The sequence below is a fragment of the Coregonus clupeaformis genome, chromosome 11 (genome assembly GCF_020615455.1).
Source record: "Coregonus clupeaformis isolate EN_2021a chromosome 11, ASM2061545v1, whole genome shotgun sequence".
NCBI classification, from domain to species: domain Eukaryota; kingdom Metazoa; phylum Chordata; class Actinopteri; order Salmoniformes; family Salmonidae; genus Coregonus; species Coregonus clupeaformis.
The window spans coordinates 46,661,448-46,797,704 of record NC_059202.1 but is presented as its reverse complement, the minus strand read 5'-3'; the positions used below and the strand labels follow the sequence as shown (position 1 = coordinate 46,797,704).

Sequence of the window (136,257 nt, the reverse complement as noted above, 5' to 3'; positions counted from 1 at the left end):
TTGCCCCTCCTGAGAATTTTTTCAGGAGCCGCCACTGGCTATAGTATAGACCAGGGATCAGCAACTAGATTTGTAGACTGCAAATTGACCGCAAGAATCCCAAACAGATATAATATGACTAAAACATAATCATTTCAATCCTTGCTTACATTTCTATATGACCACGTCTCTATTATGCGTGGGAATATTTGGAAACAGATTTCCCAAATTAAAATCAATTGGAGCTAATTTCCTGGTGTTTTTTACAGTATAATGTCCAACAATGTTTTTATTTTTTTGCTCAGAAAACTTGGGGGGCTAAATAAAACCATGCCGCCAGTTGGGGAACCCTGGAATAGACAGACTGAAAGTGTCATTTCTACAATGGCCTATGGGGAGTGGAACTGCGACACAAAACCAACCAGTGGCCAGAAATGTATTACACCTGTAGTGATAAGACTTACCATAGAGAATGAATAGGAAAAGTTAAGGAAGGTTAAGCTATACTATATGCACTCCTGCGGAACCGAACACGAATGGGGAGAAGGGGTGGAAAGATCTTCTTTATAGTAAAAATATTGCATGAAGCTATCATCGTATTTGCAGGTTGGAGACAAAATAGCCTTTTATAAAAATGTCATGCAATTCTACATAATAATAATATGCCATTTAGCAGACGCTTTTATCCAAAGCGACTTACAGTCATGTGTGCATACATTTTTACGTATGGGTGGTCCCGGGGATCGAACCCACTACCCTGGCGTTACAAGCGCCATGCTCTACCAATTGAGCTACAGAGAACCACATCATTTTACATATTAGCAGAATATTTTTTCATACCACACAAATTACTGAAATTACAGGCTAAGAACGGACAGAGAGATAGGCCTATGTGCATAGGCACGGGAAGTCGTTTGGGGGTGGGGGGGCTGCGTTTTTATCTGCAATCAACTTTTCTATCGATGAAATAGCGCAGTGCAGCTGCGGTCGCTTTACAAGCAAGCAGGTGTGTAGTGCTGGGGGAGCCCAAGGGACCTCACTTTTTTTCAATTTGAGAATACAAGGAACATTTATTCTGATCCATTCACAAAAATGTCATGAAAAAATGATTGAATTACAAGGTAAATGGTGGTTTCTTGCCTGTCTTCTCTCTGGCTACATGTGTGCACTGCAGAGGCCCATTGGAGGCTTGACAACTTCAGAACGTTGAAAAAAATAAATCACAGTGTCTGCCTTGATGTTCATAGAACTCCACCGACCTGTTGTTGTGCAGTGGAACCCAGAACGATATGTGACCACTTGGTTACAGCGACACTGTTCTACTGAGGAAACCCAAACCAAAGTGGTCACCGCAAAGCCCAAGAGCCTGGTTATATTGGCGATTGGTTGAGATGCAGGGCCCGTTCTAGCTTGGTAGGCTATGTCAGGGTGGGAAATTGAAAAAGTGAATTGGGCCAAGTTGAAGGTAATAATGCATTTAGGTTACAGTTTATTGAGATGCATGGATACCACACCAAAAACTTGATTTTATGGCTGTTTTAAAATGAATTTCCTGCAATTCTACGAAGTAATGATTTATGTTCACTACTTGGTGAATTGATTTGATGATTAAATCTATGCAAATAAATTATATGAATTGATAGTTCACCCCTCTGTTTTATTTTATTATGTAATAGGGTATATTGTAACCATGTGCTCAAGCTAATCAAATCAAAGCTGTCCTTTTAGAGCCTCAAAGGCCGCTCCAATTGTTTAAAATAACACTCATCAAGATCCGACGCCTGTACACCTAATAGTCCTACTCATCACTTAATATTATTACAAATAGAAGATTATCACTTCTCACAATGGTGCTCATTGGTCAAGACCTGCAGGAAACGTATGATCTCTGTAATTGCAAACAAGTGTTTCTGTACCAAATATTAAGTTCTGCTTTTCTGATGTATCAAATACTTATGTCATGCAATAAAATGCAAATTAATTACTTAAAAATCATACAATGTGATTTTCTGGATTTTTGTTTTAGATTCCGTCTCTCACAGTTGAAGTGTACCTATGATAAAAATTACAGACCTCTACATGCTTTGTAAGTAGGAAAACCTGCAAAATCGGCAGTGTATCAAATACTTGTTTCTTATCAAATACGTGGTCTTCTGTAGCTCAATTGGTAGAGCATGGCGCTTGAAACGCCAGGGTAGTGGGTTCGATCCCCGGGACCACCCATACGTAAAAATGTGTGCACAGATGACTGTAAGTCGCTTTGGATAAAAGCGTCTGCTAAATGGCATGTTATGTTACAGTGGGGAAAAAAAGTATTTAGTCAGCCACCAATTGTGCAAGTTCTCCCACTTAAAAAGATGAGAGAGGCCTGTAATTTTCATCATAGGTACACGTCAACTATGACAGACAAAATGAGGGGAAAAAATCCAGAAAATCACATTGTAGGATTTTTTATGAATTTATTTGCAAATTATGGTGGAAAATAAGTATTTGGTCAATAACAAACGTTTCTCAATACTTTGTTATATACCCTTTGTTGGCAATGACACAGGTCAAACGTTTTCTGTAAGTCTTCACAAGGTTTTCACACACTGTTGCTGGTTTTTTGGCCCATTCCTCCATGCAGATCTCCTCTAGAGCAGTGATGTTTTGGTGCTGTCGCTGGACAACACAGACTTTCAACTCCCTCCAAAGATTTTCTATGGGGTTGAGATCTGGAGACTGGCTAGGGCACTCCAGGACCTTGAAATGCTCCTTACGAAGCCACTCCTTTGTTGCCCGGGCGGTGTGTTTGGGATCATTGTCATGCTGAAAGACCCAGCCACGTTTCATCTTCAATGCCCTTGCTGATGGAAGGAGGTTTTCACTCAAAATCTCACGATACATGGCCCCATTCATTCTTTCCTTTACACGGATCAGTCGTCCTGGTCCCTTTGCAGAAAAACAGCCCCAAAGCATGATGTTTCCACCCCCATGCTTCACAGTAGGTACGGTGTTCTTTGGATGCAACTCAGCATTCTTTGTCCTCCAAACACGACGAGTTGAGTTTTTACCAAAAAGTTATATTTTGGTTTCATCTGACCATATGACATTCTCCCAATCCTCTTCTGGATCATCCAAATGCACTCTAGCAAACTTCAGACGGGCCTGGACATGTACTGGCTTAAGCAGGGGGACACGTCTGACACTGCAGGATTTGAGTCCCTGGCGGCGTAGTGTGTTACTGATGGTAGGCTTTGTTACTTTGGTCCCAGCTCTCTGCAGGTCATTCACTAGGTCCCCCCGTGTGGTTCTGGGATATTTGCTCACCGTTCTTGTGATCATTTTGACCCCACGGGGTGAGATCTTGCGTGGAGCCCCAGATCGAGGGAGATTATCAGTGGTCTTGTATGTCTTCCATTTCCTAATAATTGCTCCCACAGTTGATTTCTTCAAACCAAGCTGCTTACCTATTGCAGATTCAGTCTTCCCAGCCTGGTGCAGGTCTACAATTTTGTTTCTGGTGTCCTTTGACAGCTCTTTGGTCTTGGCCATAGTGGAGTTTGGAGTGTGACTGTTTGAGGTTGTGGACAGGAGTCTTTTATACTGATAACAAGTTCAAACAGGTGCCATTAATACAGGTAACTAGTGGAGGACAGAGGAGCCTCTTAAACAAGAAGTTACAGGTCTGTGAGAGCCAGAAATCTTGCTTGTTTGTAGGTGACCAAATACTTATTTTCCACCATAATTTGCAAATAAATTCATAAAAAATCCTACAATGTGATTTTCAGGAATTTTTTTTCTCAATTTGTCTGTCATAGTTGACGTGTACCTATGATGAAAATTACAGGCCTCTCTCATCTTTTTAAGTGGGAGAAATTGCACAATTGGTGGCTGACTAAATACTTTTTTTCCCCACTGTATGTTATTTGTTCTCCCCACTGTACATAGACATGGAATCACTGGTCACTTTAATAATGGAATACTAGTCACTTTAATAATATTTCCATACTGCTTTACTCATTTCATATGTATGTACTGTATTCTATTTTACTGTATTTTAGTCAATGCCACTCCGACATTGCTCGTCCTAATAATTATACATTTCTTAATTCCATTGTCTTACTTTTAGATTTGTGTGTATTGTTGTGAATTGTTAGATACTACTGCACTGTTGGAGCTAGGAACACAAGCATTTCGCTACACCTACAGGGAGGAGGTCAGAGACCTGGCAGTGTGGTGCCAGGACAAGAACCTCTCCCTTAACATCAGCAAGACAAAGGAGCTGATCATGGACTACAGGAAACGGAGGGCCGAGCACGCCCCCATCCACATCGACAGGGCTGTTCATAATTCCATTGGCGTATTTCATTTTGTAAATATACTTTCTAACTATTCATGTTGGCAGCAATAACACTTAACAGAATAAAAATCATGAGAGTTGTGCATATCTTTTGAGTTTGGGGAAATGTTTACAGCAGTAAAGTGAACTGAAAGATGTAAATTAGACCAAAATAAGTTCAACAAGTGGAACATTACAGAAAATAATGTAAGGGATAAACGCTGACATTCTGTACATTACGTAAGGTATAAACACTGTGTTCTGTACATTACGTAAGAGATAATCAACAAGAGGCTAGCGGAGTGGAACTAACCTTCCACAGAGTTGCATTATTTTCCAGAGAACGCATAGAGCCACGAGTTGATTATCCCTTTTATACCATGGCTATAATTTAACACATATGCTGCTAGACATTTGTTCATTTGCCTCGCAAAATGTGTTCAACATCCACTGAAGTAGCTAGCAAGTTTACTATATTTAGATAGAGATAGTAGTTGCCTTGATAAGGAAACAAACAGACTTGCTAGTTTAGCTAAACAAACCATCAGTCATAGCTTGCTATTATGAAAATCGAATTCAACAATGCCAATGTTTTGAATTTGACTTTTGCTTTCAAAAGCAGCTTAAATATAGAACATGTACGAATGAACTATAGCCATTGAATTCTACCGTGCTGATATACTGTGCGTTATTGAGTACCACAGTATGAGTCATAATACTTTTGTTAGACTTCAGTGCAGCTCTTGATGTCATTGATCATAACCTATTGCTGAAAAAAACGTAGGTGTTATGGATTTGCATCCTCTGCCTTATTATGGATTGAAAGTTACCTATCTAATAGAACACAGAGAGTTTTTGTTAATGGAAGCCTCTCTCATGCAAATTCAGGTGTACTGCAGGGCAGCCGGCTAGGGCCATTATTGTTTTCTGTTTTTACAATGACCTTCCACTGACCCAAGCTGTCATGGTCAAAACATATAGACTCAATGGTTGCTAAAATGGGAAGAGGTGATAGGGCATTGCTCTGCCTTCTTGACATCTCAGTAGACCAGACAGGTCCTACAGGCCCTAGTCGCACCTGGACTACTGCCCAGCTGTGTGGAAGGACATAGGTAAATTGCAGTTGGTCCAGAACAAAGCAGAACGTATCGCACTTAGATGTACAGATGCCTCATGCAGCGTGACACATCTCCTTCGCATAGAGTTGGTCAGGCTGTTGATTGTCGCCTGTGGAATGTTGTCCCACTCCACTTCAATGGCTCTGCGAAATTGCTGGATATTGGCTGAAAACTGGAACACGCTGTCGTACACGCTGATCCAGAGCATCCCAAATATGCTCAATGGGTGACATGTCTTGTTAGTATGCAGGCCATGGAAGAAGTGGGACATTTTCAGCTTCCAGGAATTGTGCACAGATCCTTGCAACATGGGGCTGTGCGTTATCATGCTGAAACGTGAGGTTATGGCGACAGATGAATTGCATGACAATGTGTCACGATCGTCGTAAGCAACGGACCAAGGAGCAGCGTGATATGCGTACATATTTTAATGAGTACTTTAAACAACAATTTACAAAACAACAAAACGATACGTGAAGTCTTAAGGTTAACAAACACAAACCTAAACGGAACAAGATCCCACAAATGACAAGTGCAAAACAGGCTGCCTAAGTATGGTTCCCAATCAGAGACAACAAGCCACAGCTGCCTCTGATTGGGAACCACCCCGGCCAACATAGAAACACATAAACTAGAACAAAACACATAGAAAACAAAACATAGACACTACACATATAAACTAACACCCTGGCTCAACATATAAGAGTCCCCAGAGCCAGGGCGTGACACAATGGGCCTCAGGATCTCGTTACGGTATCTCTGTGCATTCAAATTGCCATCGATAAAATGCAATTGTGTTCGTTTTCCGTAGCTTATGCCTGCCGATACCATAACCCCACCGCCACCATGGGGCACTCTGTTCACAAACATTGACATCAGCAAACTGCTCGCCCACATGACGCCATACATGCTGTCTGCCATCAGTTGAAACCGGGATTCATCAATGAAGAGCACACTTCTCCAGTGTGACAGTGGTCATCGAAAGTGAGCATTTGCCCACTGAAGTCTGTTACGATGCCGAACTGCAGTCAGGTCAAGACCCTGTTGAGGACGACGAGCACGCAGATGAGCTTCCCTGAGATGGTTTCTGACAGTTTGTGCAGAAATTATTCGGTTGTGCAAACCCATGGCTTCATCAGCTGTCCGGGTGGCTGGTCTCAGACGAACCCACAAGTGAAGAAGCCGGATGTGGAGTTCCTGGGCTGGCGTGGTTACATGTGGTCTGCAGTTGTGAGGCCGTTTCGACGTACTGCCAAATCAGTGGCGGTTGGTGGTGTTTAAGATGAGGACGATTATCTTTTTTCTGAGCATGGCCTTATTTCTATTACAGCATATTGGATGACTGTCATTCGTATTCCATTCACCCAGGTTTAGGTTTAGGCTACTTACTACATGATACTAAAATCTTCCCTATACCCATCATGAGGTTGCTACAACCTAGCCTATGAATTAAAGTTTACAATGTAGGCGCACAGGTCGAGCGAAATTAGAGTAATCTAGGTGACAGACATTGACACGTTCAATACCGCCTTGCACAATCTTGCCTGCATCTAGCTGATCTAGGGAGTAATAATTAGTCCAACAGTTGCAAACAGGTATGTTTATCCCCGTTTCGTTCCGTTTGCTTACATTTAAGAAATGTTTTTCAATAGAATCGGCAGAATGAATACACCACTGATCACACGCAAAAGCAGTTCACTTTCACAGCAGTCAGATTGTTGTATAATTTCTTCTTGCGCTCTCCTCCTCTCACCTTTTCCCTTCGATTGTGGACTTCAGTGCACAACACATCAGCATAACTACTGTGTAATGGATTATCTTGGCAAAGGAGAAATGCTCACTAACAGGAATGTAAACAAATTTGTGCCCAAAATTATGGAACATTTCTGGGATCTTTTATTTCAGCTTATGAAACATGGAACCAACAATTTACATGTTGCATTTATATTTTTGTTCAGTATACATTACTTTAGTTGGCTGCTTTGAGCAATATTTAATGTAATATAACATATTTTAGGAGCCTATTGTTTGTGTATGATCTTTATTCATTGTTCACTTGTTTTTCAACAAGGCAGGGATGACTGGGGCCTTCAGCAAGTAAAACACAGGGGGTAAGAAATAACTTGATCACAGATATAAATTCCCACTGTGCCCATGATAAAGTTAACTTCGTTACTTTAGTTGGTTGCCTTGAACAAAACGTGTATGTAAAATAACCTATTCTGGGAGCCTATTGTGTGTGTATGCACTATGTGGAATATCTTTGGACCATTGGCTTCCCTGAAAACAGGTACTGACAGGAGAAGCAATGAGTCTGTCAGAGGTCGTCATGCTGGATGGGGATGGGGATGGAGGCTTTGGTGGTTCACACAATGAAGAAGCAGGTGTCCCTTCCAGTGATGTGGAGCTGACCTTGGACCTGGTGCCAGTAAGGATGGTCTTCACGGAGGCGGTAAGACCCTCCCTCCTTGATATAGAAATCCTTCGACTTCACTGCCTGTTCAATGGTAAGGTCCCTTGCACCATTGGGACACTTGACCTCCACCACTGCTGTGGTGCCCACCAGACCATCCGGTGAAGCACCCAGGATCCCAGACCCCGTGACCCAAAGCCCTGACTCCTGCACATCCATCCCTGTAGCCATTTTGAATGCCTTGATGCCCTCCCCTTCGTTATCTGTGCAGGGAAATAATGCACACTCTAGAACAGTGTTTCCCAACCCTGGTCCTCGAGTATCAAACAGTACACATTTTTATTGTGACCCTGGACAAGCACACCTGATTCAACTTGTCAACTAATCATCAAGCACTCAATGAGCTGAATGAGGTGTGTCTGTCCAGGACTACAACAAAAATGTGTACTGTAGGGGGTACTCAAGGACCAGGGTTGGGAAACACTGCTCTAGAATGCCCTTCAAGCCAATCAAAAATGAGTATTCAACAATGCCTTGGTATAAAACTGTTTATTATCAATTCTCATGACAATTAAGTTGGCATACGTTATGCAGTGTATGTGAACTGACGCTCTCTACTCTCAAGAGCAACTTTTGACGATGTTGACAGCGTCTCTCTGTATGATTTCATCTTAAGCACACATTTACAGGTAGAAATAACATTTTATTTGTTTATATTTTCTTTTATATAAGTAAATTCACACTTTCTCATCTTTTGGTTGCTTGAGTCGTTCGTTCGATTAGTTCGATATTTAAGTGATAATGCCCGAGAAAGCGGTGTTTGGAGGATATATTGGCACGGGTGTTGTTAGGCCCGAGATGAAGTCGATAGCCGGCAAACTGTGCCAATATATCCTCCATACACCGGCTTCGAGGGCATTATCACTTTTATACAACGGGTTACCAACATATTCAAATAATGATTGACATATTTTCATTAAAAACGTTATTTTGATGAATTTATTTATTATATTTCATGATATAGTCCCGACAAAAATCTAGGCTTGCTACCAAAGCCAGCTGGTCGTTCATTCTATCGGTTCGGTTGCTAGAGACGTGACCCAGTCGTTCTTTCTAAATGTTCCATTGCCATACTGGCTGGCAACGTTCTTATCCTTTGCTTGCTAGCCAACTACGGCTAATTTACAGTCACGTCAAAAAATGCAGCCAGAATAACAGCAAAGTAGCTGCAATTGCATTTGTTTAAGCTGTTTTCTAGTGGCATTTATTTGGACACATCCATAACAATGAGCTAATGAGGCGCGATTTCGCCTGGCATAGAAAGTGTGCTAACTCATCAGGCCAGGTCGCAGTTGTAAATGAGAACTTGTTCTCAACTGGGTTACCTGGTTAAATAAAGGTAAAAAAAAAAAAGGACACTGTTGTTCAGAGGAGCTAGCCAACAACACAGCTAACACAATCACTTCAAACTGAAGCTGGAAAGAGTGCAAACTAGCTGCAATTGACATTTCTTTGCATACAGTTGAAGTCGGAAGTTTACATACACCTTAGCCAAATACATTTAAACTCGGTTTTTCACAATTCCTGACATTTAATCATAGTAAAAATTCCCTGTTTTAGGTCAATTAGGATCACCACTTTATTTTAAGAATGTGAAATGTCAGAATAATAGTAGAGAGAATGATTTATTTCAGCTTTTATTTCTTTCATCACATTCCCAGTGGGTCAGAAGTTTACATGCACTCAATTAGTATTTGTTAGCATTGCCTTTAAATTGTTTAACTTGAGTCAAACGTTTTGGGTAGCCTTCCACAAGCTTCCCACAATAAGTTGGTTGAATTTTGGCCCATTTCTCCTGACAGAGCTGGTGTAACTGAGTCAGGTATGTAGGCCTCCTTGCTCGCACTAGCTTTTTCAGTTCTGCCCACAAATGTTCTATAGGCTTGAGGTCAGGGCTTTGTGATGGCCACTCCAATACCTTGACTTTGTTGTCCTTAAGCCATTTTGCCACAACTTTGGAAGTATGCTTGGGGTCATTGTCCATTTGGAAGACCCATTTGCAACCAAGCTTTAACTTCCTGACTGATGTCTTGAGATGTTGCTTCAATATTTCCATATCATTTTCCTTCCTCAGGATGCCATCTATTTTGTGAAGTGCACCAGTCCCTCCTGCAGCAAAGCACCCCCACAGCATGATGCTGCCACCCCCGTGCTTCACGGTTGGGATGGTGTTCTTCGGCTTGCAAGGCACCCCCTTTTTCCTCCAAACATAACAATGGTCATTATGGCCAAACAGTTCTATTTTTGTTTCATCAGACCAGAGGACATTTCTCCAAAAAGTACGATCTTTGTCCCCATGTGCAGTTGCAAACCGTAGTCTGGCTTTTTTATGGCGGTTTTGGAGTAGTGACTTCTTCCTTGCTGAGCAGCCTTTCAGGTTTTGTCGATATAGGACTCGTTTTACAGTGGATATAGATACTTTTGTACCTGTTTCCTCCAGCATCTTCACAAGGTCCTTTGCTGTTGTTCTGGGATTGATTTGCACTTTTCGCACCAAAGAACGTTCGTCTTTAGGAGACAGAACGCGTCTCCTTCCTGAGCGGTATGACGGCTGCGTGGTCCTATGGTGTTTATACTTGCGTACTATTGTTTGTACAGATGAACGTGGTACCTTCAGGCGTTTGGAAATTGCTCCCAAGGATGAACCAGACTTGTGGAGGTCTACATGTTTTTTCTGAAATCTTGGCTGATTTCTTTTGATTTTCCCATGGTGTCAAGCAAAGAGGCACTGAGTTTGAAGGTAGGCCTTGAAATACATCCACAGGTACACCTCCAATTGACTCAAACAATCATTGCAAAAATTACTTGCGTCATGCACAAAGTAGATGTCCTAACCGACTTGCCAAAACTATAGTTTGTTAACAAGAAATTTGTGGAGTGGTTGAAACTCCAACCTAAGTGTACGTAAACTCACGACTTCATCTGTATATCCATATAAATGATGCCAGCTGATTCATGATTTGGACCGGCTGAGAAACGCTGTCTGCCTGCCAGTCTCGTCCCAACTCATTACAGCTGGGGATTGAATGTGAATATTGAAGCAATGTTGCAAATGTCGGAGACACCGACAGCAAGGTTTATACAAATCTCCGCTGTTGAAAACTAAATGTTAGTCTAAAAGCTTTTTATAGTGGAGATCAAGTTCATAAATTGCTTGGCTGGGCTGATGAGACAGTGGATTGCGCAGTCAGATGGAACAGAGTAAATAGACATTTTAACGTCATATATTTAGCCGGTGGTAATTTGTGGAATAGACACCGGCTGGAATGCAGTTTTAACCAATCAGCATTCAGGATTAGACCCACCTATTGTATAATTAAGGACGCGACCTAGTCATTCATTCATTAGTTCCGTTGCCAGGATTTTTGGAGTTGACTCCCAAAAAACTCTGAAACGGATTCGCACACACATACACACCATCTCATTACTGCAGAGTCCTACTAGGAAGACTACATTTGCGTTCTAGAGGACTGACGAGCATGATCCTGCTATTTGCCTATTTTGTTTGAATACAGGTGATGTGTAGGAACTAGATTATTTCAGTGATATTTCTGCTGTGTGCAGCCTTGACGGATCCCATGTGATGATGCTGCCCACTACGCTGATAAGTCTATTCTTTTCCATGTTATAGCCCTATTCAGACGGGTATTCCTAGAAGATAATAGGCTACACTGATACAGTGCCTTGTAATGGACATACACAAAATAGTCCACATTGGTGAAGTGAAATTAAAAAACTTGTTAAAAAAAATTCAAAAAAATAAATAACGGAAAAGTGGTGCGTGCATATGTATTCACCCACTTTGCTACGTAGCCCCAAAATAAGATCTGGTGCAACCAATTACCTTCAGAAGTCACATAATTAGTTAAATAAAGTCCACCTGTGTGCAATCTAAGTGTCACATCATCTGTCACATGATTTCAGTATATATATACACCTGTTCTGAAAGGCCCCAGTGTCTGCAACACCACTAAGCAAAGGGCACCACCAAGCAAGTGGCACCATGAAGACCAAGGAGCTCTCCAAACAGGTCAGGGACAAAGTTGTGGAGAAGTACAGATCAGGGTTGGGTTATAAAAAAATATCTGAAACTTTGAACATCCCACGGGCAACCATTAAATCCATTATTAAAAAATGGAAAGAATATGGCACCACAACAATCCTGCCAAGAGAGGGCCGCCCACCAAAACTCACAGACCAGGCAAGGAGGGCATTAATCAGCGAGGCAACAAAGAGACCAATGATAACCCTGAAGGAGCTGCAAAGCTCCACAGCGGAGATTGGAGTATCTGTCCATAGGACCACTTTAAGCCGTACACTCCATAGAGCTGGGCTTTACGGAAGTGTGGCCAGAAAAAAGCCATTGCTTAAGACAAAAATAAGCAAACATGTTTGGTGTTCGCCAAAAGCCATGTGGGAGACTCCCCAAACATATGGAAGAAGGTACTCTGGTCAGATTAGACTAAAATTGAGCCTTTTGGCCATCAAGGAAAACGCCATGTCTGGCGCAAACCCAACACCTCTCATCACCCCGAGAACACCATCCCAGCATCATGCTGTGTGGATGTTTTTCATCGGCAGGGACTGGGAAACTGGTCAGAATTGAAGGATTGATGGATGGCGCTAAAGACAGGGAAAATCTTGAGGGAAACCTGTTTCAGTCTTCCAAAGATTTGAGACTGGGACGGAGGTTCACCTTCCAGCAGGACAATGACCCTAAGCATACTGCTAAAGCAACACTTGAGTGGTTTAAGGGGAAACATTTAAATGTCTTGGAATGGCCTAGTCAAAGCCCAGACCTCAATCCAATTGAGAATCTGTGGTATGACTTAAAGATTGCTGTACACCAGCGGAACCCATCCAACTTGAAGGAGCTGGAGCAGTTTTGCCTTGAAGAATGGGCAAAAATGTGCCAAGCTTATAGAGACATACCCCAAGAGACTTGCAGTTTGTTTGTCTAATTTCTTGTTTGTTTCACAAAAAATGTTGCATTTTCAAAGTGGTAGACATGTTGTGTAAATCAAATGATACAACCCCCCCCCCCCAAATAATCCATTTTAATTCCAGGTTGTAAGGCAACAAAATAGGAAAAATGCCAAGGGGGGTGAATACTTTCGCAACCCACTGTAACTCGTGTTTGGCTGCCAAATGTAGAGGTCTCCCCATTATATTTAAATGTATGAAGTGTGATCATTATCATTATTTTAGCGATCCATCCATGGTAGACTTCCTTCCTATTAACAATGCCTCACATCCTGCTGATTTGAGCTACTGAAACATATTTGCACTTGACTGTGTTTATGGATGAGAAAGTGAACTTACCATTTCTAAAAAGTTTAGCAGGGATGCTGCTTTGCGATCTATTGCCTAAGAAAGGGCTCTCCAACCCTGTTCGTGGAGAGCTACCATCCTGTAGGTTGACTCCAACCCTAATCTAGCGCATCTGATTCAATAATTAGCTGGTTGATAAGCTGCATCAGGTTAGTTACAACTGGGGTTGGAGTGAAAACCTACAGGAAGGTAGCTCTCCAGGAACAGGGTTAGAGAGCCCTGACCTAGGACATCTGCTTTGTATGGTGTTTATTCTATACAAAAGCAAGTTAATGTTGATTAGAAAGTCTTTACTTCAGCATCACTCTGTACCATGCATACAGCTCCATTCAGTATATAGTAAGTAATGCCTTACTTGGCTCACTAGTACTATATAGTATCACACTAAGATACACATAACAGCACCGCCATCTATTGGCTTGGCGACATCTCGTAACATCTTCCTTTACCCAACAAATGAAGATGACTCATAAACAGGAGAACTGGCCTGGTAACATATAACTATGTTCTTATTCAAGCACCTTCAATAAGCATAAACTTTAAAGTCAATAAGCAGACTACCCTCTTCCTTCTTACAAAAAATAATAATAATATCCACTACTGTTCAAAAGTTTGGGGTCACTTAGAAATGTCCTTGTTTTTGAAAGAAAAGCAATTTTTTGGTCCATTAAAATAACATCAAATTGATCAGAAATACAGTGTAGACATTGTTAATGTTGTAAATGGCTATTGTAGCTGGAAACGGCTGATTTTTAATGGAATATCTACACAGGCGTACAGAGGCCTATTATCAGCAACCATCAGTCCTGTGTTCCAATGGCACGTTGTGTTTTTGCTAATCCAGGTTTATCATTTTAAAAGGCTAATTGATCATTAGATAACCCTTTGCAATTATGTTAGCACAGCTGAAAACTGTTGTGCTGATTAAAGAAGCAATAAAACTGGCCTTCTTGAGACTAGTCGAGTATCTGGAGCATCAGCAATTGTGGGTTCGATTACAGGCTCAAAATGGCCAGAAACAAATAACATTCTTCTGAAACTCGTCAGTCTATTCTTGTTCTGAGAAATGAAGGCTATTCCATGTGAGCAATTGCCAAGAAACTGAAGATCTCGTATAACGCTGTATCCTACTCCCTTCACAGAACAGCGCAAACTGGCTCTAACCAGAATAGAAAGAGGAGTGGGAGGCCCCGGTGCACAACTGAGCAAGAGGACAAATACATTAGTGTCTAGTTTGAGAAACAAACGCCTCACAGGTCCTCAAATAGCAGCTTCATTAAATAGTACCCGCAAAGCACCAGTCTCAACGTCAACAGTGAAGAGGCGACTCCGGAATGCTGACCTTCTAGGCAGAGTTGCAAAGAAAAAGTCATATCTCAGACTGGCCATTAAAAAGAAAAGATTAAGATGGGCAGTCTGAGATATGGCTTTTTCTTTGCAACTCTGCCTCTGCCTCATTAAAGTGTTTTAGCAAGCGTCTATGACAAATCAGGACAGGTCGTTTCACTGAGCAGCCATTACGAACACAGGCTGTAAAACAGCGATCAAAAAGGTCATTACAGAAAACACCAGACTGATACCTATCACGATTATTTGTGAGGATAACATCAAGGAGAGTAGCCTTTTCTGGGTGTTTGGATTTTTTATGACATTTGAATGTGCATCAAATGGTAACAAGATCATATTGTACAGCAATTTAATCAGGTAACATGAATACAAAGCCTGCGAGAGGTGATTAGAATAGGATGGGAGGCCAAGAGTCTGTGTAACTAATAGAGAGTCAGAATCCCGAGTGTGGGAACAAACATAGTCGGGTAAACAAGCAAGTCATGAGGCAAATAGCATAAAGCACAGGTAAATAATATAACGACTTGGGGCTAGCCATTGTAAGTTCAGAGTCACTCGTCCCAACAGCGTGTGTGTGCTGGAGGCGAGCGAAAGCTCAGGAGAGAGGGGGGAGTGTGGCGGGGGTACCTGTACCAGACAGGGGGAGACAGGCCAGGGCAGACGGTGAACAGATCGGCAGGTAGAATCCAAGCAGCAGTGCAGCAGGCAACGGGAGTAGGTGTCACACCCACTTGGGAGAAGCTTTTTCTGGAGGCAGATTCCTTGTAGAAAATCCCAGCTAGTTAGCTAACGTAGCTAGCAAGTCTCTGTCCACCGTTTTTTCCACGTGGAAAAGGAGGTTGTTAGCTAGCTATATCTCATCAGTTTCAGCGAATGGGCCTACCTATGCCCCTGCCGTCTCTCTCTCGCTAGCTTGCTCTTTCTTTGCAGTGAAAGATGCAAGAGTAGACTACGGAAAATAGTTTCCTCTGTTGCAAAAATACTGAATCTTAGGAGTCCTTGACATCCAAAAATGGGAGTCGACTCCCCACTACTATTGCCATGCTCGCTGGCAACGTTCTAATCTAGTTTGGCTAACAAAGCAATGACCTCTGCAGCCAGAATAACAGCAAAGTAGCTGTTTTCTATTTACATTAATTTAAATACATCCATAACAATGAGCTGATAATGCCTGATTTTGCCTGGTATTGCTAGAAAATATTACCTTCTCGTCAGGACCCTCGTCAACACTGACTTAATTACAAGGAGATCGATTGCATATCAAACTCTAGGCTAGAAGCTAGCTAAATAGTTTGTTGCTAGCAAACCTGCCAATACGACAACCGAATTCAAAAATATCAGTTGCTGAAAACAGCTGATCAAACTAGAAACATGTGGGAGGATTTGACTGAGGGGACCGGATAAATTAATGTTCATCACTCACCACGTTAGGTCATCAGCTCCAAATAAATATGTCTCTGCAAAAACAAATCAATGCTAGATAGCTATGTTTTTTCCTCGTTGGACCTGTGTTTCCAATTTCAGTTTGTGTAGTTGTTGGTTTAGCTTTCTGTAACTTTGTAGCAAGTACGGTTTGTGAATGCCCTTCTAGCCAACGAGTATTCAACAATGCTGTCATATCAATTGTAAATATAAATGAGCCACAAATGTAACAAATGTCTTCCAAAATGAAAGAACGTGCCCAATAACAGGCCTGCATTCAGAGAGCATTTGTGTAAATATCATGTAAATATTGTGATCAAATATCTATTTTAAAAGGTATTCCAAAATGTCTTTGCCCCTAAATGAAATGCACAATTCGGTCATTGTAGTCACAATACCCCATAATGACAGAGCGAAAACAGGTTTTTAGAAATTGTTGCAAATGTATAAAAACTTTAAATGGGACAACCTTCCAGAAGGACAACCATCTCTGCAGCACTCCACCAATCAGGCCTTTATTGTAGAGTGGCCAGACGGACACCACTCCTCAGTAAAAGGCACAGCCCGTTTGGAGTTTGCCAAAAGCCACCTAAAGGACTCTCAGACCATGAGAAACAAGATTCTCTGGTCTGATGAAACCAAGATTGAACTCTTTGGCCTGAATGCCAAGCATCACATCTGGAGGAAACCTGGCACCATCCCTACAGTGAAGCATGGTGGTGGCAGAATCATGCTGTGGGGATGTTTTTCAGCAGCAGGGACTGGGAGACTAGTCAGGATCAAGGGGAAGGTGAACGGAGCAAAGTACAGAGATCCTTGATGAAAACCTGCTCCAGAGTGCTCAGGACCTCAGACTGGGGTGAAGGTTCCCCTTCCAACAGGACAACGACCCTAAGCCCACAACCAAAACAACGCAGGAGTGGCTTCGGGACAAGTCTCTGAATGTCCTTGAGTGGCCCAGCCAGAGCACGGACTTGAACCCGATTGAACATCTCTGGAGAGACCTGAAAATAGCTGTGCAGCAGCGCTCCCCATCCAACCTGACAGAGCTTGAGAGGATCTGTAGAGAAGAATGGGAGAAACTCCCCAAATACAGGTGTGCCAAGCTTGTAGCGCCATACCCTAGAAGACTCGAGGCTGTAATCGCTGCTAAATGTGCTTCAACAAAGTACTGAGTAAAGGGTCTGAATACTTATGTAAATGTCATATTTCAGTTTTTTTTTTTTTTACATTTGCAAAAATGACTAAAAACCTGTTTTTGCTTTGTCATTATGGGGTATTGTGTCTAGATTGATGAGGGGAAAAAACTATTTAATCTATTTTAGAATAAGGCTGTAACGTAACAAAATGTAGAAAAAGTCAAGAGGTCTGAATGCTTTCCGAATGCACTGTACGTCGGCTCAATCGGAAACTACCTTTACATTTCTATCGCACAATGAATAGAGCCCTAAATCTGCTTTATTGATAGAAATCACTTGATAGAAAACGTATCAAACGCAATCTAGCCAAATTATTCAAATGTACTAAACTATTTGACAAGTATGTAAAATCCCTGCTACATGGTCTGAACAAAACAGGACATTCACAAAGCTGCCTCAGAAGGAGAAAAACAATTACATTCAATTTCATCTTTCAGAAGACTTTTGGTATTGGTCCCCATTCACATTAAAACCAACTAAATACAACTATATATATATAAGACTAATGCTTTAAAAGGCACATCTATCCATCCTGTGTTAGCTGATGGACATATCAGGGATGTTCACTCACTTTCTTCAGTTGCTCCTCCAGAACAATGTTCTTCTTCACCTCCAGATTGTAATTAAACTGAAGGTCCTCGATCTCTTCAAAGAATGTCGGCTCAAAGTTCTCCAGCTCCTTCTTCATCTTTTTCACTTTGGCCTGGAATCAGGAAGGTATAAAAAAATATGTTCACAGAGGAATAAATTAGAATAAGCCATTCTTATTTTTCTACAATCAAAACAACTCAAATAGATGAGATATAGATCACAGAAGTCACAATACCTGCAACTGCCTTTTTTCCTGATCAGTGGCCTTCATCATAGTTTGCAGCTCCTCATACCCTGACGACAAAAACATGAGACACTTGTTGATGTGGATGTATTGTGCTAGTTAGTTACTGCACCTTTTCTGGTTCTGCATCATTCCTGGGTTTATTGAACACTACAAGTTTTGTTTGACATAACAGAACATACATGAACGCATATATAATAAAGATGTTCCTGCTTTACTTTGAATGAAGTGGAATACTGTTAAACACGACCACATTGCCTTTATATGTCTCAACTGGCCCAGCAAAGGATGTCCCATAATTCTCAGTGTACTCACTGAGTTTCTGTACCAGCTCTGTCTTCTCACTCTCCAGATGATTATTGGTCAATCTAAGACAAAGGGGACATTCTTGTGACTCAGTGATGGACAACCAAATGGATTTTCATGAACCATCCATGCAATAATGAATATTACAAACATAAATGCTGTTTTTAAGTTCCTTTAATGTGTTGTTTATATTTGATAATGCATTCCCATATTAGCTATATGTTAACCATACGCTTGTAATGCTATGTTATGCAAAGGCAATCACGTTACATGCATCACAAGTTTGTCCACATTGAAGAGCTGGCATATGGGATGTATTCACCTCATTGACTGAAACTCTTTGGCGAGGCCCGACTCCGTCTTTGCTGAGGTGGGAAAGTTTTTCAACAGCTCCACCTTGAGAATAAAAACAAATGTTTGCTCCCACATTTAACATAATGTAGCATAGTACTGGAATTCTTCTTCATTTTCGTTTTACAAACCATCTGGTTTGATTGGCCCACAATGACAAAGTGCGTCCATATGGCACCCTATTCCCTATGTAGTGCACTATATAGGGAACAGGGTGCCTTTTCAGACTCTAACCTGGTCCTGTAGTTGGCTGGTGACTCGCTGTGCTCTCTCCTCTTTCTCACTGGCTTCTCGCATCCGCAGCCTGAGCTCTGAGAGACTGGAGTTCTTCTGGATGATGTCCCGCTCCAGCTCTTTCATCTTACTCTCAAACATCCTAAAGGGAGGGAGTGAAACCAACCGCTCTTCAGTCAGCCATCTGTACATAATTGGCATTCTATAGCTAGAAAATGTTAATGCTTTTTTTACATTAACATTTGAGTCATTTAGCAACACTCTTATCCATAGCATGTTTTATTTAGCATTAAGGAGTTACAGGAGTAAAAAGACTGGGTTCATTGGGTTTGCTTGTTTTTTGGGGGGTTACATGAGGGCTGAATGGGATTATTCCCATGGAGAATCAATGGTTAACTTGGTTCATTTCAACGGATCTCTCACCTTGTTACCACAGCGGCCTTCCAGGTCTTACTGTCAACCCACTCAGGGATGACCCTAGACTACCACTAGCCGTTGTCTGGCCTTCTCGTTGGTCACCTCCAGACTGGTTTTGGCCAGAAACATTTGCCCTGAGACTTGTCTAAATGTTCTAACTATGCGTACCATGCCAAATTAAATGAAAAGGGGACGGGACGGGACACATACCCTTTTAATCTCTTTGCATAAACGTTTGTTTTCCATCACAATTTTCTCCACTCCTTTGGATTTGGTCTCCAGTCTGGAGCTCAGCAGTGCTTCAGTGTTTCCTTTGAGCTTCTTGTAGTCATTCTAGAGAAGAGAGAACAAGAGGACAAAATATATTTGAACTTGAACATCATAGCCTTCGAGCAGTGTTGAAGGGCTATAAGAGATCCACTGGTTGTTCAAAATCATTCATCAATCAAGAGTTCACCTTTAGTTTTTTATGCTCGCGCTCCAGAGTTGTGAGCTGTTCCTGACTCAGTGCTGCTGGAGTTTTCTTCAGCGTCTCGTTCTCCCGCTCCACCACCCTCTTCATCAGCTCGATGGTCTTTTCCAACTCTGGCACAGTTTTACCGCTGCGACCCGCCTAGAGTGGACAGGAAAGAGTTTCATTCAGCCTTTTGATATATTTCTTACATCATACACTTTTACTAGATGGTTAAATTGACTGTAAGGTGAGAATGTCTCTACGAGTCATGACTGTAAAACAAGCGTGAACACAGACAGGTGTTATAGATAGTGGAGACCTATAGCCTGACGACATAGGAATACAACGTCTGTATACACAAGACTAAGATAGACCTACCCCACGAACATGGCCCAGTTTTTTCTCCACCTCAGCCTTTTCCTTCTTCAGAACATTGTACATCTCTTTGAGGTCTGAAACTTGGTCCTATCAGTAAAGGAGAGAGGATAATTGAATGAGCTGGAATATAAACATCTCTGGCAGGTCTTGACCGACCAAAGTTCTTAAAAGCCCCCCATCCACTGAGGTCTTAACCTGGTGCTTGAACTTAGTTCCAGGGCTTAAGTTCTTGGGCTTCAAGGCCCCAGTCAAAATGAAAGGTGGCTAATGATCTTGAGTCTTGTTGTAAGTCAAAGCCATTTATTTAAATTTTTTATAACATACCTTTAGTCTGGGCAGGTCCTTGTTGGCCTGTTCCAGTTGAAAGCGGAGCTCCAGGTTCTCTGAGGAAAGCTTCAGGTTCTCTCTCTGCAGCTTGTGCTCTTTCTGCGAGGGGGTGCCTGAACCTCTCCCTGAGGTCTGGAAAAGAGAAACAACAGTCATCATGCTTACGCAATCAGAATGCGACAAATCAAAAAAAGGAACAACATGTTTTAGGAGGAGAGGAGGGAGAGATTATGGGAGGAAAGAAAGGAAGTGTAGGTAGGTGAAAACATACAAACGTAGCACCTAGGACTAGAATGAGGTAGAGTACACAGACTGGGATCCTAATATGCTATTAAGCCAAACACTGCGGGCACTTTCTGCTAACTCAAACACTGCACTAGCATCTTGGCAGGTCAGAAGCCAAGGGCAGCCTTTGGTACCTTATGAGTTTTGGGAGACATATATTTCAGCTTTTCACTTCTTTTCTCACTGTCATCAGTAATAACCTCTGAATGCAGCTCGGCGCCACGGATACTCTCTGAAGTAAACTCAAGCTCGCTTCGCTGACATCATCAGTGTCGAGTTCCTTGATGATACAACTGTCAGATTCGCCATCACTGAGGTCAGCACTGGGGTCAGCGTCCGGCTCCATTATAACTTCCTCTTCTTTCCCGACCGTTTCTGCCACTGTCCCACTTCCACCTCCGTCTGTTTCTCCTTCTCCGTCACCCCCTGTACCCTCTGCATCATCTGTACCCATCACACTACCTGCTGTCACCTCTTCTTGCTCAGATGCAGGTGTAGCTGACTTAGGCCTCTCTGAGGTTGATGGCTCACCAGCCACTGCCTCACTTCCCTCTGGACTCTGGGATTTAGGGGGGTTTGGATACACTCAAATCCAGCACAGTGTTACTTGTGGAATCCTGTCTGGCAATGAGATTCTCCTCTATGCTTTTGTCCACTAGTTCATCAACAGCCACCTCATTGACATTCTCTGACTTTTCCAGGTTCTCCTGCTTGGACTCTGTCAGCCTCTTCTGTTTCCCCTTTTTCTGCATCTCCCTCTGCTGCTTCTTTTTCGGTCTGTTCATCTTCTCCTCCCTCTCCAGTCACATCTGTTCTTTCCTGTTCTCCACTCTCAGCCCTGCTTGGTTTCTCTGTCGGCTCTGCCGCAGGTACACCATAATTTGTTTCATCCAAGTCTGTCTGGGTTTCTTTCTGCTCTTGGTTTGGGTGTAGCTCCCCCTCCTGGCCTAAGCGGTCAGCAGCCTCCTTGTGGGCTGACATGCCATCTGTCTGAGAGGCTACGCTATCATTGGCTAAGGAGGTCATGACAGTGTCTTTCTCATGGCTGTCACCAACATCAAATGTAAGAGAACAAAGACTTTTTATGGACATGGACTATGAATGGGATTGAGGAGTGGATGAAAGAGAAAAAAGGAAAGAATAAGAGTAAGTGAAGATGGACAAAGAAGAAAGAGTAGAAAATTAACGTTATTTTTATAACGAAAACACAAATGTAAATACCAAGTGTAAAAGGAGACTTACAGAGGGCCTGGAGGGGGGCTCCTTGGACATCTGGCTCTCCAGGGAGTGAAGCCTGTACTCTAGGTAGAGGTTCCTCATGTTCATGTCCTCCATGGCAGCATCTCTGGGTAGGGCTTGCTGTTGCCTGGAATAGAGGGAAGGTAAGGGAAGTGTTTGTCTGGGTTGGTTAGCCTATACTGCAAGCACAAGTTCTCCAAGCACCAAGATTGATACCACCACTGTTGATATGGCACCATCACCTTAGATGTCCACAAGGAATTCACAATCTATGTCAGTTTGGCACCGATGTGGATGTGATGAGGAGTCAGGCGCAGGACACAGAGGTTTAGTCCAACAAACTTTACTATAGTAAAGTGAACAATAATCACTACACGACCTCGAAATACAGAGGCGAAAACAGTACGCAACATGCGTAAAACAAAACATGTAGAGCGCAAAACACGCAGCTCAAACGACACGCGGACAACAACACACAATATAACTAACACAAAACAGGGAACTTATAGGACACGTAATTAGGACACAAACAGACACAGGTGTACCAGACAGACCAAAGCAATCAACACACGAAACATACAACGGTGGCAGCTAGTATTCCGGGGACGGCGAACGCCGAAGCCTGCCCGAACCAGGAGGAGGAGCAGCCTCGGCCGAAACCGTGACAGTACCCCCTTGACGTGCGGCTCCAGCCGTGCGCCGACCCCGGTCTCGGGGACGGCCAGGAGGACGCGGACCCGGGCGCGTGGGATGCCCACGGTGGAACTCTGTCAGGAGGGATGGGTCGAGGATGTCCCTCCTAGGCACCCAGCACCGTTCCTCCGGACCGTACCCCTCCCACTCCACGAGATACTGGAGACCACTCCTCCGGCGCTCGAGTCCAATATAGTCCGGACCCTGTACGCCGGTGCCCCCTCGATGTCCAAAGGGGGTGGAGGGGTCTCTCCTATCTCCTCCTCTTGGAGTGGACCAGCTACCACCGGCCTGAGAAGAGACACATGGAACGAGGGGGTTAATATTTTTGTACTCAATAGGCAGTTGTAATCTGTAACACACCTCGTTCAATCTTCTCAGGACTTTGAAGGGCCCCACAAACCGCCGACCCAGCTTCCGGCAGGGCAGGCGGAGGGGCAGGTTTCGAGTCGAGAGCCAGACTCGATCTCCCGGTGCGTACACCGCCCTCACTGCGGTGGCGATCGGCGCTCGCCTTGTGTTGACGGATGGCACGCTGCAGATGGACATGGGCAGCGTCCCACGTCTCCTCCGAGCGCCGAATCCACTCGTCCACCGCAGGGGGCCTCGGTCTGGCTCTCGTGCCACGGTGCCAGGACCGGCTGATACCCTAAAAATACACTGGAAAGGTGTTAATCCGGTGGAGGAGTGGCGGAGAGAGTTCTGGGCCATCTCTGCCCAGGGGATATACCTCGACCACTCCTCCGGCCGGTCCCGGCAATAGGACCTCAAAACCTACCCACATCCTGGTTCACACGTTCAACCTGCCCATTGCTCTCTGGGTGGTACCCCGAGGTAAGGCTAACCGAGACCCCCAGGCGTTCCATGAACGCCCCCCAGACTCTGGAGGTGAACTGGGGACCTCGGTCGGACACAATATCCTCGGGGACCCCATAGTGCCGGAACACGTGGGTAAAGAGGGCCTCGGCGGTCTGTAGGGCAGTAGGGAGACCCGGCAGTGGGAGGAGACGACAGGCCTTAGAAAACCGATCCACAACGACCAAAATGGTGGTATTACCTTGGGAAGGGGGTAGATCGGTCACAAAATCCACCGAGAGGTGGGACCATGGTCGTTGTGGAACGGGCAGAGGATGTAACTTACCCCTGGGCAAATGTCTAGGTGCCTTACACTGGGCACACACCGAGCAGGAGGAGACATAAACCCTCACATCCCTGGCTAACATTGGCCACCAGTATTTCACGCTAAGGCAGTGCACCGTCCGACCAATACCAGGATGTCCAGAGGAGGGTGATGTATGAGCCCAAGAAATAAGCCGATCACGAACCTCGAGCGGAACGTACGTCCGCCCCACAGGACACTCGGGGGGAGTAGGGTCGGTACGCAGCGCCCGCTCGATTTCCGTATCGACCTCCCATACTACCGGAGCCACCAGACAAGACTCCGGCAGTATGGAAGTAGGCTCAATGGACCTCTCCTCTGTGTCATACTGCCGGGACAGGGCGTCTGCCTTACCGTTCTGGGACCCAGGGATGTATGTGATCTTAAAAACAAACCGGGTCAGGAACATGTTCCACCTAGCCTGACGAGGGTTCAATCTCCTAGCTGCCCGGATGTACTCCAGGTTACGGTGATCAGTCAGAATGAGGAAAGGGTGTTGAGCCCCTCAAGCCAATGCCTCCACACCTTTAGGGCCTGGACTACAGCTAACAGCTCCCTGTCCCCAACGTCATAATTGCGCTCCGCCGAGCTGAGCTTCTTAGAGTAGAACGCACAGGGGCGGAGCTTAGGTGGCGTGCCGGACCGTTGTGACAGGACTGCCCCAATACCGGTCTCGGACGCGTCCACCTCTACTTGGAAAGGCAAAGAGGGATCCGGATGCGCCAGCACCGGGGCCGAGACGAACAGGTTCTTCAGCTTGACAAATGCCCTGTCCGCCTCAGCTGACCACCGCAAGCGCACCGGAACCCCCTTTAGCAGGGACGTAATGGGAGCTGCAACCTGTCCAAAGCCCCGGATAAACCTCCGGTAGTAATTAGCAAAACCCAAGAACCGCTGCACCTCTTTACGGTGGTTGGAGTTTGCCAATTACGCACAGCCGCTACCCGATCTACCTCTATCTCCACGCCAGACGCGGACAACCGATAACCCAAAAAGGAGACGGACTCCTGGAAGAACAGGCATTTCTCTGCCTTGACATACAAGTCATGCTCCAACAGTCGTCTCAATACTCGGCGCACCTGGGCTACATGCTCGACTCGTGTAGAAGAATACACTAGAATGTCGTCAATGTACACCACTACACCCTGCCCATGCATGTCCCGGAAAATCTCGTCAACAAAGGATTGGAAGACTGAAGGAGCATTCATTAACCCGTATGGCATGACGAGATACTCGTAATGACCCGAGGTGGTGCTAAATGCTGTTTTCCATTCATCCCCCTCCCTAATGCGCACCAAATTGTACGCGCTCCTGAGATCCAACTTTGTGAAGAACCGCGCTCCGCGTAATGACTCCGTCATCGCCGCAATCAGTGGAAGTGGGTAACTGTATTTTACTGTGATCTGATTGAGACTACGGTAATCAATACACGGGCGCAATCCCCCGTCCTTCTTCTTCACAAAGAAGAAACTCGAGGAGACCGGAGAAGTAGAGGACCGTATGTATCCCTGTGCCAAGGACTCGGCTATGTAAGTCTCCATAGCCGCAGTTTCCTCTTGAGACAGGGGATACACATGACTCCTGGGAAGAGCTGCTCCGGTCTGGAGATTTATCGCACAGTCCCCCTGTCTATGAGGAGGTAGCCGTGCTGCCCTCGATTTGCTAAACGCTAGTGCTAAATCCTCATACTGGGGGAATGCGCAGTGCGGGCACTTGGTTCGGACTCTCTACCGAGGTCGCCCCTATGGAAACACCTAGACATCTCCCTACACACTGGGCAGACCACTCCATAAGAGCCCTCTGTTGCCACGCTATGGTAGGATCGTGGGTGCTTAACCAGGGAAGCCCCAACACCACTGGGTACGCAGGAGAGTCAATCAGATAGAACTGAATGATTTCCTCATGACCCCCCTGCGTCGTCATCGTCAGCGGTGCTGTGACATCCCTGATCAGACCCGACCCCAACGGCCGGCTGTCTAATGCGTGGACAGGGAATGGAACTTCTACCGGCCGAAGGGGAATTCCTAACCTAGCACAAAATTCCCGATCAATAAAGTTCCCAGCTGCGCCTGAATCTACTAGCGCCTTATGCTGGGAATGAGGTGCCACCTGTGGAAAACGCACAGGAATACTCATGTGACCAACAGAGAGCTCTGGGTAAGTGGGGCGCCTACTCACCTGAAATGACTCCCCAGTGCGTGACCTGTTGTCCCCTCTCTCAGAAGACCCTCCCCAGCACCTGGCCGCGGTGTGTCCTCCACGGCCACAGTTGGTGCAGGGAGTGGCCCCCCTCGGGTTCTCCCTCCTCCTCTCTCTAGCGCCAGCACCCCGAGCTCCATAGGAATTGGCTCGGAGGTGCTGGAGGATGGAATGGACGACCCCCACTCGGGGACGTCCGCGGGTGGCCAGCAGGGTGTCAAGCCGGATGGAGATGTCCACCAGCTGGTCGAAGCATAGGTTGGTGTCCCTGCAGGCCAGCTCACGACGAACGTCCTCTCGCAGGCTACACCGGTACTGGTCGATGAGGGCCCTCTCATTCCATCCTGCATCCGCAGCTAACGTCCGGAACTCCAGTGCGAACTCCTGTGCGCTCCTCTTCTCCTGTCGGAGGTAGAACAGACGCTCCCCCGCCGCCTTCCCTTCAGGTGGGTGATCGAAGACTGCCCGGAAGCGGCGGGAGAACTCAGCGTAGGTGATGGTAGCTGCGTCTATTCTCCTCCATTCGGCGTTGGCCCACTCCAACGCCTTTCCGGATAGACAGGAGATGAGGGCGGAGACGCCTCGTATCCCGAGGGCGCTGGGTGTATAGTAGCCAGGTATAGTTCTACCTGCAGGAGGAACCCCTGACACCCGGCTGCAGAACCGTCATATGCCCTCGGGAGCGAGAGCCGAATACCACTGGGTTCCGGCGCTGAGAGAGGAGGACTGACCGGTGGTGATGGGATGGTGTATGAGGACGTGGGCACCTCTCCATTAGCCAACCGGTGCAGAGTGTTGGACACCTCGCCCAGAACGGCCTCCAGTTGCCGGATCATGGAGTCCTGCTGACTGAGCCGTTCTTCTAGCGACCAGGTTGTCGTCGCTGATCCTGCTGACTCCATAGATGGTGTGTTGTTCTGTCAGTTTGGCACCGATGTGGATGTGATGAGGAGTCAGGCGCAGGACACAGAGGTTTAGTCCAACAAACTTTACTATAGTAAAGTGAACAATAATCACTACACGACCTCGAAATACAGAGGCGAGAACAGTACGCAACATGCGTAAAACAAAACATGTAGAGCGCAAAACACGCAGCTCAAATGACACGCGGACAACAACACACAATATAACTAACACAAAACAGGGAACTTATAGGACACGTAATTAGGACACAAACAGACACAGGTGTACCAGACAGACCAAAGCAATCAACACACGAAACATACAACGGTGGCAGCTAGTATTCCGGGGACGGCGTAACGCCGAAGCCTGCCCGAACCAGGAGGAGGAGCAGCCTCGGCCGAAACCGTGACAATCTAGGCCTATGTTCTCACATCATCTGTGTGACCTTTTAGCTTAAAGGGAAATTTCACCGCTACATTTCCTGGTTGTAAGTAAACCACAATATACAGAATTCATAGTGATTTTAGGAAGTAACACCAACCCTGTCGAGGTTGATCCGTTTGACAATGGGTGACAGCAGGTAGCTAACTTTACTCACTGGACCATCCACTCGTTCATAGAACATCAGCTTGCGAATAACTATTTATTTTTTCTTTGTGTGTCTACAACAACTGTAAAGTATATTCATGGTGTGGTGCTCAGTACCTGGATGTGCAAACTACAAGCAAGCAAAGGGAAACATTGCATCGGTTACCTTACTAAGAAGTTGAGTAGAGGTAATGTAGCTAACTTAGCTAACTAGCTAGCGAAATACATTTGTTTATCTAAACCCAAATCTTGTTATAGCTAGCTTTCATAGTACGGTGGCTAGACATTCCAAAGCAAATCAATGTAATTATCCAGCTGCTATGCTATCTGGCGATGTGATTTGTAACTTTTCAAGCTAACTTTAGCTACATTAGGTTACGTTAGCTACAGCCTACTGCAGTGGATTCCCAAACTTTGGGCGCACCCCTAGGGGGGCGCGAGGGGTTGTTTTATAAGGAACTCAGTCCGGCTTTCAACTTACTCTTGAAAGTTGTAATAGTAAAATGCACAATGTGCAATTTCAAAATTGGGAAGTGCATCATCAGTTTTCCTCTTGTCATGTCAGTTGTTGCATACCTTAGAGAACTATTGATCTGTAAGAAATGTCCAGATCAACTAGCCCATGTCAGCTAATGTTTTTTAGCTACGTTTTTGTTGTAACGTTTGAGTCACTCAAATATCACATGAATACACATTAGATATGGCAAAATGTATAGAATTGCAAGAAAATGAGCTTGAAAATTTCAACATTTCTCTGCACCCCATGACAAAATGTGTAGAATTGCAGGAAATAAGTTTTAAACCTGCAAAATGTTCTCTCCGCCAACAAGAGGGATGTGAACAGTTTGTGTCATGAACAGTGCTTGTGCCCATAGAAATAGACGTGGCGGGCACAGGATGCTACCCAATGCTAGAAGGGGGGCCTGAGAGAAAAAGTTTGGGAACACGGCCTATTGGACCATATCTAACCGTTAGCTAGGTAACTAACTACTGCAGAGGCTAACGTGACTGGCCTATGTGTTCTATCTTCAAAGTCTGATCCCATCAACATTGCAGCGGCATCAACATAAATCTTTCCATGACTCCATGATGAGTAAATAAATATACTGGAGCTAGGCATGAACATGGTCCGTGTCTTGTTGTCATAGTTGGTGTGTTTAAGTAGGCTAGTTGATTGTTTATGCAAAGCAGTTTTCAGTAAGGAGGGGATGGTGTGGTGTACTGCATTAGCATCGAACAGCCCCCTCGATATGCAATCTGGTTTCCGAGCTGGTCATGGGTGCACCTCAGCCACGCTCAAGGTCCTAAACGATATAATAACCGTGATCGATAAAAGACAGTACTGTGCAGCCGTCTTCATCGACCTGGCCAAGGCTTTTGACTCTGTCAATCACCGCATTATTATTGGCAGACTAAATAGCCTTGGTTTCTCAAATGACTGCCTCGCCTGGTTCACCAACTCCTTCTCAGATAGAGTTCAGTGTGTCAAATCGGAGGGCCTGTTGTCTGGACCTCTGGCAGTCTCTATGGGGGGTGCCACAGGTTTCAATTCTCGGGCCGACTCTATTCTCTGTGTATATCAATGTCGCTCTTGCTGCTGGTGACTCTCAGATCCACCTCTACGCAGACAACACCATTTTGTATACATCTGGCCCTTCATTGGACACTGTGTTAACAAACCTCCAAACGAGCTTCAATGCCATACAACACTCCTTCTGTGGCCTCCAACTTGCTCTTAAACGCTAGTAAAACTAAATGCATGCTCTTCAATCGAACGCTGCTTGTACCCGCCCCGCCCGACTAGAATCACTACTCTCGGCGGGTCTGACTTGGAATATGTGGTTTATATGTGTTTGGTTAGACCATAAACTCTTCTTCCAGACTCACATTAAGCATCTCCAATCCAAAGTTAAATCTAGAATCGGCTTCCTATTTCGCAACACAGCCTCCTTCAGTCATGCTGCTAAACATGCCCTCGTAAAACTGACTATCCTACCGATCCTTGACTTCGGCGATGTCATTTACAAAATAGCTTCCAACACTCTACTCAGCAAATTGGATGTAGTCTATCACAGTGCCATCCGTTTTGTCACCAAAGCCCCATATACTACCCACCATTGTGACCTGTACGCCTCGTTAGCTGGCCCTCCCTACATATTCGTCACCAAACCCACTGGCTCCAGGTAATCTATAAATCACTTCTAGGCAAATCCCCGCCTTATCTTAAATCATTGGTCACCATAGCAACACTCACCCGTAGTATGCGTTCCAGCAGGTATATCTCACTGGTCATCCCCAAAGCCAACACCTCATTTGGCCGCCATTCCTTCCAGTTCTATAATAAATAAATAATAATATGCCATTTAGCAGACGCTTTATCCAAAGCGACTTACATTTACATTTACGTCATTTAGCAGACGCTCTTATCCAGAGCGACTTACAGTTAGTGAATACTTATTTTTTATACTGGCCCCCCGTGGGAATCGAACCCACAACCCTGGCGTTGCAAACGCCATGCTCTACCAACTGAGCTACATCCCTGCCGGTCATTCCTCCCCTACCCTGGACGACGCTGGGCCAATTGTGCGCCGCCCCATGGGTCTCCCGGTCGCGGCCGACTACGACAGAGCCTGGATTCGAAACAGGATCTCTAGTAGACCACTGCGCCACTCGGGAGACTACCACACACAGACAGACAAACAAGCGTATGCACATAACAGAGAGACGGCAAAAGAACATCTCGCACCCTCACTCTCTACATACATTTACATTTTAGTAATTTAGCAGACACTCTTATCCAGAGCGACTTACAGGAGCAATTAGGAAGAAGTGCCTTGCTCAAGGGCACAGACACATTTTTTACCTAGTCGGCTCTGGGATTCAAACAAGCGACCTTTCAGTTACTGGCCCAACGCTCTTAACCGCTAGGATACCTGCCGCCCCATCAAAACATTAGTTGGTACACAAGAAAGATGTGTACATAATGTCTGGCTTGTTGCTTCTAGCTCTCTTCTAGTTCTCTATCCATTGCATTTACCTGTCTAGCACGGGCCAATAGGTTCTGGTACTTCTTAAGGACCTCCTCCTTCTGGTTCAGGCGGCCCTGCAGGTTGTTGATGGTCTGGTGGGCCACTTTGAGGGTTGGTTGGCTCTCTGCCTGGTCCTCCTTGTGCTTGGCCAGGTCTGCCAGGAGTCTCTCCCTGTCTGCAGCTGCAGGGAGACGCATATGCAGATCGTTAATTACCCTGTCCCTAGAGAGGACATTCTGCTCTGCCTTCCACAGTGTTGAGTCCTTCTCTTTCAGCTTCTGCACAGAGATAACAAAAAGAAAGACAGGCTCAGAGATGATGGCTATGTTCCAATATCCATACTAGCATACCCCTTAGAATGCAAGGCTTATACAATGCCCTTGTCACAGAGGTACTTCTCAACCTGATTCCAAGCTGTTGCTTTGAAGCAGTGGTATTGGAAGTCTGTTGTAATGTGTATACTAAGGAGCTGAAAGTAATACTGTACCTCATCCAGAGTTTTGCAGGTGGCCAGGGTCTCCAGCATGGTGCTCTTTGATTTTTCCCAAGGCAAAGTCCAGCTGGTGGGCCAGGGGCAGGCTGGGGTCTGGCAGGGCACCAGTAGCCTCTTCAAACTACAACAACCACAAACACCAGGGTTAAGTGAGACTAGGACTCAAAATCTTTGAATTGGTTGACTTGGCAGCAAATGGTTTGAGACAGTGTTACTTATGATTAATATATCATGCATGGCTAAATTATTTGTTGAACATAAATATGATACTGAGCATTCATGTACAGTCATTCCTCCATAACTCCTGAGTGGCGCAGTGGTCTAAGGCACTGCATCGCAGTGCTAACTGTGCCACTAGATCCTGGTTCGAATCCAGGCTCTGTCGCAGCCGGCGCGACCGGGAGATTCATGGGCGGCGCACATTGGCCCAGCGTCGTCCAGGGTAGGGGAGGGAATGGCCGGCAGGGATGTAGCTCAGTTGATAGAGCATGGCGTTTGCAACGCCAGGGTTGTGGGTTTGATTCCCACGGGGGGCCAGTATAAAAAAAATATGTATTCACTAACTGTAAGTCGCTCTATCTGCAATATTAAGCTGATCCACCCCCCCCAAAAAAAAACTAAAAAAGAAAATTTAAATTAAAAATAAAAATAAAAATAAAAATTACGAATAAATAAATAATAAAAAAGAAAAAAAGTCGCTCTGGATAAGAGCGTCTGCTAAATGACTAAAATGTAAATTCCTATTGGCAGACAGTTGGAAGGAAGGAAGAGGTGGTGTTTGCTTGGTTGGGCCTAGGACATTAAACTCGTCATTACATGAGAATGGTTTGTGAACGGAGGTATGGTCGAGTGAAACGGGTGGAGCATGTGTTGTTGAAGACAGGGACAGATTGAAGTGTAGGGTCAATGGAGTTGGAGGGGGTTTGGAAGGGATTTGGGGGATGAGGAGGGTCTGTTAGAAGTTAATAGGGCTCTTTTTTACTTTCTTAGCAGTTACAGTAGGTAAGGGGATTTAGGATTATGGGTTTGTTTTATTTTATAGTATTGTAGAGTGACCGTGAATGACCACACTCCAGCACAGTAGGTGGCGGCATGCACCTTAAACGCTTGTTTGAGGACCGCCATTATACCATAAAAGAAGAAGATTAGGGTGCCATTTGGGGCACAACCGGTGTGTGTGTGTCTGGTGTTATACAGGACCTTCTGGGCAGAGCCGATGATTTGGTTCTGCTGTTTCTCATAGAGGTACAGCTGGCGCTCCACCTCTCTCTGATCCCAAGACAATTGACGCTCCTCCTGAACCTGGGGTTTTTTAATATGCATACTACCATGCTCCACACTCTCATGCTCCGAGTTCGTTCTCCGAGGACGTTCTCTTGAGTATGTTCTTGTGAGGACGAGTGTGGAGACGGAATAAAAATGTACACTTGAGAAGCACTGCACACTCCCATGCTACTGCATTACCATGACCAATACAGACGAAACAAGATAACTAGGCCTACGTAAAGCAAACGCAAGCGTGTAACTTCATAATTATCAGCAAGATACAGTGCATTTTGAAAGTATTCAGACCCCCCTTGTCTTTTTACATGTTCTGTTACAGCCTTATTCTAAAATTGATTAAATTGTTATTTGCCTCATCAATCTACACACAATACCCCATAATGACAAAGGAAAACCCTTTCTTAAAAAATGCATTTTCGCAAATAAAAATAAAATAAAAAAGAAATACCTTATTTACATAAGTATTCAGACCATTTACCATGAGACACGAAATTGAGATCAGGCGCATCCTGTTTCCATTGATCATCCTTGTGATGTTTCTACAACTTCATTGGAGTCCACGTGTGGTCAATTTAATTGATTGGACATGATTTGGAAAGGAACACACCTGTCTACATAAGGACCCACGGTTGACAGTGCATGTCAGAGCAAAAACAAAGCCATGAGGTCGAAGGAATTGTCCGTAGAGCTCAGAGACAGGATTGTGTTGAGGCACAGATCTGGGGAAGGGTAACAAAAAAATTCTGCAGCATTAAAGGTCCCCAAGAACACAGTGGCCTCCATCATTCTTAAATGGAAGAAGTTTGGAACCACCAAGACTCTTCCTAAGAGCTGGCCGCCCGGCCAAACTGAGCAATCGGGGGAGAAGGGCCTTGGTCAAGGAGTTGAACAAGAGCCCGATGGTCACTCTGACAGAGCTCTAGAGTTCCTCTGTGGAGATGGGAGAACCTTCCAGAAGGACAACCATCTCTGCAGGACTCCACCAATCAGGCCTTTATGGTAGAGTGGCCAGACGGAAGCCATTCCTCGGTAAAAGGCACATGACAGCACGCTTGGAGTTTGCCAAAAGGCACCTAAAGGACTCAGACCATGAGAAACAAGATTCCCTGGTCTGATGAAACCAAGATTGAACTATTTGGCCTGAATGTCAAGCGTCACATCTGGAGGAAACCTGGCACCATCCCTACAGTGAAGCATGGTGGTGGCAGCATCATGCTGTGGGATGTTATTCAGCGGCAGGGACTGGGATACTAGTCAGGATCTTGGCAAAGATGAATGGAGCAAAGTACAGAGAGATCCTTGATGAAAACCTGCTCCAGATAGCTCACAACCTCAGACTGGGGTGAAGGTTCACCTTCCAACAGGACAACGACCCTAAGCACACAGCCAAGACAACGTAGGAGTGGCTTTGGGACAATGTCCTTGAGTGGCCCAGCCAGAGCCCGGACTTCAACCTGATCGAACATCTCTGGAGAGACCTGAAAATAGCTGTGCAGTGACACTCCCCATCCAACTTGACAGAGCTTAAGAGGATCTGCAGAGAAGAATGGGAGAAACTCCCCAAATACAGCTGTGCCAAGCTTGTAGCATCATACCCAAGAAGACTCGATGTTGTAATCGCTGCCAAAGGTAATCGCTCAACAAAGTACTGAGTAAACATTTCTAAAAACCAGTTTTTGCTTTGTCATTATGGTATATTGATTGTAGATTTATTTATTTTTAATAAGAAAAAACAATCCATTTTAGAATAAGGCTGTAACGTAACGTAACAAAATGTGGAAAAAGTCAAGGGGTCTGAATACTTTCTGAATGCACTGTATATGTGAATCATATTAATCTATCTAGCCAGCTAGTTTTACATGTAAAAGAAAATGACCTAAAACTAATGTTGTTATGAAAAGTAGATGGCAAACGTTAACTACAAATTATTCATGGCTGGCTAGCTAGCAAAACAAAAGGCACTACAGTGGATATTCCAGGCAGTTAAACATGCCAAAATTAATACAATATGTATTTATTAACGTATCAAGATCAAATATTGTAGTCAGGCAACATATGAGATGTGAGGGACAATTTTCATTCCGAAGTCAGAGTTAATGTTGTCTCGCATCAGCTCAAAACCAGCCAACAATGTTTTCAATTAACTTTTTGTCCTTTTTACGTGGTTGCTTCATATATTACGTCAACAATCCTGGGTACATTTCAGTTGAAGCTTCAGGGCTTCGAACAAGTAGGACTGATTTTTTACTTGTCCGAATGCTGAAGTCACTTGTCCAAAAATAAAAATTGGTGTGGAACACCATGGACCAAAAAGGTGACTGAAAATTGTGTTGTATGATGCAAGGAACCACTTCACAAAATAACATTCATTATTATCGCAAGTATGGACAATGGAAAGTGGTCTCTGCTCCCATGTATTATATCTCCTGCCGTTGTGGCCTTGAGCAAAGCACTTAACCCCCCACAAAGTAAAATACTGCACTGATAGGCTACTGTATAAAACACCCTCCATCTGGAGAGCTACTGGGTGTGCAGGATTTTTATCCAACCCTGCTCAAACACACCAGAGTCTGCTTATGAAGGTCCTGTTGAGCAGCTGATTTTTGTTTTACAATGTGGTCTGTTCGAGCAGGGCTGGGGCAAAAGCCTGCACACCCAGTAGATCTCCTGGACTCTCCAGGAGGAGGGTTGGCCACCCTGCAACATTACAATTACAACCAAATACTATTTATGTCTTTATAAAATAATTATCTCATTCAATGAACCAGGGCTCCAATGGCTAAGGTGGGCGATGTAGCTAACTAAGATGTTTTTCTATTTGTAAGGTTAAAATATTCAGTGTTCAGGGGAGATCTTGACAGCATCGGAGTTACCTGTCAATTAGGCTATTCTAAGAATATTTTTTAACTTTGTCAGAATTACATGGCCAGTATTGAATAGAGGAGAATCACTGCCAATGTTGAGTGCTTGAGAGATGGTTTTACAACCAAAGTATGCAGCATTGGTTTCATCAACTGCACACCAGTATCAACTGTGTGTTGGCTGGCCATTTGCGTTACACACTAGTGCCGGTGGAAAGTTATTTTAGGACATCGGACATGACAATGACATCAATGCATGCTAATAGCTAAATAGTTAACTAGCGAGAAAGCCAATTCAAAACATATTGTGTAGTTTGGCTGGTTAGCTAGTTAGTCTGTCATTATTTGACCTGCTGTGCAAATGTCTCTCTCTCGCTCCTCTGGCATGGGCCACTGGCACACACGCAGGTGATGCACACACCATGACTTTACCAGGATTTTCATTGCTATAACTAGGCAAATAACTCACTACCCATGATTATCAACAAATGTGCAAACGCGGCTAGGCTCGCTTTCAACTCAAAAACACATATTTCGACTGCATGATTAAAAGACTACTCGTGCCTGTCAGTGCAGGCCTACAATAATTATACTCCAATGTGCTCTGCAGAAATTAGGAGGACAGTGAGCAAAACATTGCATGCGGAGGACACTTTGATCCAATTATGATCCAATGATGATTACAGTAACCCAATTGTTTGATATTGTGATTTCTGCGCACATGCCTCTGTGCCTCCCAACATGCCTCTGTGTGTGTTAAACACAAATGCCTTTTCTCCAATTCTCCTGTAAGAAGTGCATTAATTTGGTCTAAACAGAGCTTGATCAGACTGACTAACCCATGTCATCATAACTTTGTCTGTGTCACAAATGGCACCCTATTCCCATATAGGGCCCTGGTCAAAAGCAGTGCACTTTATAGAGAATAGGGTGCCATTTTGGACACAACCATTGTCCTAGCATGGCAGGATTTGGAGAACATGCATTGTCTGAAGCAACCAGTACTAGTATTTAGTGCATCTGGAGCACTGTGTTTTTAGGGCTGGATAAAACTAAACCATCTGAGTATCAAATACATGAATAGAGAGAACAAGTATTTTATGTTCTCCTCTTGTTCCTATTATGACTGACTCTCAAAGTCATGGGGCGATGACATTATCACTATAAAGCCCACAGTCATGGTACACTGAAGCAATAAACCTACACTACCGTTCAAATGTTTGGGGTCACTTAGAAATGTCCTTGTTTTCGAAAGAAAAGCAATTTCTTTGTCCATTAAAATAACATCAAATTGATCAGAAATACAGTGTAGACATTGTTAATGTTGTAAATGGCTATTGTTGCTGGAAATGGCTGATTTTTAATGGATATCTACATAGGCGTACAGAGGCCCATTTTCAGCAACCATCAGTCCTGTGTTCCAATGGCACGTTGTGTTTGCTAATCCAAGTTTATCATTGTAAAAGGCTAATTGATCATTAGAAAACCATATTGCAATTATGTTAGCACATCTGAAAACTGTTGTGCTGATTAAAGAAGCAATAAAACTGGCCTTCTTGAGACTAGTTGAGTATCTGGAGCATCAGCAATTATGGGTTCGGTTACAGGCTCAAAATGGCCAGAAACAAATAACTTTCTTCTGAAACTCGTCAGTCTATTCTTGTTCTGATAAATGAAGGCTATTCCATACGAGAAATTGCCAAGAAACTGAAGATCTCGTACAACACTGTGTACTACTCCCTTCACAGAACAGCGCAAACTGGCTCTAACCATAATAGAAAGAGGAGTGGGAGGCCCCCGGTGCACAACTGAGCAAGAGGACAAATACATTAGAGTGTCTATTTTGAGAAACAGACGCCTCACAGGTCCTCAAATGGCAGCTTCATTTCTAAGTGACCCCAAACTTTTGAACGGTAGTGTATTTCACATTCCAAAGCGATCCCAAACCAGAACTGGAGAGAAATGAAATGTACATATTTATTGCCGTGAGGTAGGTCATGTTTTAAGCCTGCAAGAGTAAACAGATTCATAAACTCACTGAAGACAAATGTAAACAGATGAAATTGCTCCACTCACATTTCTAATGGCCAAAAGGGGTGAATATGTGTGTGTATGTTTATTCAATTTCTGTGTGTGTGTGTGTCTCTCTCTCTGTCTGTGAAAAGTGCCTGCCTATCTGTCTGAAGTGTGCTTTCTCTTCTCACAGTGTGTTGCTGTACACTGTCCTCCTCCAGGGTACGGATGGTTTTCTCTTGCTCGGCCACCAGGCTCCTCAGGTATCTGATTTCCTCTCTCTGGACCTCCAGCTCCCGGCCTCGCCTCGCCTCGGCCCAACTTTTTGTGCCATTCGTTCACCTGAGAACATTCATAAAGAAAACATGAGGAAAAACATATTTTTCCATGGAAGACAATGTACTGGAGTTTGGTGAAGAGGAATAGTTATAGTACTGGCCCACAGTGAGAAGAAAAGCTATACAATGGCAGAGTTGGGCTTTTGCAATTAAGACACTGAGGGATAGCAATACTAGCCTGTAATGAATAACAGTACTGAGCTAATGAAAACCAAGAGGGCTATAGTGTTTGGAACAGTCCGTCCTTGCCCACCCACCTTCTGAGCTCCCTTCACATCCTTCAGCATCGCTATGAGCTCCTCTAACCCTCTCAGCCTCAGCTCCAGCTCCTGTGCCTTCCCCTCTGCCCTCCTCCTCTCCTCCTCCACTCTCCTCTTCTCCTCCTGCACGGTCCCTCTATCCTCCTGCAGGCGCATCATGGTCTGAGAGAACTTCTCCTGCTGGGCTAAGGGTAGGTCTCCGGCAAACTGCCTGCGGAGAGACTGGATGGTCTGTTGGAGATGCCTGGCTCGGTTCCGGCCCTCCTGGCGAGCATGATTCAGCGATTTCTCGCGGGCGTCCAGTTTTTGTTCTGCGCGAAGCTTGTAGGCCTCCAGCTGCTGTATCCGGGTGGTGGTGGCCTCTAGTTTCCCTACAGTGGCTGATTCACTGAGCTGCAGAGCTACAATGTGCTGGTGGAGCTTGGCGATCAGGGCCCTCTCGTCTGACTGGGACTGGGTAAGCAAAGCAAGACAGAGCAGGAGGAAAATGTTAGCATTAGCAACAATGCTAGTAGTGAGATATATTTGAGCAACATGGTAGCTAGCTATTCAAACTATGCACAATAAATACCCAGGCATAGCACTCCAACCTAGCCTCACTCACAACTGTTTATTTTGAAAAGCTCTGGAATCATAGTTCAACTTTGTCAACTATTGAAAATAAGAAGATTTCTCATCTCGAGGTTGTGTTACTTGAATAGAATGAGGATGAGTTTGATGACTGGGGTTAAATAGAGTTGAATAGTGTAAGGGGTTGGGTTGTCTTACCTGGTAGTCGAGGACCTGTCTCCTCAGAGCCTCTACCTCCTTCTCTCTGGAATGCTGTCTTGCCTCCAGGGCTGACACCTGCATATTAGCCACGTCAGATACCTCCCTCAACCTGGATACACAGCATGGGGTTTGCACCTTATCCCATTCATTTTACATTTTAGTCATTTAGCAGACGCTCTTATCCAGAGCAACTTACAGTTAGTGAGTGCATACATTACTATTATTATTATTATTATTTGTTTTTTCTTCACGACTGACATAAAACGCAAGCTTACCGGGCAGTAGTAGTAAAGCTTACTAAATCAGGGATGCGATCAGGGCAACATATATTTTGGCTAGGGCATTAGGTCAATTTCATTAATCAGAATCACATTCTTGTAAATAGAACTAGGTAACAGGAGGATATATCACAGATTACAAATGAGTGGATGTAGTACGTACTAAAAAAATAAAAATGTACTTTGGAGGCCTCCACTCTGAGTTTGGCCTCAGCCTTCTCCAGCTGGGTGATCCTGGAGCGGTCGGCATCACTGGCGTCTTTAGACACGCTGTCGGCCAGCTCATCTCTCAGCTCCCGCTCCGTTCTCTGGGTCTCCAGGTACTGCTTTGTCAGCTGGGGAGAAACAACACTTAATGTTAGTGGCTCTGTGTCACTATTAGACATAATCCAGGTCATTGCATGGCCTTGTCCAGCCATGTTCTCTACTAAAGACAGGTGTTGAAAATTAGCATGATCTATACACTGAATGTACAAAACATTAGGAACACCTTCCTAATATTCAGTTGCACCCCCCTTTTCCCCTCTGAACAGCCTCAATTCGTTGGGGCATATACTCAACAAGGTGTTTAAAGCGTTCCCACAGGGATGCTGGGTCATGTTGACTCCAATGCTTCCCACAGTTGTGTCAAGTTGGCTGGATGTCCTTTGGGTGGTGTACCATTCTTGATACACACAAGAAACTGTTGAGTGCGAAAGACTTTGTGTTACGGTATGTAACCCCGGTTTTCTGAAGGAGATCAGGGAGACATCTCACTATGGGACAAGCCCTCTTTTGCGGGTAATTGGTTGAAACCTTATTCAATCATACCTAACAGCAAATCAGATATTTGTGGGTGTATGCCTCGCGTGTCTATATAACACCCTGCACTGCTTTGGTTTCCTCATTCTAATAACTACCTCTTCCACGAGTCGTGCAAGAGGGGAAATCTGGTATGATGGCTCCCTCCTCTCCTTCAGAGACCCGGGGTTACATCCCGTAACCCAAGGTTCTCTTTCAGTCGACATCTCACTATGGGACACTTGCAAAATGCTCCATTGCCCAGAGGCCGTTTCCTGAGAAGCCTGATGTGCTACATGGTAACGTACCTGATCCATCCTACTCAGCTCCAGCGCCAAGGACTATGTGTGCCAGGGAGGGCAAAGTAACGTCCAGGCGATAGAACCTCACAAAGGTGTGAGGGGAAGCCCAACTAGCCGCCTGTCCCTTGCCCCACGGACAAGAGTCCTGACGTACATCGACAACTTGATTGATCTGCGCGGACACTTGGGCTCAGGCAGCGGCGCACACATCCCAGCTGTTGTCGCACCTGCTCGCTCTAGGCTTCAGGATAAATCGTGCCAAAAGCTCGCTCTTACCGACCCAGCAGAAAATAATTTGGGATTGACGAGACAGATCTTGCTATGGAACTGTTCCATAGCAAGATCTGTCTCGTCAATCCCAAATTATTTTCTGCTGGGTCGGTAAGAGCGAGCTTTTGGCACGATTTATCCTGAAGCCTAGAGCGAGCAGGTGCGACAACAGCTGGGATGTGTGCGCGCTGCCTGAGCCCAAGTGTCCGCGCAGATCAATCGTTGTCGATGTACGTCAGGACTCTTAAGCCTCTCTCCCGTAGGGGGGCTAGAGCGGCTTCGGCACACTTCGTGAATGTCCGTGGGGCAAGGGACAGACCGTATGATATTCGTAAGCTATGCCCTCGAAGGCGAACCTCAGATATCTGCTGTGTGCAGGATAAACTCTGATGTGGAAATAAGCATCGTTCACCACTCGCTTTGGCGAATCAAATCTAACAGCATGCAATACATTAGCATTCAAAATCTGTATACTCTCAGATGCTTGTGGAGGTGCCGTAAATCCAGGATGGGTTTGGGGACCAAGTCATAATGGCTGACGAAGCCCTGCTGAGGCTTCTTAGTGTTCCTCCTGTTCTGGGAGGGAGGCCTCATGGTGACGACCTGGGCGAACAAGGGCTTCTGGGGCTTCGGGGCTTGTTTCCATGGTAACAGGGAGCCCAGAGCCTCAGTCTCCTTTTTCTTAGAATCGAACCTCGGCTGTATCTCCGATATGGCTGGTCCAAATAGTCTGGTGGGATCGATCTGTCCATTCAGGATCTTTCCCATCTCCTTCTCAGACACCCTTTTGGTATGGTTGGCAAGGTGACTTAGCTCCATTAACTGCTCCTGGTCGACGGTGCCACCGTTCGCCAGGGAGTCGCACAGCTCTTTAGCCTGTACCGCCATGTAGAATGAGAGGAGGGACGCTGCGTTCACGGAGTGCCCCTCCTGAGCTGCAGATCAGTAGATCCTATCATATATGGACGCTGTGAAGCGGTCATTGGGATGAATGAGCTTGGGGGGCAGAGTAACAGGAGCTCAAAGCCTTCGTGTCGAGGTGCTCAGCCAGGGTAGGCTCCACGGGAAGAAGGCTGAGTTATCCCGATGACTCCATGCCGTGAATATCCAAGTGGGGGTAGCCAGTCACAGGAGAAGGTGACTTGAGTGGCTCCACCCAGGAAGACTCCAACAACTCCAGACAGTCTGGGGAAGTAGAATTGTAGAATTACTCTGACAGGAGATTCCATCCATCCTAGTCTTCTTGGAAGGTGGGGGGAGGCGTGGGATACTCAACATCAAGTTTGGTGGCAGCACGTCTGATTGCCTCGAAAAAGGGGAGGTAAGTTATTGACTCCTGCCCTACCTCTTCAGTCTGGCTGGGTAGCACAAACTGAGCAGAAGGGAGAAATTCTTCTTCAGCGGTGTAATCCATCTCCTGGTCAGAGAGGGCGCTGCCTGATGCGGCAAGAGACATGCTGTCATCCTCACTTCCGGATTTGTCGGAATTAAGGAAGGTCCGCCCCTCCAGGAAAGATGGGGGTTCTCCGAATCAGCCTGAAGCGCAGGTGGAGGGGATGCCTGAGTAGCTTCTCCCTCCTCTGGGACTTCGTTATCAGCGGAGTTGTCCTCGAGCAAGGACGAGGCCTGGGCAATACTTCCCATGTACTTCCCTCTACATTAAGGACACCGGAGCCCAGCTGAGTGCAATGCACACAAGAGCCTCCATTGCGTGTTCAACGCTGAGGCAAGTAGTACAGAGCGGATGGGAATCCGTCCGGGACTTGCCAGGGCAAGCTTTGCTAGGCTTGCACTGCTTTTTCTCCCCTTCCCTGATGACTTGGCCAGTAAGCCTGTAGACATCTTGTTTCGACCAGGACGGACGAAAGCAAATGGAATTGTAGGGGGTTAGCTAGCTAGCTAGCTACTCCACACGCTGCTACTAGGACGTGAAGTCGGGAGAGACACGGGGTAACGTGAGCTTGAGCCAGGTAAGCAGAAACAGAAAGATTTACCAGGTATGCTAGCTAATTAGCTGGCTATCTTTACCTGAGTTATGATAGCCAGCTGGCCAAACCGTCGCATGAAATACCAATTGCCGACTCGGTTATCTTTCACAGGGGAATGTAAAAGGGACGGTGCTTCAACGGTGGGGTGACACACTGAATGAAACAGCACCGCTCATGCTAACCAAACAAACCGAATGGAACTTTAGCCCAGAGGTTGCTAGCTAAAATGCCAGCGGTGCCGTTAGCCCACTAGCTAGCTAAGACACTCGAAAGTTCAGCTAGCTAACTCCGAAAGGTGGGAACTGACGGACAGCTAGAGACCATGGGTAGAAGTAGCTAAAACTTGTGGGAACCTTCTATTGACGGGATGCAAAAGCATTGGAGCTAGCTAGCTAATGATGCTAATTGTGTGTAGGCCAGGCAACAGGTGTACTATAGCTAGACAATGACAAAAGGTGCTGCTAACAAGCTAACTGAGGTAACTTCACGCGGAAAGTGAAGCTGAAATTAGCAGAATTCCTGAAAATAGAAAATAAGCCACTCAACGCTCCGTGGTGGGGTGGTAACCCACACCGAAAGGAACAGTTAAGTTGAGAACGAGTTTTCTGAAGAAAGCTGCTTAGCGGGCTAGTAACCAGATAGTAACCAAATAGACTCGTGAAGGGGCAAAGAATGAGGAAACCAGAGCAGTGCAGTGTGTTATATAGACATGCAGGGCGTACACCCACAAAGCTCTGATTGGCCTGTTAGGCATGATTTAATAAGGTTTCAACCAATGAACCGCAAAAGAGGGCGTGTCCCATAGTGAGATGTTGAACCGAGTCGACTGAAAGAGAACCCAGCAGCGTTGCAGTTCTTGACGCAAACCGGTGCGCCTGGCATCTACTACCATACCCCTTTCAAAGGCACTTAAATATTTTGTCTTGCCCATTCACTCTCTGAATGGCACACATATACACAATCCATGTCTCAATTGTCTCAAGGCTTAAAAATCCTTCTTTAACCTGTCTCCTCCCCTTCATATACAATGATTGAAGTGGATTTAACAAGTGACATCAATAAGGGATCATAGCTTTATCCTGGATTCAACTGGTCAGTCCAAGTCATGGCAAGAGCAGGTGTTCATAATGTTTTGTACACTCAGTGTACACACCATCTATAAAATGCAAAATCTGATTATTTATTCAATGTGTCCATGTGTTTGTATCTGTCACTATCCAATAAACTATCAAATGAAATTCTAGAAGAAGTTTCCTTTAATGTCCATTGCCACAGGAAACAGAGATTTGTCTTTTTACTTTATTCCCTCCCTAACTCCTTCACTATGAAGATAGCTCTCTCATCTCTCCTACCTCGGTGAACTTGGTCTCCAGCTCCACGTTGCGCTCCTCCACCTGTCTGAGGGAGTTCCTGAGGTGTTCATCTGAGGGAGTTCCTGAGGCGGCCCTCTGCCGCGCATTCTGATCCTTCATCTCCAGCATGGTGATCCTTCCGGGGGCAGAAACAATCTCACTGTTGGACACCGCCTTCGCTGCTTTGTCCATGCTGCTCTCACCACCCGAGAGCAAAGGAATGATCCCAGGTGAAAAATCACAGCAGGGCTTCTGAGAGACACTATGAGCTCACTGATTTCACAGTTACTTTTTTTGTTTGTCTCTGGGTGAATTTTTCCATGCTATGTTGTCATCCAACGATTGGCACGCCATCTCCATGTTCTAAACGTGAAAATAGAAAAGACATGAAAAGCGTATCAAATTATACACACTCAGTTGTGAACCTTTGCATACTTAATGTGTTGGTGTGCTCCCATGCCTGCTCCAGAGTGTGGAGTTCCTCCTTGGTAATCTCCAGCTCTTTATTGAGGGCAGAAATGTGCTCACCAAGGGACACATTCTCACCCTAAGATATAAGGAAAAATGTACAGTTAGCAACAATAATTTGAGGCCCCTTACACTTCAGTGTTGGGATGCAAAAATTCTAGCAAAATGTACAGCGCATAGAATTAAAAAGGTATTGTCAGACATTATTCATTCTAATCAGACAGGTTTTTTTTACATGGACGATACATTGGAGATAATATAAGGCAAGTACTGGAAACAATAGAACACTATGAACAATCTGGGAAACCAGGCCTGCTATTCATAGCTGATGATTCATGTTTTCTTGAATCCCTCCACAGCCTCATAGAGGATCTAGATACATTTCCTAACCTCTCTGGATTACAACCAAATTATGATAAATTTACTATATTACGTACTGATCACTAAAAAATACAACTTTTACATTACTGTGTAGTTTACCAATAAAATGGTCTGATGGTGATGTGGATATACTCGGTATACATATTCCAAAATAAATAAATGATCTCATTCCAATACATTTTAACAGAAAGTTAGCAAAAATAGATAAGATCTTGCTACCATGGAAAAGTAAATACCTGTCTATTTGTGGAAAAAAATCACCCTGATCCCAGTTTACCTATTTGCTTATGGTCTTGCCTACACCTAGCGAAACGTTTTTTTTTTTATTATACGAGAAAAAAATATTCAATTTTATTTGGAACGGCAAGCCAGACAAAATTAAATGGGCCTATTTATATAATGAATATGAATTCGGAGGACAGAAATTATTAAATATTAAAGCATTAGACCTATCACTAAAAGCTTCAGTCATATTAAAGTTATACGTAAATCCGAACTGGTTCTCTAGCAAATTAGTAAGATTGTCTCACCCCATGTTCAAGAATGGCCTTTTCCCTTTATTCAGATTACAACCTCTCACTTTCAGTTATTTGAAAAGGAACTCATCTCCCAAATATCACTATTTCTAAAACAAGCCATAGAAAGTTGGTTGCAATTTCAATGTAATCCTCCAGAAACGACAGAACAAATAATGCAACAAAGTGTTTAAACTCAAATATACGAATTGATAAAAAAACTTTTTTTGAGAAAATGTTTAAAAAAGGTGTAATCTTCGTAAATTATATCATATTTTTGACGTACCGATTCCATGGCAAATGGTTTATGAACTGATACGCAATACGACACCGGATTCAAAACTTAAAATGTTTCAATTTAAATTATTATACACAATTCTTGCTACCAATAGAATGTTATTTATATGGGGGATACAATCTTCCCAGCTCTGCAGATTTTGCTGCGAAGAGACAGAATCATTAGATCATTTGTTTTGGTACTGTCCATTTGTAGCTTGGTTTTGGTCACAGGTCCAGGAATGGCTGAAGGATTGCAATATTTACCTGGAGCTAACCCTGCAGATAGCACTACTGGGTGATCTGAAAAGTCAAAGTCAATTGATCAATAATATAATAATACTTTAGCAAAATTGTTTATTTACAATTTACAATCTGTAGAAACAATGAGAATAGAAGGGTTCAGAACATTTGTGAAACATCACAGTACATTTGAAAAATATATGGCAAATAGAAATCCAATATGGATGGCGTTAAGAGATAGATGGGAGAGGTTGAATGGAGCTGAAGGTTGGGACTAATAACAACTAATAACAACAAGATAACTAATGTAAAACATACTGTGTCCATAATAAGTATATAGGTTAAGAACTTTTGTGAAAGACCACAGTTTGAAAGATATGGCATATAGAAGCAAACCGGATGGACATCATGAAAATGATCGGAGAGGTTGAGGGTAGCGGAAGTTCAGGAGTAAAAACTAACAAAATATAACTATTATAAAATAGACTTTGTGTCCATAAAATGTATATAGTATGTATAAGCTGGAAGTATAGGCCTAAGCGTTGTTGTTCACTAGTTTACTCCAATTAAGGGAGGGTGGTGGGGTTGGAAAGTAATAAAGGAAAATATATATTTTTAAAGGATATGTATATAATCTTCGTAAAGATTGGGGGAAAAAAGTGGGGGAAAAAAAGTATTTAGTCAGCCACCAATTGTGCAAGTTCTCCCACTTAAAAAGATGAGAGAGGCCTGTAATTTTCATCATAGGTACACGTCAACTATGACAGACAAAATGAGATTTTTTTATCCAGAAAATCACATTGTAGGATTGTTAATGAATTTATTTGCAAATTATGGTGGAAAATAAGTATTTGGTCAATAACAAAAGTTTCTCAATACTTTGTTATATACCCTTTGTTGGCAATGACACAGGTCAAACGTTTTCTGTAAGTCTTCACAAGGTTTTCACACACTGTTGCTGGTATTTTGGCCCATTCCTCCATGCAGATCTCCTCTAGAGCAGTGATGTTTTGGGGCTGTTGCTGTTGCTGGGCAACACGGACTTTCAACTCCCTCCAAAGATTTTCTATGGGCTTGAGATCTGGAGACTGGCTAGGCCACTCCAGGACCTTGAAATGCTTCTTACGAAGCCACTCCTTCGTTGCCCGGGCGGTGTGTTTGGGATCATTGTCATGCTGAAAGACCCAGCCACGTTTCATCTTCAATGCCCTTGCTGATGGAAGGAGGTTTTCACTCAAAATCTCACGATACATGGCCCCATTCATTCTTTCCTTTACACGGATCAGTCGTCCTGGTCCCTTTGCAGAAAAACAGCCCCAAAGCATGATGTTTCCACCCCCATGCTTCACAGTAGGTATGGTGTTCTTTGGATGCAACTCAGCATTCTTTGTCCTCCAAACACGACGAGTTGAGTTTTTACCAAAAAGTTATATTTTGGTTTCATCTGACCATATGACATTCTCCCAATCCTCTTCTGGATCATCCAAATGCACTCTAGCAAACTTCAGACGGGCCTGGACATGTACTGGCTTAAGCAGGGGGACACGTCTGGCACTGCAGGATTTGAGTCCCTGGCGGCGTAGTGTGTTTCTGATGGTAGGCTTTGTTACTTTGGTCCCAGCTCTCTGCAGGTCATTCACTAGGTCCCCCCGTGTGGTTCTGGGATTTTGCTCACCGTTCTTGTGATCATTTTGACCCCACGGGGTGAGATCTTGCGTGGAGCCCCAGATCGAGGGAGATTATCAGTGGTCTTGTATGTCTTCCATTTCCTAATAATTGCTCCCACAGTTGATTTCTTCAAACCAAGCTGCTTACCTATTGCAGATTCAGTCTTCCCAGCCTGGTGCAGGTCTACAATTTTGTTTCTGGTGTCCTTTGACAGCTCTTTGGTCTTGGCCATAGTGGAGTTTGGAGTGTGACTGTTTGAGGTTGTGGACAGGTGTCTTTTATACTGATAACAAGTTCAAACAGGTGCCATTAATACAGGTAACGAGTGGAGGACAGAGGAGCCTCTTAAAGAAGAAGTTACAGGTCTGTGAGAGACAGAAATCTTGCTTGTTTGTAGGTGACCAAATACTTATTTTCCACCATAATTTGCAAACAAATTCATTAAAAATCCTACAATGTGATTTTCTGGAATTTTTTTTCTCAATTTGTCTGTCATAGTTGACATGTACCTATGATGAAAATTACAGGCCTCTCTCATCTTTTTAAGTGGGAGAACTTGCACAATTGGTGGCTGACTAAATACTTTTTTCCCCCACTGTATATATATAAACAGTGCTAATAGTACCTCAAAAGTAATATTAATCAAAAAATAACTATTGACCATGCCAAAAGAGTTGAAAATGAAAGTTTTGAGTGAGGAAAATAAGGTTTCAATTCTGGCTTTACTGGCAGAGGGATACAGTGAGCTTCAGGTTGCTTCCATCCTTAACATTTCAAAGACGGCGGTTCATAAGAACAAGGTCAAGCAGCAGACATTGGAGACAACAAAGCTACAGACTGGCAGAGGGCGAAAACGACTCTCTACTGACCAGGATGACTGCCAACTCATTCGAATGTCACTCAACAACCGTAGGATGACATCAAGTGACCTACACAAATAATGGCAAACGGCAGCTGGGGTGAAGTGCACGGCGAGGACGGTTCAAAACAGGCTCCTAGTGGCAGGGCTGAAGTCGTGCAAAGCTAGAAAAAGTTTCTGGCTCCCTTCATCAATGAGAAGCAAAGAAGAGCCAGGCTGAGGTTTGCAAAATACCATAAGGATTGGACCGTAGAGGACTGGAGTAAGGTCATCTTCTCTGATAAGTCAAATTTTCAGCTTTGCCCAACACCTGGTCGTCTAATGGTTAGACGGAGACCTGGAGAGGCCTACAAGCCACATTGTCTCGCACCCACTGTGAAATTTGGTGGAGGATCTGTGATGATCTGGGGGGTGCTTCAGCAAGGCTGGAATCGGGCAGATTTGTCTTTGTCAAGGACGAATAAATCAAGCCACGTACAAGGTTGTCCTGGAAGAAAACTTGACCTTGTCATGGCCAGCCCAATCTCCAGACCTGAACCCCATTGAAAACTTCTGGAATGTGATCAAGAGGAAGACGGATGGTCACAAGCCATCAAACAAAGCTGAGCTGCTTGAATTCTTGCGCCACGAGTGGCATAAAGTCACCCAACATCAATGTGAAAGACTGGTGGAGAGCATGCCAAGACGCATGAAAGCTGTGATTGAAAATCAGGGTTATTCCACCAAATATTGATTTTTGAACTCTTCCTAAGTTAAAACATTACTATTGTGTTGTTTAAAAATGAACATGAACTTATTTTCTTTGCATTATTTGAGGTCTGACAAAATAATATAATATAATATAATATGCCATTTATCCAAAGCGATTTACAGTCATGTGTGCATGGTCCCGGGGATCGAACCCACTACCCTGGCGTTACAAGCGCCATGCTCTACCAATTGAGCTACAGAGTTCTTTGCAACTCTGCCTAGAAGGTCAGCATCCCGGAGTTTCTTGGTAATTTCTCGCATGGAATAGCCTTCATTTCTCAGAACAAGAATAGACTGACGAGTTTCAGAAGAAAGTTATTTGTTTCTGGCCATTTTGAGCCTATAATCAAATAAATTGCTGATGCTGCAGATACTCAACTAGTCTCAAGAAGGACAGTTTTATTGCTTCTTTAAATCAGCACAACAGTTTTCAGCTGTGCTAACATAATTGCAAAATGGTTTTCTAATGATCAATTAGCCTTTTAAAATGATAAACTTGGATTAGCAAACACAACGTGCCATTGGAACACAGGACTGATGGTTGCTGATAATGGGCCTCTGTATGCCTATGTAGATATTCCATTAAAATCAGCCGTTTCCAGCAACAATAGCCATTTACAACATTAACAATGTCTACACTGTATTTCTGATCAATTTGATGTTATTTTAATGGACAATTTTTTTTATTTTCTTTCGAATTTCTAAGTGACCCCAAACTTTTGAACGGTAATGTATATATTGTTGTTTTCCTACCTCTAGGTGTTGAAGGTTGGTGGTCCTTTTTACCAGGTGGTTGTCTATCTGCAGCATATCCCTGTACTTCACCATCAGCTCTGTGTACTGTTTATTGGCTCTTTCTGCAGCCCTGACATCTTATAAGCAGCTATTTCCTACAAAAGTGGAAAGTAAGAAAATGCTATATCAAGTCTTGTAAAGAAAACTATTGATTCTTCCTTAAAGGTATACAATGCAGAACTCCCTCCACCATTTCATGGTTGCTAAAATTCTAATAGTTTGCCTAATTTCAGTTTGTGACAAAACAAGCAAGCATAGTGTAGAGAATCATTGTACCATCTAAATTGATGTGAAATATATTTTCCATAACCAAAAATATTGTATTTTCAGCTGTTTGAAGCTGGGGTACAAAACCAAAAGTAAAAGACACAAAAACTAAACTTAAGAATGGGAAGCATAGAAATAACACATATAGAACAGATCTACCGCTTCTTAGACTTGCTTTCAATGAAAATAACAGATCTATAACTCACATTTCTAATTGAATTTTGTCAGGTTGCCCAAAAAGTTACATCTTGCAGCTTTAAAACGGGTTAAATTGATTATCTATACCAGTCATTAAAAAATATACACTACACAGTTATTTATTGGCAGTATGAAACCATCTACACTTGACCCTACTTTTATTGTTCCTCAATAGGTGTATGCAATATGGCGACATTTCAGCCAATCAGAGGGCATGTGTACCTTGTATCTGATCAGGTATCCTATCCTCTGTGTGACGGAGGCCTGCATGGTGCTGAAGTCATTGTTCAGGTTGCTGTTCTTGCGGAGGTGCTGCTCCTGCTCCAGCAGGGTGGTGTAACGATGTGTCAGGGTCTTCTCGTTCACACGCAGCACCGTCATCCTGCCACCTGCCTCCACAGCTCCTCTGGATCCTTCTGCAGTGCCTCCAGCCAGTGCTATTGGACACAGAGGGGATTAGAAATACATAATGCCTAAGTTTAGAGATACAGTGTTTGAGCCACTTGTGTGAATGCGTAATGTTTGGCTCTGTCACTCACATTGAACTCTTTGATCTTCACTGTCCACCTCCTTCTGCTCCTCTAGCTTGTTCTTCATCTCTGTGAAAGTATGTCTCTCCTTCTGCCAGGCCTCCTTCTCACTACAATCATCATAATACACAGAGATAAGTTAGAGTTTTGTGTTCTTTTCAGCTTTGTGGGTATCAGTTTTGGTGTACGTAGGTGTGTCACGAGGACCACGTTCAAATGACACATTGCCTTTTCTGGTGCCATAAAAAAATAGGGGGCTGGCCCGACATTACTATTCTTAACGATAATGGGGGATGTCCATGTTGATATTTTTAAGCTTATGGGTGTGTTTTGATTTGTTAGGTGCCAAGCACCACTGTAATACATTTACAGTAAGTTTGGTCCTCAATCTGCAGATCATCCCAACCAACTGGTCTACTGTACCTTTGGTGCTCCTTGTAGAGATGATCCTCACAGCAAACTTCCCCTTGTACTCCTCCAAGGCTGCCACCAGCTGCTGGCTTGACTCCTCCTCGTTTTTGAACTCCTATAAAATAACATTGTGTGTGTGAAAATGTCTCTCAGATCATTTGAGAGAAATGTTACAGAGAGAAAGACAATAGATGGTGCGTTTTTTGAGATCGACTCAATTGCAGTCGCCCACTGCAAGGTTGTCAATCTCAAACACAACCAATTAGGAAAACAGCTGTAGGCGGAGTTGGGTGAGACTGACCTGTAACAGTCGAATGGCAAACTCATTCAGAGAGCTGATGATCTCAGTGCTGGATGGGGCCATGTCGTCGGGGAGATTCAGGGTCCTAAAGATCACCCCCGTCCCGTCCAGACTCATAATGGACCTACATTTATAGTCTTTTCACTCTGTCCAGCTTGCGAACAGTCATCGAATAGAAAGCTAGACAGACAGTCAGGGAGCATCGAAAATTCCAAAAGGGATGGATAGATAACAATTTTTTGCACATTTTGACGGCTATGAAATATTATAAATATTGGTTTTTACTCCTTTTTCTCCCCAATTTAGTGATATCCAATTGGTAGTTACAGTCTTGTCCCATCGCTGCAACTCCCGTACGGACTCGGGAGAGGTGAAGGTCGAGAGCCGACCCTGCCAAACCGCATTGCTTCTTGACACACTGCTCTCTTAACCCGGAAGCCAGCCGCACCAATGTGTCGGAGGAAACACCATACAGCTGGCAACCGAAGTCAGCGTGCATGCGCCCGGCTCACCACAAGGAGTCGCTAGAGCGTGATGGGACAAGGACATCCCAGCCGGCCAAACCCTCCCCTAACCCGGACAATGCTAGGCCAATTGTGCGCTGCCTCATGTGTCTCCCGGTTGCGGCCGGCTGCGACACAGCCCTGGATTGAACCCGGATCTGTAGTGACGCCTCTAGCACTGCGATGCAGTGCCTTAGACCGCTGCGCCACTCGGGAAGACGAATGCGGCCCACGGGGAAAATGAGTTTGACACCCCTGCCTTAAGCTATTGAGGTGGAGTGAAATTACAGTGTCAGTATGTAAAAGGTTTATATGGATTGGATGACATTACTACTTCCCACTGAGTTATTCGTAGTCTGCAGGTACCTGACTGCTTCTGCCTTTAACAACACTACCTTGTTGCCTTGCCAAACGGTCTGCCTGTGGCAAGATAATAAATAACAAGTTGACTAAAAAAAACAAATTAACAAGTTGGCTCATGCACAAATTCATCTTGTTACTCCTATGACCAGAGAAAGTTAAATATTCCTCTATATTAAAAAAACACACAGCCGCTAATAACAATGCAAGCCTGTCGACACACTTTGCTAACTCATTCATTGAAGCTCCAGTGCTGGTTGCACCGCGAGTGGAGAAGCGCATTTCATGGATTATAAAAAGTGTGGAATAAAAAAGTGTTGACAGAGTTGAATAAAACTTCAACATGAACACTCATAAAAGCAGCAGCTCTTTCCTGTATTTGTTGACAGTCTCTCTCTTGTCATGGTTTTAGACATTTTGAAATCACAGTATCAACGAGGAAGCTGCAGACATGACACGGTGATCTGAGCAATCCGATTGGCTAGCGGTAGGTCTAGTAGGAGGAATTTGTACCTTCAGACACATGAAATGGTTCAAAATGGGAACACTTCACCTGTCCAGCGCACAGGGCAGCTGAAATAAGTACACTTATCTGCAACAGCGCAAGACAAAGAAAAAGTAGGAATGCAAGGATTTATCGTTGTTTTTTTATATAAATGTTTCGCGATCGACTAGGAATGCCTTGGAGATCGACCAGTCGATTGCGATCGACCATTTGGTGACCACTGATCTACACTCATGAATCAGTGAAAGATCATTCTGTGGCTTTCTCATAACAAGCCCTACATCCTGTACAGTAAGTCAGTAAGTGTCACCAGCCAGCTGGATACAATTTTTTTGCCTTTGACCAGTTGACTCATGGCGCTGGCAGATTCCTCCCGAGCTGACCTCATTTCCGGTCTGATCTCGTCGTTCATTCCTGTCAGCTGGTCTACCTGGGCCTTCAGGTGAAGGCTGGCGTCAAACTTCCCATCAGAGTTCTTCATCATGGCCTGGAACATGGAACATGGGAGCAGGGTTGGGGTCAAAAATGTGTATAATAAAGTGAGAACATATCAAATGTGGACAGCTGTGATGGTGCAACTGGCTGCACTTACATGGACCAGCCTCTCCAGACCGAAGACAGCAGCTTGTGAAGAGGGGTTTTTCTGTTGAGTGTCCTGGATTGCCTGAAGTATCTCCTTCATAACTTGTTCCAGCTGCTTGTTCTACATAAACAATGCTTCAACTAAGGGACACATAGAAGAAGACAGCAGAGCTTATCTAACTGTGTACAGGGATTCCTTTGGACATCCACAGTATCTGTTCAATGCATTGACAGCACCAAGTCCTTTACTAGGAAATAGTATTGAGGAAGATATAGTGTACAATTCTGACAGCATATAGCTAGTGAAATGCAGAGTAGCCATCCCCGTACTTCAACCTTTCCTACTGTACGATATAACCCCAGTTTGTACCTACAATTGGATTTAAACTGAGATGTCTGGGTCCTCTGAAGCGCCAACTCTCTCTCCTTATGGTTCAGCTCTCTCCTCAGATGCTCATACTGTAAAACATGTGGGAAATGATGTACATAAGAAAGCATATACAGTGCATTCAGAAAATATTCTGACCCCTTGACTTTCTCTAGAATTGATTAAATTGTTTTTTTCCCTCATCAATCTACACACAATACCCCATAATAACAAAGTGAAAACACATTTTTGGAAATTTTTGTACAGCTATAGATATGATTGTGCAAACGTCAAATTATAGGAAGAGGATTGCCATAATAAATAAATATGTAGCTCCAAAAATTGTTTGGTGATCATGAATATTAACGGTTTACTTTGCAAGCTCATCAGCAATGGGGCAACACTTACTAGCATAGGCCAACTGGTATTTTGGTATGTAACAACCGCTTGAAATGTATAATTTACTCATGAAGCTTGCGTTTGGATTTTGTTTAAAATGAATTATTACTGTGGCGAAGACGCCCCATATGCACGGCTCTACACTTGCGCTCTCCAAACTCCTGCCAGTGGAGAGCGCTTTTTGTTGAAATGTTTGCTCTTGCTTTCAAACGTTTAAATGCATAGGCCCTATGTGGTAAATCTTTATTCCATCTAATCCTACAATAATTGCTAGCGTTTCATCATTCCATCCCCATACCGTTTATTGCAACATGTAGACATTTCTGTTTCATGTTTGATAGGCCTATGATACATTTTCATTTAGCCAACCATTTCTTACCCTCTGAGTGGGCGCAATGTTTATTGTGCACATGAATGTTCACAAGACTCATGAGGTAGAAGTTCTGTTTATTTAATTCAATGTATGGTTTCCTTTGTTCATATTTCCTGGGTTATGTTGGAGTTCCGTGTGTCTGTGTCCTATGTCTCTGTCATTCTGGTTGTGCATAATTCTGGTTGTGTGTAAAGGGAGCGTGTGCGCCTCAGTGCAAATAGAAATAGGCTACGTGGCCTATGCTCCACGCATTGGAGTCAGAACATTGAAAATAGAATATGATTGTTCCATGTATGCATGGTGTTGAAATATCATTAATAATCATTAAGTCTGATTAAGATGAATGTACCAATGTAACAATGGATGTGGGAATTGCCTTTTACATTGTAGAACCAGTTTATTTGTTGTAATTGCCAATTGGGTAATTGTATGGTTCTGGGGGCCATGTGCTTATATTATATAGGCCTACCTGTTTGAGCTCCTGTTAGACATTTTACATTTGAGTCATTTAGCAGACGCTCTTATCCAGAGCGACTTACAGTTAGTGAGTGCATACATTTTCATACTGAGACATATTCGATTTGGTTTCTCAAGGGGACTCTTGCCCTCTGCTCTACCTGTGTCCGTTCAGATAGGACAGGTTAAGCCTGATACAAAGGCTATTTATTTTGGGCTATTGCACATGTATATTTGGTAAATCTACTTGTATATGTTGGATGATATGGCACTTTCACCATTGGATCAACAAGACCTGTAAATAAATCTACACTCTGAACACGTCAACCTGCCTTGCCTTCTGCTGATTTCATGCCCTTGCGACTGCTACAAGGCCCCTATTTTACGATTACATAAGCTAATCAAAATGTGTTGTAGACTAAATAATGAAAAGGGCTGCCTGGTAGCCTCAATAAATAGACAAAGATTTGTAGTTGAACAAGTCATTGCATGTATAGATCTTATTTTTAACTCGACTTGAGACTTGACTTGAAAACTTGTGACTCGACTCTAGTTAGAATGCACAACTTGGACTTGACTCGAGTCTTGACCCATTCTACTTGAGACTCAGACCTTGTGACTTGAGACTTGCTTGTGACTCGAATAATAGTGACTTGGTCCCACCTCTGGTATTTACCTTTGTCCATGACCATTCGCCTGATTTGTTTCTTCAGTTCAAGTCTCTCCTCTTCCAGTCGTTCGATCTGTGTGGTCAAATGGGGTCATAAGGGAAACAGGGCCACTGGCAGAGCTAAAGGTTTTGTTCCAAATGGCACCCTATTCCCTATATAGTGCACTACTTTTGACCTGTGCCCATAGTATAGTGCACTACTTTTGACCAGTGTCCATAGGGCTCTGGTCAAAGGTAGTGCACTATGTAGGGAATAGGGTGCCAATTGGGACACAGTCAAATTGAAGTCAAGAGGTTCCCTCCCATCCCAATTTACCTCTTTGGTGAGAACCTGGTTCTCTGCTTTGAACTGCCGCTGTTTCAGGGATTCGGTTCTTCTGAATTCCGTCAGATCCACTTCCTCTTTGGGCTCCAGACCTTATGAAAGAGGATGATGGATGAAAAACAGAAACTGAATGAAAGGATATCCACTCCAACAACGGAAATGTCTAGCTACTAAGGTCATTCACTAACTTTATGAAATATAACACATTACAACACATTTATTTTGCATCTGCCGTCTCTCTGTTTTTGATTTCTTTGCTGTTGTTTCTTGTTCTTATTTTACATTTTAAAAATCTGTCTGTAAAGTGTGTTGAGACATTGTGAAATGAATTTTAAATAAAATTTGACTTGACGTTAGTTAATTTGCTTTGTGACTTACAGAGTCTTTCCTTTAGATCTGCGTTCTCGTCCAAGAGGTCGTTGATTCTCATTTCCATCTGGTTGATATCTGTAGTCATGGCCTCCGCCTCGCGGTTTCGCACTCTCATCTGATTCTTACACTCTTTGATCTCAGCGATGGCCACCTGCAGACCATCAGTGCCCTGCAGGACAGTAAAGAGAGCCTAGAGAGATCAGCCATGGCTTTCGAACTTTGTTTAATCTAGGATACAAGCTTTGACAGACCAGACATCTCAAAAACAAAGCCTGTTGCATGAGTCATGAGAATAACCACAGGGGTCATGAGAATTGGTTTTTGATTAGTGTAGAAGAACTTGGGCTTGTTGGAGGACCCTTAAGCGACTGGGTGTGTGAAACTGAGCAGGCTGGGCAGACTTACAGACTCGTAGAGTCTCATGTGGTTTAGGGTGTCACTGAGCTCTTTGTCCCTGGCGTCTGTCTCGGCTAGCTCGGCCACACGTTCTCCCTCCCGTGCTCTTGTCTCAGTGGCCTGCAGCTTAGCATTTAGCTCGTCCAGGTTCCTCTGCTGGATGGCTGATGGCAAACCTGGGGAAAAACCATGGACCTATGAGCTATTGCTAACAATGCTACTTCAGAGAGTCTATGGCTACACTAAACTAAAGAGCTCATGCTAACGCGCCAAACGGCTTCCCTTTAACAGGATCCAGATCCATGTGCTTTTACAACAAGAGAATTTGACACGCACCTCTGTCTTTCTTCAGGGGCTTCTTGAGTTCCTCTATGAGCAGGGAATTTCTCTCCATCTCCCACGTATACTGCTCCACTTGCTCTGTCAACATCTTGATTTGATTGTCCCGCTCTTGCACAGCCTTCAAGACATTCACAAACATTTTATTTGTTTGGATCGAATAGGATGAACAGGCAGAGCGGAGCCAACGTTAATACAAGGACAACCACAGAAGATCACAGCAGGTTCTGATTTGTGGATAATATTGTGTAATAAAATACATGAGATATTGTGAAAGGAGATTAAAGGAAAGCAGAGAGGTATGCAAAATAGACAAGAAATATGGAGGACCGAGTAACTTACACCAATTAGCTCATATATGACCTGGCCACGAGTCAGTGATGGAAGAGAAGAGCAAGTAAGGACAGGAGAAAAGAACAGATTGAACAGAAACAAAAGAAGAAGAGAAGCTGCAGTGGAAATCATAGATGGACATGGAACACAAACATACCTTTTTTGAAGATAAAGATACTGCATTTCAAAAGGTGAAAATACAGTAATTCAGCACATATTTCAAAGACAAAGGATGATAAACAAAAACCACATTGTTTGAACTGAGAGATTTAGAGATGTCCTAATATAGTATACAATGCCACTGTTTTTGTAAATAATTTGCATCTGCACAAGAAGTCCCCTAACAGGAACAATGAATTATCTCAATTGAATTGAAATATAAACTCAGCAAAAAAAGAAACGTCCCTTTTTCAGGACCCTGTCTTTCAAAGATAATTCGTAAAAATCCAAATAACTTCACAGCTCTTCATTGTAAAGGGTTTAAACACTGTTTCCCATGCTTGTTCAATGAACCATAAACAATTAATGAACATCCACCTGTGGAACAGTTGTTAAGACACTAACAGCTTACAGACGGTAGGCAATTAAGGTCACAGTTATGCAAACTTAGGACACTAAAGAGGCCTTTCTACTGACTCTGAAAAACACCAAATGAAAGATGCCCAGGGTCCCTGCTCATCTGCGTGAACGTGCCTTAGGCATGCTGAAGGAGGCATGAGGACTGCAGATGTGGCCAGGGCAATAAATTGCAATGTCCGTACTGTGAGACGCCTAAGACAGCGCTACAGGGGAGACAGGACGGACAGCTGATCGTCCTCGCAGTGGCAGACCACGTGTAACCTCACCTGCACAGGATCGGTACATCTGAACTTCACACCTGCGGGACAGGTACAGGATGGCAACAACAACTGCCCAAGTTACACCAGGAACGCACAATCCCTCAATCAGTGCTCAGACTGTCCGCAATAGGCTGACAGAGGCTGGACTGAGGGCTTGTAGGCCTGTTGTAAGGCAGGTCCTCACCAGACATCACCGGCAACAACGTCGCCTATGAGCACAAACCCACCGTCGCTGGACCAGACAGGACTGGCAAAAAGTGCTCTTCACTGACGAGTCGTGGTTTTGTCTCACCAGGGGTGATGGTCGGATTTGCGTTTATCGTCAACGGAATGAGCGTTACACCGAGGCCTGTACTCTGGAGCGGGATCGATTTGGAGGTGGAGGGTCCGTCATGGTCTGGGGCGGTGTGTCACAGCATCATCGGACTGAGCTTGTTGTCATTGCAGGCAATCTCAACGCTGTGCGTTACAGGGAAGACATCCTCCTCCCTCATGTGGTACCCTTCCTGCAGGCTCATCCTGACATGACCCTCCAGCATGACAATGCCACCAGCCATACTGCTCATTCTGTGCGTGATTTCCTGCAAGACAGGAATGTCAGTGTTCTGCCATGGCCAGCGAAGAGCCCGGATCTCAATCCCATTGAGCACGTCTGGGACCTGTTGGATCGGAGGGTGAGAGCTAGGGCCATTCCCCCCAGAAATGTCCGGGAACTTGAGGTGCCTTGGTGGAAGAGCGGGGTAACATCTCACAGCAAGAACTGGCAAATCTGGTGCAGTCCATGAGGAGATGCACTGCAGTACTTAATGCAGCTGGTGGCCATACCAGATACTGACTGTTACTTTTGATTTTGACCCCCCCTTTGTTCAGGGACACATTATTCAATTCCTGATAGTCACATGTCTGTGGAACTTGTTCAGTTTATGTCTCCGTTGTTGAATGTTATGTTCATACAAATATTTACACATGTTAAGTTTGCTGAAAATAAATTGACAGTTGACAGTGAGGACGTTTCTTTTTTTGCTGAGTTTATTTATATAAAGATGATAAGGATTGTTAGCTTTGAGACTGAACTGCTGCAAGGCGATGATGTTGCTCTTGTCCGTGTCCATCTGGGCTGAGCGTAGCTTGTCTCTCAGCTCACGGGTCATCTGCTGGTACTCCATGATCTGCTCATCCTTCCCAGCCAGCACTCTCTGAAGATCCCAAATCACAGACACAATGAGGGCCACTGATAGAAACACACACAATCAGGGCCACTCACAGAAGAACAGAGATGATCAGGGCCACTGACTGAAAACAACTAACCAGGCAGTATGCCTTGACAAAGACAGGCTTCAAGCCAAAACATTGAGTTTTTATCTATGCTGAAATAAAGTGTGAAAAATACATGTAAATATTCACTATAAACATAATTATATGTGTGCTGTGTGCTTTCAAGTTCTTCAGTGATACAGACAGCAGCACACAGTACTTGATTGTTAGTGTATCGCCTGCTGACTTTCCTCCAAGCCAGGTACATTATGTCAGAACACCCACCTTCCACTCGTCAACCTTGGCATTGACGGCTGCCATGACCGGGTCATCCTCCTCTGCCCAGCTCTGAATCTGCTCCGTCAGCTCTCTGACCTGAAGAACACAGCAAACGGTGCACTGTTTATTCAGCACCAATGGATGTACATTATTCACACCATGTCAATTCACAATAATGATTCGATATTAGAAGTGCTTCATAAAGTCTATGGAAAGCAGTGTTAAAACTTTCCCAGGTTCAACCAGAAAACCAGTTTGCAACCTGTAAAATTACATCCTGACATCATATGCGTAATTCTGTCCCTCTGGGCTACCTGTAGCTTGGCGTGGTCCGTCTCCTTCCTCAGCTGGTCCATGATGGAGTCTTTGTGCTGCACGACGATCTTCATCTTGTTGTACTCATCCGTCATCTTCTCCATCTCCTTCACTTCTTCTGCATCTGATCGTTCTGTGTTTTCATGTGGGCTACCTCTTCCTCCGCACGCTAGAGGTAGAGGAGTGAGGACACAGGTCTCGGGTTAGTACCATACACGACATACAGTGCATTCGGAAAGTATTCAGACCCCTTGACTTATTCTAAAATGGATAAAAAATATCTTCCCTCATCAATCTACACACAATACCCCATAATGACACAGCAAAAGCAGGTTTTTATAATTTTTGCAAATGTATTACAAAGAAAAAACGGAAATATCACATTTACCTAAGTATTTAGACCCTTTACTCAGTACTTTGTTGAAGCACCTTTCGAGCGGTTACAGCCTCGAGTCCTCTTGGGTATGATTCTACAAGCTTGGCACACCTGTATTTGGGGAGTTTCTCCCATTATTTGCTGCAGATCCTCTTAAGCTCTGTCAGGTTGGATGGGGAGCGTCGCTGCACAGCTATTTTCAGGACTCTCCAGAGATGTTCGATTGGGTTCAAGTTTGGGCTCTCAAGGACATTCAGAGACTTGTCCCGAAGCCACTCCTGCGTTGTCTTGGATGTGTGCTTAAAGTCATTGTCCTGTTGGAAGGTCCCAGTCTGAGGTCCTGAGCGCTCTGAAGCAGGTTTTCATCAAGGATCTCTCTGTACTTTTCTCCGTTCATCTTTCCCTCAATCCTGACCACTCTCCCAGTCCCTGCCACTGAAAAACATCCCCACAGCATGATGCTGCCATCACATTGCTTCACCGTAGGGATGGTGCCAGGTTTCCTCCAGACGTGACGCTTGGCATTCAGGCCAAAGAGTTCAATCTTGGTTTCATCATGGTCCTCTGTAGCTCAGCTGGTAGAGCACAGCGCTTGTAACGCCAAGGTAGTGGGTTCGATCCCCGGGACCACCCATAAAAAAAAAAAAAAAAAAATGTATGCACGCATGACTGTAAGTCGCTTTGGATAAAACCGTCGCTAAATGGCATATTATATTATTATATTATCATATCAGAGAATCTTGTTTCTCATGGTCTGAAAGTCCAAGCAGGCTGTCATGTGCCTTTTACTGAGGAGTGGCTTCCGTCTGGCCACTCTAACATAAAGGCCTAATTGTTGGAGTGCTGCACAGATGGTTGTCCTTCTGGAAGGTTCTTCCATCTCCACAGAGGAACTCTGGAGCTCTGTCAGAGTGACCATCGGGTTCCTGGTCACCTCCCTGACCAAGGCCCTTCTCCCCGATTGCTCAGTTTGGCTGGGTGGCCAGCTCTAGGAAGAGTCTTGGTAGTTCCAAACTTCTTCCATTTAAGAATGATGGAGGCCAGTGGGAGCTCTCACGGACAATTCCTTCGACCTCATGGCTTGTTGTTTTGCTCTGACATGCACTGTCAACTGTGGGAACGATATAGACAGGTGTGCCTTTCCAAATTATGTCCAATCAATTGAATTTACCACAGGTGGACTCCAATCAAGTTGTAGAAACATCTCAAGGATGATCAATGGAAACAGAACGTACCTGAGCTCAATTTCGAGACTCATAGCAAAGGGTCTGAATACTTTTGTAAATAAGGTATTCCAGTTTAGTTTTTTTAATACATTTGCAAAAATGTCTAAATAACCTTTTTTCGCTTTGTCATTATGGGGTATTGTGTGTAGATTGATGAGATTTTTTTTTAAATCAATTTTAGAATAAGGCTGTAACATAACAAAATGTGAAAAAAGTGAAGGGGTCTGAATACTTTCCAAATGCACTGTCAACCTAAATATTTTAGCCAAAAAGTTATACCTTTGAATCATCTGTCCATAGAACTTTCTTCCAAGAGTCTTGATGATCATCCAGGTGCTTTTTGGCAAAATTGAGTCAACCTTTTGGACGAGATGGGTCCCATTATGCCTGGCGAAAACCAAACACTGCATTCCACAGTAAGAACATCATACCAAAGGTCAAGCATGGTGGTGGTGGTGTGATGGTTTGGGGATGCTTTGCTGCCTCAGGACCTGGACGACTTGCCTTAATAGAAGGAACCATGAATTCTGCTCTGTATCAGAGAATTCTACAGGAGAATGTCAGACCATCCGTCTGTGAGCTGAAGCTGAAGCGCAGCTGGGTCATGCAGCAAGACAATGATCCAAAACATACAATCAATTCTACATGAAAATTGCTAAAAAAGCAACAAATTTGAAGTTTTGGAATGGCCTAGTCAAAGTCCAGACCTAATCCCAATTGAGATGTTGTGGCAGGACTTGAAACGAGCAGTTCATGCTTGAAAACCCACACGTCACTGAGTTAAAGCAGTTTTGCATGGAAGAGTGGGCCAAAATTCCTCCACAGCGATGTGAGAGACTGATCGACAACTACAGGAAGCATTTGGTTGGAGTCATTGCAGCTAAAGGTTATTGAGTGTAAGGGGGCAATTACTTTTTCACACAGGGGAATTGGGTGTTGCATAACGTTGTTTATGAAATAAATATGTAATTGTTGTGTTATTTGTTCACTTATGTTCCCTTTATCTAATATTAGGTTTTGGTTGAAGATCTGATAACATTCAGTATCACAAATATGCAAAAGTAGAGATAATTAGAAAGGGGGCAAATACTTTTTCATAGCACTGTATTTCTAATATTTATATATTCCTTAATTCCATTATTTTACTTTTAGGTTGTGTGTATTGTTGTGAATTGTTAAATATACTGCACTGTTGGAGCTAGAAACACAAGCATTTTACTACAGCTGCAATAACATCTGCTAAACGTGTATGTGACAAATAAAATTGTATTTGTCAAATTGTGAATGAGAGACTGATGAAATGTGTACAGCCTGCTTAAAAAACAAAGCAGAGCTCATGTCTTTCATTCAACTTTTTTTTTAATCATCATTAGAGTCGCATCATGCAGCCTTAGAATATAAAAAAATCAAAACATATAGCCCAAAATTTGTATCACAACTAAAGTTACATAAATAAGCACTCACTAACTGTAAGTCGCTCTGGATAAGAGTGTCTGCTAAATGACTAAAATGTAAATTATGCATATAGGAGTACCTGTTTCTTTGTTAACGCTCAACACTGAATAGCCACATGTGCACACTCTGTCAAATGATTTGGAGAAAATATCCTTTCTATTTTATTCAGCTATGTTCAATTGTATTCTTCATACTATAAAATAATGCCATGGAATTCTAAGCAAATCTTGTATGCTAAATGAACTAGTGTAGCCCACAGCCATATGGCATAGCCAGATCAGGGCCTAACATAAGGACAACTCAGAGTATGCTATTCTGTTCTTCTGAAATAGACTACATTTTCTTCATAACATGTTTAATTAGACCTGTCTAAAATAAATGGACTTATTGTGATAGTGTCAGCTATATTACATGGATTTATTAGACTTTTTTAAATGTAGATGTTCCAAAGGTCTGCATCAGCGGCTTGTAGGCTATGCATGGCAGCCAGGAGATGCTAAATGTGTTTATGTTAATTAACGGTCAATTACCGTGAGACCGGCAGTTATTTGCTTGACAATCACCGGCTGACAAAACTTCATGACGCCACAACCCTAGCTGTCACTAACCTCTCTTTTAAGCTTCCTACTCTCATCCCATGCTTGAATCATCAATTGTGGGAACACATGGGAGAAATTAGGTGCATGGGAACTGTGAACACAATGGGAGGTGACTGTATAGGCTACACACAGTAAAATCAAGTGAACATTTTGCACTTGCATGACATATTTTTCAAAGTAGGACTTAATATTGTACTGAGTACACAATGACACACATTAATACTAGCTTGCTATAGAATGAATGACGCCCATAACATAAGGTCATACTTCTTCGTTGATTTTCTTCTCCTTGCTCGTCTCTTTCTTCAACTGTTGGATGTACTTCTCTCTGCGGTCCAGTTGAGCCTCCAGTTTGCGCATCTCGTCCCGCATGAAGAGATAAAACCACAACAAACAATCTCCTTAAGTACTATGAGTGACTTTACTATTGGCTGAGAGGTGTACTAAGCCCGTTGAAGGAAACTGAGCAGCATGAGGTGAAATAACCTGTGGTCCAATTCAAACAAAACTGCTATCCAGAACCGGCAGTTTCGATTGAATATGGACTCTAATGATTCACCATTTCATTTAATGACAACATTCACACCAAGCCTTATCTTTAACTCTTGTTCCTACTTTAACTCCTTGGCCTTCCACTCATTTTCTGTAAGACACAAAAAGAGATACTGTTAAAGTATCTACTGTGGGCCATTAATTTCTAACAATACACTTAACAACGCTTAATTTCTAACAATGCTTCTGTACCAGCATTATCAATGAGTTCAAATGCCATGGTTACCTCCTCTTTCTTCCACTGCAGAAAAATATAAAGATTTTGGGTCAGTATCAGTACCACCAGTAATAAATAACATGAAACAGACTATAACACACGCATATTGTAAATCCACACACAAGCAAGTCATAGTTAGTAGTTACACTGCATGTGATGCAAATATAATCAAACTGTTCTACATTACTTAAACCACACTGTGTAGAGCTTATTCCTTCAAAGCAACTATGTAATGTATTCTACTGATATTAACATTGGATATAATAATATTAGGAATGCATTTCAGCACAGCGATGTGAATGGATCACAGAGTTGTAGTGAGTTTGAATAATGCAGCTCTGGATCTGAATGGGTAATAATAGCATGGGAAACCTTTAGAAGGCCCTGAGCGACACGCAAGAGCTGAACTATTTTCTCTGGGCTTCCAGCTCCCTCTCCCATTGTTTGACCTGCAGAGAAATAGGGCACCACCGCTGTTCAGTGAAACACACAGTGAATTTGACATCAGGCAGAAACACATCAACAGTAATGCTTGGTGTAAAATGGGAGTAAAACCCTGTGACCAGCAGTGTCTAGAGATCCAGTAACTAGTACTGCTTGGTCTTTTATATATGTTCCTGTCTCACTGGTAGTATCAGAGAACAAAATTGCTTACACTTTTGTTTAGTCTACAAGCCAGGTGCTTGATTCTGGCTAGGGGAAATGGTAGGGGGATCAAAATGAGGTGTGCAGAATAGGATTAGTCTGTTTAGGCTTTGAGGCATTTTGCTGACACAGACAGTCTGTGCTTTGGCGGAAGGCAGGGGAGTCCTTTGTGCTGTTGACAGACAAATCAGTAGCAGGACCACTCATTTCAATGGTCAGACATCCATATCAACAAGAAAAACTAGATTGGACTATTTGATTGATACAGTATCAGATTAGAAGAGGATTTGGGGTGCAGGTATGTGCATTTGGGAACTGTACTGTAACGTTACCTGTAGAAACATTTGGTTGATTATCTCTGCATCGCCACTCTCCTGCAGTTGTTCTGGGTCAGCATCAATTACCCTACTCCAGTCAAGATGAGGAGGCATCTTGACAATTGTGTAGTTACAGCTAGCTAACACGAACTGGAGAACAAATAGATGGACAGACACACATTGTACGTTAGAGCTGTGGCTATTGTCCTTGCAAAATGCATTTTAGTTGTAACTAGCTAGTTAACTAAGTTAGCTGACTAGCTAACAACATGGTTAGCTAGCTACCTGCTGCTAACTACTTGCTAAACTTTGCATTGGCGTCGGGTGATGCAAAATCCATTCTACATGTATATAAATTACGTATGCATGCAACTGGGTTATTTTCATTTGAAGAAATATTCGTTTGTATCTTACCTTTTTTCATATACCTGCCCCAACATATTTGGCTACCTTACTTGGTATTCTAGCTAACCATACCACAGATAGAACAAAGCGAACATACATTTGACCGTACTGCTGCTCCAGTTGCTAAGTTACCGCTGACAACAGTCGTAAATTGATTTGCGCAATATGCTACTTAATCGCTGATAAAGTTGTGTCACTGTCGCAAAAGGCTAGCCAGTCAATTAGCCAGCTAGATAGCTAGTTAGAGAGCTTTTCAACACAAGCATTTTCATGATTTATAGCAAGCAATGTGTGTTCTCCTCTTCTTGATAGTGTCAGTACATATGGGACAACAAGTTACAGCCACCGCTGTTTCTGAAATCAGTGGCCCTTTTTAGCTTAAACTTTGCCCCGGAAGTTTGGGGATTTATTGCTAGCGTTCAAATTGGAATGTCAATCGCCGAATACTTTAACGTATGTTTCTACATTTTCTAATTTCCTCTAACAATGTTATTATATGTTAGGGAATGTTACTGTAAACTATTTTCATCTGCATTGTGTAAACTAGACCATTAATCGTGAACAATCAAGTGAAAATGGAAGAGGCTAGTGGCGACTAGGTTATCTTCAACACAACATTTAGCTAGCTAGCTAACGTTGGTGTGTTTATAAAAGGGATACTTCGGTATTTTTTGGCCTTTATCTACTTCCCCAGAGTCGGTGAACTCGTGGATACCATTTTTATGTCTCTGTGTCGAGTAAGAAGGACGTTATAGGTAGTGTCGCTAGTCAATGCTAACTAGCGTTAACACAATGGCTAGAAGTAAGAGTATGGGTATTTGTTAGATAGCAGATACCCATAGACTTCCAGTCATTGCGCTAACGCTAGTTGGCAACTTCCTTCAAACTGCATACACATGGTATCCACAAGTTCATCTGACTCTGGGGAAGTAGATAAAGTAAAAGAGCCTAATTGCCAAAATCCCGAAGTATCCCTTAAGCGTGTGATTCGTTGCAATACTGCCTAGCAGGGATGTAGCTCAGTTGGTAGAGTATGGTGTTTGCAACGCCAGGGTTGTGGGTTCGATTCCCACGGGGGCCAGTATGAAAAATATAAAAAATAATGTATGCACTCACTAACTGTAAATCGCTCTGGATAAGAGCGTCTGCTAAATGACTTAAATGTAAAAAAAAATGCCAATGTTTTTAAAGTTACAGTGAAGAAAAATATAACATGTATGACCAGCTAGCGTGACTGAAACGTCAGGATCTTGTTCTCGATTGATATAGTTACCTAGCTAGCTAACTACATTGTTGCCTTTCAAGTTTTAATATGACATCCTCAATGCAATAGTCATCGTCATAGGTGTTTTGCTAATATAATCTTTCTGCATTGTCTTGTCACCTGACCTGGCAGCACCAAGCTGTGTCAGTGGCATCCTAGCAAATATGGGCTGGGCACATTGTATTGTGTGAACCATGATATGATAATGAACAAAGACAACCTCTCTAGTCTAATTTCTCCTGTCCTGCTGTAACTTCATCCGTCACAGTGATCAATGAAGCCTTTGGTCATCGATGGCTGTCGTGTCGTGGAAGGAGGTCTTGCTTTTGATCGGACTGGTGGTGGGATGCTACTGGAACAGCCTGTCCTGTGGCTTTGTGTTCGACGATGTCTCGGCCATTCTGGACAACAAGGACTTGCGGCCCGCCACCCCACTCAGCAACCTGTTCTTCAATGACTTCTGGGGCACGCCCATGTCTGAGGTGATGAATCTATCATGAAATATCCTCGAGCTTGGGGAGGGATACTTCGGTGCACGAGATTACTCGTGACATGTCATGCACAATGTCTTACTTTGTTTATGCTCCCCTTGCAAAACATGCAGATGATCAAGTAAATAAGGATTATTTGAATTTCAGCTGAGAATAGTTCAAATGTAATTTACACTGAACAAAAATATAAACGCAACATGTAAAGTGTTGGTCCCATGTTTCATGAGCTGAAATAAAAGATCCCTGACATTTTCCATACGCACAAAAAGCTTGTTTCTCTTACATATTGTTCACAAATGTGTTTACATCCCTGTTAGTGATAATTTCTCCTTTGCCAAGATAATCCATCCACCTGACAGGTGTGGCATATCAAGAGGCTGAATAAACAGCATGATCATTACACAGGTGCACCTTGTACTGGGGGACAAAGGACACTAATGTGCCGCTTTGTCACATAACACAATGCCACAGATGTCTCAAGTTTTGAGGGAGAGTGCATTGGCATGCTGACTGCAGAAATGCCCACCAGAGCTGTTGCCAGATAATTGAATGTTAATTTCTCTACCATAAAAGTAGTTTTAGAGAATTTGGCAGTATGTCCAACCGGCCTCACAACCGCAGACCATGTGTATGGCGTCATGTGGACAAGCGGTTTGATGATGTCAACGTTTGAACAGAGTGCCCCATGGTGGCGGTAGGGTTATGGTATGGGCAGGCATAAGCTACGGACAACGATCACAATGGCCGTTTATTGATGGCAATTTGAATACACAAGAATACCATGACGAGATCCTGAGGCCCATTGTGAGGCCCCTTTTTTCTAAGGTATCTGTGACCAACGGATGCATGTCTATATTCCCAGTCGTGAAATCCATAGATTGGGCCTCATAAATGTATTTCAATTGATGGATTTCCTCATATGAGCTGCAACTCAGTAAAATCAATGAACTTGTTGCGTTTTATATTTTTGTTCAGTATATGTTCAATTAATCAATGGCTGTTGTGAATATTGGTGAACTTTGATTCTTGGCATAACTATAGTCAGATGATTTGATTGCAAGTACCAACAAAATCACCTAAATTCACAACAGCACTATTCTCCCTCCCATATTTCTGTTTCTTACCACAGGAGAGGAGCCACAAGTCCTACGGCCCCTGACCGTGCTCACGTTTAGGCTGAACTACGTCTTCAGTGAGCTGAGTTCTGCATCCTACCACCTGCTCAACGTGGTGCTACATGCCGTGGTGTGTCCGCTTATTCCTGCGCATCTGTCGTCTCTTCCTGGACAAGACCTCCAGCCTGGTGGCGGCCCTGCTGTTTGCTGTGCACCCCATCCACACAGAGGCCGTAAGTCTGCTCATACTGGAGGCACAGATCTAGGAACTAACTAAATTAACTCTCCCTAAATCCTTACCCCAACCATTAACAGATTTAAACAGAAGCAAGTAACGTTGATACTATTTGAGTTATACGGACCTGCATGCATTAGTGACATGAAAAGAATGGAATTCAATACAAGTTGGACATTGAGTTGGTTAATGTCTGTTTCAAATTAACTCAATTGAACTAATCTCAGTCATTAATGTCTACCTCAACAACAACTTCTCTCATCTAGCATATTTGCTAACCCCCTTACCCCCAATTTGTACTTGTATTTCACCCCATTCAACCGAGTTGCACCGGCGACCAGACAGGCCTTAGAAAACCTGAAATGAAGAATTAAAAAGAAAAACAGAATAGTAAAACAAAGACAACATTTTGCCACTCTGGAAAAGGGAGGTGTAATATTACACAGCTCTAGTGCTCCCTCGAACTCCCTCATCTTCATGTCATTCTCTCTTTCAGCTGAGTGCAGCCTCTCAATCGCTTGAAAGGACCCATTTCACAATTCACAAAGTAGTCCTTGGCCCGGCCAATGGCCTTCACGTTATCTTGGTCTGGAATCTCTGTCTCAACGGATAATTTGTTTTTCATTTGAAACACTGAGCAGTGAAGCTCCCCTTCATGATAAACATGGACAAAGAGACCGTTGTGCGTGCCTCTGTCTTTGTGAACGTCTTAGAATGGCTTTCTTTTTGAACATGTAGTTCAGAGTGTATGTGTGCATCTGTGTCTGGTATCTGAACATATTCAACTAGAACTGTGTTTGTATGACATTGATAATCCTAAAGATGGAACTGAAAGCTGCATGCTTTGAATAGTTTCATTGGATTCAATAGTTGCAAGTGGTTGAGAGATGAAAATACTTCATAATAGTGATGTCTGTCAACATATGTTGTCTAGAGGCTGACTGTCATTTGCCTGGCTACCCAAACTCCTTGCTTCGACCTAATGCTACGCCACACCAAGATTGTCACAGTCTAGTGATTAGCAATTGTGTGTCAGTCTTTGTGTTGTTCTTAGGACATCTATGCGGTAGAGGTCAGGTGAGTCAACCTCACCTGGATCATGTTCAGTACGGTTCTTATTCTTACTGGTCAAGTTCAGTTAGTACCTCACTGTGTTTCAAAACATTTTCTCCCTGCTGAACATGACACAGATTTGCTCTCCTCTTGGTCCAAGATTTACCAGCCCCAGCTGCTCTCGTGAAAACAGGACATGTGCAGTTCCATGTGCTTCCATAAGGTGGCAATAATCCTTCATATATTTCTATTAGAGGCCCCTGGCCGGCAGGAGCCAGTGTGAGTTACCTATGTGGTCTGCCTCCATGATTTAGACCTAGGCTAGGTGGCGGGCATATTTTTCATTTAAGGTCTTGTTGGGTGCATATTTTAGGTTTAGGTTAGCCTTTGTCATGGACAATCAGGTTTCAGCAGATTTCAGGCATGCCAGAGAGACCGAGGAGGAAGTGTTTTAAAGGATGATTGATTGACGGAAAACATCTTTGTGCCAGAAACGTTGACTTTGACCATTTACTTTCAACTTTGTGCCTCTGACAGGTGATGGCTGTCATGGGGAAAGTGGACCTCATCGATTCATTGATGAAAGAAGAACATATTTGTGCCAAAGATTTTATTTTTGGTTCCTCTGGCAGGTGACTGGTGTTGTAGGAAGAGCGGAGCTCCTGTCCTCCATCTTCCTTCTGGCTGCATTCCTGGCCTACACCAGATCGAAAGGAGCCGACCACTCCATCGGTGAGTCTACTGTAGCCCGCCACCAATATTGTCCCTGTGTTTGTTGTGTACACACACGGGTTTGAGGAAAACAAGACAAGAAGATGCATGCCCCCATTTTTTGCATGCATGTTTGTTGCGCGCATTCACGCAAACAGGGCCTTCAGAGAACAATAAGACACATGCCCTGACTTGTTAGCTACCGCCTCTAACCTTCTCCGGATTTGATTTCTGAGGGATGATGGTTATCACGAGAGAGGGATGAATGGGGAAGTGACTGTTTTCTCCCTCCTAAATTCAAGGAAATGAACAACGTAACAATTCATTGTCATTATCTTATCTTACCAAGGTGATCTAGCCTCAGTAGGGCCAGTTTTAGAGAGGTTCATTGAGTTTTGTTGCCTTATACAGCCTTTAACCAAATACAAAATTCAATATTGTACCAGTAACTGCCAAAATAATGGAAACACTTAAGTAAATGATGGATACAAAGTATATTGAAAGCAGGTGCTTCCACACAGGTGTGGTTCCTGAGTTGATTAAGCAATTAACATCCCATCGTGCTTAGGGTCATGTATAAAAATGCTGGGCAGCCCATTATTTTGGCTACCATGGCTATGGCCCCATAGGATGACAATGCCCCCATCCACAGGGCACGAGTGGTCACTGAATGGTTTGATGAGCATGAAAACGATGTAAACCATATGCCATGACCATCTCAGTCACCAGATCTCAACCCAATTGAACACTTATGGAAGATTCTGGAGCGGTGTCTGAGACAGAATTTTCCACCACCATCAACAAAACACCAAATTATGGAATTTATTGTGAAAGAATGGTGTCGCGTCCCTCCAATAGAGTTCCAGACACTTGTAGAATCTATGCCAAGGTGCATTGAAGCTGTTCTCGCTCGTGGTGGCCCAACCCCCTATTAAGACACTTTATTTTGGCAGTTACCTGTATGTTGTTATTCTTATACCAGACAAACTAGTTCTTAGGCTTTACCTTCCATCAAGCTCTCATTGCGTCTGTTGTGTCCCTTGGATCTTCAAACAGTTCTGGAACACACACTTTTTCAACTATCTGCATTTCTTATGTCAAACAGTCAATTGAATTTGCATGCAAGGAACAAAAACTTTTTCCACAAGTACATAGAGTAGCCAGCCAAATAGAAAAAGTAGCTGTCTGGGGGGGGCTTTCCCCCCTGGGTTTGATTTTTTTTTGCCAAATGAGCTCTGTTTTGGTAACCTCTGGTACATTCTAATGCCTTGATTCCATCTGAAATACACAGCGAAATTATTGTATACTTTATCGAGTTTACCTCCCAGATTAGAAAAATTACTAGTGGTATTGTGTTGAAAGACATGACTTTACAATTGTAATTACTGAAAATGTATTAATTCAGTGTATTGTTAGTTGTTTTGGATATTGTCTAGGCCTATATGATCAGGACCATTAGGGGAAGTAATAGAACATGAAACCCTTTTTAACATTTAACCGGTCTTCTCTTGAGATTAAAGTCTTACAGTTTTACTGCAAGATATGAATTGCCACAATGATGTTGGTTCTTCAAATTATGTATTTTATTAAAACCGATAAGCGTAGGCTGCTTTGTAGTTAACATTTGAGTATGTATTTGGGAAAGCCCCTTCCTTCTACCAGAATACTGTTTTCATTAGCAACATCGCTAACGGCCACACAAGGTGGTAGACCCGCACGCACACACACACAGATGGGCATTCTTGTTGTCCCATCAGAAAGTAGCAGGAATACGAATCGCTGATGCATTCTGTTCATGTCTTATGATAAACTTGGGCAAATGTAGTAATATTGGGGAACACTTATTGTCATAACACGTTACAGCTGACATAACCTGTCATAATATGGTCATAACACTGTCATAACCCATATATTTACACCTGTTTGATATATATTGCATTATTTTATGGCTGGTTATTACACCGAAGTGTCAAAACACACATTTATTCAAATTCGTTTTTCCTGCCAAGAAGTTTATTTTTGTTTTGAAAGTTTGTTTCTTAAATCCTTTGATGTTGTAATGAATTCTTTACAGTCATGTTTTTTTCATCCTATTTTAAATAACTAGTAGATAATAGGCTTTATGACACTGTCATGGATCATTATGACCATCCTGTGTCACTTTACTTGGACTAAGATAATACACTTTATGACATTGTCAAGAAGCATTATGACCATCATATAAGACAGTGGGGAGAACAAGTATTTGATACTCTGCCGATTTTGCAGGTTTTCCTACTTACAAAGCATATAGAGGTCTGTAATTTTTATCATAGGTACACTTCAACTGTGAGAGACGGAATCTAAAACAAAAATCCAGAATATCACATTGTATGATTTTTAAGTAATTAATTTGCATTTTATTGCATGACATAAGTATTTGATCACCTACCAACCAGTAAGAATTCGGCTCTCACAGACCTGTTAGTTTGGATTTTTGTTTTAGATTTCGTCTCTCACAGTTGAAGTGTACCTATGATAAAAAATGACAGACCTCTACATGCTTTGTAAGTAGGAAAACCTGCAAAATCGGCAGTGTATCAAATACTTATTCTCCCCACTGTATGCAGTGTATCAAATACTTGTTCTCCCCACTGTACATGCCCTTATATCAGTCATCAGTCAAAAAGAGTTGTCCTGCTTCTGAAATCTGCTACTGCATTCATCCCAGTCATCAGAAACAGACCATTGGGGTAGGTGCATGTCCGACATCAGTGTGCACAATTGCAATGATAATTTAATCCAGAATGAGGCTCTGTTTTTGCCTTACGTAACCTTCTGTCTTATTTAACCATACCAAATGTAACATACAGTATCATACTAATTTGAGTGTCCCGGATTTACGTTTACTATGTTAAGTCTACTCTGTGAGACCAGTCTGTAACGAGATGCTCATGTCTCTGCCCTAAAAATGGGAGTCGTTGTCCCAAAGACGGGAAGGCGGGTGACAGCTTAGGTCCAAAATAAACCCATAGAAACGCATTGGGCTTATTTTGGACAGATTTGGACAGAGTGAAACCTCTCGCTTCGCCTCTTCCGCTCTGCTGCGTTTCCCCACTAGAATATGCATTTTAGCGGGAGTTGGCTTGACGGACTAGCGAGTTGAAACTTTTAAATGAAAAGAAGCCTAGTTAATATGAAGTGGAAAATGTAGCCTGCTGAAAATGAGTCTGTAACTGACTGATTAGCCGACAGCCTGCGCTAATGGAAAACACTGAATTTTGCCTCCCATTTCAACAGGAGTCAAATGTCAAAACAAAAAAGTGTATACTCTGCAAATATGAATGAGATACTAAAAATATATTCCATTTTTGATTTTCATGTAATACACATTTTTCACAAAACATGACAACAATGTATATTCAACTGGGCCTATAGTCTATGTTCAACATTTTCCTCCACATACAATTTACAAAGACACATTCAAACAGCCAGGTGTGTTTATAACAAGCAAGCTGATGTTTTGCATCATTCTGGCTGAATTTAGGGTAGGCAACAACAGGCTAGAGATGAATACGGCATAAAGCAAGTGGTGTGGAAATGCATTTCCTTTCAATAATAACTGCTGTACTAGTTCTGCTATACTGCGATAACAGAAATTAAGCAATAAGAAGGGTAAAACACAACTAGCTAGTCTTCTGTGAGTGTTGTAGAATACTATAAAACAAGTCCTGAAGCCTAAAAAGACAAAGTGGCAATTGTTCAGTTTTACCAAAGGCACGTGAGATTTAAGAGCTCAAATGGGTGGGAACGTCGTATACTGTAGGCTTAGCTATATGTTTATTTTAGAACCTTCACTAGAAAGTGCCTTTCCCACTGTGAATCTTGTAACCGGTACGTATGGTTACCAGGTGAATGTGTGAAACAACCTTCCCTTCGGCGGGTCCTGAGGTCCTTGACCTAGAGCAAAGGTAGGCAGCCCTGCTCATATGTTTTTGAATTAACAGACCAGGAAGACCAGGTGTGTTGAATTTAGGCAATCACTGAACTGATCAATTAGCTCAGATGGTCAGGTGTGGTGCCTAGTTGGAGCAAAATCCTGCAGTACCTGCGGCCCTCCAGGAACAGGGTTGCCTACCCCTGACCTAGAGTATCATCTCAACCATTCTTCCTCACCACAGGCACCATCTAATACTTACTATTCTGATGGGTTTCGATGGGGATTCATTCCAGGGGCCTTTAGATGAACACACTGTGTCTAATTTCACTATAAAGTCCACTATAAATCCAACTGACCGAATAGAATGGTTTCCAAGGCTCTTTAGTTGTTTAGTTTTGTTCTTGAGTGAAGGTTCTGGCAACATGAAAAGGACAGAAAGCCCTGCACACTATATACCGGGTCTTTCTGTCCTTTTCGTGTGTACTCATTAGACCAGCACCTACGTTTTATTAGGATATGATTGTGTGTATGAGTATGACCTCTGGCAACATCCCATTCTTTATGTTCCTCCCTTTTTTGACTTTCTCTCTAGTGTGGACTCCCATTGCTGTGACCGTGGTTTTGGTGGCTGCAGCCACGTTATGCAAGGAGCAGGGAGTCACGGTCATCGGTATCTGCTGTGTCCATGAGGTGTTTGTTGCACAAGGGGTAAGACACCGCAGGACAGGGCCGGTAACCTCACTCCACAGTGCAACACGCCGTCGCTCCAACCATCACACTGCACGGTCACGCCCTCACTGACAAAACCCCAGTAATAGATTTGAGTTATGGGACGATTCTTTTTTTGTTGAACTGGCTACCTCCCATTTTTATTACAAAAGGGGTACTTGAGAGAGGAATGATGGTGAGCAGCTGTTTTGTCGGCTCTCCTTCCCCTTGGTCAAAAATAGACAAATTAGTTACATGATACACAATCATTAGAGAGCCAAAGCTAAAGGCCTTAATTTTGATAAAGTGTCCTAAATATGAAAGAATTTTGATCCATCTGGGTATACAGTGCATTCGGAAAGTATTCAGACCCTTTACTTTTTCCACATTTTGTTACGTTACAGCCTTATTTGAAAATGGATTAAATTCATGTTTTTCCTCATCTACACATCAATACCCCATAATTATGTAAAAACAGGTTGTTACATAATTATTCAGACCCTTTGCTATGAGACTCGAAATTGAGCTCAGGTGCGTCCTGTTTCCATTGATCATCCTTGAGATGTTTCTACAACTTGATTGGAGTCCACCTATGGTAAATTCAATTGATTGGACATGATTTGGAAAGGCACACAACTGTCTATATAAGGTCCCACAGTTGACAGTGCATGTCAGAGCAAAAACCAAGCCATGAGGTTGAAGGAATTGTCCGTGAGAGCTCCGAGATAGGGTTGTGTCGAGGCACAGATCTGGGGAAGGGTCCCAAAAAATCTTTTGCTGCATTCTAGATCCCCCCAAAACACACTGGCCTCCATCATTCTTAAATGGAAGAAGTTTAGAACCACCAAAACTCTTCCTAAGAGCTGGCCGCCCGGCCAAACTGAGCAATCGGGAGAGAAGGGCCTTGGTCAGGGAGGTGACCAAGAACCCAATGGTCACTCTGACAGAGCTCCAGAGTTCCTCTGTGGAGATGGGAGAACCTTCTAGAAGGACAACCATCTCTGCAGCACTCCACCAGTCAGGCATTTGTGGTAGAGTGGCCAGACGGAGGACACTCTTCAGTAAAAGGCACATGCCAGCCCGCTTGGAGTTTGCCAAAAGGCACCTAAAGGACTCTCAGACCATGAGAAACAAGATTCTCTGGTCTGATGAAACCAAGATTGAACTCTTTGGCCTGAATGCCAAGTGTCACGTCTGGAGGAAACCTGGCACCATCCCTACGGTGAAGCATGGTGGTGGCAGCATCATGCTGTGGGGATGTTTTTCAGCGGCAGGGACTGGGAGACTAGTCAGGATCGAGGGAAAGCTGAACGGAGCAAAGTACAGAGAGTTCCTTGATGAAAACCTGCTCCAGAGCGCTCAGGACCTCAGTCTGGGGTAAAGGTTCACCTTCCAACAGGACAACGACCCTAAGCACACAGCCAAGAAAGCGCAGGAGTGGCTTCGGGACAAGTCTCTGAATGTCCTTGAGTGGCCCAGCCAGAGCCCGGACTTGAACCTGATCGAACATCTCTGGAGAGACCTGAAAATAGCTGCGCAGCGACGCTCCTCATCCAACATGACAGCGCTTGAGAGGATCTGCAGAGAAAAATGGGAGAAACTCCCCAAATACAGGTGTGCCAAGCTTGTAGCGTCATACCCAACAAGACTCGAGGATGTAATCCTGCCAAAGGTGCTTCAACCAAGTACTGAGTAAAGGGTCTGAACACTTATATAAATTTGATATTTCCGAGGGGTTTTCTAAAAAAAATTGCAAAAAAACTGTTTTTGCTTTGTCCTTATGGGGAGTGTGTCGATTTGATGAGGGGAAAAAAACAATTTAATCCATTTTAGAGTAAGGCTGTAAACATATCAAAATGTGGAAAAAGTCAAGGGGTCTGAATACTTTCCGAATGCACTGTAAATGATCAGTGTTTCTCAACCGGAGGTCGACTAGACTAGAATGAAAAAGCTACAGTACACACAACTGGCCTCACCCCATCATTATTCCCTTTTACAGATCAGTCAGTTAATTTTTTATCTCTCTCTTTCTCTCCTCTCTCCCCCTCCTCTTTCTCAGTTCACGCTGCCCATGCTGCTGTACACACTCCTCCAGGTGCTGAGGGGTAAAGATGGTTTCCCCTATGCTGTCCTGCAGACGCTCCTCAAGCTCATAGTCCTCATCATCAGCACCTTGCTGCTGGTCATCATCAGGGTCCAGGTCATCCAATCACAGCTTCCTGTCTTTACCAGGTGGGTGGAGCCGTGGATGTGTTTCCATGGCAATGGACATTTAGTTTTTCTATTGAAGCCATGATCCGGGAAATGTAGATTCCATGTTTCTGCTCATGGTAGCCATGCCACTTGGAACAGTACATTGTCAGTTACCCAATCAATGAACATTGTTTGACCTTAAAGGTGTAGGCCTAGATACAGTGAGAAACAGATCTTGTTTACAAGATCGATTGAATACATATTGGACCTGCATTTTCATGGTGGCGAAATGTTTTCTTTGCGGTTTGAAGGGCTGTTGTTGCAGTTCCCGAGATGGCATAAAGCAGATATACAGGCTGGTGAAACCAACAGCCACAAATCAAGTGGAAATGGAACACAAACAAGGGCATAATTCACACATGGCTAGATGTCAAATGCGTTATATTGGATCTATTATCCATCATTTGATTACGCAATTGTTTACATAACAAAATAAAATGCATTGCCGTGTGAACATAATTACACCGGTAGCTTTCTGGTGAGTGTTTGGCTTTCTGACTAACCAGACCTAACAAGTTTCAGCTGAGCTTTGTGGTGGTGGAAAACATTCCTGTCATGCCGCCATTAGCTAAAACAGTGTTCTCTGCATCTGGGAAAGTTACCAGGACCCCATTCCAGAACACCCTTACCAAAGAACAGAGCCGCTGGCGCCTGGCCTGGTTGGCTTTTCCCATGTAATGGTTACAAGAGGTTACAACTGTCCAGTGTATTTTAAAAGGATACTGAGTGCGAAGTGCTAACCACCCAGCTTTGAAGTAGTTAGGTCTATTTCCCTGTATTTGAGAGGAGCAAGCTACTGTACCTGGATATTTGAGTGGAGCTAGCAACTGTACCTGGAAATCCAAGCATTTGCACTAAGCTAACAATAAGCTGAAGTCAATTGTCTTCAAACTGCACGCAGAGACATACAAATGGTATCCTTGCGGTATTTAATGTTAATATGCGTGGGGATTGGGCCCTATCCTATGTCAGTGGTCGACTGTACATGAAACATGTCTTGCACAATGTAGTTACAACATGTTACAAAGAGGCTACAACAGTCCAGTGTATGATAAACTGCGTGGTTGGGGTCCTATTCATGTAATTGGTCAATTATGCAGTGAAATATGGATTGTATTTCAAAGCTTGAGAGGTTGGACGAGTGAGTGAGCAGTCACTGTGGCCCTGTGACTGGGGTAATTTTAGGCGGCGCAGCGGTTGTTAAAAGTATTGGGAAATACAACCCACGTTGACGGATATGTTGCAGACATATTTTGGAAATCCAGGAATAGAAACTAAGTCCATGATCAAATTCTATAATTCCCCAATGGAATGTAAAATATTGTTTTTGGTTCCAAGTGTTAACCTAAACAGGGTCAGGGAGTCAGAAGAACTCGGGAACATTTTAACTCTCCATAATTTAGGAATCTCCAGTCACAGACATAAACAACCTGATGGCATTACCTAGATAACATTCCTAAACATTAGTTTATATTTAAATTCTTCATCAATTCATCCACTGGCAGTCTCCAGATTGTATCGCTAATTAGTGTTATCAGAAAAATAACCAGTTCCCAGACATAACAATGGTGCATATTTGGATACCCACTATATTTATGTGTAGGAGCTAACAGTAATTGGTTTAACCCTTATATATGACGCCTGAATGGTGCTCCTCAGGCCATGGAGACAACGGCCCCATCACAAATGGCACCCAATTCCTAAATAATGCACTACTTTTGACCAAAGCCCTATGGGTCCTGGTCAAAAGTAGTGCACTACATTGGGAATAGGGAGCCATTTGGGACACAGACTATAACATTCATGGTCCTGAGGAATGAGAATCATGAATGCCAGTCCATTCACAAAGTTATGAGGGAAAAGGATAAATGGGAGGTAGTGCAGGCTCCACAAAGATGATGGCGCAGCCACGGTAGCATACAGTATTTGTGCAAGGATGTTTCTTGAGTGCTAATAAATGCTAAATTGGCACAAAATGGTTCTCAGAAAATAAAGTACCTCTTCTCAGATACTCCTCTCGGCCCACACCCTCTTTGTCTAGTCAAGTGTGTGCCTGTCCTAACCCAACTTTTTATTAATTGTCCTCTCTCTCTCTCTCTCTCTCTCTCTCTCTCTTTTTCCTCTCCCCCCACCCCCCCATCCCTATTCTTTCTATCCCCAGGTTTGACAACCCAGCGGCGGTCAGCCTGACTCACCCCCTCTCCCCTTCACCCTCACCATTTTTTGTAACCCAACTTGTCATTATGATTTTCATTCACCCTCCATTTTTCTCTCGCCCTTTATTTCTCTCACCTCCCTCTCCAGGTTTGACAACCCTGCGGCGGTCAGCCCCACTCCGGCCAGGCAGCTGACCTTCAACTACCTGCTGCCAGTGAACGCCTGGCTCCTTCTCAACCCATCAGAGCTGTGCTGTGACTGGACCATGGGGACCATTCCTCTGGTGGAGAGTCCTCTGGACCTCAGGAACATGGCCACCCTGGCCTTCTACAGCCTCCTGGGCCTGCTGGCCTACCACAGCCTGCGCCACTCAAACCCTCCGCCAAGACCGTCCTCATGGTGAGTGTATTGAGAGTTTGTGGTTTGTAAAAACGTATCGGTGATTTAGTGGATCTGGCTGCCTTTTTGATTGGTTGTTGTGGTTTTTGCCAGATCAGAAGACATTTCTTTTTCTATTACTTTTCCACATTTCATTGTCCAGTGTGCATTTGGCAGCTGTCATGGATATTCTTATATGGTGCGGAAAGTTGTGGAATATTTCTGCATGTCTTGTTTGTTTTGTCTGCACTAGTATGGTTTGTTGTGTCTGACCTGAAGTTTGCCAGTTGTGACCTTAATTGTTTGTAAAGCTCATTACATAGCCTAACTATAGGCACGCCAAAAACATCAAACCATGACTGTGGAATTCTCATATTGAAGCCAAAGGTTTGACTCACTCTGCTTGTAAAGTGAATGATGACCTCTTGTCGTTGGGTTTCACTCCCCTCTGCTTAACACATAACCCTGCTGTGTTTATAAAGTCAAGATATGGCCCTGCATCAAGACAATTCATATTCTGTCCAACATACCACTAGAAGTGTGGGATGTTGTTTTACTCTTTTGTCCCTACAGATAGCATTTCTCCGTATCCTCAGCCTGGCTCAGCACCACTTATGTTTTCTTCTGAATGACCCTGCTTGGCAGATTTTAGTGCACTGGAAAGTTCAGCAGTGTGAATGCCTGCCCTGAATCCACTCTACTGTATCCTCTGCCTGCACATATATAGAGGAAGAGAAATGGATGGGAGGAGTGTATCTTGTGTAACAGACCCATGACTTCTTCCTCCTCACTGTTTTCTCTCTGTGACTCAACACGGGTCAGTGAACTTCCTCACAATGTTGCTTTTACCCTCCCTATGAGACAACGAGCACCACAAATCACAATTTATAATGTTAAAGGGCGACTGAACTTCCTGATTTGGCCTTATTTTTCATCAATGCTCATTAAGAAATGCTAGCGGCCATGACTAAAGGCAAACAAGAGTTGTCTTGGGGGGTGTGGTTTGATGTGGGTGTTTTTGGTGTGCCATTCAATCACAACAAACAAGGCCAGTAGTGAGTACAGCGAGGTAAGCTAAGCTAGTTTTGCTATGGAGAGAACAACGCTTGACTGACTTGCCATCTCAAGATGGTCAGTTAATTCAGTTCTATAGACGGGTTGATTGTTTAGCAACAAAACTGACGCGTGCGCAATTATGTGGCAAAACAGGTTTGCTTAGGTTGTTGACATGTTAACTGTATTTCATCGCCAATGTTTAATAAAAATATAAATACATTTGCACAATGAGCACTTGTCTCTCAAATACATCGTTACAGTTGTTGGTTAGCTAGCTAGCAAATGTTTGCCATATTAGCATAGACGTGACATCAAAACGCTCCATTGAAGCATGCGCACGTTTTCGGGACGTTGTCAGCTAACCCGTCTATGTGTAGGCTAAAGCCTGCACTGAGCTTGTATTTAGCCAAGCTGACAGCACTGCTAGCATAGGTTGGTGATTGCTGCAGCTGGCTATTACGTTTACATTTACGTCATTTAGCAAACGCTCTTATCCAGAGTGACTTACAAATAGGTGCATTCACCTTATAGCCAGTGGGATAACCACTTAACAATGTTTTATTTAAAAAAAAATTTGGTTGGGGTAAGGGGGTAGAAGGATTACTTTATCCTATCCCAGGTATTCCTTAAAGAGGTGGGGGTTTCAAATGTCTCCGGGAGGTGGTGAGTGACTCCGCTGTCCTGGCGTCGTGAGGGAGCTTGTTCCACCATTGGGGTGCCAGAGCAGCGAACAGTTTTGACTGGGCTGAGCGGGAACCATGCTTCCGCAGAGGTAGGGAGCCAGCAGGCCAGAGGTGGATGAACGCAGTGCCCTCGCTTGGGTGTAGGGACTGATCAGAGCCTGAAGGTACGGAGGTGCCGTTCCCCTCACAGCTCCGTAGGCAAGCACCATGGTCTTGTAGCAGATGCGAGCTTCAACTGGAAGCCAGTGGAGTGTGCGGAGGAGCGGGGTGACGTGAGAGAACTTGGGAAGGTTGAACACCAGACGGGCTGCGGCATTCTGGATGAGTTGTAGGGGTTTAATGGCACAGGCAGGGAGCCCAGCCAACAGCGAAGTTGCAGTAATCCAGACGGGAGATGACAAGTGCCTGGATTAGGACCTGTGCCGCTTCCTGTGTAAGGCAGGGTCGTATCTCCGAATGTTGTAGAGCATGAACCTACAGGATCGGGTCACCGCCTTGATGTTAGCGGAGAACGACAGGGTGTTGTCCAGGGTCACGCCAAGGCTCTTCGCACTCTGGGAGGAGGACACAACGGAGTTGTCAACCGTGATGGCGAGATCATGGAACAGGCAGTCCTTCCCCGGGAGGAAGAGCAGCTCCGTCTTGCCAAGGTTCAGTTCAGATAAATCCTATCTAGCTGATATTTCTCTGTCAAATCAGTTATGTCAAGATAGCAAGAGCCAGTGTCTGGAATGTGTTTCATAAGAAACTTGTTCTACAACACCTTGCTACGAAAGAAGCTTGCAACTTAGTTTCAACATTTCATCAAGTCATGGAAATACATGTTACTGTGGAAACGGTATCAACTGCGAGTTGAATGCCCACTCTTGAGTCAGCTCAGCTTTCCTACCACACAATATTCCGTCTAGTTTTGTCTCGCCTCCTCACTCCTTATGTCCACTGTTTGATCTTTCCCAGGGGACAAATCCCAGAACTACAATGAACAAAAATATAAACGCAACATGTAAAGTGTTGGTCCCATGTTTCATGAGCTGAAATAAAAAATCTCAGAAATGTTTCATATGCACAAAAAGCTTATTTCTCTAAAATGTTGTGAACAATTTTGTTTACATCCCTGTTAGTGAGCATTTCTCCTTTGCCAAGATAATCCACCCACCTGACAGGTGTGGCATATCAAGAAGCTGATTAAACAGTATGATCATTACACAGCTGCACCTTGTGCTGGGGACAGTAAAAGGCCACTCTAAAATGTGCAGTTTTGTCAAACAACCACATGTAACCATGCCAGCTCAGGACCTCCACATCTGGCTTCTTCACCTGCGGGATCGTCTGAGGGGGTGGTGGGTGCTGAGGAGTATTTCTGTCTGTAATAAAGCCCTTTTGTGGGGAAATACTCATTCTGTTTGGCTGGGCCTGGTTACCCAGTGGGTGGGTCTATACCTTCCAAGGCCCACCCATGGCTGCACCCCTGCCCAGTCATGTGAAATCCATAGATTAGGGCCTAATGAATTTATTTCAATTGACTGTAACTCAGTAAAATCTTTGAAATTGTTGCATATTGCATTTATTTTTGTTCAGTATACTAATATCCCTACAACAGTGTCACGCCCTGACTCAGGGGACGCTTATATGTTGAGTCAGGGTGTGTATATTCCTTGTTGTGATTTTCTATGTTGTATTTTCTATGTTTGTGATCTAGGTTTTCTAGATCTATGTTGGCCGGTGTGGTTCCCAATCAGAGGCAACTGTCGCTCGTTGTCTCTGATTGGGGACCATACTTAGGCAGCCTATTGGCACTAGTGGGTTGTGGGATCTTGTTCCAGTGAGGTATGTTGTTTGTGTAACTGACGCCACGTTTCGTTTCGTTTCTTGTTTTGTGTTTATAAGTCAAATAAACATGTATGCATATCACGCTGCGCCTTGGTCTGACCCGTCTATGAACGTACGTGACAGAAGATCCCACCAAACGAGGACCAAGCAGCGTGCCCAGGAGGAGCGAATAGCCATGTCACAGGTGGGCAAATGGTGGTAATGGGAGGAGATATTTGCGGGGGAAAGGGCCATGGGCGAAGGTAGATGCCCAGGCAGGAGAGGAGAAACGGCAACCGGCCGACGACGGAGACCCGAGAGGCAACCCAAGAAAATGTTGGGGGGCACACGGGGTGGATGACGAGGCTACAGGAGGCTAAAAGGGAGAAGGAAAGTGTAGAGGCACGGCGAGAGGAGCTGGTTAGGCAGCGCGCGTCAGCCCGGCCCGGCCTGTTCCTGCCCCTCGCACCAAGCAAGTGGTGCGTGTCGCCAGTCCGGTCCGGCCCATTCCTGCCCCCGCACTAAGCCAGTGGTGCGTGTTCCCAGTATGGCCCGACCCCGCTCTTGCTCCTCGCACCAAGCCAGTGGTGCGCGCCACCAGCCCGGCCCGGCCTGTTCCTGCCCCTCGCACCAAGCAAGTGGTGCGCGTCGCCAGTCCGGCCAGGCCTCTTCCTGCACCTCGCACCAAGCCAGTGGTGCGCGCGCCAGCCCGGCCCGGCCTGTTCCTGTCTCTCGCAACAAGCCAGTGGTGCGCGCGCCGGCCCGGCCTGTTCCTGTCCCTCGCAACAAGCCAGTTGTGCGCGCCGCCAGCCCGGTCCGGCCTGTTCCTGTTCCTCGCACCAAGCCAGTGGTGCGCGCGCCAGCCCGGCCCGGCCTGGCCTGTTCCTGTCCCTCACACCAAGCCAGTGGTGCGCGTCGCCAGCCCGGCCCGGCCTGTTCCTGCGCCCTCGCACCCAAGCCAGTGGTGCGCGGGAGCCAGCCCGGTCCGGCCTGTTCCCGTTCCTCGCACCAAGCCAGTGGTGCGCGTCGCCAGCCCGGCCCGGCCTGTTCCTGCCCCTCGCACCAAGCTAGTGGTGCGCGTAGCCAGCCCGGCCCGGCCTGTTCCTGTCCCTCGCAACAAGCCAGTGGTGCGCGTCGCCAGCCCGGCCCGGCCTGTTCCTGTCTCTCGCAACAAGCCAGTGGTGCGCGTCGCCAGCCCGGTCCGGCCTGTTCCTGTTCCTCGCACCAAGCCAGTGGTGCGCGACGCCAGCCCGGCCCGGCCTGGCCTGTTCCTGTCCCTCACACCAAGCCAGTGGTGCGCGCCGCCAGCCCGGCCCGGCCTGTTCCTGCCCCTCGCACCAAGCCAGTGGTGCGCGTGAGCCAGCCCGGGTCCGGCCTGTTCCTGTTCCTCGCACCAAGCCAGTGGTGCGCGTCGCCAGCCCGGCCCGGCCTGTTCCTGCCCCTCGCACCAAGCCAGTGGTGCGCGGGAGCCAGCCCGGTCCGGCCTGTTCCTGTTCCTCGCACCAAGCCAGTGGTGCGCGTCGCCAGCCCGGCCCGGCCTGTTCCTGCCCCTCGCACCAAGCCAGTGGTGCGCGCCGCCAGCCCGGTCCGGCCTGTTCTGCTCCTCGCACCAAGCCAGTGGTGCGTGGGTCCAGTCCGCACGGCCCGTGCCTGTTCCACGGTGCCTAGTTCGGCACCGGTCAGCTGCTCTACTCGGAGCCAGAGCAGTCCGCTCCACCGGTGCCCAGTTCAGCTCCGGTCAGCTGCTCCACTCGGAGCCAGAGCAATCCGCCCCACCGGGGTCCAGTCCAGCTCCGGTCAGCGGCTCCACTGGGAGCCAGAGCAGGCCGCTCCACCAGTGTCTGATCCAGCTCCGGCCAGCTGCTCCACTCCGAGCCAGAGCAGTCCGCTCCACCGGGGCCTAGTCCAGATCTGGTCAGCGGCTCCACTCCGAGCACGAGCAGTCCGCTCCACCGGTGCCCAGTCCAGCTCCGGTCAGCGGTTCCAGTCCGGAGCCTGAGCAGTCCGCTCCACCGGTGCCCGGTCCAGCCCGGCCAGCGGCTCCAGTCCAGACCCAGACGCCAGCCCCCTCCAGGCCCGGGGTCTCCCACACCAGGGTCCAGACAGGGCTTGGAGTATAGTGGGAGGAAGGAGAGGGGGAACCAACGCGCCGAGGTCTAGACCAGACCAGGGGCGCAACAGGGAGGCGAAGAGTGAGAGGTCGTCACGCCCTGACTCAGAGCATGCGCAGACCAACTGGCAAGTGTCTTCACTGACCTCTCCCTGTCAAAGTCTGTAATACCTACATGTTTCAAGCAGACCACCATAGTGCCCAAGAAAGCGAAGGTAACCTGCCTAAATGACTACCGCCCGTAACACTCACATCGGTAGCCATGAAGTGCTTTGAAAGGCTGGTCATGGCTCACATCAACACCATCATCCCAGAAACCCTAGACCCACTCCAATTTGCATTCCGCCCCAACAGATCCACAGATGACGCAATCTCAATCGCACTCCACACTGCCCTTTCCCACCTGGACAAAAGGAACACCTATGTGAGAATGCTGTTCATTGGCTACAGCTCAGCTTTCAACATCATAGCACCCACAAAGCTCATCACTAAGCTATGGACCCTGGGACTAAAAACCTCCCTCTGCAACTGGATCCTGGACTTCCGACGGGCCGCCCCAGGTGGTAAGGGTAGGCAACAACAAATATGCCACGCTGATCCTCAACACGCGGGACCCTCAGGGGTGCGCGCCTAGTCCCATCCTGTACTCCCTGTTCACGCACGACCGTGTGGCCAAGCACGACTCCAACACCATCATTAAGTTTGCTGACAACACAACAGTGGTAGGCCTGATCACCGACAACGATGAGACAGATTATAGGGTGGTGGTCAGAGACCTGGCAGTGTGGTGCCAGGACAACATCCTCTCCCTCAACGTGAGCAAGACAAAGGAGCTGAACGTGGACTACAGGAAAAGGAGTGCCGAACACCCTCATTAACATAGACAGGGCTGTAGCGGAGCGGGTCGAGTGTTGATGTTCCTTGGAGTCCACATCACCAACAAACTATCATGGTCCAAGACAGTCGTGAAGAGGCCACGACAACACCTTTCCCCCCCTCAGGAAACTGAAAAGATTTGGCATGGGTCCCCAGATCCTCAAAATGTTATACAGTTGCACCATTGAGAGCATCCTGACCGGTTGCATCACCGCCTGGTATGGCAACTGCTCGGCATCCGACCATAAGGCACTATAGAAGGTAGTGCGTACGGCCCAGTACATCACTGGGGCCAAGCTTCCTGCCATCCAGGACCTAGAGTGGGGAGAACAAGTATTTGATACACTGCCGATTTTGCAGGTTTTCCTACTTACAAAGCATGTAGAGGTCTGTAATTGTTATCATAGGTACACTTCAACTGTGAGAGACGGAATCTAAAACAAAAATCCAGAAAATCACATTGTATGATTTTTAAGTAATTAATTTGCATTTTATTGCATGACATAAGTATTTGATCACCTACCAACCAGTAAGAATTCGGCGCTCACAGACCTGTTAGTTTTTCTTTAAGAAGCCCTCCTGTTCACCACTCATTACCTGTATTAACTGCACCTGTTTGAACTCGTTACCTGTATAAAAGACACCTGTCCACACACTCAATCAAACAGACTCCAACCTCTCCACAATGGCCAAGACCAGAGAGCTGTGTAAGGACATCAGGGATAAAATTGTAGACCTGCACAAGGCTGGGATGGGCTACAGGACAATAGGCAAGCAGCTTGGTGAGAAGGCAACAACTGGAAGAAAATGGAAGAAGTTCAAGATATCGGTCAATCACCCTCGGTCTGGGGCTCCATGCAAGATCTCACCTCGTGGGGCATCAATGATCAAGAGGAAGGTGAGGGATCAGCCCAGAACTACATGGCAGGACCTGGTCAATGACCTGAAGAGAGCTGGGACCACAGTCTCAAAGAAAACCATTAGTAACACACTACGCCGTCATGGATTAAAATCCTGCAGTGCATGCAAGGTCCCCCTGCTCAAGCCAGCGCATGTCCAGGCCCGTCTGAAGTTTGCCAATGACCATCTGGATGATCCAGAGGAGGAATGGGAGAAGGTCATGTGGTCTAATGAGACAAAAATAGAGCTTTTTGGTCTAAACTCCACACGCCGTGTTTGGAGGAAGAAGAAGGATGAGTACAACCCCAAGAACACCATCCCAACCGTGAAGCATGGAGGTGGAAACATCATTATTTGGGGATGCTTTTCTGCAAAGGGGACAGGACGACTGCACCGTATTGAGGGGAGGATGGATGGGGCCATGTATCGCGAGATGTTGGCCAACCACCTCCTTCCTCGGCCAACAACCTCCTTCCCTCAGTAAGAGCATTGAAGATGGGTTGTGGCTGGGTCTTCCAGCATGACAACGACCCGAAACACACAGCCAGGGCAACTAAGGAGTGGCTCCGGAAGAAGCATTGCAAGGTCCTGGAGTGGCCTAGCCAGTCTCCAGACCTGAACCCAATAGAAAATCTTTGGAGGGAGCTGAAAGTCCGTATTGCCCAGCAACAGCCCCGAAACCTGAAGGATCTGGAGAAGGTCTGTATGGAGGAGGGGCCAAAATCCCTGCTGCAGTGTGTGCAAACCTGGTCAAGACCTACAGGAAACGATGATCTCTGTAATTGCAAACAAAGGTTTCTGTACCAAATATTAAGTTCTGCTTTTCTGAATTATCAAATACTTATGTCATGCAATAAAATGCAAATTAATTACTTAAAAATCATACAATGTGATTTTCTGGATTTTTGTTTTAGATTCCGTCTCTCACAGTTGAAGTGTACCTATGATAAAAATTACAGACCTCTACATGCTTTGTAAGTAGGAAAACCTGCAAAATCAGCAGTGTATCAAATACTTGTTCTCCCCACTGTAGATAGTGTGGTCTACAGCTTATCATGTGGTACACTAGATCAGGCAAGCAATACCCCGAGACTTCCATAATATTATTTGTCATATATTGACATATTGACAAATAGACGCACACCACCCCTCGCCTTACCAGACGTAGCTGTTTTGTCCTGCCGATGCACGGAAAACTCAGCCAACTGTATATTATCCATGTCGCCGCTCAGCCACGACTCGGTGAAACATAAGATATTACCGTTTTTTATGTCCTGTTGGTAGGATAGTCTCTAACGGAGCTCATCCAGTTTATCACAAGTGATTGATAGAGGCGAGTTACCCACTCGCCCACAAATTCTCACAAGGCACCCCGATCTCTGCCCCCCTGTATTTCCGTATTTTCTTCACGCGAATGACGGGTATTTGGGCCTGGTCTCAGAGAAACAACAGTATATCCTTCATGTCTGACTCATTAAAGAACAAATTGATGCGAGTAATCACTGTTCTGATATCCAGAAGCTCTTTTTCGGTCATAAAAGACGGTAGCAGCAACATTATTTACAAAATAAGTTACAAACAATGTTGCAGACAAGATTTACTTAGAATTCGTATAATTATTTTATATTATTTTATCGGATAAAGAATACAATTGAACAAAGCTGAATAAAATAGAAAGGATATTTTCTCCAAACGATTTGAGGGAGTGCTCACATGCGGCTATTCTGTGTTGAGCTGTTAACAAAGAAACATGTCCTCCTGTTATTTATGCATATGTTTAGATTTTTTATACATTCTAAGGTTGCATGATGCGACTCTAAAGAAGATTTGAAAAAAGTTGCATGAAAGGCATGAGCTCTGCTTTGTTTTTGCTCAAGCTGCACACACTTCAAAGTAATGCTTTTATTATAAAGGTGCATTTTTATGGTGAAAATTATCTTCCCCAAACTTGAAACTCACGCCCATGCGATGTATGCCAGTTAGGCTCTACACCCATTGTAAAGCGGATTAATGTGCTTCATTTTCAAAGTTATTTTGCCACTTTAGTTGTGAAACAAACCTTATCAAAACATATAGGCCTATGGGATAGGCTACATGAGATGTGCAACAATGATGCGCTGTTTCTTGCCTTACTGCTCACAAGCTGGGTATCATTCACAAGTGATAATGTATCACTCACAAGTGATAGGCTAAAATCGTAACCCATCACTGTATTCTTGATTTAATATAAATAACAGACAGTGCATTCAGAAAGTATTCAGACCCCTTAACCTTTTCCACATTTTGTTAAGTTACAACCTTATTCTAACATGGATTAAATAGTGTTTTCCCCCTCATCAATCTACACCCAATACCCCATAATGACGAAGCAAAAACAGTTTTTTAGACATTTTTGCAAATGTAAAAAATAAAACAAACCGAAATATCACATTTACATCATTATTCAGACCCTTTACTCAGTACTTTGTTGAATCACGTTTGGCAGCGATTACAGCCTGAAGTCATCTTGGGTATGAAGCTACAAGCTTGGCACACCTGTATTTTGGGAGTTTCTCCTATTCTTCTCTCCAGATCCTCTGAAGCTCGGTCAAGTTGGATGGGGAGCGTCGCTGCACTGCTATTTTCAGGTCACGCCAGAGATGTTTGATCGGGTTCAAGTCTGGGCTCTGGCTGTGCCACTCAAGGACATTCAGAAACTTGTCCCGAAGCCACCCGCGTTGTCTTGGCTGTGTGCTTAGGGTCATTGTCCTGTTGGAAGGTGAACCTTCGCCCTAGTCTGAGGTCCTGAGTGCTCTGGAGTAGGATCTCTTTTTATTTGCTCCGCTCATCTTTCCCTCGATCCTGACTAGTCTCCCAGTCCCTGCAGCTGAAAAACATCCCCACAGCATGATGCTGCCACCACCCTGCTTCACTGTAGGGATGGTGCCAGGTTTCTCCAGATGTGACGCTGGGCATTCAGGCCAAAGAGTTCAATCTTGGTTTCATCAGGCCAGAGAATCTTGTTTCTCATGGTCTGAGTGTCTTTAAGTGCCTTTTGGCAAACTCCAAGTGGGCTGTCATGTGCCTTTTACTGAGGAGTGGCTTCCGTCTGGCCACTCTACCATAAAGGCCTAATTGGTGGAGTGCTGCAGAGATGGTTGTGCTCCTGGAAGGTTCTCCTATCTCCACAGAGGAACTCTGGAGCTCTGTCAGTGACCATCACCTCCTGATCCGATTTCTCAGCTTGGCCTGGCGGCCAGCTCTAGGATGATTCTTGGTGGTTCCAAACTTCTTCCATTTAAGAATGATGGAGGCCACTGTGTTCTTGGGAACTGTCAATGCTGCAGAATTTTTTTAGTACCCTTCCCCAGATCTGTGCCTCGAAACAATCCTGTCTCGGAGCTCTACGGACAACCCTTTGACCTCATGGCTTTTTTCTCTGACATGCACTGTCAACTGTGGGACCTTATATAGACCAGTGTGTGTGTGTGTGCCTTTCCAAATCATGTCCAGTCACTTGAATTTACCGGACTCGGGATCGCCGATGTGGCCTTAATACGGTCACTGTAGCAGCCCTATGAGTGACACGTATTAAAAAGGGTGATATTACTTAACACTTGTGATGTATTGTCTTATTAGTAATCACCTTTGTCTGAGGTCTTTTTATTTGTATTTATTTTTGTTGGCCCATCCACCACCACCGCTCTTCAGAGGACAAAAGTAACTTTGTTACAAATACATTTTTAGATACAGTTCAATCGGAAAGTATTCAGACCCCTTCCTTTTTCCAAATGTTGTTACGTTACAGCCTTATTCTAAAATGGATTAAATATTCATTTTTACTCATCAATCTGCACACAAAAGCCCATAATGACGGGAAAATAGTTATTTCAAACTTTTGCAAATTTATTAAAAATGAAAAACAGAAAACTTATTTACAAAAAGTATTCAGACCCTTTGCTATGAGACTGGAAATTCAGCTCAGGTGCGTCCTGTTTCCATTGATCATCCTTGAGATGTTTCTACAACTTGATTGGAGTCCACCTGTGGTAAATGTAATTGATTGGACATGATTTGGTAAGGCACAGACCTGTCATATAAGGTCCCACAGTTGACAGTGCATGTCAGAGCAAAAACCAAGCCATGAGGTCGAAGGAATTGTCCGGTGAGCTCCGAGACAGGATTGTGTCGAGGCACAGATCTGGGGAAGGGTACCAAAAAATGTCTGCAGCATTGAAGGTCCCCAAGAACACAGTGGCCTCCATCATTCTTAAATGGAGAAGTTTCGACCCCAAACGTGTTGCTTTGGGCAATAGGGTTTCCGACTGGTCCCACCCTTTTTTTCGTGCTTGTGGCGCCGGAACGACACAACCACTCATTTTTAACATACACATTTCAACAACATGCTGGTATCGTTGTTCTAAACGTTGAATAGGTACACAAATCTCTGGGGTTAAACATTAATTCAAAAGATTAGAAATCGCTAAAAAAATGGATGTACAGTACCAGTCAAAGGTTTGGACACACCTAGTCATTCCAGGGTTCTTTATTTATATTTTCTACATTGTAGAATAATAGTGAAGACATCAAAACTATGAAATAACACATATGGAATCATGTAGTAACCAAGAAAATTTTAAACAAATCAAAAATATATTTCAGATTCTTCAAAGTAGCCACCCTTTGCCTTGATGACAGCTTTGCACACTCTTGGCATTCTCTCAACCAGTTTCATGAGGTAGTCACCTGGAATGCATTTCAATTAACAGGTGTGCCTTGTTAAAAGTTAATTTGTTGAATTTCTTACCTTTTTAATGCATTTGAGCCAATTACTTTTGTTGTGACAAGGTAGGGGTGGTGTACAGAAGATAGCCCTATTTGGTAAAAGACCAAGTCCATATTATGGCAAGAACAGTTCAAAGAGAAACGACAATCAATCATTATTTAAGACATGAAGGTCAGTCAATCCAGATCATTTCAAGAACTTTTAAAGTTTCTTCAAGTGCAGTCGCAAAACCATCAAGCGCTATGATGAAACTGGCTCATGAGGACGCCTACAGGAAAGGAAGACCCAGAGTTACCTCTGCTGCAGAGGATAAGTTCATTAGAGTTACCAGCCTCAGAAACTGCAGCCCAAATAAATGTTTCATGGAGTTCAAATAACAGACACATCTCAACATCAACTGTTCAGAGGAGACTGTGTGAATCAGGCATTCATGGTCGAATTGCTGCAAAGAAACCACTACTAAAGGACACCAATAATAAGAAGAGAACTGCTTGGGCCAAGAAACATGAGCAATGGACATTAGATCGGTGGAAATCTGTCCTTTGGTCTGATGAGTCCACATTTGAGATTTTTGATTCCAACCGCCGTGTCTTTGTGAGATGCAGAGTACATTTACATTTACGCTATTTAGCAGACGCCTTATCCAGAGCGACTTACAAATTGAGTAGGTGAACGGATGATCTCCGCATGTGTGGTTCCCACCGTGAAGCATGGAGGAGGAGGTGTGATGGTGTGGGGGGTGCTTTGTGGGGGGTGCTTTGCGACTGGACGACCTCAATGCTGTAGGGGATGAGTAGTTTGTTTGCCTCCTAACTCCGGAATGTACACAGTCTTGTACCCTTGCCTTTTTTCCCCATATACAGTACCAGTCAAAAGTTTGGACACACCTAATCATTCAACGGTGATGTCAGGGGAAGTTGTATGCGCAAGCTAACGTTTCCAAAAGAAAAGCAAACAAAAAAATTAATTACTTTTATGATATGTGTTTGAGCCGTCATGTGCATTAGTAGCACAATTTCTAATTTATTTACATTCATTTTTACTTAAACTTGTATGTTGACTTCTCCATATTAATGTTGGTTCTAAGTTTTGGCTGACTTTTCTTAGCGGATGTACATTCATCGCAAATTGAATTATGGGGCGTTTCAGGCCCCGGAGTGAACATAATTGTACACTCGCAAACTCGATCAAAAATTAGGGCTGAGGGGCTTACGCTGCCGACTTCCCTTGCTTGGCTAATCATTTGGACCGATGACAAAGATGGCCACGGGGATTCCCCAAGGGCAAAAGGCGAGGGTAAATGGAAGAGAGTGTGACTTTTATGTGTTTGAAACACAGCCTCTGACTTGTATCTGCTCAGTGATTGGACGATACAAACCGCAAGGCTCATGGTTAGTCTAGTTTTTAGTGCTCTTTGCACCAGATACTGACGGTAAAAACACGACTTTCAACACAGAGGTTGAAACATTCATAACCGAGTAGGCACAACATCAATATACTAATTGTCTTGCAATCTCGGGAGAAAATAGAACGTCTACGTTGCACAGTAATATCGCTTATTGCTAATAATTATCACAATGGGTGATTGCATTGAGAATTCACTTCCTGGAACCTCTCGCCTGTGCCCTATTGGTCATCATTGTGAAAAGTGGGCATGTAAGTAATCCATACCCAACCCTCCAGTAAGTTGTGAAGAACTCACTTACAAAACTCAGTTTTGGACAAGACTGACTTTATGATCAAAAGTATCCTATTTACACTTTGTAGTCTATTTTGAGTCATCGATGCCACATAGGCCGCTTAAAACCAGATAAGTTGGTTCTAACTTCTAAGGGGCAGTTGACCTTTAAAAAGAAATACAACAATAAAGAGTTTACTCTGGTTGCTAAGAGAAAGAGAGCTCATATTGAACAGGTTGCTTAAGGATATGATGAGACCACATCTATTGGATTATTACAAGTTATTTTAATGATATTTAGCTAATGTTCTAGATTGGCTGAATTTCCAGGCTTGTTTTGCAATGAGCAAAGAATTGGCGGAATTCCCAAGCTTGTTGTTCACCAATAAAAAGATTCAGATTCCAAAAGGAGGGAAACAAAACATGATGGGGTGAAATAAAGGGATAGAATAAAAGGAGCCACATCAACAAAAAAACTAAAGAAAAGAGAAATGTGGCAGTTATTATTTATTGGTCTACTTAGGCTTTTAATTACCATTATAGGACCTGGCATCTAATTCTACTTTGTAGCCAACTGCTGTATTAAGAGCAACATGATGTGTAGTCCCACCCCTGGAGGACGAGGACTATAGCCCTAACTTGTGCTGCGTTAAACTCTCATTTAATCCAACTTGGACATTTTGTACAGTAGCTGTTTCAAACCTTTTATCCAGGTTGATTCTGGCCTGAATGACAACTGCTCCAAAAATATATAAAAAGTTCATTAAATAAAGCTTTTGCGTGACTCGCATGGGCGGGCCCCCTCCTCTTGTTTTAGGTTACTGCATGTCCATAAAACACACCCTCCCTGTTTGTCTGTCTCCCCAGGCTAGTGCGGAGCGATTTAACCCAAATGTTTTAATAACTAATTGACTGACGTCGGTTCAATTACTTGAATTTCATTTTGTTCATTTTTTTTGTGAGCCCAACGCGCCGTTTTCAATAAAGAAATCAAAACAAGCGCCTCGTCAGCAACACTAAAAAAGTACTTCTGGGTCACGGAATTTCTGAAGTTTTAAAAGTAGAAGTCCCCCACGTTATAGTAGGACAGTGTCATTAACCGGTATTTTTTTCATGATATATGAAAAATTACTGTCTAAACATTAACAATTATTCATATTTGTTCGGATTTAAGTGACATTTGCATAAAATGTGAATTTTAAAATATGTATGTACACTGTATATGAAATACATATAGGCTTATAGAGAGAACTATTCTAGGTGCGGAAGTAAAAGTGGGGTTGGGATTACTTTCCACCCACTCCATTCACTGCAGCTCAATACACTGTTGGCCTAAAGGTGATTAGTTACCTCAAAGACACAAAGTAAACAATGATAGACACTGTTAACGATCTAAATTAACCTAATGATGATGAGCCAGTTGTGCCTTTTACACACTTAAATCAGCCCAAGGCCAGCCTTGACCTCTGCCAAAAAAATGCATTATGCCTGACAAATGACGTCAAACGACATAAAATGGAGCCATTATACACTATACGGTACAAATATTGCACTGTACTGGCAAAACGATTGATTGTGTGTCCATAAAACCAGGGTCCAGTCTACTCACTAGAGTCCCTAGAATAACACAACTTCGTCAAGCCTTTTCCTTCAAGTTAAAGGCCAGAACAGCAAGGCTCGGTGACATTTACATTTACATTTTAGTCATTTAGCAGACGCTCTTATCCAGAGCGACTTACAGTTAGTGAGTATATACATTTTCATACTGCCCCCCCGTGGGAATCGAACCCACAACCCTGGCATTGCAAACGCCATGCTCTACCAACTGAGCTACACGGGACCAAATAATTAGTGCCTAGTTAACATTTCATTTACATTTTAGTCATTTAGCAGACGCTCTTATCCAGAGCGACTTAAAGTTAGTGAGTGCATATATTTTCATACTGGCCCCCCGTGGGAAACGAACCCACAACACTGGCGTTGCAAGCGCCATGCTCTACCAACTGAGCTACAGGGGACGGTGACAACACCTACTCTGAGGCTATGATGTCTGTGAACTCATGTTAAGTCTAAATCAAACTGCTTTTGTACTGTCACTTTAACTCTTTGCTGACTGGCTAATTCAGGACTATATCAAAATGACAAGTCAATAAATTAACTATTTTAGCTTTCTCTTTGTTTGCTTCAAGTGTGAAATAAAACGCCATTCCATACCAGACCCACTGGGCACAGATGTCTATTCCACATTGGTTCAATGTAATTTTATTGAAATGAGGTGGAAACAACATTGATTAAAACAGTGTGCACAGTGGGGACTTGCACTCTTGGCTTGCCCTATTATGTGGGTGCCAAATTGTGACTATTAGTAGGTGATTAGGTGAGAAGTTAACTGCACAGCCCAAGGCCAGCCTTATGTGCCAAACATGCATCAGGTCTAGCATTTTGGCTAGACAAATCGAATACACTGAGTTACAGTTCATATAAGGAAATCAGTCAATTGAAATAAATTTATTAGGCCCTAATCTATGGATTTCACATAATTGGGCAGGGGGTGCAGCCATGGGTGGGCCTTGGAGGGCATAGAGCCACCCACTTGGCAGCCAGGCCCACCCACTGGGGAGCCAAGCCCAGCCAATCAGAATTAATTTTTCCCCACAAAAGGGCTTTATTACAGACAGAAATACTCTCAGTTTCGTCAGCTGTCCGGGTGGCTGGTCTCAGACGATCCCGCAGGTGAAGAAGCCGAATGTGGCGGTCCTGGGCTGGCGTGGTTACATGTGGTCTGCAGTTCGGAGGCCGGTTGTATGTACTGCCAAATTCTCTAAAACGATGTTGAAGGCGGCTTATGGTAGAGAAATGAACATTCAATACTCTGGCAACAGCTCTGGTGGACATTCCTCCAGTCAGCATGCCAATTGCACGCTCCTTCAAAACATGAGACATCTGTCGCATTGTGTTGTGACACAACTGCACATTATAGTGTCATTTTATTGCCCCCAGCACAAGGTGCACCTGTGTAATGATAATGCTGTTTAATCAGCTTCTTGATATCGTCACACTGTCAGGTGGATGGATTATCTTGGCAAAGGAGAAATGCTCACTAACAGCGATATAAACACATTTGTACACCACATTTGAGAGAAATACGTTTTTTGTGTGTGTGAAAAATGTCTAGGATCTTTTATTTCAGATTCCAAACTCTCCACCATGGCCAAGACCAAATAGCTCTCCAAGGATGTCAGGGACAAGATTGTAGACCTACACAAGGCTGGAATGGGCTACAAGACCATCGCCAAGCAGCTTGGTGAGAAGGTGACAACAGTTGGTGCGATTATTCGCAAATGGAAGAAACACAAAATAACTGTCAATCTCCCTCGTCCTCGTGGAGTTGCAATGATCATGAGAATGGTGAGGAATCAGCCCAGAACTTCACAGGAGTATCTTGTCAATGATCTCAAGGCAGCTGGGACCATAGTCACCAAGAAAACAATTGGTAACACACTACGCCGTGAAGGACTGAAATCCTGCAGCACCCACAAGGTCCCCCTGCTCAAGAAAGCACATATACAGGCCCGTCTGAAGTTTGCCGATGAACATCTGAATGATTCAGAGGAGAACTGGGTGAAAGTGTTGTGGTCAGATGAGACCAAAATCGAGCTTTTTGGCATCAACTCAACTCGCCTTGTTTGGAGGAGGAGGAATGCTGCCTATGACCCCAAGAACCCCATCCCCACCATCAATCATGGAGGTGGAAACATTATGCTTTGGGGGTGTTTTTCTGCTAAGGGGACAGGACAACTTCACCACATCAAAGGGACGATGGACAGGGCCATGTACCGTCAAATCTTGGATGAGAACCTCCTTCCCTCAGCCAGGGCATTGAAAATGGGTCGTGGATGGGTATTCCAGCATGACAATGACCCAAAACACACGGCCAAGGCAACAAAGGAGTGGCTCAAGAAGAAGCACGTTAAGGTCCTGGAGTGGCCTAGCCAGTCTCCAGACCTTAATCCCATAGAAAATCTGTGGAGGGAGCTGAAGGTTCGAGTTGCCAAACGTCAGCCTCGAAACCTTAATGACTTGGAGAAGACCTGCAAAGAGGAGTGGGACAAAATCCCTCCTGAGATGTGTGCAAACCTGGTGGCCAACTACAAGAAACGTCTGACCTCTGTGATTGCCAACAAGGGTTTTGCCACCAAGTACTAAGTCATGTTTTGCAGAGGGGTCCCTCATTAAAATGCAAATCAATTCATAACATTTTTTACATGCGTTTTGCTGGATTTTTTTGTTGTTATTCTGTCTCACTGTTCAAATAATCATACCATTAAAATTATACACTGATCATGTCTTTGTCAGTGGGCAAATGTACAAAATCAGCAGGGGATCAAATACTTTTTTTCCCCTCACTGTATGTGAACCCATGCCTCTATGCCAATGCACTCTCCCATTCAAAATTTGCACTTCAGTAATTAGCATGATGTTTATTCAAGGAGGCTTTTGTTCATCATGCCTTTCATTGTGTTCTTATTTTTATTTTGTTTCCCTACCCTCCCCCCCTCTTCCTTCTCCTTTTTCTCCAGGCCCTCTCTTTGATCGTGTTTCCCTTCATCCCGGCCTCCAACCTCTTCTTCCCGTGGGCTTTGTGGTGGCTGAGAGGGTGCTGTATGTTCCCAGTATGGGATTCTGTGTTCTCGTGGCTCACGGCTTCAGGATTGTCTCCCACAAGGGGTGAGTAGGACAGTAGTTAGCTTGGTCCCAGATCTGTTTGTGTTGTCTGTCTAACAATGACCAAAGGATTTGGCAAGACAGCACAAACAGATCTGGGACCATTTGGAGTGAGTAGTACCCTTCCAACACAAACTCCCATGGGGTGTAATGGGGTATTAAACATCTCCCAAGCATAAAATAATCACTTTAACAATGGACCACTCTCAGGGACGGTCGCTGACAATAAACCTAGTCTTGGACTAAGAAGCACTTTAAATTATCCAAGACTATGCTTAAAGGCCCAATGGTGCCGTTTTTATATCAATATCAAATCATTCTGGGTAACAATTAAGTACCTTACTGTAATAGTTGTCCATTAAAATGGACAAAAATGGCTTTTTAGCAAAAAAACTATTTCTCAAACAAGAATTTAGCTGGGACTGTCTGGGAGTGGAAAAGTTAAAACTAGATGTTATTGGCAGAGAGGTTTGGAACTCTCTTTGTTATTAGTCTACACTGAGTATACAAAACGTGAAGAACACCTGCTCTTTCCATGACATAGACTGACCATGTGAATCCAGGTGAAAGCTATGATACCTAATTGATGTCACTTGTTAAATCCACTTTAATCAGTGTAGATGAAGGGGAGGAGACAAGTTAAAGAAGGATTTATGAATGTTTGGTATACTCAGTGTATTAACCAATTTATCGCCTGTTGATGTCACCAGGCAAGCTGAAACTCCCGCCCATGCAAACAGGCTGATTAGAAGGTCCTTTGTAGATTCCAGCAACTATCAGGAAATAACACTGATCAAACGGGGGCTGCGTTTTACACAGAAAAAATCAAATGCATATGAAATATCTTGCTGCGTTTCAGAAACACAGATCTAAAATGCTCCTTATTGTAATTTCTGCTCGGCATCAGACTAATGTTGTGCTTCAGTTGCACTTCTCCACTGGATGAGAATTCACCAACAGGCATTCTACCAGCAGACATCGCTCTGACTGATGTGTAGTTACTTTTCTCCGCTACTTTTCTCTCGGTGTAGCCTACTTTTCTCAGGTAAAATGTAAGACGTAACTTCATACAAAACATTAGGAAATGTAGCTGGCTGCGTTCTTTCTATGATAAACATTCGAAATATGATGGCCATGCGTCGTCTTCGCAAAAAATACCTTGCTTTATCGTTGTAAGCTCATTTACTTGTGTGGCTGCTAGCCAAATAGTGTTGTACTTCTGTTGTCATCTGATGAAAATGAAGCTATTTTCTGTGAAGGAAAACTATATTTGCACACCCCTGATCACTCTATTGAAGTAAAAAAAACACTGACTTTCAATATAAAATGCAGGTGAAATGGTTTAAAATAGAGATTTTTTGTTTGTCTGCGATTTCAAAACTCTAAAGGGACCCTTGTCAAATTTTGTAACACTTTTACAGTGTTAGTTTCATCAGCTGTTGTACAATATGATACAAAACACAAGACTGCCCTGGACCTTTAATCTGTGTCCAGGAAACCAGCCCTCAGTGTCTCTCTAGCCACAATTTCAAACCAAATTGTACCAACTAGACAGCGTTATCAATTTGGGGGGGATTATTTGGGTTTTCTATTCAGTCTTTTACAGTCTTTTAACAGAATCAACATTTTTCTATTTGCTTTTTCCCTTTATTGACCAGACACATGAAGAAAATCTCCTGGCTGATGATCGGAGTGCTCCTCACCACACATACAGTCAAGACCTTCAACAGAAACTGGGACTGGGAATCTGAATACACACTGTTCACCTCTGCTCTGAAAGTATGTCGTCCAGATCTCCTCATTCTTGGCCTAACTTACAATAAACTCGCCACGATTGTTATTTTCTTCCGTTGTTCCTCCCAAATAAACTTTTTAATTAGACCTAGTACATATTTTTTTGAAGCTGAACACACATTCAGTTGTATTTCTGCTTAGTGCTGGTGAAACATTTCAACATGAGACTGGAGTAGGGCTGTTGCGGTGACCGATACCGCCACACCGGCAGTCGTGAGTCATGACCGCAGTAAAATTCCACCGTGACAGTTGAGTCACATTCATCTCCTCTTATGCACTCAGGACATGCGTTGACAGTATCCAACTCGTTAATGGCCTGGTACTCTATTGTCCTTCTAACCACTCTGACATCAAAGTATTGTGCTTTTAAAACGCACCTCACTGTGATTGATCAATTTGAAGAAAGAAGTTCAACAACAGGTTAACTCAGTGGGAAAAAAATCATTGTGGATGTTGTTTCAAAGCTTAACAACTAAATGGGCAGGCTTTCTAGGGTGATGATTAATTCAAAACACCCATACACATATTAGAACTTACACATATGCATAGGTCTATATATGAGCACAAGCCTGAAAAAAAACGGAATTAAAATAATAATTGTGCTGTTCGTTATACAATAGGGCATATTATGCACCACAGAACAACATAAACAAAACTGATTTAAGATGTCTTTAATTGGTCTAGCCTATATTCCAAAATTAAACACATTCTAGTAATTGTCTTTAGTGTGGACTGTATTATTTTGCATACTGGATGGACTGATTACCTTAAGCTACACTCCAAAGTTTCTATTCATGAGTCTGGGAGAGAATGTATAGGCCTAGGCGATGCTGTTGGTTCATTGATTTTGCAGGGCAGCTTACAGAGTTAGACTACAATAGTGAATTTGTATTGGATTTTGAATAGCCTAGTAATAGGGCATTTTTTTATAATTGCATACTTAATAAGGTTACCTTTAGCTACATAATATCTCACCATCTTGCGTTTCCATCTCTTCCCTTTCTCACATTCTCAAGCACGCAGAGAGAGGAGCTGTCAACAGTTTAATTATTTTATTTATTTTTATTTTAGTCATTTAGCAGACGCTCTTATCCAGAGCGACTTACAGTTAGTGAATACATATTTTTTTTTTATACTGGCCCCCCGTGGGAATCGAACCCACAACCCTGGCGTTACAAACGCCATGCTCTATCAACTGAGCTACATCCCTGCCGGCCATTCCCTCCCCTACCCTGGACGACGCTGGGCCAATTGTGCGCCGCCCATGAGTCTCCCGGTCACGGCCGGCGGCGACAGAGCCTGGATTCGAACCAGGATCTCTAGTGGCACAGTTAGCACTGCGATGCAGTGCCTTAGACCACTGCGCCACTCAGGAGAACATTAATGAAATGTTTCGTTGTGAAAACATGTTCCTTTCGATGTTCACGAACAGATTTCACTTGGTTTCCCAAAGTAAGCACTGGGTAGCTGCAGAAACATGGTTGGGAAGCCCATAGCATACAGAGTTTGGGCGGGATATCACCTGTCACGCAGGGAGAGGCTACATGCTCCTCAAACAGTGGTTGATGCATAGAGTGAAATAACTGGAGTAGCCTACCTGAACGAACCAAACGCTGGAAAGCGGCTTCCATTCGCTATTTGAGTGCACAGGCAGATTATGTATTCTTCCCCCCTGCCCCTCTTCCTGCCAATTTGATAACGGGCCGAAATCGAAACTAATTTAACATATTAGTAAAGACAATATTACATTGAGAATAGTCTGATGGGTGATCATATGATCACTTGATGAGAGAACAGCGTGTGCCGCCTGAAGCAAGGAACAGAGCGTAAGCTTTTTTGCGACTTTTTCAAATCATCAAAAGGCTAGAGTCTCATCATGCAGCCCATATGTTTTAATTTCTAAGACATTCTAAGGTTTGTATCATTAACAACTAAAGTTGCCAAATAACTATAAATCTAACGTAGCCTATAGGACCTGTTTCAAATGATCACTTTTATGCTCAACATAGACTTCAAATGCGCACTCGCTCCGGAATGGGACAAATATACTTTCTATTATATTCAGCTAAATTCAATTATATTCTTCTTAATATAAAATCATATAATATAAAATAATGACACAGGACTTAAAAGCATATCGTGTCTGCTAAATGAACAAGCCTACAGCTAGAGAACATAGAGTAATAGGCCAACTCATTCTGTTAATCTGAAATACATTTTCTTCATATCATGTTTCTTTAGACCTACCTAAAATAAGTAATGGATTTATTGTCATGGTGTATATAAAAAATATTTACTATACTTTTTTAAATGTAGATGTTCAGCAGCTTGTATGTGTGGAGGCCTGGAGATGCTAAATGTGTTTATGTTACTTAACGACCATTTACCATGAGACCTGCAGTGTTTTTGCAGGACCAGTAACTGGCTGACAAAATGTCGTAAAATTTTAGCCATTTAGCAGAGGCTCTTATCCAGAGCGACTTCCAATTAGTGAGTGCATACATTTTTCATACTGGGCCCGTGGGGACGTCACATCCCTAGACTAGAGCTCATCAATCTTCTTTGTAATACAATATAATTACAACATAAATACACAGTATATTACAATATAATATGCCATTTAGCAGACGCTTTTATCCAAAGCGACTTACAGTCATGTGCGCATACATTTTTACGTATGGGTGGTCCCGGGGATCGAACCCACTACCCTGGCGTTACAAGCGCCATGCTCTACCAATTGAGCTACAGAGGACCACCCATACATATTGTAACAATATTAAGAAAGACAAAGACATGGAGCTTGTACTTATTTTTATTTTCTATTGATTGCCTTGTCTCCCCTCAGGTCAACAAGAACAATGCCAAGCTATGGAACAATGTTGGCCATGCTCTGGAAAATCAAAACAATTACGAAAAAGCTCTGAGATATTTCCTTCAGGCCACCCGGGTCCAAGCAGGTAAGACTTATCATCCTCCCATTATATTGTTGTCTGGTGGGCTTCAAAGTTATGGTAGAAGATGAAACGATGACGAGATACCATTGATTTTGATCCGTATAATATAATTCAGTCTGCTCAACGGTGTTATTGTGGCAAACATTGATGTATTGTGTGAAACTGCACTTATTGCCTGAGCTCCTTCACAAACGGTCTGTTTTCAACTGAATCACGCAAAGCTTTACTAATCGCTTATACTGCTACAGACAGTAATTCTGTTAGAGAACAAAAAGGAGTTGTATTGACGTGGAAATTAGGGGCTTCGTCCAAAATGGCACCCTATTCCCATATAGTGCACTACTTTTGATATAGCCCAGGGCTCTTCGGACGGACCCAAAAATTATTGTTGAGTAAAGCCATTCAAATAAATCCATGTCTCCCAGATGTTATTGCTGGCTGAGGAGAGATGTGCCAGACTCCTCCAGTCAGTTGGAGTGTGGAGAGAGCTGTTGGTGTATCTACACAACAAAAACACACTACTTGAATGTTCACAGGGAAATGTTCACACTTAACATGTGTGATTGACCTTATCTCAACCAACTTATAGAACTCAAAATAGACCTCAATGTCATACAGCCTAATTTAAAGTGGGGATTAACTGTCATGCAAGTTAACACGTGTGACTGGGCTGACTCTCATAGAACTCAGCATTTAGTGACAACGCCTTTCATGGAAGTCAACACGTGTGACTATGTATAGGACATACAGGGTAACGGAGCTGACTGTCATACAAGTTAGCGTGTGACATGGTTGACTTGTAGAACTTAACCTTTCTGTTTGTCCTCATATAACTTTTGTGACTGCAGGCAGGGGTAGCAAATTCATATACTGGTTGGCTAATCTAAAGTATAGTACTATGTAACCCTCCAGGTATGCCTGCCCTCTACCAACATGGCTTGTGCATACAGGTCATGTCACGGAGCAGGAAACATGTGCAGTCGCTAGTGAAGGTCTACATTTACATTTACGTCATTTAGCAGACGCTCTTATCCAGAGCGACTTACAAATTGGTGCATTCAACTTATGATAGCCAGTGGGACAACCACTTTTTCCCCCACTTTTTTTTATGAGGGGGGGGGGTAGAAGGATAACTTTTATACTATTACAGGTATTCCTTAAAGAGGTAGGGTATCAAGTGTCTCCGGAAGGTGGTCAGTGACTCCGCTGTCCTTGCGTCGTGGGGGAGCTTGTTCCACCATTGGGGTGCCAGAGCAGCGAATAGCTTTGACTGGGCTGAGCGGGAACTGTGCTTCCGTAGAGGTAGGGGGGCTAGCAGGCCAGAGGTGGATGAACGTAGTGCCCTCGTTTGGGTGTAGGATCAGAGCCTGAAGGTAAGGAGGTGCCGTTCCTCACAGCTCCATAGGCAAGCACCATGGTCTTGTAGTAGATGCGAGCCTCAACTGGAAGCCAGTGGAGTGTGCGGAGGAGCGGGTGACATGAGAGAACTTGGGAAGGTTGAACACCAGACGGGCTGCAGCGTTCTGGATAAGTTGTAGGGGTTTAATGGCACAGGCAGGGAGCCCAGCCAACAGCGAGTTGATATAATTCAGACGGGAGATGACAAGTGCCTAGATTAGGTCCTGTGCCACTTTCTGTGTAAGGTAGGGTCGTACTCTGCGAATGTTGTAGAGCATGAACCTGCAGGATCGGGTCACCGCTTTGATGTTAGCGGAGAACGACAGTGTGTTGTCCAGGGTCACGCCAAGGTTCTTTGCACTCTGGGAGGAGGACACAATGGAGTTGTCAACCGTGATGGCGAGATCATGGAGCGGGCAGTCCTTCCCCGGAAGGAAGAGCAGCTCCGTCTTGCCGAGGTTCAGCTTGAGGTGGTGATCCGACATCCACACTGATATGTATGCCAGACATGCAGAGATGCGATTCGCCACCTGGTTATCAGAAGGGGTGAAAGGAGAAAATTAATTGTGTGTCGTCTGCGTAGCAATGATAGGAGAGACCATGTGAGGATATGACAGAGCCAAGTGACTTGGTGTATAGAGAGAATAGGAGAGGGCCTAGAACTGAGCCCTGGGGGACACCAGTGGTGAGAGCACGTGGTGCGGAGACAGATTCTCGCCACGCCACCTGGTAGGAGCGACCTGTCAGGTAGGACGCAATCCAAGAATGAGCAGTGCCGGAGATGCCCAACTCGGAGAGGGTGAAGAGGAGGATCTGATTGTTCACAGTATCAAAGGCAGCAGATAGGTCTAGAAGGATAAGAGCAGAGGAGAGAGAGTTAGCTTTAGCAGTGCGGAGAGCCTCCGTGACACAGAGAAGAGCAGTCTCAGTTGAATGACCAGTCTTGAAACCTGACTGGTTTGGATCAAGAAGGTCATTCTGAGAGCGATAGCAGGAGAGTTGGCTAGAGACGGAACGCTCAAGAGTTTTGGAGAGAAAAGAAAGAAGGGATACTGGTCTGTAGATGTTGACGTCGGAGGGATCAAGTGTAGGTTTTTTGAGGAGGGGTGCAACTCTCGCTCTCTTGAAGACGGAAGGGACATGGCCAGCGGTCAAGGATGAGTTGATGAGCGAGGTAAGGTAGGGGAGAAGGTCTCCGGAAATGGTCTGGAGAAGAGAGGAGGGGATAGGGTCAAGCGGGCAGGTTGTTGGGCGGCCGGCCGTCACAAGTCGCAAGATTTCATCTGGAGAGAAAGGGGAGAAAGAAGTCAAAGCATAGGGTAGGGCAGTGTGAGCAGGACCAGTGGTGTCATTTGACTTAATAAATGAGGATCGGATGTCGTCAACCTTCTCCCACAGAGAGGGAGGAGGGAGGGGGAGGAGGAGGATTCAGCAGGGAGGAGAAGGTGGCAAAGAGCTTCCTTGGGTTAGAGGCAGAGGCTTGAAATTTAGAATGATAGAAAGTGGCTTTAGCAGCAGAAACAGAGGAAGAGAATGTAGAGAGGAGGGAGTGAAAAGATGACAGGTCCGCAGGGAGTTTTCTCTCTCAGCTGCCCGGAGCCCTGTTCTGTGAGCTCGCAATGAGTCGTCAAGCCACGGAGCAGGAGGGGAGGACCGAGCCGGCCGGAAGGATAGGGGACATAGAGAGTCAAAAGATGCAGAAAGGGGAGGAGAGGAGGGTTGAGGAGGCAGAATCAGGAGATCGGAGGGAGAAGGATTTAGCAGAGGGAAGAGATGATAGGATGGAAGAGGAGAGAGTAGCGGGAGAGAGAGAGCGACGGTTGCGACGGCACATTACCATCTGAGTAGGGGCAGAGTGAGTAGTGTTGGAGGAGAGCGAGAGAGAAAAGGATACAAAGTAGTGGTCGGAGACTTGGAGGGGAGTTGCAGTGAGATTAGTAGAAGAACAGCATCTAGTAAAGATGAGGTCAAGCGTAGTGCCTGCCTTGTGAGTAGGGGGGACTGTGAGAGGGTGAGGTCAAAAGAGGAAAGGAGGGAAAGAAGGAGGCAGAGAGAAATGAGTCAAAGGCAGACATAGGGAGGTTAAAGTCACCCAGAAATGTGAGGGGTGAGCCATCCTCAGGAAAGGAACTTATCAGGGCGTCAAGCTCATTGATGAACTCTCCAAGGGAACCTGGAGGGCGATAAATGACAAGGATGTTAAGCTTGAATGGGCTAGTGACTGTGACAGCATGGAATTCAAATGAGGAGATAGACAGATGGGTAACGGGGAGAGATGAGGATTCCTGTGCCACCGCCGCGCTGTGCCACCGCCGCGCTGATGCTCTCGGGGTATGCGAGAACACATGATCAGACGAGGAAAGAGCAGTAGGAGTAGCAGTGTTTTCTGTGGTGATCCATGTTTCCGTCAACGCCAAGAAGTCGAGGGACTGGAGGGTAGCATAGGCTGAGATGAACTCTGCCTTGTTGGCCGCAGAACGGCAGTTCCAGAGGCTGCCGGAGACCTGGAACTCCACGTGGGTCGTGCGCGCAGGGACCACCAGATTAGAGTGGCAGCAGCCACGCAGTGTGAAGCGTTTGTATGGCCTGTGCAGAGAGGAGAGAACAGGGATAGACAGACACATAGTTGACAGGCTACGGAAAAGGCTACAATAATGCAAAGATCAGAATGAAAATAACTAAACATCTGGGAAAGCGAGAGAGCGGGGCCTCCTCACTTACGTTTCACTGAAACACTCAAATATAACTCTACACACACCTTGCACAGTCTTCACATTTTCTTGCCTTAAAATGTAATCTAAAATGGGATTACATTTTTTCCCTACCGATCTACACAACGTACTCCACATTTTCAAAGTGAAAGAAAAATTATATACTTTATATATTTTCGACCAATAAAAACAAAGCAAAAAGATTAGTATTTTTTTATACTTAATGTTATCAGATTGTTATCAGATTTTCAACCAAAACCTAATATTAGATAAAGGGGACCTGAGTGAACAAATGACACAACAATTACATACTTATTTAATAAACAAAGTTATACAACACCCAATGCCCCTGTGTGAAAAAGGAATTGCCCCGTTACACTCTAACTGGTTGTGTCACCTTTAGCTGCAATGACTCCAACCAAACACTTCCTGTAGTTGTTGATCAGTCTCTCACGTCGCTGTGGAGGAATTTTGGCCCACTCTTCCATGCAGAACTGCTTTAACTCAGCGAAATATGTGGGTTTTTAAGCATGAACTGCTCGTTTCAAGTCCTCCCACAACATCGCAATTGGGATTAGGTCTTGACTTTGACTAGGCCATTCCAAAACTTCAAATGTGTTGATTTTTAGCCATTTTCATGTAGACTTGATTGTGTGTTTTGGATCATTGTCTTGCTGCGTGACCCAGCTGCTCTTCAGCTTCAGCTCACAGACGGATGGCCTGACATTATCCTGTATAATTATCTTATACAGAGCAGAATTCATGGTTCCTTCTATTAAGGCAAGTCGTCCAGGTCCTGAGGCAGCAGAGCATCCCCAAACCATCACACTACCACCACCATGCTTGACCGTTGGTATGAGGTTCTTACTGTGGAATGCAGTGTTTGGTTTTCGCCAGACATAATGGGACCCATGTCGGCCAAAAAGTTATACTTTTGAATCATCTGTCCATAGAACATTCTTCCAAGAGTCTTGATGATCATCCAGGTGCTTCCAGGTGCTTTTTTGGCAAACTTGACTGCATTTGTTTGCAGTCATTGCGGCTAAAGGTGGCACAACCAGTTATTGAGTGTAAGGGGGCAATTACTTTTTCACACAGGTGAATTGGGTGTTGCATAACTTTGTTAATTAAATAAATAAGTATCCATTTTTTTTGTTATTTGTAAACTCAGGTTCCCTTTATCTAATACTAGGTTTTGGTTGAAGATCTGATAACATTCAGTATCAAACATTTGTAAAAATAGAGAAAATCAGAAAGGGGGCAAATACTTTTTCACGGCACTGTATGTCTTCACACCCCAGAGTTAATACTTGACCTTAGGCAGCCATTACAGCTGTGAATCGTTTTAAATAAGATTCTACCAACTTTGCACAACTCTTAGGTCAACATACAGTGAATTCAGAAAGGATTCATACCCCTTGACTTATTCCACATTTTGTTGTTACAGCCTGAATTCAAAATTGATTAAATATGTTTTTCTCACCCATCTACACACAATACACCATAATGACAAAGTGAAAACATGTTTTTAGAAATGTTTGCACATTTATTGAAAATGAAATGCAGAAATACCTTATTTACATAAGTATTCACACCTTTGAGTCAATACATGTTAGAATCACCTTTGGCTGAAAGGTGAATTTGTCTCCCAGTGTCTGTTGGAAAGCAGACTAAATCAGGTTTTCCTCTAGGATTTTGCCTGTGCTTAGCTCTATTCTGTTTCTTTTTATCCTAAAAAAAAAACTCCTTAATCCTTGCCGATGACAAGCATACCCATAACATGATGCAGCCACCACCATGCTTGAAAATATGAAGAGTGGTACTCAGTAACGTGTTGTTGGATTTGCCCCAAACATAACGCTTTGTATTCAGGACATATAGTTCATTTCTTTGCCACATTTTTTGCAGTTTTACTCTAGTGCCTTATTGCAAACAGGATGCATATTTTTGAATATTTTATATTCTGTACAGGCTTCCTTCTTTTCACTCTGTGATTTAGGTTAGTATTGTGGAGTAACTACAACGTTGTTGATCCATCCTCCGTTTTCTCCTATTACAGCCATTAAACTCTGTAACTGTTTTGCATTCACAATTGGCTTCATGGTGAAATCCCTGACCGGTTTCCTTCCTCTCCGGCAACTGAGTTAGGAAAGACGCCTGTGTCTTTGTAGTGACTGGGTGTATTGATACAGTACACCATCCAAAGTGTAATTAATAACTTCACCATGCTCAAAGGGGTATTCAGTGCCTGCTTTTGAATTTTCTTACACATCTACCAATAGGTGCCCTTTGTGACTCATTGGAAAACTTCCCTGGTCTTTGTGGTTGTGTTTGAAATTAACTGCTTGACTGAGGGACCTTACAGATAATTGTATGTGTGGGGTACAGAGATGAGGTAGTCATTCAAAAATCAAGTTAAACACTATTATTTCACACAGAGTGAGTCCATGTAACTTAATATGTGACTTGATTTTTACTCTGTATTGTGTCACTTGCCTACACACAATACCCCATAATGTCAAAATTGAATAATATTTTTAGAAATTTTTACAAATGTAATAACAAATGAAAAGCTGAAATGTCTTGTGTTAAACAATCTATCCTCAGTTTTCTCCCATCACAGCCACTGTAACTGTTTTAGAATCACCAATGACCTCAGATAACATCCCTGAGCAGTTTCATTCCTGTCCTGCAGCTCAGTTCAGAAAGATGACTGTATATTTGATGTGTCTCGGTGGTTTAATACCTAATCCACAGCATTATTATTAACTTGACCATGCTTAAATACATATTAAATGTCTGATTTGTTATTGTTACCAATCTACCAATCACTGTTCTTCTTTATGAGGCTTTCGAAAAGCTCCCTAGTCTTTGTAGTTGAATCTGTGCTTGAAATTCAGTACTTCACTTAGGGACCTTAGATGTTGTATGTATGGCGGACAGAGGAAGGGTTAGTTATTTAAAAAAATTATGTCAACCCCTATTAGTCCATGTAACTTATTATGTGATTTGTTAAGCCAAAATGTACTACTGAACTAATGTAGGCTTGCCTGAACAAAGGGGCTGAATACTTATGCAACGGCTATATTTTAGTTATCTAATTTCTATTCTTTTTTTTTTTGAATTTTTCTTCCACTTTGACATTACAGAGTATTTTAAGTAGATTGTTGACAAAAATGGACAAATGCATGCACGCACTTAGTAACACAATAAAATGTGAAGAAATCCAAGGGGTCTGAATACTTTTGCAACTCAGCAAAAAAGAAACGTCCCTTTTTCAGGACCCTGTCTTTCAAAGATAATTCGTAAAAATCCTAATAACTTCACAGATCTTAATTGTAAAGGGTTTAAACACTGTTTCCCATGCTTGTTCAATTAACCATAAACAATTAATGAACATGCACCTGTGGAACGGTCGTTAAGACACTAACATCTTACAGATGGTAGGCAATTAAGGTCACAGTTATGAAGACTTAGGACACTAAAGAGGCCTTTCTACTGACTCTGAAAAACACCAAAAGAATGATGCCCAGGGTCCCTGCTCATCTGCGTGAATGTGCCTTAGGCATGGTCCAAGGAGGCATGAGGACTGCAGATGTGGCCAGGGCAATAAATTGCAATGTCCGTACTGTGAGACGCCTAAGACAGCGCTACAGGGAGACAGGACAGACAGCTGATCGTCCTTGCAGTGGCAGACCACGTGTAACTACACCTGCACAGGATCGGTACATCCAAACATCACACCTGCAGGACAGGTACAGGATGGCAACAACAACTGCCCGAGTTACACCAGGAACGCACAATCCCTCCATCAGTGGTCAGACTGTCCGCAATAGGCTGAGAGAGGCTGGACTGAGGGCTTGTAGGCCTGTTGTAAGGCAGGTCCTCACCAGACATCACCGGCAACAACGTCGCCATGGGCACAAACCCACCGTCGCCGGACTAGACAGGACTGGCAAAAAGTGCTCTTCACTGTCGAGTCGCGGTTTTGTCTCACCAGGGGTGATGGTCAGATTCGTGTTTATCGTCGAAGGAATGAGCGTTACACCGAGGCCTGTACTCTGGAGCGGGATCGAGGTGGAGGGTCCGTCATGCTCTGGGGCGGTGTGTCACAGCATCATTGGACTGAGCTTGTTGTCATTGCAGGCAATCTCAACGCTGTGCGTTACAGGGAAGACATCCTCCTCCCTCATGTGGTACCCTTCCTGCAGGCTCATCCTGACATGACCCTCCAGCATGACAATGCCACCAGCCATACTGCTCATTCTGTGCGTGATTTCCTGCAAGACAGGAATGTCAGTGTTCTGCCATGGCCAGCGAAGAGCCCGGATCTCAATCCCATTGAGCACGTCTGGGACCTGTTGGATCGGAGGGTGAGGGCTAGGGCCATTCCCCCCAGAAATGTCCGGGAACTTGCAGGTGCCTTGGTGGAAGAGTGGGGTAACATCTCACAGCAAGAACTGGCAAATCTGGTGCAGTCCATGAGGAGGAGATGCACTGCAGTACTTAATGCAGTGCTGATGGCCACACCTGATAATGACTGTTACTCGTTCAGGGACACATTATTCAATTTCTGTTAGTCACATGTCTGTGGAACTTGTTCAGTTTATGTCTCAGTTGTTAAATCTTAGGTTCATACAAATATTTACACATGTTAAGTTTGCTGAAAATAAACGCAGTTGACAGTGAGAGGACGTTTCTTTTTTTGCTGAGTTATTTATATATGTGTATTTATATAGATTTTTTTTTTTTTTTTTTTTTTACAAATATATACTTAGAGTCAAATATCGATATAATATTGTCTAAGAATAATATTGTGATACGTAACTGTATAGATTTGTTCCTCCATCACTACGCCAATGTTGTGCTGTGTATTGGGTGGTCCTATTGAATGGCTGCTTCCCAAAAGTAGTGCCCTATATTGGAAATAGGGTGGCAATTGGCACACATACAATGTTCCTCTAAACTCCCTCCGATCAGCCCAGATCGGATGTAATGTCCAGCCAAGCCACCACCTGACCTGCCTGCATGGCCATGTACGGTACTACTAATCCCTAACCCCCATTCAGGCTTGATATCCCTGCCAAGTTGTTGTCATAGCTAAAGCCATGTGCTAACCCATGTGCATTCTCCTGTGGCATGTCCCTGCAGATGACATCGGAGCCCATATGAATGTGGGAAGGACCTACAAGAACCTGAACAAGTCCAAGGAGGCTGAGGAAGCCTACCTGGTTGCCAAATCCCTAATGCCACAGGTATGTCACAATGCCAACAAGGCCTCAGCACCCAGGTGTATTTAAGAGGGAAAACATCAGTTGTTTGTTATTCCCAATGTTTCACCTTAATCATCCTTTGAGGGACATGACAACAAGGGGAATCCATAGCTGGGAGGTAACAGCAGCAAGTGGGAAGAATAGTGTCTCATTGTTCATGGTGCCAGGCTTTTAGACAAAATTCATCTGTGTTAAGTTGTGTTTTCTATGTGTTGTCAGCTGCATTCACAGTTTTTGTTTAAAAAAAAAAAGTGTATTTATCCAGGCAGTCAGTTATGAACAAGTTCTTTTTTTACAATGATGTCCTGGCACCTGGTTTAATCTCTACGCTTGACAGATCATTGATCAACAGGACAATCTTAAAGGAGCACCTGAGGACTCCTGCCTTTGGAATCAAATCTAATCTAATTGTATTCATCACATGCTTCGTAAACAAAAGGTGTGGACTAACAGTGAAATGCTTACTTACAGGACCTTCCCAACAATGCAGAGAGAAAGTAAATAGAGAAATGATAGCAAAGTAAAACACATAATAATAGATACACAATGAGTAACGATAACTTGGCTATATACAAGGGGTACCAATACCGAGTCAATGTGCAGGGGTACAAGGTAATTGAGGTAGATATGTACATATAACTAGGAATAAAGTGACAGATTGTAAACAGTAGCAGCAGCGTATGTGATGAGTCAAAATAGTTTATGCAAAATGGTCAATGCAGATAGTCCGGGTAGCTATTTGGTTAACTACAGTATTTAACTATTTAGCAGTCTTATGGCTTGGGGATAGAAGCTGTTCAGGATCCTGTTGGTTCCAGACTTGGTCCATCATTACCGCTTGCCGTGTGGTAGCAGAGAGAACAGTCTATGACTTGGGGGGCTGAAGTCTTTGACAATTTTTAGGGCCTTCCTCAGACACCGCCTGGTATAGAGGTCCTGGTATAACTTTTTGAGGATCTGAGGGCCCATACCAAATCTTTTCAGCCTCCTGAGGGGGAAGAGGCATTGTTTTGGACCATGATAGATCCTTAGTGATGTGGACACCAAGGAACTTGAAGCTCTCGACCCTCTCCACTACAGCCCTGTCGATGTCAATGGGGGAGTGCTCGGCCCTTCATTTCCTGTAGTCCACGATCAGCTCCTTTGTCTTACTGACGTTGAGGGAGAAGTTGTTGTCCTGGCACCACACTGCCAGGTCTCTGAGCTCCTCCCTGTAGGCTGTCTCATTGTCGTTGGTGATCAGGCCTACCACCGTTGTGTCGTCGGCAAACTTATTGATGTTTGCTTGTGGCCTTATACAGCTCATTGAGTGCGGTCTTAGTGCCAGCATCGGTTTGTGGTTGTAAATATAGATACACTCTCTTGATAAATAGTGGGGTTTACAGCCCTCAAACTCAACTCTGGACCTCGAAGCCAGTTCCACTGCATTTTTTCATTGTTCCCCTCTAATCAAGGACTGATTTAGACCTGTGACACCAGGTGTGTGTGCAATTTATTATCAGGTAGAACAGAAAACATGCAGGCTCCGGACCTCATAGGGTAGGAGTTGAGTACCCCTGGTCTACAGCTTATCATCAGGCGAGCAGAACCTTGAGACTTCCTTAATATTAGAGATCTCGCACCAGTTGTTGTTAACAAAGACACTCACCACCCCCGTTGGGCATACCCAACGCTGCCGCTCTGTCCTGCCGATACATAGAAAAACCAGCTAGAATATTATACGTGTCCTTGTTCAGCCAAGTTTCCGAGAAACATAGGATATTACAGTTCTTCAGGTCCCGTTGATAGGATAGTCTCGAACGGAGCTCGTCCAGTTTGTTCTCCAGTAGTGCTGAGTGATTAGCGCTTTTTGGGGGTGTTTTGGTTCGATTATTTAAAGAATAATCATGGTTTTCGGTTTCAATATTTATTTTTTGGACATTAAATGCACTATGCATTATGTGGGTTGAATGGGTCAGGAGCTGTCTAATGCTAACCAGTGCAAATCATTCACCTCTAGTCTGTTATGATGGAGAGGTTATGATGATGGAGGTCAATAAAGGCCATGCCTCTTATCTGACTTCCTACCCAAACCTTTATAGTTGTCTCTCAGGAATTACGTCAACTAAAGGGGCACTTCTACATGCTTGACAGATCATTGGTCATCATTTCGATGTTAAAGGTCTCCTGAAGACTTTGTAAAAGCCTACCTTTGGCATTAATTGATCATTTAATAGTCAGTTTAGTAGTCTTAGGTGATGCTCACCTGTCTAATGCTTAGAAATACAGCTCCGTCGCCTCTGTTCTGATGAGGTTATGTTGTTAGAGGTCAATGGGAGGCCGACCTGATTTCCTACCCCTATCTCTCAAAGTTGGTTTATCTCAGGAATCAAGGAAATGGCAGTGCCTCAGCCTGGCCTAGTGGTAGCGCTGCAGACTCCAGACTACATCTCGCTGGCATCTGGGATTCAAGCCCTGTCTCAGCCATTCTGTTTGTGCCTCTCTACTGTCGGTCTCTCTCTTTAACTGCCCAGTTCCCACTATTCTATTATTCATAAAAAACATAATGAAATAGCAGATATTTTAAATCACTACAAACATGACTGGTATGTGAAAGCCCTTTGGTCATTATTGGAGGTAAGCGTTGATGTGGTGCTTCTGTGTCATTTATGAGTGACAGTTCCCCCAATTCATCCACCTCAAACTTCCAATGAAAAACAACTTCTGAACTATGGCCTATTTGATTATGTTAATTTGAAGGGCCTGACTATACTTCCCATGCGAGGGGTCAGCATTGAAACAAATGATGATTTTGTGAATAAGCAGCAGGGCTGATTTCTTTAATTTTATCATCACGAAACGGAACAGGCAAGGCCTTGTCTGAGCTTTAAACAGATTTTTCAGCTGAAGCATGCAAGCGGCTGTGGCCATCATGTATCGATGACCCATACGGAACAGGATTTCCGCGTGGGGCCCAATGATAATCGCTTAGATACACTACACTTATTTTGATCATGCCTATTTTATTCATTGGTTTTCCAAACGAGTTAACTCTCTATATCCAGATTTCTGCTTATGTCCGGGAATCCAAAGACTGACAACCCCATGGCATAATACGGTTCTGTGAGCCTGTCGATGGAGGAAGTCCCTGCCTCAGTCTCTCATGTTCTCATGATTTATTTGAGAAACTGCGTAAACTCTGATTCGATAAATCAGTTTAGAAAACATAAAAGAAACAGAGCTTCTCTTCCTCTGGCTGTATGTGTGGCTAGTATAGGAATGTATGACTGTAGGATTATATAGAAAAATATGAGCATTTTCTTCCAAGAAAATCCCACTGTGATGTGAGATTCCATGTTGGCCAAGACAGAAGCACATTGCCCACATCGGGGCTGTCGGTGGCTTTGAAATTATATTGCTATGCTAGTTTCCTGCTCAGTCATTATTAGGCCTCTAAGAAAGTGACTTGTTGTCTCTTCTGTTGGTTGCTTTGTAATTTTTTCTCTCTGCCTAGCTTCCCTTGAGAAAATAAGGCCATGCCGAAACGTCGGTACAGATGTAGGATCTTAATTTGAGCCAGTTTGCTACAGCAGGAAAATAATTCTGCAACAACAGGAAATGTGAATTATTATGTGGATTATAATTAATGGATATTTTTCGTTAGGGCAAATCAAGTCTGACATTTTTAAAGTGGAAATTACAAACTTTAGAAACCTTTTTAAGCCTTGAATACACTACAAGTTTGCATTTCCTGCTGTGCAGGAACATTTTCAACAACAAAAGTGACCAAATTAAGATCCTAAATTATGAATGTACCGTAAGTTCACTCCACAGCTAGCTTGAAATGTAAGATGGAGCCATCCAATTGGTACCTTTTGGGTGGCTCAACAAGTTAGAACGTTGTCAAGGAGGAAGTTCATGTGTGTTGCGAAGCAGAGGATCACTGGTTCGAGCCCAGGATCAGGCAGTCGGACAGTGGAGGAAGCTAAGCTGTTAGCAGCACATTGACCACCGTAACAGTGGTGCCGTGACCCGGATGCGCAGTTGGGCTCAGCTTGACGTCTTGGGTCTCTGTGTAGCGAGTTTAAAGGGGGTGAGTGTAACAGAGTTAAGAACGTACCATAAGCTCACTACATTCTCTACGTCATGGGTTCTCAAACTTCTTGGGGCCGGGGACCCCTTTTGTGATAGCAAGTTCATCAGGGACCCACTCATAATCAGAACACAACTCGAGTGAGATAGAAATAGCATACAATGAGTTTTACTTTGGTAGTGCATGGCCGGACAAACCAAGTCTTGGGCCCTGGGAAGAAACATATTTTGTTGTCAAATTGACTGGGGCTGGGCGTCATTACACTATTACTGTAGATATATTAAGGACATTTTCTGAAATTACAATGCAAAAAATATTACATATAGCTCCTTTAAAGGGATACTTCGGGATTTTGGCAATGAGGCCCTTTATCTATTTCCCCAGAGTCAGATGAACTCGTGGATACCATTTTTATGTCTCTGTGTCCAGTATGAAGGAAGATAAAGGGCCTCATTGCCAAAATTCCGAATTATCACTTTAATGTATTATTACATTAATTTATTCATTACATGTATTTATTAATGTATTACATTGTATTGTATTACACCCTCTAAATGTATTCCATGGACCCCTCAGCCAAAATGTGTTTAATCTGTTAGTAATATTCATAAAAAAAATGTAATGTAAAAATAATTGTAATAATAATATTTTTAGATCTGGTCACGGACCCAGAGGTCTGCGGACCCCACTTTGAGAACCCCTGCTCTACGTTCTCTGGTGGTTATAGTTAACCTGGAATAGCAAACTAGTGTCCGGTACCCCCTAACCTGTCAGAACTAAGTTAACAAACCAAAACAACTGCAAACATATAATATAGTGTGATCTAATATCTTTCATGTGGAATAAGTGTCATGGATCAGTTACTGATCAATCATCAACACATTAGATAAGGACAATTTTACTGAACTTCCAGATCATTCCAGGGAAGAAGTACGCCACCCGTGTGGCGCCCAACCACCTGAACGTGTACATTAACCTGGCAAACCTGATCCGTACCAACGACTCACGCCTGGAAGAGGCTGACCAACTCTACAGACAAGCCATCAGCATGAGGCCTGACTTCAAGCAAGCCTACATCAGCAGGCAAGGCCCCTTTACTAACATCCTATATCAGTAGGCAAGGCGGTTAATTTACAGCCTATATCAGAATAATTATGTTGGACAAGGCTGTTGACTTTCTCTTAACATCCTTCATCAGAAATCTATTTATTGTATTTACTACCTCCGTCAGGGTGATGTACAATCTACATCATAACTGTTTACTAACAATTTTTAGCATACTGATATTTTAATGGATACCATATACGTCAGTAGGCACTCCATCAGAAGTTGAATTAATTTACAACATACGTAAGCAGTCCATTACATTTAATTCAGCTTAGCGAAGGGTCAATTGACTGCTTACGTAGGTTGTAAATTACTAATTAGACTTAAATGAATCAATTACATAAGCAGTCAATCTAGATTCTATGTTGGACTGTGGTGGTCATGAAATTTTGTCAGCCAGTTATTGTCATGCAATTGACTGCCGGTCTCATGGTAATTTACCGTTAATTAACAAACATGGTTAGCATCTCCAGGCCTCCACACATACAAGCCTTTGGAACATCTACATTTAAAAAAGTCTAATAAATCCATTTAATGTACACCATCACAATAAATCCATTATTTATTTTAGGCAAGTCCGAAGAAACATTATGATATGAAGAAAATCTATTTCAGAAGAACCGAATAGGAGTCAGCCTTCTGTATGTTTTCTGGCTATATGCCATAGGCTGTAGGCTAGTTCATTCAGCATTATTTTATATTATATGATTTTATTGTAAAAAATAATATTATTGAACTTACCTGAATAAAATGGAAAGGATATTTTTCCCATTCCGGAGCGATGCACATATGAAGTGGCTATGTTGAGCGTAAAAGTGATCATTTGAAACATGTCCTATACGCTAGATTTAGAGTTATTTGGCAAATTTTGTTGTCAATGATACAAACCTTGTATGAATGTCTTAGAAACCAAAACGTGTATGGGCTGCATGATGCGACTATAGGCTATTGACTATTTGAAAAGTAGCAAAAAAGCTTGCAGACCTTGTTCTCTCATCAAGTGATCATATTTTCAACCATCAGACTATTCCCAATGTAATATTGTCTTTACTAATATGTAAAAAAAAAAAGAATAATGAAAAGGGGCAGGGGAAAAAATACATGTCATCCCTATGCACTCAAATAGCGAATGTAGACCGCTTTCTCACAGTTTAAATCATGCCGGGTAGGCTACTCCAGTTTTATAGCAGAGCAGCTGAGAAATAAATATAGTACAGCTGGGATCCTCCTCTTTTAGTGGCAACCATCAAAACTCTACTTTCACACAGGATTGCATATAGAAATGTCTGGGCTTATAAAAATACTTTCACTTCACGCATCAACCACTGATTGAGGAGTTTGCAGCCTCTCGCTGCGCGACAGGTGATATTCCGCCCAAACTCTGTATGCTATGGGCTCTCCAACCATGTTTCTGCAGCTACCCAGTGCTTAATTTGGGAAACCAAGTGAAATCTGTTCGGGAACATCGATAGTAACATGTTTTCGCAACGAAACAAATGTAAATAAAACTGTTGACAGCCCCTCTCTCTACGTGCTTGAGAAAATAATGGAGAGAGAGGAGGAGATGGAAACGCACAGTGGTGAGATATTCTGTAGCTAAATGTATTGTCAGCTTATTAATTATGAAAATATAAACAATTTCCAATACTAGGCTATTCAAAATCAAATACAAATTCACTATAATTGTAGGCGAACTCTGTAAGCTGCCCTGCACAATCAATGAACCAACAGCATTGCCTACGCCTATATGTTCTCTCCCAGACTCATGGATAGAAAGTAATAATCCATACAGTGCCTTGCAAAAGTATTCATCCCCCTTGGCGTTTTTTCCTATTATGTTGCATTACAACCTGTAATTTAAATGGATTTTTATTTGGATTTCATTTAATGGACATACACAAAATAGTCCAAATTGGTGAAGTGAAATGAAACAAAAAATAAATAAATAAAGGAAAAGTGGTGCGTGCATATGTATTCACCCCCTTTGCTATGAAGCCCCTAAATAAGATCTGGTGCAACCAATTACCTTCAGAAGTCACATAATTAGTTAAATAAAGTCCACCTGTGTGCAATCTAAGTGTCACATGATCTGTCACAAGATCTCAGTATATATACACACCTGTTCTGAAAGGCCCCAGAGTCTGCAGCACCACTAAGCAAGGGGCACCACCAAGAAAGCGGAACCATGAAGACCAAGGAGCTCTCCAAACAGGTCAGGGACAAAGTTGTGGAGAAGTACAGATCAGGGTTGGGTTATAAAAACATATCCGAAACTTTGAACATCCCACGGAGCACCATTTATATCCATTATAAAAAAAATGGAAAGAATATGGCACCACAACAAACCTGCCAAGAGAGGGCTGCCCACCAAAACTCATGGACCAAGCAAGGAGGGCATTAATCAGAGAGGCAACAAAGAGACCAAAGATAACCCTGAAGGAGCTGCAAAGCTCCACGGCAGAGATTGGAGTATCTGTCCATAGGACCACTTTAAGCCGTACACTCCATAGAGCTGGGCTTTACGGAAGAGTGGCCAAAAAAAGCCATTGCTTAAATAAAAAAATAAGCAAACACGTTTGGTGTTCACCAAAAGGCATGTGGGAGACTCACCAAACATATGGAAGAAGGTACTCTGGTCAGATGAGACTACAATTGAGCTTTTTGGCCATCAAGGAAATCGCTATGTCTGGCGCAAACCCAACACCTCTCATCACCCCGAGAACACCATCCATGTTTTTCATCGGCAGGGACTGGGAAACTGGTCAGAATTGAAGGAATGATGGATGGCTGGGGGGGTTGGGGGGCAAGAAGAAAGGAAGCAAGAAACATATTATCATTAAAGGCACAGCGCAGTAAAAAACATGACTTTCCTGTGTTTTATATATATTTCCACACTATGAGGTTGGAATAATACTGTGAAATTGTGGAAATTATGATGCCCTTTAAGTGTAAGAGCTGTTTGAAAATAAATTTGTTAATAGACCAATAAGAAAGAGTTCCAACCCTCTCTGCCAATAACAGCTAGTTTTCAATTTCCCCCCTCCCCACTCAGACCACTCCCAGACAGTCCTAGCAAAATTCTTGCTTGAGAAATTGCTATTTTCTAAGAATCTATTTTTGTTTATTTTTGAAAACAATCATAGTAAGGTTCCTCAAAATTGTCAAAGACTCCAGTCACCCTAGTCATAGACTGTTCTCTCTGCTACCGCACGGCAAGCGGTACCGGAGTGCCAAGTCTAGGTCCAAAAGACTTCTCAACAGCTTCTACCCCCAAGCCATAAGACTCCTGAACAGCTAATCATGGCTACCCGGACTATTTGCACTGCCCCCCCACCCCATACTTTTTACGCTGCTGCTACTCTGTTAAGTATTTATGCATAGTCACTTTAACTCTACCCACATGTACATATTACCTCAACTACCTCAACTAGCCGGTGCCCCCGCACATTGACTATGCAACGGTACCCCCCTGTATATATAGCCTCCCTACTGTCACTTTATTCTATTGTGTATATATAGCCTCCCTACTGTCACTTTATTTTTACTTCTGCTCTTTTTTTCTCAACACTTTTTTGTTGTTGTTTTATTCTTACTTTTTTGTTTAAAATAAATGCACTGTTGGTTAAGGGCTGTAAGTAAGCATTTCACTGTAATGTCTGCACCTGTTGTATTCGGCGCATGTGACCAATAAAATTTGATTTGATTTGATTTGATTTGATTTAATTGTTACCCAGAAATGATTTGATATTGAGATCAAAACGGCTGCATTGGTCCTTTTAACAAACGATGATAGAGAATTGATGTAGATAAGATGAGAGTTATGATTATTTATTTTTTATAGACAGTTGTGAAGGTGAGCTTTAGATTTGGCTTGATTTCACTTTTCTTTCTGTGCAAACCCAGAGGGGAGCTGCTGCTGAAGATGAACAAGCCGTCCGAGGCCCGGGACGCCTACCTGCGGGCCCTGGAGCTGGACAGAAACAATGCTGACCTGTGGTACAACCTGGCCATCGTCAACATCGAGATGAAGGAGCCCTCAGAGGCCCTGAAGAACTTCAACCACGCCCTGGAGCTCAACCCAAACCACAAACTGGCCCTCTTCAACTCTGCCCTGCTCATGCAGGAATCCGGTAAGTGACTGAGGCTGAGCAGACTAGGGTTGTATTCATTAGTGCACATCGTAGCAAAACATTTTGCAATGGAAAACTAAAATAAGCATTTGTTATTACACTTCCTATTTCGGCCCGTTTGCTTCGTTTCGCTGCTAGTGAATACGACCCAGGCTCAACCAGAGCACGTAGCAGTTGTTTTGTTAACCTTTATTTAACCAGGAAGTCCCATTTGAAATGTAGATTGTCAATCAACAATTAATCACTCATCTTGTCATAAATAAACATTAACAGATAAGAGATTAGGGGCTCTATTTTTGGCTGGCGTCAAGACAGCGCAATTGTCAAACGCACACTTGTTTGCAATTTCGACCTGTTAAAGCGGTCTCTCTTCTATTTTCAAACCGTAGCGTCAGGATTGGTAGTTTACCTTTCATATATGAGCTAGCTGGCGCGGAGGTTGGAGGGGTGGCAATATCTGAGGTGTGTACTTAAAAGCGTGCGCCAAACTGCCAATTTCAGTCTGCGCTGGTGGGGATATTTTAGACCAACCGAAAGCTGGTCTAAGTGGTAACACGGTTGGTTATGGCATGGATTTTGACAACGGAAGCCGCAGCCTATCCAGCCGTGACGCACAGTGCCCTGTTATTATTTTGGTTGTGCATAAAAAACCCTCCATGTAGGCTATATGGCCATCATAGAATGAGAGATGTGATAATCCAGTGACACTCCTATTTAGAAACATTTAAATTGTTTTCCTTTTTTGTTTGATAAAAAAACCCAAGCCCTTAGTAGGCTACACTTGGTTCCACAGCAGTGTGTCTGGTGTCTTTCCTATCCTGGCCATGCATTAGCCAGGTAGCCTATCCATGAAAAGTTTCTTAATGGTCTACTTGTGAGGCTTTTGCCGACATGCTTTGCATTATTCACAATTCACATAGGCCTACCTGTCCCTATTTCCAAAGAGCGCCTCTTGTCTGGTTACCAAAGGCGCGCTCCTCCAAACATAGGCTATTCAGTCTATAACGCAATATCAACGGTAGGCCTAGGCTATATCTTGCTTATTGAGAACGTGCCTCACACATACAATACAATTTACGGGAGCCTAGTATTTTTATTTGAGGAGAAGTGCAATGCGTAAAGGCCTATACTCGTTGAAGCCAATTACAACAATGTTGACTCCAAACATTGATGTATTTTATTTTTTACTGTTGCTATTACACGCTAGACTATGTTATTTAATAAACTGTAGTATTATTCCACAATGGACTAGGAGGAGAATATTTTGTGTCCCCAGCCAAATTGGAGTTGATGACAACGCAAAGACCATCAGTAACCTACAGAACTTGAGACAAACGCATGCAGTATTAAGCTATGGAACGCCTTGTTGGACCAGTGAGTGGCCAAGCCCTCGTCACACCTACAACTTATTTATTAATTAAAACCCAACCCTTTCACGCCACTGCCAGCTATTGCGCTCATAATAATGGCTGTGAAATTAGCACTTATTTCTGACACCCCCGGACCTATAGCGCTATCGCCAGTGCTCCTCCCCCTCTCTCCCCCCCCTCCCCCTCCTCCTCCTCCCACGTTTATCGACAAATCACACCTACCTCAATGACTGTTGTTGTTATGCCCTAACCGTTATGTTTGTGTGCATTTTTCTGTGTCTGTGTGTGTTTTACAGGTGACCCCAGGTTCCGTCCGGAGGCCAACCGTCGTTTCTGACCTACATCCAGGAGGAGCCAGACGATGCCAACGGCTACTTCAACCTGGGGATGCTGGCCATGGACGCCAACGAGAACGCTGCGGCCGAGCGCTGGATGAGGGAGGCCATCCGTCTACAGACGGGCTTCCGCAGCGCCCTCTTCAACCTGGCCCTGCTCTACTCGCAGTCTCGACAGGAGCTGGATGCCTTGCCTGTATTAGACGAGCTGCTGCGCCACCACACCAGAGCATGTTAAAGGTTTGATTCTCAAGGAGATATCTGATGAACCACAAGAAGGACACCCAGGGGGCCAAGGTCTGCTTCAGAGGATCCTCCGTATGGACCCCACCAACGTGCAGGGGAAACACAACCTGTGTGTGGTCTACTTCGAGGGCGAGACCTGCCGAGAGCAGAGCGCTGCCTGGAGGAGACGCTGGCCCTGGCCCCCCATGAGAGTACGTGCGCCGCCACCTGGGCATCGTGCGTGGCAAGATGGCAGCCATGTCTGCGGCAGGGCAGCCACTGAGCCAAGCGCCAGCAGAGGGCGCAGCTACAATAGCCAAGGAGGAGGAAAATAAGCTGGGAAAGAAGGAGGAGGAAGTGAGCGGAGCCACCGGCAGCGATGGAGTTGGGGAGGGTGCCGGGAATAAGAAGAATGTGCGGAAATCCTCCTCGGCAAAAAGCTTTCAAGGTGGCGCGATAGCCAATCAGAGCATCTGGATGGCGGCCAGGCTGACAAGCAGCAGAGGACTAAGAGCAAATCCACAAAAGAGATTAAAGATATAGAGAAGAAACGGCGGCCGCCTTGAGGAGACTGGAGGAGATTGACCGCATATTAAGCGGTGATTAACCTTGTTGTTATTTACTGCAGCGCAGGACACAGCTCCTGAATCACAGGTGTGATGTGTCCCAAATTGCACCCTATAATAACATACACTGAGTATACAAAACATTAAGAACACCTGCTCTTTCCATGACATAGACTGGCCAGGTAAATCCAGGTGAAAGCTATGATCCCTTATTGATGTCACTTATTGACTCCACTTCAATCAGTCTAAATGAATGGGAGGAGAGAGGTTCAAATTAAACAATTGAGTGTGAATGGGCAAGACAAAATATTTTAAGTGCCTTTGAACGGGGTATGGTAGTAGGTGCCAGGCGCACCGGTTTGTGTCAAGAACTGCAACACTGCTGGGTTTTTCACGCTCAACAGTTTCCGTGTGTATTAAGAATGGTCCACCACCCCAAGGACAAAAGGGGGGTGGAACTCAATATTAGGGAGGTGTCTTAATGTTTTGTACACTCAGTATATATAGTGCACTACTTTTGACCAGGGCCCATAGGTAGTAGCCCAAAGTAGTGCATAGTGAATAGGGTGGCATTTCAGACACTGCCACAAACTCGGTTGGTTTTAATAAACAAAACCCCTCCCCACTTCATCATGCATGGTTTAACTCCTTGTAGATTTTGTTGATCATGTTTAGGGGCTACCCTACCTTCTGCGTCCTATAATTTTAACACCATTGCGAAAATTAAAAAAAGGGAAATTGTGGTTTGTTTTTTCTCTGCACAGCACGAGAAAGGAAAAGCACAACACGATTAGTCATAGTCTATTTAATCTCCACTACAGATGCAAAACCCTGTGTGTTGCATCTTCTGAATGTCATTATATCATATCCTAATTTATGCTGGTTTGTTTTGATTTTGCTATGTTTACCAGCCAACTTGTTGATCACTGGATTTGTTTTATGTGTGACTCACTTTGTGTGTAGCCTGGTATTGTTTAAAAAAAAAAAGGAATGATTGTATCACGAACAATGAAAGGAAATGACGTAATGGACACTACAAGGCCCACTTCAGGCAGGCAGGATCTCTGTATGTTGTATGCGTCTCCAAATAACCCATTACTACAGCTGCTGCATCAGCATATTACACTACATTGCACCCCATTGACTATTTTCACTTATTGATCTCACCCTTTGCTTCCTGTTTGCCAGGCCGTGAGTGTTAGTCTCCTCATAGCACAGCCCTTATCTCATAGTGCTTCCATGGAGCTGTTTATCTCATGTCTGTCCAACCCCCACCCACACACACACACACACAAACACATACCACCAGACAGACGTATGGTTTTCTGCTATTAGTCTTCACTCTTCACATATCATCACATCGCTGATTGCTGCAATACCAGGCAGGCTGTTTTAGCGTGAGGATTGTGACACGTGCTCCTCCTCACCCCTCTCCCTCCCATGTTCTCCCTCAGGCTGTGCCATGTGTTTTTTATCATTTACACAAGACGCTTCCTCTGTCTTAAGGAGGGAGGATTTCACAGCACACTTATTGTACAGAACAGTTCCTCTTTTTCTTTTTCTCTCTCTCTGTCTGTCTTTCTCTCTGTCTCTCTCTTTTTATGTAATAAACATGCTGTTTGATGCTATCTTGATTTTTCAACTGTCATTCTCTTAAACAGTAACGTTGAGTTTGAGTTACCTGGAATGGTACTGTTCTTGTTTGATGATGTGTGACGAAAGAGATAATGTGACTTGTCAGAAACCTATGATTAGCTAAGTGAAACAAAAACTCCTCGCATATCATTGTTTTGTCTCTCTTTAACCCCTTATTTAACCCCTCGGTGTTCCATGATTGTTTTGTATCCTGGTAATTAGTTGAAGACCGCTACTGTGCAGTGTCAATCTGTTCCCTTCTCCTCTTCACACTCACTTAAAGTTGATGGTGTGTCCATCTGTTAACAGATCGAACTGATCAACAATTTCTGTCAGTCACGATTACCCTAATGGAAAATCTGCTGACAACATAAATTAAAAAACATTGTCAGTGTGATATGATGGTTGGCCTGAGGCCTCATGACACTTGATTCTCGTAGCAGTCTCAACATGATCATGCATTACTCATCATTGAGCTCCTAAAACACTATGTATTGTGCATGTACAGATGCTTAAAATATGTCCAGTATTTATTTGTTTATTTTTACATGACCTGTGAGCTCTCAGTACTGTCATTATTTCCCACTTAAAATATACGGTACGTTGTTTAGCAAAGCTATCTTTTATCATGCAAGACAAGTGCTCTGAAAATGTTAGAATTGTAATCAATCAAGAATGTTGAAATCCCTTAAAGAACCGTCTCGCCTGTAATGATATCAGAGTTGTAGAGAGCACATTAAATCAGCAACTAAAAACATTTCAATTCTATTCAAGCACCATATCTATCACTTTTGTCATAGGCATATATGTTCACCTGCAATGTAATTGATTAATTCTTTTATTTTAATTTATTTTGTATGGTGACCAAAAAACACTTTTTAAATGTATTTTTTAAAGCTGTATCCCTTTTTTTCTAATATGAGCCCTGATATTGACTTGGCTCCTGGGTGTGATGGTGGTGGGGATTCCGGGTTGTGGTTTTCAAATAAAGGCTGTTTACCTTACGACTGCTTTTCACTTCTACATGTGTTCTTTTTCTGTATATCTTACAGCTAACATCTAGTCTCCCTAGTCAGACCGGTTGCCTTCCACATTAAAAGTGTTCCGGCATACCTAGGTCTGGGATTTCTGAGCTCACAACAGTAGGTCCGACATATGATCAGAGGGCCTACAAATGGTAGGTGTTTGTTTTGATGGCCACATTACACCAGTGGTAGTACCAGGGAATTTTCACTGGGCTAGCTAAGGGGTGGCTTGGTCGTTGAGTAGGGGTGGTTGCAGTCTATGGTGTATTAAGCATGCATCTAGTAATACATTATTTCTTGGGGGTGCTAAACATTCTCGAGTGAGCTTCAGCACCTAGCAAGCCTCTCTCTGGAGCCGCCCATGCATTACACAGGCCTGGTCCAGAAACCACTCTAGCACCAGCCCCTAGGCACTTAATGTAGATCTGAAAGATTTGAATAGGTATAAGCGATATGGTAGCAGCTCAACTTTGCCCTCTGATTTAAGCACTGCTTTCATAAGGGGGAGGTAAGGAGAAAGTACGCAAAAAGATTACTAGGATTAATGATACAATTAAATCAATGTTTTATAAGATAAAGGAAGGTTAGATAAAACTTGATTACATGCTCAGGCTCCAACTTCATTAGGATGGCAGCAGTGAGGTAACAGCACATTGCTGTACTCTTGATCCTTACTGTTTGTCTCAGTTTCAAACCCACTTCCTCTTGAGTCTAGTCCCCCCTACTCAGTCGAATGGCATTCCATAAGATGCATTCCTGGCAGGGTTGGGTAGGTTACTTTCTAAATGTAATCCATTAGTTACTAGTTACCTGTCCAAAATTGTAATCCGTTACGTAACTTTGGCTTATCCAAACTCAGTATTGTAATCTGATTACTTTCAGTTACTTTTTGATTACTTTCCCCTTAAGAGCATTAGAAGAAGACAAAAAGGAGACATCAAACGCATTTGGTGTGTCATCATAGTGGTCTCTGACTTGTGGTGTGCCTTTTTTCAATGCTGAATTGAATGTCATTGAGAAAACATAAAGGTGTCAATGTATTTTTCCCACAAACATCCTTTCTGAATTTAAAAGTAATCCTAGAAGTAATCATCTAGTTTTTCAAAAGTATCTAATCACAATATTTTTGCTGGTAATGTAACTGATTAGTTCGTTTTTTTTGTAATCCTGCAGAATAGTCTTTGGCATCTGATAATGCTGGCTGATAATGTGATACTGGCATGCGTTCTGTCATAATATGAATCATTTCTTGGATTTAGTGCTTTTCCAGTAGTAAGGGTAAAATCAATGCATCCACTAGCTATGTGTCCATTTAACAATAAAGGCTTATAACCAGGGTTGGAACTGCTGCAACATGACCATGACGTTGTATCGTTGAATAATGGTTTCACATTATGTAATATGAATCGAAAGTTTTGAGAAAAAAATGGGTTTGACGCATTAGAAAGTCTTAATGGAAATGGAAATCCAGTGTGACAAAGAAGGATTCATAAAAACTTCACATGAGAACAGTAGTCAGTTGCATGGATAATTCTCAAAATTTGCATTTCAATGGTATTAGCCTGGATATAATTTCCCCATAATGTTATCAGAAATACAAAATATCTATTGATGCAGAGATGGTTTTTAGAACAATTTTTTAAAAAATAGATTATGTTGCACCTATGTGTCTAACTTCTTGCCAGCCACTTGTGAACTCATTCAATGAACAGCTGGTCCTCAAGCCTTGTTGAATTTGTCCCCCCAAGTCTATTTTAGCAGTTTTCAACTGGCAGGGCCTTGTTGGTTTTAAATGTCATACTTTGACCATATCTCATCGAAATTCTTTGTCTGGTTACATCATGCCAACTCATCCTTCCACATGCAACCATGTTGTTTATTTTCTATTTGATAGAATGTGAAATCTTGCTAACATTTTCTCAAAAGCATAGAATGGTCCAATGTGGTCAATTCTGGACAATATTTCTGGTGATTTAGGGGACTCTCTAGTTCAAGAGCACCGCCAGAGGCAACACTTCTGTATTGTAACTTTAACCACTTGTCACGCAAAGGATCCGAGTGTAATTTGGTGGCCTATAGGCATTATGGTTATGCACCAATCAAGCCTGTCTGTCCAACATACTTCCTTTTTCAAGGCAGGTGTACAGTGTCCATATCAGGACAGCAGTTGAGCTGACAGTCTCATTTCACCTGAGCTCACGTATGTATGAAGTGTCTCAGAGTGCTGATTTAGGATCAGTTTTTCCTTTTAGATCAAATACAGTGAGCTTCAAAACATATTGGGACAGTGACACATTTTATGTTGTTTTGGCTCTGTACTCCAGCACTGTGGATTTGAAATGATACAATGACTACTAGGTTAAAGTGCAGACTGTCAGCTTTAATTTGAGGGTATTGTCATCCATATAGGTTGAACCGTTTAAATATTACAGCACTTTTTGTATATTGTCCCCATTTTAGGGGACCAAAAGTATTGGGACAAATTCACTTACAGTGGGGAAAAAAAGTATTTAGTCAGCCACCAATTGTGCAAGTTCTCCCACTTAAAAATATGAGAGAGGCCTGTAATTTTCATCATAGGTACAAGTCAACTATGACAGACAAATTGAGATTTTTTTTCTCCAGAAAGTCACATTGTAGGATTTTTAATGAATTGATTTGCAAATTATGGTGGAAAATAAGTATTTGGTCACCTACAAACAAGCAAGATTTCTGTCTCTCACAGACCTGTAACTTCTTCTTTAAGAGGCTCCTCTGTCCTCCACTCGTTACCTGTATTAATGGCACCTGTTTGAACTTGTTATCAGTATAAAAAGACACCTGTCCACAACCTCAAACAGTCACACTCCAAACTCCACTATGGCCAAGACCAAAGAGCTGTCAAAGGACACCAGAAACAAAATTGTAGACCTGCACCAGGCTGGGAAGACTGAATCTGCAATAGGTAAGCAGCTTGGTTTGAAGAAATCAACTGTGGGAGCAATTATTAGGAAATGGAAGACATACAAGACCACTGATAATCTCCCTCGATCTGGGGCTCCACGCAAGATCTCACCCTGTGGGGTCAAAATGATCACAAGAACGGTGAGCAAAAATCCCAGAACCACACGGGGGGACCTAGTGAATGACCTGCAGAGAGCTGGCACCAAAGTAACAAAGCCTACCATCAGTAACACACTACGCCGCCAGGGACTCAAATCCTGCAGTGCCAGACGTGTCCCCCTGCTTAAGCCAGTACATGTCCAGGCCCGTCTGAAGTTTGCTAGAGTGCATTTGGATGATCCAGAAGAGGATTGGGAGAATGTCATATGGTCAGATGAAACCAAAATAGAACTTTTTGGTAAAAACTCAACTCGTCGTGTTTGGAGGACAAAGAATGCTGAGTTGCATCCAAAGAACACCATACCTACTGTGAAGCATGGGGGTGGAAACATCATGCTTTGGGGCTGTCTTTCTGCAAAGGGACCAGGACGACTGATCCGTGTAAAGGAAAGAATGAATGGGGCCATGTATCGTGAGATTTTGAGTGAAAACCTCCTTCCATCAGCAAGGGCATTGAAGATGAAACGTGGCTGGGTCTTTCAGCATGACAATGATCCCAAACACACCGCCCGGGCAACGAAGGAGTGGCTTCGTAAGAAGCATTTCAAGGTCCTGGAGTGGCCTAGCCAGTCTCCAGATCTCAACCCCATAGAAAAGCTTTGGAGGGAGTTGAAAGTCCGTGTTGCCCAGCGACAGCCCCCAAAACATCACTGCTCTAGAGGAGATCTGCATGGAGGAATGGGCCAAAATACCAGCAACAGTGTGTGAAAACCTTGTGAAGACCAGTGTGTGAAAACCTTGTGAAGACTTACAGAAAACGTTTGACCTGTGTCATTGCCAACAAAGGGTATATAACAAAGTATTGAGAAACTTTTGTTATTGACCAAATACTTATTTTCCACCATAATTTGCAAATCAATTCATTAAAAATCCTACAATGTGATTTTCTGGAGAAAAAAAATCTCACTTTGCCTGTCATAGTTGACGTGTACCTATGATGAAAATTACAAGCCTCTCTCATCTTTTTAAGTGGGAGAACTTGCACAATTGGTGGCTGACTAAATACTTTTTTTCCCCACTGTATGTGTATTAAAGTATTTTGTCCGATATTCATAGCACATAATGACTACATCAAGCTTGTGACTCTACAAATGTGTAGGATACATTTGCTGTTTGTTTTGGTTGTTTCAGATTATTTTGTGCCCAATATAATTTAATAGTAAATAATGTACTGTGTCATTTAGGAGTTACTTTTATCGTAAATAACAATAGAATATGTTTCTTAACACTTCTACATACCATGATTACGGATAATCCTGAATGAATCGTGAATAATGATGAGTAGAAAGTTACAGACAGACGCCTTACGAATATCATACCCCCCAAGACATGCTAACCTCTCACCATTACAATAACAGGAGGTTAGCATTTTTTGGGGGTATGATATTTATGCCTCTGCAACTTTCTCACTCATCATTATTCACAAATAATAAATATTGTAAAATAAAATAAATACCCTCAAATTAAAGGTGACAGTCTGCACTTTAACCTCAGTCATTTTATCATTTCAAATCCAAAGTACTGGAGTATAGTGCCAAAACAACAAAAATTGTCACTGTACCAATCCTTTTGGAGCTCACTGTGTAATGTGTGTGTATATATATATATATATATATACCGTTCAAAAGTTTGTCTCAACTTCAACAGTGAAGAGGCGAATCCGGGATGCTGACCTTCTAGGCAGAGTTGCAAAGAAAAAAGCCATATATCAGACTGGCCAATAAAAATAAAAGGTTAAGATGGGCAGTCTGAGATATGGCTTTTTCTTATATTTACACTGAGTGTACAAATCATTATGAACACCTGCTCTTTCCATGACATAGACTGGACCAGGTGAATCCAGGTGAAAGCTATGAACCCTTATTGATGTCACTTGTTAAATCCACTTAAATCAGTGTAGATGAAGGGAAGGAGAGAGGTTAAAAGTTGAATTGTTATGCCTTGAGACAATTGAGACACGGATTGTGTATGTGTGCCATTCAGAGGGTGAATGGGCAAGACAAAATATTTAAGTCCGTTTGAACGGGGTATGGTAATAGGTGCCAGGCGCACCGGTTTGCAGTGGTGGAAAGAGTACCCAGTAATCATACTTGAGTAAAGTAAAGATACCTCAAGTAATTGTGAAAGTCACCCATTAATACTACTTGAGTAAAAGTCTAAAATTATTTGGTTTTAAATATACATAAGTATCAAAAGTAAATGTAATTGCTAAAATACACTTCAGTATTGAAAGTAAAAGTAAAATTATAAATATTTTAAAATTCTCTATATTAAGCAAACCAGACGGTGCCATTTTCTTGTTTTTTTATTTACGGATAGCCAGGGGCACACTCCAACAGTCAGACATCATTTACAAAGGAAGCGTTTGTGTTTAATGAATCTGCCAGATCAGAGGCGTAGGGATGACCAGGGATGTTCTCTTGATAAGTGTGTGAAATAGACCATTTTCCTGTCCTGCTAGCCATTCAAAATGTAACAGTACTTTTGGGTGTCAGGGAAAATGTATGGAGTAAAAACTACATTATTTTCTTTAGGAATGTAGTGAACTAAATGTAAAAGCTGTCAAAAATTGTCATTGTAAAGTAAAGTACAGATAACCCAAAAAAAGCGACTTAAGTAGTACTTTAACTTAAGTACTTTACACCACTGCCGGTTTGTTTCCACCAACCTGCCAACTTTGATACAACTGTGGGAAGCATTGGAGTCAACATGGGCCAGCATCCCTGTGGGCAACGCTTTCGACACCTTGTAGAGTCCATGACCCGACGAATTGAGGCTGGGGGGGGTTGTGCGACTCAACATCAGGAAGGTGTTCTTAATAGCGGGAATTGAACCCACAAGCCTTGGCATTGCAAGCACCATTCTCTACCAAATGAGCAACGCAGAACACAGATCATAGTGAATAAGATTATACTGACAGGGAGGACCAGATCTTAGATCAGCACTCATACTCTGAAACCTTTCATAAATACAGGCCCCTGGTTTCTGGGGTAAATCTGGAATCAACAGGACCCCGAACAGCTTCTACCCCCAAACCAAAAAGATTGCTAAATAGTTAACCAAATAGCTACCCGGAATATCTGCATTGACCCTTTTTGCACTAACTCTTTTGACTCATCACATACTGTCCGCTGCTGCTGCTGTTTTGTTGTCTATCCTGTTGCCTATAGTCACTTTATCCCTACCTACAGCATATGTACATATCTACCTCAATTACATCGTACCCCTGCACATCGACTCGGTACTGGTACCTCGTGTATATAGCCTAGTTATCGTTACTCATTGTGGATTTATTCCTAGTTATTATTTTTCAATTTTTCTCTGCATTGTTGGGAATTGCCCATAAGTAAGTGTTTCACTGTTAGTCTACACCAGTGTTTCCCAACCCTGGTCCTCACACCTGATTAAACTTGTCAACTAATCATCAAGCCCTCAATGAGTTGAATGAGGTGTGTTTGTCCAGGGCTACAACTAAACTGTGTACTGTTGGGGGTACTGGAGGACCAGGGTTGGAAACACTGGTCTACACCTGTTGTTTAGGAAGCATGGGACAAATAACATTTGATTTTATTTGAAAATCAAACACCCTGTAACCGTTTCAACATTGTGTTTTCTCTCCTCGTGTGAAGGAATTTGTTTGCATGCATGAAGGACGTGGTTAAAAGACTGCTCTGATTTCATAGATGGCTAAGGGTCTCTATGTCATTCTCTATACTTGTGCTCTATTGGGATTTCATGGGACATGTCCTTTGTTTCATTTCCTCTTACTTATGTTCTACTGTTATTTTATGTGTGCCTCTAGGCCAGATTTGTATGAATGTCAGACATTCTGATCAAATTTTAAAAGAAAATGAGACTAGTGCCCAGTATGCAATGGGATAATGTATCATTAGTGTGTGCATGCATGTGCGTGCTCTCTTGTGCATGTGCATGCTTTCCTGAGTGCATGTATCTATGTGTGCGTTGTATGTGTTTATGATAGTATGTGTTTATGAGAGTATGTGTTTATGAGAGAGTGTGGGTGTGTGTATAGCTGACTGCCAGCGGAGCAACAGTCGGATGGCCTAAAATAATGCTAAGATGCCGAGGAGAGATTGTCATCGCTCTGACATTTGATCACATTACTATAATGTGATTACATTCATGTGAGCGGACCATCTATATTATTATTGAATTATAGGCTCAATGAGTCTCTTGTTACTCATCCTACCTTATTAGCTTTTAAATGCCCGTCTGCACATTCTTGAGCCAGTCCATGCCCCAAAGACATCTAGATAAAGATACAGATCTATGATAATACATATAATGGAAGACTGTACTGTCTGCTGTGGCTCTTTCTTACATACTGTACTTCCTCCTTTAAGACTCAATATTTCACATGACTTTTTAGAGTTATTAGAGACAAATTGAGCCAAAGGTTTTGGCTCACTATGAGACAGAATGACACTGCCTTTCCCTCTGCCCTTGCTGTGAACTCTTCCTTTATAAGCCAGGATATTGTACTGAAAAACATAAGCTAGTGGGTGAGTTTCATATGGCACCCCATTCGACCAGGGCCTATCGGCCTCTGGTCAAAAGTAGTGCACTATGTAGGGCATAGGGTGCCATTTGGGATACACACAGTTTGTGCAAATGGTTGCAAGTCCCAAGCATAGTTCTGATTAATTTCACTTGCTCCCCAGTGATGCACAAGTAAATGATTATATTTGAATGTAGCTAGTATAAGTATAGACATGACCAGCTACCTGATAACATCACGGTACAACTCAAGTGAAATAAGTGATGTAGGCTACTCCATTATCTTGATGACAGAGGTTGATAGGAGACAATCTAAGTTACATTGTGCTGTTTCATGTGTGCTCATTGTAAGCCTCTTTGGAAAATCAAAAAACACATTATAGTTCACTGTGGGTAGAATCCTAACTTTAGAAAAGCACACACCTTTTTCGCAAAGCTAAACATTGCTTTCATCTCCGGTGCATTTCAGTTCAAACTAAAATCTATTTAAATAAAAACAGCCTTTAGCTCTTCTGCCATCCTAGTGGTAAATAATAGAATGGTTTCATACTTGCTGTAGATTCAAATAAGGAAGAAATTCCAAAATATTTGTCAAAAAAATGACCTGCTTTGGTGCATTGGGTCCCATAAACCCAGTGGAGAAATTCAATTTCAGGCATTACGATAAAGGATGATCTATTTAATCGTAAGTTATGTTCATTGACTTGAATTTGAAGTTGTCTGCCTTTGCGTGTTTTAAATGTTGGTTTGGAATCACAAGATATATTTTTTGACCCCTGGGTCACTGAAAATCAATGGAGGCGTTTAATCAACATTTATCACGATGTTTTCATCAATATCTGAGGACATAATAGAAGATGGTTTTGGCTTGAATGAGTGCAAGATATTTAACAATCTTCCCCCACCATTTTAACAATTTATTTTGAATGTAGATTTTGGTTTTGGGTGTAGATGTTTTGTATTGAAAACTGAATATGTTTGGAAACAACGTTGAGCTTGGCATGAGGCTGCAGGTTCAACAGGTCTCTCAGTCTCACAGTTATAATGATTATTTAGCGACTATTTAACCAGCGTCTTGCTAACAGGCAACTTTTTTTCTGGAGTTCTTCAGTTAGAATAGAAAGAGCGGTTAGAACTCAAGTCTAATTCATTTTTATTAGCCTATTTGATTTGATTTTGTATGGATCATTTGGCTCACAAAACCCATGACTCGTAAACAGAGTCCTTTTGGAAATATCAAAGCGATAACAAAAGAGGTGTGGCGGCAACTTAATGCCGCTGTGTTCTTAAATTAGAGCACTGTGTGCTGGCCATGGGGACTAATTCCCCTGTGTTGCATGGGAAAGGGTATATTTGCCAAGTGGTCACTGGCCTTGTCTAGTCCTTGGCAGCAGAACAATTGTGGGAATTCACCGTTCTGGAAGTCAGAGGCCTGCCCTTGGGTCAAGTGTTCTTACT

General features: G+C 43.6%; 1 long non-coding RNA gene and 1 pseudogene across 1 annotated transcript; one reads left to right on the top strand and one right to left on the bottom strand.

The window, feature by feature from the left end:
* Positions 1 to 64,276: 64,276 nt before the first annotated feature.
* LOC123491982 lies at positions 64,277 to 66,145 on the bottom strand. The gene is made up of 4 exons (XR_006661564.1): positions 65,708 to 66,145; positions 65,309 to 65,443; positions 64,704 to 64,780; positions 64,277 to 64,355 (listed from the first exon to the last, which is right to left on the bottom strand). It is a non-coding gene; the product is annotated as an uncharacterized LOC123491982 (long non-coding RNA).
* On the top strand, positions 64,349 to 124,689 carry LOC123491981 (annotated as a pseudogene).
* Positions 124,690 to 136,257: the final 11,568 nt, after the last annotated feature.